This window comes from Podarcis melisellensis (genome assembly GCF_964234715.1).
Source record: "Podarcis melisellensis genome assembly, chromosome: 3".
Lineage (NCBI taxonomy): Eukaryota > Metazoa > Chordata > Lepidosauria > Squamata > Lacertidae > Podarcis > Podarcis melisellensis.
This window is the reverse complement of record NC_138530.1, coordinates 66,467,780-66,611,958: the sequence shown is the minus strand read 5'-3', so window position 1 is coordinate 66,611,958 and position 144,179 is coordinate 66,467,780. Positions and strand designations below refer to the sequence as shown.

The 144,179-nt window shown below is 42.4% G+C and overlaps 5 protein-coding genes across 7 annotated transcripts; 4 read left to right on the top strand and 1 right to left on the bottom strand.

Annotated features, from left to right (window-relative positions):
* Positions 1-20,506: 20,506 nt before the first annotated feature.
* HSF2 (heat shock transcription factor 2) lies at positions 20,507-36,301 on the top strand. Of its 3 annotated transcripts, none has more exons than XM_081905447.1 (13): positions 20,508-20,796; positions 25,401-25,509; positions 26,506-26,633; positions 27,646-27,770; positions 28,945-29,020; positions 29,714-29,775; positions 29,903-29,987; positions 30,824-30,969; positions 32,244-32,507; positions 33,506-33,611; positions 33,922-33,975; positions 34,586-34,670; positions 35,599-36,301. In XM_081905447.1, the coding sequence occupies exons 1-13, from the start codon at positions 20,668-20,670 to the stop codon at positions 35,883-35,885; spliced, it is 1,656 nt and encodes a 551-aa protein (XP_081761573.1). In that variant the 5' UTR covers positions 20,508-20,667; the 3' UTR covers positions 35,886-36,301. The 3 variants fall into 3 exon arrangements, with proteins under 3 accessions (XP_081761574.1, XP_081761573.1, XP_081761575.1); XM_081905449.1 differs by lacking the exon at positions 20,508-20,796 and adding an exon at positions 21,730-21,783; XM_081905448.1 differs by lacking the exon at positions 33,922-33,975 and having other exon boundaries at positions 20,507-20,796.
* Positions 36,302-38,698: 2,397 nt separating this feature from the next.
* SERINC1 (serine incorporator 1) lies at positions 38,699-47,115 on the bottom strand. Its single transcript, XM_081905462.1, has 10 exons — positions 46,915-47,115; positions 44,806-44,967; positions 44,097-44,257; positions 42,617-42,696; positions 41,710-41,847; positions 41,032-41,201; positions 40,474-40,564; positions 39,595-39,736; positions 39,275-39,505; positions 38,699-39,000 (listed from the first exon to the last, which is right to left on the bottom strand). Exons 1-10 carry the CDS (start codon positions 46,951-46,953, stop codon positions 38,862-38,864), a joined length of 1,353 nt encoding a protein of 450 aa, XP_081761588.1. The 5' UTR covers positions 46,954-47,115; the 3' UTR covers positions 38,699-38,861.
* A 17,812-nt stretch (positions 47,116-64,927) lies between these two features.
* PKIB (cAMP-dependent protein kinase inhibitor beta) lies at positions 64,928-101,909 on the top strand. The gene is made up of 3 exons (XM_081905489.1): positions 64,928-65,400; positions 98,922-99,099; positions 100,052-101,909. Exons 2-3 carry the CDS (start codon positions 98,952-98,954, stop codon positions 100,135-100,137), a joined length of 234 nt encoding a protein of 77 aa, XP_081761615.1. The 5' UTR covers positions 64,928-65,400; positions 98,922-98,951; the 3' UTR covers positions 100,138-101,909.
* A 4,557-nt stretch (positions 101,910-106,466) lies between these two features.
* FABP7 (fatty acid binding protein 7) lies at positions 106,467-110,758 on the top strand. Its single transcript, XM_081904987.1, has 4 exons — positions 106,467-106,674; positions 108,125-108,297; positions 109,529-109,630; positions 110,522-110,758. Exons 1-4 carry the CDS (start codon positions 106,602-106,604, stop codon positions 110,570-110,572), a joined length of 399 nt encoding a protein of 132 aa, XP_081761113.1. The 5' UTR covers positions 106,467-106,601; the 3' UTR covers positions 110,573-110,758.
* Positions 110,759-119,397: 8,639 nt separating this feature from the next.
* Positions 119,398-136,771, top strand: SMPDL3A (sphingomyelin phosphodiesterase acid like 3A). The gene is made up of 8 exons (XM_081905461.1): positions 119,398-120,080; positions 123,925-124,138; positions 124,792-124,936; positions 125,640-125,736; positions 129,204-129,382; positions 130,272-130,452; positions 133,183-133,307; positions 136,086-136,771. Exons 1-8 carry the CDS (start codon positions 119,969-119,971, stop codon positions 136,401-136,403), a joined length of 1,371 nt encoding a protein of 456 aa, XP_081761587.1. The 5' UTR covers positions 119,398-119,968; the 3' UTR covers positions 136,404-136,771.
* The last annotated feature ends 7,408 nt before the right edge of the window (positions 136,772-144,179 follow it).

Here is a 144,179-nt window from a genome sequence, read left to right as displayed (position 1 = left end):
GAAGAACATCACAAACAGCATTTCAACAATAACATTATTTATAGCCTAGTCCTGGCCATGATTACTTGAAAGTCAGGACTGGTACATACTTAACACATAGGTGCTGGTAAAACAGGCTTCCTGTAAACAGCAAATGGCCCGGAGGCATCTTAAAGACTGATTTACTGAGGCATAAGCTGTTATGAGCATGGAGGCATATTCCACAATAAATCTATTAGTCTCTTGGTGGGGAATTGCTGCAGCTAAATAACATGGTTACCTCTCTGGAATTAAGTTTCCCATAGTCCATTATCTCAATCCTGGCAATAACATCTGTAACTGTTTACCATGCAAATCACTGCCATCTTGTCAAGATGATCCCAAAATGAACGTTGTTCATGACTGTCGTTGGCAGCACAAAGTACCTGAATACAAGAGTAGCTTGCCATAAGGGAGGCTGGTTTTGTGGCAGGTTTGTGGTATTAATATGGACACCTGTCCTATGTTTGGGTTAGCCAAACAATTGCCATCATCCTTGGCCATTAGCCATGCTTGCTAGGGCTGATGGAAGTTTTTGTCCAACAGCATTGGCCACCCTTGTCCTATGCCATGTTGACTTCCTCTAGTTAACTGTGCACAGGGGTGAAACTTTGATCTTGGGCATCAACTCAGCAGGGATGCTTAAGATTGATTTAAGATCCTATGTTCACTGGGTGCCATCTCCATGTTACAGGCTTAGTAAGCCCTGAAATCCTGGACAGTTGCTATTAGACAACAATGGCAATAATGAGATGGTTAGAATATTAGAGCCACTGATTTCCCCGATCACGAGCAACAAATTACATGTGGAGATGAAATCTTGCAGAGCCTGCTTCATGTACTCTCTATGACCAATGTATTGCATGTAAATCAACTGCGACGCAACACTAGGACAGCATATGAGGTAACTGCTTAATATTTCTAGAAGGTTCTGTAAGATCCTTCCATGCTAAATTGGAAGTACAGATAGGAGATATAATTTATTTGGCAGTACACAATAAATCTTTTCATTTGTGAATTCCAGACTAAATACAACCACTGGGGCACATCAACCCAAAATCATCCTGGCACTAATGGCACTTCCTTCCTAAGGCAGCTTTATGGTTGGCATTTGTATGTGTGGCAATTTTAACCAGGAGCATAGTGTCCAAGGGTTATTATTCCCTTTGCCACAGGCTGTCATCCCAGGTATTTGTAAAGAAAAATGCACAATATTGCTCAGCCCATACACACTGAATTGGTCTCCTTTGGTCTTCAGATGCCCATTGCATGGAAATTCATGCTGTTTCAAGGAGTACCAACATTTCAGTAAGAGACTTTGCCTATGGAGTCACTTTGGCTTAGGACACGAAGACCATACTTCTCCTTAACAGCAACAATTGCAGGATCCCCAAAAGAGATTAAAGCCTGCAGGTAGGGGAGGCAAGAAAGCCAAAGACCCTGTGTTCCTACAACAGTAATTTTTTTTAATAAAGCTTGAAGGCCACCAAGAATTTTTTTTAAAAAACCCCACAAAGGAACAAAATGGGTTCTGAACACTTTAGATGAGTTGTTAGTAGCGCATGTTGGTTTGGCCAGTTCTATACTTTTCTGTGGGATTCATATTATTTTTCTGGGAAATTATGTGCACTTCTCTTCAATTGTTCAGAGGACTTGCCAAGACTCACAGCCTTTCTTGAAGGTCAGAATAAATGAGCTTCACTGTTCATAGGAAGTGTCCTCTTCCAATTAATGTCAGTTGTGCAACACACACAGTCCCATACAAATATGGCTGACAGCAGGGTATATATGGCCTTTGGTAATGCCCTCAAAGGGTTGTGTCTGTAAACGGAAACCCAGGGGAAACACGAGGAGACAGCTGCCATCAGGTGGCTGTTTACATCTGTCATGAAGAAACAGGATGGTGAATTGAGGGCTTTGAAGCAGAAGGTAGCTACCCTTGAGCAGGATATTACTAGAGAAGAAAACTTACGATCGACCACCTGTGAGGTCGTAAAGGACTCTGCTACTGAATTACAGCAGGAGGCGGCACAGCTCATCTTAGCATGCCAGTATGTGTCCCCAGTATGAATGCCAGTTTCCAGCAACTGGTATTCAGAAGGCCATTGCTGGTATTCAGAAGCATTGCTGTCTCCAACTAGGGACAAGAAAGTAAATCCCATTGTATCTGGAAGATGTGTAGAAGTCCTTCTTAATGTTTTTGGAGTCATTGAAAAACTGATGAAAGCTATGGAGCCTTCCCTTCCCCAATAATTTCCCCCCCAGCAAAGATCATTCTCGAAGTAAAAGGAAGGATATCAAAGGAAAAAAAAACGTTTTGCTCTTGGTTCATGGACTTCCTGAAGACCATCCACAAACTCCTTAAGTGTTCATGGACTGCAGGTTAAGAACCCCTGGTGTACAGGATCATGGCTGTGGATGAGAGCCATATGACGATTATTAGAGGGGAATCAAAGTGTGTCATGTGCATCAGATGAGGAAAACCCCAACCCTTCTCCATACACTGGATCAGACAATTGGCAATGTGGAAACACATCAGAGCATACTTAGGAGTGCAACAACGAGAAATTTCAATTTGAAATGCAGACCTCATTGTGTTTCAAGCTGATAATATGTGCACAGCCTAAGTTCATTTCAAATAAAGTAGTCCTTTGCCTATGAGAAAAATATACATCTAGCAGACATCAGCTACAAAACTGTATCCTAGCTGCTGCCTTAGCTGAAAGGAGTGCATCAAAACTTTGGAAATAATTCCCCTCCTCTGGCAAAGATACCCCCTGTCAATTTAGAAGGTCCATTTCCAATTCACTTTGGCAGCAAATAGAACAGGAAATGCCAATGGAGCTTATCTTTGCACCCATAACAATGAACACAATACTGGTTGCAGCCTCTCTGGATTCCAGCTGTGGGTTTTGGCATCCCTATAGTCAAAACATCTTCCAGAAGAATGCTCTCAGGAATCTAAACTTTATCAAGTCTTGTCACCCTTTGCCTTCAAACGGATGTCTTCCCTTCAACAAAACTAGACAAGCCTTGCAGTTTGGGGCATTACATTTCGCCATTTTAAATGCCATATTCCTTCTCCTCCACCACCAAATATATTCTTCAAGTCCTTTTATCTTTTACAGAAGTCAACATTGCTCAATGTATGAAAAGAAAATTATCTGAATTTCTCAAGAAGGATTCCAAGCACATCACTAGTAAACAGTGTGTGTCCTCTCAGATGTAGCTCCTTGGATAAAAGGATAAAATGCATTTAATTAATCCATACCCTCAGGTATCTCGCCATCTTATAACACTGCATTCTCATACTAAAGTTGTCTATCTGAACACGTTACCTCCCATGATAACACATTACAGATAGTTCTTTTCCATTTGCAACATATAATGTTATATACATAATGCAATAGACAGTTCTGTGCTGGCTTCTGAAGTGTGTAGTAAACTGACCTTTTCCTTTTTAAAAAATAGAAGAGTTGAACAGAATGTGTAATCTCACAGTGAATCTGGTTATACTTATCACAGAATAGAAACATTCCACATTCCAGTTCATCTGCTGCAGCAAAAACAACAAAGAGGCTTGTGGCATCTTCAAGGCAAACCCATTTATTATGGCATAAGCTTTCCTGGACAGCCCACTTCATCTGATGCATGAAGTGTTGTCATGAGTTTCAGATGTGCATATGCACATGGTTGGGGATGGTGTGGTCAGACTGAAATGGAACGTTTACTGTCTGAAGAAACCAGGGGTGGACAACCTTTTTGAGCCAGCAGGGCACACTTGGAAGTTTAAGGAAGTGATGTTGATGCCAATCACAAAACGGCTGCCACACGGATATGAAACAGGACCACAAAAATAGTGCAGGCATATCCCACCACCACCAATCAATGATAAAAAGGCACCTAACATTTGCAACATGCCCCCACCCCAGAAATAACATGTCTTCAGGGTAAAATCGGGATAGATATTCACCAAAGACAGGCACAGGTGGTACAAAAACGGGGACAACAGAACCACATGTTTCTGCCACTGAAGTCAACATGATGAAGTGATGGATATTTTGCTTTGCTGGAACAGAATTCAGAAGTTAAATTGTTTACAGCATTCAAAGATTAGCAGCATCAGACCCAGATTTGTAGTGGAAGCAGATTTCAAGCTGAACGCTCAGGCTATGGAAAAACAAGGAGAGACCTAGCACACTGGTTTGCTTCTGATCAGCTTGGCAGCCTAGACTCATCTGAAAGTACCTCAAAGCACACATTCTTAATGCGGAAGATTTCTGACACCTACAGGCCAACCTAGCTCACTGCATGGCATAATTCTTCAAAAAACTGTAGAGCAGTGATGGCCAAACTAGACCCTCCAGCTGTTTTGGGACTACAATTCCCATCATCCCTGACCACTGGTCCTGTTAGCTAGGGATGATGGGAGTTGTAGTCCCCAAACAGCTGGAGGGGCGAGTTTAGCCACCACTGCGGTAGAGGGAGAAATCAAACTGGAACAAGCCACAGAACAATTTATTTTTAAAAAGATGTGTAATTTTTGCAGGTTTGTGAACAGTTCTGGGCTAACACATTATTGGGCCAGCACCAGATCCCCAGTGCTATCCAGCTGGATGTAAGAACAGCTCAGAATCCAGCAGATTCCAGGCCACCTCAGGACCTCCCTCACCTCATCCTCAGAAGGGGCTTTCCAATAGGTTCCACTGGCTAGGATAGGATACCAGCAGTGAGCCTTAGAGTCATACATTCAGCAACCAGCAGCAGGTCAGCTGAGCCAACAGCAGTGAGCAGAGTGAGGCATCCACTCAATCCAAGCTCTCCATAACCTGTCATAGGGTTGGCTTGCATCTTTACCAAGATACCTCTATGTGGGGCTACCTTTGAAGGTGACCCAGAAACTACAACTAATCCATAATGTAGTACCTAGACTGGTGACTGGGGGTGGCTGCCAAGACCATATAACACCAGTCTTGAAAGTGCTACATTGGCTCCCAGTACATTTCTGAGCACAATTCAAAGTGCTGGTGCTGACCTTTAAAGCCCTAAGTAGCCTTGGTCCAGTATACCTGAAGGAGCATCTCCACCCCCATTGTTCAGCCTGGACATGGAGGTCCAGCGCCGAGGGCCTTCTGGCAGTTCCCTCACCATGAGAAGTGAGCTTACAGGCAGAGGGCCTTCTCAGTGGTGGCAACTGGCCTGTGGAACGCCCTCACAGCAGATGTCAAGGAAATAAACAACTATCCGACTTTTAGAAGACATCTGAAGGCAGCCCTGTTCAGAGAAGTTTTTAATGTTTGATGTTTTCTTGTGCTTTTAATCTTCTGTTGGGAGCCTCCCAGAGTGGCTGGGGGAACCCAGCCAGATGGGCGGGGTATAAATAATAAGTTATTATTGTTATATTATCACGATCTGTTAAGCCTGTATACCTGACAGTAGAAACAATTCTTAAAGAGAATGAACACTTTTCCTGACCCCTACAAAGAAAGACACTTTTTCATCGTTTAAAGACTTCTTCACTTTGTAATTACCACTTTTCCACCTATTGTTTTATGTTGTGTATGTCTCTTGTAATTTTTATGCTTCGAAACCACCCAATAAACTTCATTTTTATAGGTGTGACCCAGAGTATGGCACTCAGCATATACCTATGAATCTTGCTTGGGAACAGAATAGAAATGTCTAAAAGAAATATACATTCCTAAGATACTTGTATTTTTGAAGGGTTTGGAAGATTAATGTATCAGTGTGGTATGGAATTAAGGACCTGTGGAAAGTTTTGTCCCTCTTGTACCAGGGGAAACTGTGACCCTTCCAATGTTGTGGGACAACATCTGTAGGGCCATCGGTTCTCCATCCCTCTTTTACATAATGCCATTAAACTTACCATCACATTTTCTCCCAAAGTCAACTAATAGCAAACTCTGGAGACCCAGCTGTGTGAAAGATAATTAATTTGGAACTGAAACCCTGGAGCCAAATCAAGAGTTTGCTCATCTCCCTGCAATTCCAACAAACTATAATTGTCCTTGGTTTGTTATAGCAGCCAAAAGGTTTTTAATGAACTCAAAAGAGGCCCACACTTGCTCAACTATACTGAAAGACTATAGGAAAATAATTTCATGTGATTGCCGCACGAGGCTCAAACTTTTCCCTGTACAAATGCATAACTGATCCTTAAAGCACAGCGCTTTGGTTGCAGATGTTTGGCTTAACAGGAGATTACTTCACCGCTGCTCTCTCCATGCGTTGCCAGCTTTTATGCTTGTCAACACCCCTTCCCACCAACAGAGCACAGATCCTTCTGCCTGCAAAGGCGGAAAAATTAGTGCGACACACAAGTCTACGCTTCTGGCTCCACTACAAAAAAATAAAGGGAAAAGTCAACATCTATTGGGCTGGAGACACAAGGAGGACACTCCAGGATCAACACTATAAACCAATGTGGGGATCATGCTCCACTCACCTTGCCTTGGTAATCTGGCCTGCACTTGGCCACAATTCCCTTTGTGAATTCCTTTTTCTTCCCAGATTATTTTCTTCTCCTCGAACTATAGGTTTTCCAGTTAAGTATGAAGAGAGATATTCAGTTAGCGGTAGGTGCACTACTAGTATATTTGGCAAATCAACAACTCACTTCAAGAAACTTGGGGAGAATAAAAACATACCAAATGCCAGCCGTAGAACTGCAGTTCTAGTATTTTTTGGCAGATGTACAATATTTCTCTCCAGGAGCAAACTTAGGAAAATGGTTCTGCCTGTTTGCATTAGATGCTTACTGTGCTAGCTCTGACTGGCAGACAGCAAGGGTGAAATGGAAGATTAGATCAGTATTGGAATCAGAAGCAAGTCCATCTGCTTGCTGTACAAAGATGAGGCAAGATTGGCACAACCCCCCCAAAAAGTCTCTTTTAAAAAAAAAAAGAATAGAATGTGCCAACACCTGTTTTAAGCATTTTCCATGTCTGATTACATGGACTCTGGTCTCCAAGACTTATGCCATAAAGTATTTCTTAGCCTTCCAAGTGACACCAAGCTTTTAATCATTTATTGTTGTGTTGTGTTTTGAAGTACAGCCCTTGGGAATTCTTTCCTGCCTAGTAAGTCAATATGTGAAAGCTTCAGCACAAGTCTATATGTGTCTACTCAGAAGTAAGTCCTACTTTCAGTGACACTTACTCCAAGCAAGTGGAGACAGGATTGCAGCTTTAATGCCTTAGTGGTTTTTGAAAGCTTTAGAATCTACAGAGGAAAAAGAGATGCATTTTATAAGTTATGGGCCATATTCAACGAGCATGCTGCTCTAGCGGAAGCCATCACAAGCGCAGCACTAGCGCAGCAGGGCTTCCCTCTTCCCCCTCTGTGCCCTCCCCAAATCTGCTTCAGAGGGTTGGGAGAACCTCCCAAACACGTGCAAAACAGCATGCAAGGAGAGGAGAGGAGATACTTGTTTTATCAGAGAAGCAGAAATGCTTGCGCTGATGGAACAATCTTCTTGGCGTTACACCGAATGCAACCATAAACTATTATGTGTGGCTGTGAGTGTGGAGGAATGCTAGGCCACAGGTCAGTGGTAGTGAACGTGTTTTGCATGCACAAAGCCTCAGGACACTTGTTCCCCCTCATCTATAAACTATAGTTGTTTTCCATGTTAAGACTTACTAAACGCATTCATCTAATTCTAAGAATTCAGCAATTCAAATTTCAGGCCAACTAATTCTCCATTTGCAATAGCTATTTCGCTAATTGAATTGAGAGCTCCTTTGAGCACATTTAAGTGCTTGAGCATGTGCATTGTTGTGGGTCAAAGCTGGATGAGAGAGGCCGACGCTGGAAAGCAGGGACTTGGACACCTAAACTGCACACATGTGGAAGGGAACTGACTAATTGGTCCATCTCTGCCTCTTATCAATCTTCTCAAGCCAAATGTCTCTAATTAACAAACTTTTCTGTACAAATTTTGTTGTGTTTTATTGTTTATGCTTGCGCCCAGGATTCCAAACTATGCACAGCAAAAGGCATTTCACCACAAGCGAAAAGATCGCCACGCTTATTGCACAATGAATTTCTTTTCTGTTATGCCAACCCATAGAGAATAAGGAGACCCGTTAAGGGGGAAACGAGAAAACACCAGAGAGTACATTCTGTTCATTTGTTCTCCTAACTTCCTCCTTGGTCTGTGTGCAATAATTGATACCAATTATTTTCATAATGTCTTCTAGCCGCCCTGTATGTGCTCAGCAAACCAATTGAGTCAGCAGCAGGAGGGGGTGAGAATTGGCTATAGGCATGCATCCAGCGACACCTGCCTATTGGCTCTGAAGTCAAATATCCTTCTGCATAAAGAGATTTAGCATGGCAGCTTGTTTGTGGCCAGTTTGGGGAGTCACTGGGCTAGATTAGGAAGTTCCAGATTTGGGGTTTCTAACACCCCTTGTCACTGCAGGTCACCAAGAACCCAGGGCTACAACATTTAATTTGTCAGCTTTTGGCTCCTTTGAAGACTTGCAGCAGGAGAGGGAGGAATCCCACTGCCACCCTCCTGCCAACAGAGCCTACGGTGGCCATGGGATAAGGACACATGCACACCTTGCTGTCTCATATGCATCCACATGTGAAATGGTGTGCCAGTACATCACAGCAATGGTGGTGAAGGAAGGTCAGATATATAAGTTATACCCTGAACAGACTTGGACCAAACAACCACAGAAACAACAGAAACAAGGCATATGGTGACCTAAGTCAAACAAGGCCTAGTGAATAAAAGTGTTCCTAGCCACTGCTGAGACGCAACATCACTGATGCAGAAGCAGGTCCAAGGAAAGGCTGTGGCTCCATGAAGGCAACATACAAGGGGTGTCTTTGCTCTCGGCATTTCTCCTGCAGCTGGTGCAGTGAGAAAACCATGTCGACTGTCGACTTCTGAGCTCTAAGGCCACATTGTGATAGACCCTGTCAGCAAGTGACTGTAAACTTGCTGAGAACTACAATGGCAAAGGCTTTTTCCACCACAGTACTCAGTAGGGAGATTCCACGGTAGTTGTTAACAGTTATGGCAGTCACCTTTGTTATTGTACAGAGTCGCAATGCTTAAGTTTATAGGAAGAGGTATGTTATACTTTTGATTTTATTTTTGTTCTTTAAATTCTAGGAGACTGATGTAAGAGCACCATAACCTATCACCGTGTGCTAGATGGCCCCAGCGGCAGAGAAGGTTTATATGCAGGTATGTATGGTTTGGTGGGGGGTTTTCCTCCCCAGAACTGTTGTTTAAATAATTAAGCAAACAATGTTTTTTCTCCCAGAAATGTGGTGTGAATAATTAAGCAAATAATGTTTTTAACTTTTCTTCGTGATTTGTTTAGAAGTGTTGGGCTCTAAAAATGAATCAGCTAGGCCATCAAAAGCTTAGAATCGTTTTGGAAATTGAAGCAGATGTTCCACCTGACATTTTACCAAGAAAACGGAGGGCAGCTGAGATCCAGTGTGAGATCCACCATAGTTGTGCATGAGTCTTCTGTGAGGAGTTACTAAGAATCATAGAATTGATCAAAAGATGTCAGATTGTTTAAATAAATATGTTACATTCTAACAGATTCCTCAATAAATGCCAGAGCACAGGGCTTTGGAAATAAATATAACATGAAACATTTGTTTTAAAGGGGGAAAATTAAACTTATTTCTCCAAGCCCCACCTGGAGATGCTTGGGGGTTATAGATGCCATGCCTTTCATTTACAAAGCTCCAGAAGCATTCGATCACAGCAGATTCTGTTGTGTATTTTCCGCCCAGCCATGGGCAAATCGCTTAATAAAGCCTTTATTGCAGCTCCATTCTCTCTTCACCTACAAAATGGAAATAATACTCTCGGCAATGAGCTTGCAGGAGGAATTTGAGATCCCTCTCTCGCACCTGGCAAAAGGACATGTATGGGCCCCATATCTCTGGGATGACTCATAAGACTATAAAATGATTCAGAATGACTCATGAATATTTTCAATACCTACAAGCAAACTGATACTATCTTAGGATGCAAGTGCTGGTGGCATAAAACTGTCACGGCACATTTGCAATAGCCGGATTACCCCTCCCCAAATGCTGGACTGTCGCACGCCGCGGATGAACTCCTAAAGAGCAATTGTGTGCGTGAACTTTTATAACCTGCAGGTACAGCTTCTATCCAGCATGCATGCAAGCTGTATCATATCACATAGTACTATCAAGAGCCAAAACAGAGCTGATATCATCTAACCAGATAGAACCCTTGAAATGGAAATTGGAGACAGGCTATACAGATCCAAGTGTTTCTACAATGAGGCCTTTAGCCAACATGGTTTTCTGACCTTGAAAGTGCCTATTAGACACATGCATGCAACAACTAACCAGAAACACATGGAAGTTCTTTATTAGAACCTGCCACAGAAGCATTACCAGACTCTAAATCCATGCCTACATTAGCAACACTAATAACAGCAGTAGTGGGAATATTAGTGGAATAAAGCCAATTTTTTTAATGTAATTCAGATGCTGGCTAAGTTCTTATCAAAGTTCACTGCTTTCAAGGGAGTTAAATAACAGCTATGTTTGGGCTAAAGAGAGTAGCTCTGTATTATTAATGATATATGGGAGACCTAATCCTAAATTTGCAGCTGCCCAGGATTAACCTGACAATCCCAAAAGAACTTTTCCCTGGATATTTAGGCTCTTTGCTTATGAATGATGCATACAGAGATTTCTTAGGATTTGCAGTAAGTACAGACACCTTCCCCGCAAGGCATTTCCCAATTCACCAAGGCTTCAGCTCCACTCGGCTTTGTCTGGACAATTCAGATGGTGCCAGTGCAGATTTAGGGCTAGAAAAATGGGAGTGTTGAGGTGAGGAAAGTGTTCCCACAACTCATACAACAACATGGATGTCTGGGGTGTGGGGAATGTGAACACTCTGCTGTGGGGAATCTGCTGTAAGGTGGGTGTTCCTCACACATGCAACTCTAATATAGAACTACCATGCATGAAAATCCCTTTCAGACGATTCTCCCAAATGCATTGGTGGAGAAAGGCCCAAAGCTCAGAATATCCAAGGCAAGTTTAAAAGCTCAGATCCTGAAGTCCCAAAGTCAAGAGGACATAGGACTGTGCAATGGCTGCAATCTAGCTGACTGAAAGGAGGGACTCAATGGATAATAATGGAGAGACAATGATTTATGGTCCCACAGACAGCATGTAAACTGTTATGTACTGAAGTTCTCACCCTGGGCCAGCAGGGGGATACTGTAGATAGTAATGCAAATGAAGGATCGAAAGTGACATTCAGTGATTGGCTAGTTTTAGAAAGTAGTTACAGTAACAAGTTACTGGAGCTCTATATAAGCAGACTGACTGAGCCCTTCAGTTCAGTTCTGTTCTGGGATCTGAATATAGAAGAGCTGTTTGAAGAATTGCTGTGTCGTCTGATATGTTCACCCACAACATAACATAAACTCTCTTTTTTTTCACAGAGAATTCCAGATCACAGCTAATGTTACAACATTTTTTCCAGCCGAGGTGTCAGTCAGAGACTTTTATGCCAGGATGCGTATCACTTCGAGTTTTAATAATGGAAAAGAATGAAAAGTACTGTAAAGTTCAATGTTTCTTTTCAGCATTTTTTTAAAAATAAAAATAAAATACCAATGGTGCTGCACTTGTCTATAACATAAATCAAGTAAGTGAAATGAACTGGGCACAGGTTCTTTGTGTGAGTATTCTGCAAAGCACTCTGAATAAGAAATAATGGCTCTTTAGCATATTAACCAGGCGGGTACAGCATTTGTTTTCACTTCATTAGAGTCCCTCCCCCTTTCTCTCTCTTGGCCTCATGAAAAATTGTGAACAATCAACTTACTGCTGCCAATGTCTGGGACCCATTAAGGAGCAGTAGTTCCGTTTCATAACTCCGTAGCCAGTTAGACTTAGAATAAAAGTATACAGCTGACCACAAAAATTAGCTTTGTACTCATAAAATCTAACCAAAAAATGTTGATGGGGGAAAATATGCGGCTGAAAACTTTTTATGCAGAAATGGTTTTGTTTAGCGTCTCATCACAGCCAGCCTTTGTAAGAGCACTTCGGATTTATATGGTGCCTTCGGTGGCAAAGGATCTCAAAGCACTAGCCAGGCAGGAGTCTGTGCACAAGTGAATTACGGGCTGACTTCCAAGGGAAGAAGACAACACACAGGGGAGAAAATGTAACACGCTAGTCCTCACCTTACAGGGCTTTAGCCAGTGAGTGCAATCAAGAGTTGTGACTGGCAAGAGACCTTCCTGGCCATCATCAGCCAGAGCTGCCTTTCGTCCTGCTTCTGTCGCACTGCTGCCCAGGCATTGCAGATAATGGTGTGTGAACATTGCATGAGTTGAGTGAGTTTATGTCCTTCAGCAGCAGTAGCCCTTGTGCACAGGGCCGGATTTAGGTTTGTTGAGGCCCGAAGCTACTGAAGGTAATGGGGCCCTTTATATGCAGTATTTTAGGGAGCAGGCTAGCAGGCGGGGCCCATTACTTACATCATAGGAGCCTACACAATGCAAAACACTGTTGCTGTATGTAGGCTTTATTTCATTGGGTTTTTTACCTTATGGATAAAAAATGTACATCCAGTTTGGAATGTGTACATCCAGTTGTTGTTTTCTTTGATTTTTTGGGGCCCCCAAGAGAGTGGGGCCCTAATATAGTTTGTTTGGCTCATACGTAAATCCGACACCATTCTCTCTTTGTGCACATCCAGCACAAGGTCCAAAAAACCCAAGAAGCCCCGGTAGGCATACACATTAAGCAACAGCAGTTATGATGACGATAAATGCTCCCGTGCAGCTTTTTGATATATATTCATTTTATTTCCAAGGAATAGCACGGCACACAGCTGACCTATCAGCTTTTTTGAAGAGATATAAAAAGTGTACATTCAGCTTATGATGGCATCGAAAAGTTCTGATAATTTGTATAGCTCTTTATATTTACAAAATATTTTTTCTGGGCTGAACAAGAGAGTTTATTTGTCTAATTAATAATAGCCTGTTTTGAATGTGGTCCTTCCCAGCATCATTTCTTGGGTGTAAGGCTAAAATCTTAATCCTGTTTACCTGGATGCAAACCCGATTCCATTCAATAGGTTTTACTTTTGAGTGTACATGGTTTGGATTCTGCTGTAAGTCAACTGAATTTACTTCTAGGGTTGTATCTACCTCCCTTCCATCCTAATTTTTAAAGCAATTACAGTGTTTACTTATGTGTCACTGTCAATATTGACAGGAAACTAATCCTGAATATAAATATATATATGTATATATGCAGTGACTAACCAATTTTGACAATAAACCTTTGTGTGTGTGTGTGTGTGTGTGTGTGTGTGTGTGTGTGTGTGTGTGTTTTGGGGGTACATTTCCACTGTTGGCAAGCTTTTTAAATTTTATTTTGGCTTGGTCTGATAGAAGCTGGATTCCAGAATTCTGGTAGGCAACAGGTTTCCTATTCCAGAATGGTGTAGGGTTAGTGTGTTGGACTAGGACAGGGGTCAGCAACTTGCGGCCCACAGGGATCGTTTAACCAGCCCATGAGTCGCCCCCAAACCAAGCTGCCTCCTCGGCATGAGGACTCGCTTCCATGGCACCGGAAATTGTGTCTGCGCATGTGCAGACGCCAGAAATCACATCTGTGCAGACACTGACGCTGGAAATCACGAGCGCGCATGATCCAGCCCACGGAGGGATCTCCGCTGGAGTGAACTGGCCCAGGCGAGGTAAACCTTGCTGACCCCTGGACTAGGACCTAGAAAAGAGCCTCTCAGCCTAATCTATGTCACAGGGTTGTTGTGAGGATATCACAAGGGGGACATGAACCATGTACACCACCTTGAGCTCCTTGGATGGAAGTTAGAATATAAATGTAATTAATAAATTCCTGCACTTGTGAGAAGCAACCATCAGAATATGATTCACTGGATACAATCAGTCAGCTTCAAAAAAGAAGTTCTGCAACTGAACCATAGCTCTTGGTTAGCAGAACAAAAACATTCTCCTGAGTCTTCCCCTCAGCAATAATTTGGTATTTTCTAGACATAAAACCCAACGAGCAATATTCTGGTTTTAAGGAGAGAGAAAATCCCAGGGAGGAGGAAGATGAATTAAAGTAGTTTCCGTATTATGGAGCCAATTCTGAATATTTGTGGGATGAGAACCATTGGTAGATAAAATGAAAAGTAAACTGGGGTCAGGAAATCTTTCTTGGCAATCAGCAAGGAGTCAGGGGCAGGAATGTATGAAAGCCACTGAAATTCCATTGCTAATTCCACATTTTCCAGAACCAAACAATAGATTTCTGTGGAAAATCCTTTGTCTGAATCAAAATTTAGTCAGTTCATTATGGGATTCTATTCTGTACTGCTTTCTGTATTAGTTGGCTCACTAATTAATGGATTTAGAAGATTTTTTGCCTGTAAACAGCATGCCTCCCAAAATGGTTTGCAAACTACCCGTATATATCAGCATATACATATTAAAAACCCTTTTCAGTACTCATTTAAAACATCCATTTCTTTCAAAACACTGTTAAAACCCAGCATAAACCATACAATAATAGCAACCAATTTATATTGTAGACCCAGAACACAGTACTGTTTCTATAGCCCAAGCCATGGTTAGCCACCAACATCCTTGATAAAAACACAGGTATTTGAGGCCTTTTAAAAGTAATGAAGGCTGGGGTTCTTGCCTGGTCTCAGAACTGAGTTCTACAGCTGTGGGGTCACTGCCCAAACAATTCCGTTCCATTCCAAGAATTTATAAGATTTCCATTAGGCATGGATCCTATGGTGCCTCAAGCAAAATGTGTTCTGCGTTTCAAACATTTGTAAGGTTTCCCTTTTATGTGCTCTCTTGTGCACCATAATAATAATAATAAATAAAAGACAAATGTCATACATTTACTATACTTGCAGAACCATTCCAAGTCTGTTTTCTCAGAAGTAAATCCCGCTGATCTCAACAAAATTTACTCCCAGGTGTGAACAGACTTGCAGCTGTAAAGCTGTCTGAACACACCATTTTGTGCATTTTCAAAATCACACTGTATCATGGGAGTTGAAGCAGCATGAAGGCACCAGTGAAATAAAAAGTAAATATTTATTTCACTGGTGCGCTCATGCTGCTTCAACTTCCATGATGCAATGCGAAAGAGTGAGAAAAGGTATAGGATAAGGAATGGGCACAATTACAGGAGTTTTGGTGCAAAAGTTAAAATATTGTGGGAGTAACTTTGTTACAGCAATGGTGGTAGAAAAAATTCCTGGATAGACATGAATCAAAGGTAGTTTTTGGTAAAGCTGCCTGTAAGTTCAGCACAATATTCTAGTCTGACAAATTTCAGTTTGAATTATCCTGTTACTAACAGCAATAACCGCAGCAGCTATGGTTAAAAATATAACGCAAAGAACTTCACAGTTTGATCTATATTGCTTGAGGACATCAGAAAGAATTACTACAGCTATTGAGTTAATCAGCTGTGTACACAAGCTTCATTCCTGTTTGCAATTTCACCATTAATTGAAGTTCAGTTTTGACTTCGCTTGCCTCAGGTAGGGCTGCACTGCCACTGTGTGGCAAGCTTGTTTGCAAACCTAGCAGTGGTTTCTGTGGCACAGTGAGCAGAAAGGGAACAGCAAACTGGATATAGAAATGTGAAGGTCAAGTGGGGAGGGAACTGGGGGGGAGGATTCCAACCCCTTCCCACCTCTGTTCCTACATTGTTATGTCACAAGGTCATAAAGACTGAATTCAGGAACTTCGTTGGAAATCCTGGGAAGCCACTGCCAGCATGGATTACCCTGAGCTAGCTGAACTAATGGTCTGGCTCACCACAGTGGTACCTCAGGTTACAGACACTTCAGGTTACAGACTCTGCTAACCCAGAAATAGTACCTCGGGTTAAGAACTTTGCTTCAGGATGAGAACAGAAATTACGCAGCAGCCGCACGGCAGCAATGGGAAGCCCCATTAGCTAAAGTGGTACCTCAGTTTAAGAACAGTTTCAGGTTAAAAACGGACCTGAGGTACCACTGTATAAGGCAGCTTCCTGTGTTCCCTTGAGCCCACCCACACCTCAAAAGCTGTTCCCTCTGGGACAACTGTTCCCTCCTGATGGGGCAGGAGGAGGCGGTAATGGCAAGGAAATTGCAAGAATCTGGCAGCTCTGCCTAACTTTAAGGGCCTTTCTGCTCATGCAATATATTTTTGCATACAAGTCATTGCCACCAAGTATCACGTATTAAATATAGATTTTTTAAAAATCCTGCACAAGTGCTTCAGTTTAGCTTCCCGACATGTCTCTGAACATATGTTTGGGTGTGCAAAGTTCAGTGGAAATTATGTAGGCATGCTCTTTCTATACGTAAGCCAGTAACATTATGCTTATTGAATAAGCTTACTACCAGAAGTAAAAAAAAAAAGTCAAGAAATGTTTCATTCACCACCACTTTTTAACATTGGAATGACACTGGCACCCCCTTGAGGTAGACGTTAACAATATACAGTATTGAAATTTTGCAACAGTTATTCCTCTTTTTAAGAAAATAAAATATTTTAGCAATCATATAATTAAATAACAGACAGTGTTGACACTGTTATTCACAAATTCAGGCAATTACTTCTTCATACCAGCCTCTGAATGGGATCATACATAGATAAATATGTATAGCTGAGCTAGGATATTGTTGTTATTGATATGAAAATGATGATACAAGTAACACATTATTTATGTGGAAATTGTTCAGTTTGTTGTGTACATTGTGTGTGTGTGTGTGTGTGTGTGTGTGTGTGTGTTTCTTATGTTTGGATTCTATTATCTTTTCATGTTGAAGCCACCTTGAGCATGGTTTTAAGCTATGGCAAGGTGGTGTACCAATAAAATCTCAAACTATTTCCTAGCCATTACTTTCCATTGAAGAAACATCAACCAATATCCCAGGCCACTAATAAGAAAGCCTGTTAGCAATGAAAGGCATACAACTTACAAGCATACACACTATTAGTGCAGCTAGATTATCAAAGCCAGCTTTCCTTTTACCAAAATGAGGGGGGAAATGGCACCAAAAATATAAAAACGCTTGACACATTTTGTTCAGAGGAGCTAGACTGATAGCAAACCTTCGAAGCATTAATGAACAGAGGAATGATTATATTTTATCTGGAAGGGGTTGAGGGAGGAAGAACTCCACACATCAAGATCCACATTTCAATTTTTTCAAACTCATTAAAAGCTTTTAGACAAATGTATCCCGCTCCACCTAGCATTATGGGCTGGCCCTCACTTAACTGCTTTGGAGAAAACATAGCACAAATCATAAAAACCCAGTGCTTAGTGAAGTCCTATAAAAACCTTCCTCTACTAGTTCTGTACACCTATGAACTAAATCAATAGAATTGAGGGGGCTGAGGTGCATAGTAGTGGTAGACATTATGTGACATTTGTCCATTCCAGGCTGATTGCTCTGCCCACTATTCTGGGCTTCTCAATTAAACAGCCTCCTCATATGTTTCTGAAGTGCCACCTTTTTTGGGCAGAAAAAGCTGGAGGGTAGTCAGGTGAGTTATTTTGCACTGTGGTCTTAAGTCACTATCGTACACATCAGTGTGAATACTCAAGATGGTTAGTTCTAGACCACATGCAAATTACAAATGTCACACAGAGGTCACAGTGCACTTTTTTAAGGTCAGCAATAGTTAATGAGCTGTACATACACTGGCAATTTTCAGAAAGTGTCGTCTTTCAGACTATGCAATGCAAAATTGCAGGTTGAGTTTCTTTTAAAATTCAGTTTCATGAACTACAAATTTGTAGCTGTCAGGAATGGAATTGATTCCTCAGCAGAGGCAGGTATCGTTCATTAGACCCTTAAATTATTTGCTTATCCAGCAAATTATTTTTTCTTCATTGCAAGTTATAGCCATGGGTGGAAATAAATCCAGGACACTTAAAAAAAAATTAAGAACATATATGCTTACATCAATTCTTTCAGATTCTTTCTACTTAAGCAGCATGATGTATTTTTAATTCAGTTGAAATATTAGTATGTTCAAGGGCTATTATTATTATTAAATTTAGTTATCCCTTACCTATTCCTTGACTCAATGCAGAAAAAATTACAGATAAAATATTACAATTACAGATAAAATAAGAACAGCTGTCAGGAATCGTGTTTTCAGATGTGTTAGTGTTGCAGATTCATATTTCTCTAAGCATATAATGCTCTCCCATCATTTTAATTGCTTTAAATAAAGTTCTCTCAGTGAAGTGATCTATTGCTTTTTCCCTTCCCCAACAAAATGGATTAATATTTTCTGCCATTTTTTCCTATTCATTTCTGAGGAACCGTAAAGGCACGTTCCAAAAATAAAACTAACATTTTTATGAAGGACATTTGCCATACAGATCTTCAGATTTGCCCACTTATTTAAGTCATTTTCTTTTGCTTTCCACATGAATTTATTAGGATTGTATTCTAAGATCTCTTTCCATTTTTTGTGTAATCCTAGATATTGAACTGGCTGTCTTTCCAAGCAATGTGTATTGTCTTCTTTGGTAGGTTTGTCTACATCAGGGGTTGTCAACCTGGTCCCTATCACCCACTAGTGGGTGTTTCAGGATTCTAGGTGGGTGGTCGAGGGTTCTACGGCACAAGCTGAATGCTCCTTCCATCGAGTGCTGGTGGGCGGTAAGGAAATTTTACCATCAAGAAAGATGCATTTGTCGGCGGTAGGTATAAAAAGGTTGACTATATTATAGCCAATTCATTTGGGTTTTGTATCCAGAAAATTTGTATCTATTAAACTTTTACCCAGAGACAACCAAAAGGTTAAGAGTCGTCCCCCCAAAAATTTCAGGATTGGGTATAGTATACATAATCTAACAACACCAGGGCAGAAAATAATTTTTAATAATTCCCTGCATATTTTGACCTCATTAATTGGCAGCTTCCCAGCCACAACAGCCTACTGCTTACCCTACTCCCCTTAAAAATAATAATGACCAGTTTTTTAAAAGAGCTCGCTGCTCTTTCAGGGCCCAAAAAACACATACATTGAAATAATGTGTGAGAGGTGGGGGTTTTTTAAACATCTGCCTGCACATTCCTGTTGCAGAAGGGACTCTGCAACATAGAGGGGGAGAGCCATGGAACACACCTGAGCCTAGCAGCTGGAGGAGCCCGGCCAGCCTTTACCAGTTTATTGTATTGATCTTGTAACTGTCACTATAACACTTTCCCAGATGTAATTAAAGAGTATCACAGTGTTTTAAGACCATAATACTAGTCATTAGGAAGATGATTCACAAACATAGTAGTGATCAGATTTCTTTTTAAGGAAAAGAAGAAGAATTCTAAGAGACGGTGCAATGGAGTGCTAGGTGGGGGGAGTGAGAACAGAAGCACTTTTCCAGCTGAGCAGCAGAGGATAATTGCTGGGAAGACAGGGAATCTGTCGCATTAGATAAATGGTCCATCCAAGCACACTTGAGTAGCAGCAGCTGCCTAGGCTTCCCAGGCCCTTCTCAAAGGCTGTACCCGAACATGGTCGAGCCCTTCTCCATGCAAAGCAGTGCTGGATTTACGTATGAGCTAAACAAGCTATACCTTAGGGCCCCACTCTCTTGGGGGCCCCCAAAAAAATGAAAGGGAAAAAAAACGGATGTACATTTCCAAAATAGAAGATAAAAACCAAATAAAATAAAACCTACATACAGTAAGTGTTTTGTGTTATGTTGGTTCCTATTTGTTATGTGCAAATGGCTTTACATACCTATTAAGTCCATAAATTACAATATATTCAACACAAAAAACAGTAACAATTTGTTGATGACAAAGGACAGCTAGACATATACTGAAGGCCTATTACCTTCAGTAGCTTAGGGCCTCATCAAACCTAAATCCGGCCCTGATGCAAAGCACCTGCTTCTGTCACCAATAGCTAAACCCCGCCCCAGCTATTTCTACGGGTGCAGAGCTTGGACCGCAACCTGCATTACTAGAAGCGTGGCAACTTCAGGGGCAAATACTACGCTTCTAATTCCAAAGCCACCGCCTCCCAACCCAGAGCCTTCCCCCCCCCCTTCTTTAATTTTTCACCACCATTGAGCCTCGCCCGCCCACCTTCCTTCCTTCCCTCCCCTTCGCGCGCGCCGCTGCCGCTCCGGCCTTCCATTCTTATTTGGAGAAACTCCCCCTGATTGGCCGAACTTACGGCTCTCTCCAAAATTTGCATTCCACGTCAGTGGAAATTTCCGTCTCCCGATTTATATATTTATTTATTTATTCCGCACCCGGAGCCAATGGGAGCCCCTCCGCTCTCTCCGACGCTTTCCCGACCAATGAAAGGCGAGAATTCTCGCTGTTGTGGCACGTGAGGGCCGCGCACGTGGACTCGTTATGTAAAAGGCGGGGCGAAGAACTCGCGAGCCCCCCCCCGCCGCGCGTGCGGGGCGGCGCGCACGCGCCTTGCGGGGGGAGGAGCGGGCAGGCAGGAGGAGGAGGAGCGGCGGCGACGGTACTAGCAGCGGTAGCGAAGGACAACGGCGGCACCGACGGCCGAGACTGCCTCAGGCGCACTTCAGCGGGCGAAGATGAAGCAGCAGCAGCCGGTAACGTCGGCGGCGAACGCGGGCGCCGCCACGGCTGTCCCGGCCTTCCTCAGCAAGCTCTGGGCGCTGGTGGGCGACGCGCCGAGCAACCAGCTCATCACCTGGAGCCAGGTAGGCGCTGAGGAGGAGGAGGAGGATGGGGGCCAGGGGAGCGGGATGAGGCGAGGCCTCCTCGCTCGGTAGGCGACGCGGCGCGGAGCGAGGCGGGAATGAGGGAGGTCATCGGCCTCCCCGCCATCTCCCGTCGCCGTTTCATGGATCCCGCGCTCCTTCCTTCCTTCCCACCCTTTTTCTCTTCTTCTCCCCTCAGCCGCCCATCTTCGCGTCTGTGTCGCGTCTTGGGCCTTCAATGGGACAAAAGGCCGGGGGGGGGAGAGAGAGAGAAGGGAAGGGGGCGTGGTCAGGCGTTGGTCACGCTTTCTGTTTTCCTGACGGGCGTGGGGGGGGGCTTCACGCGGCCTACCCACGAAGGGCCCCGTGAGGCCCGAGGCGCACTCGGGTTCGCTATTAGGGCGCCTTCGTCCGAGGGAGCGGGGGGGGGGAGAGAAGGAGGCCTCGGCAGCCGTCTATACACACCACACGGCAATCTGAAGGCCGCGCTTCGGTTCCCGCAACATGGAACCTTACCCCCCCCCTCCAGTCTACCTAATGGCTGCGAAACAAGTTCCAGGGGAAGGGAGGCGACAGGCAGCCAAATATAAAGGGGAGGAGGATGTGCCGCGCGACCCTTCCCAAACGTGGCTTTGACGTAGGCACGTGTGGATCAGCACATATCTACCCGCGTCCTTAACACGGAGGTGGTTCGCATGTAGGAGAAACGCCTTGTATGGAAATAGTCCGCAATCAGAGGGTGAGGGGTGTTCCTGCGTGTGGTGTACACACAAAAAAAGGCACGAGTTAAGAGAACATACTTAGGTCGTGAGCATCTTACTGACTGTGTTAAGATCTGGTTTGGGTGAGTCCCTGGTTTATGCATTATTATTTTCTCCTTAGGCATGAACTTGGCCAGTAGTTCTAGGTGAACCATTACAGTATTATCTTGCCTATTACCTCCACAACATGGGGCCTTACAAAACTGTGGCAGAACTGCCCTTACAGGTACTGGCTCAGCCTCTTATGCACTAACACACATATCTGCCATTTTATTGACTTCCAATAGTCCATTAATTTTGGGAAGGAAACATAAATACACACAAAGTGTTGGAGTCAGTAGAGAGGTTTAGACCTCTGTTTGTAGCTCCGGGAGATCAGCAAGGGCTGAAGGTGGTTCTCAAGTCAAAAAAGGTTACTCACTTCTCTTGTAAACAGAGGTAGTAGCCATGTTGGTCTGTTTTAGTCAAAACAGCTGTCTTGTGTATTGAGATGTGGATCATTTTGAATGCACTAAAGTGCTAAATAATCACTATAGTTTCTTGTCCTAGGTTTGATTCTAGTAGTGCTCCCCCATAGGTAGGATTACATGGAGAAGAGGAGGTGGCAGCTCAGTAGCTCCGTAGACCATATTGGGCTACAGGTTGTTAGATTACTGCTTCTCTGTTTTGCCCAAAATAGACAAATTCCAAGAATTATGGAAGGAGTTACACCTGTATGAATAAAACCTTATGGTGAGAAGCAAAGAACTGAGATTGTTATGAACAAATTGATGAATGTTGAGTACACTCTTTCTGTAACAATGTAGAAGAGGTCCTCCTTCATTAGCATCACAATTGTCTGGGAACTTGTACAAATTGGAACAGCAGGGTAGGAAAGCTTTGGTGATCAATTTTCAGACAGTCTTTGTATGCCTAAGGCAAACAATGTCCAGCTCTCAGAGGCATTCATCTTTTGCATAGTTTTTGTGTCACATTCCCTATCCTGCTAACAGTGACACTTTATTTTTAGCATATGAAGTTTTAGGTACTTAATTCTTTTGTTTGATTCCAGGCTTAGGAACTATTTGGTAGGTAAAAATAGGCTATTTAATCATCTTAATATAAGCAGTAAGATTTACACTGCATTCCTTTTGCTCATTTGCAGTCCATTTTGTATGTCCATGCATCCATTTCAGTTCTCTTAAAGAGGAAGGACACTTTCTATTCAGGATACAGTTGCAGGAATTTGTGCAGTCATGTACACCAGTTTGGCAAAGAAACAAAAGCCAGGGTGTTATGGGTAGATGAAGGGGCAAACAATATAGAAAGGGCATTGGTGGCAGCAAAGGTTAAAATCTCTGCCTGAGTGCTTGTCCAGGAAATCTCTCTTCATCTTCCCTTGCAGCATTTCTGTGGAAAGCTGCAGATGTGGTGACTTAGTCAAGTCTTCATCCAGGTAATGGGAACAATTGAAAACATCCAATCTCTCCTAAAGACCTTTCAGGAAGTAGTACAATAAAGAATGCTGCCAAAGCGCTTGACAACAGGGAAGCAGTAGGTAACAGACCAAGGACAGTGGTGTAGTCACTGGTGCCACCAGTTGGAAACCCAAAATTTGCAGGGGACAAGCAGAACAGGCCAAATCTTGCAGTTAAGTTTGTAAACAAGAATTTTTTAAAAAAACGCCAACACCACCAATAATGTACACACTGCACATGTGCTCTGATGTGCACATGAAACTTTTGTTCAAGTAGACTTTTTCACGGAGAGACAAGTTGGAAGAATAAGCCTTTTGGGCTGCTCCCTTTCATGACCAGAGCATTTGAATATTTTCTCAACCAAGAATTCTCGTCTTTGTAATTTTCCAGTTACTGAGCAACATGCATACCATACTAATAGGGAATATGGTCTGCCTCCTTCATGTTTTATCTGAGTAACCTTGAGGAGTTGTGGAAATATGCTTGTGTTTTGTCTCCGTTTTTATGTAAGTATAAATAACAATTCTGAAATATTCTAAGCTCAGCCATGATAAGAATGAATATTACTCGGGTATGTATGCAGCAGAATCATTCTGCAGTTGATTCTCATTTATCTGTTTCATTTTTAATTAGCCCCTTCTTCCTGATTTACCTGATCTTGCTTCACTCTGCACATTGTTTCAGTATGCACAAAGATTAGCATAAAAATAGTGTGGAGCAAGATTCAATAGATGATTCCTAACTTGTATCAATGGAGTTGCATTATAAATGGTCCATGTTTCACAAGCATACAGTAAGGTTGGTAGTACAATAGCTTTGTAAACAAGCATTTTGGTTTCCCTGCGAATGTACCAGTCCACAAACACACTGCACTTCAATCGGGAGAAAGCTGCACTCGCAGAGCTCAAAGGTTGTTGGATTTTGGCGTCAATGTCAGCCCTTGTGGAAAGGTAACTGCCCAGGTGGGGGAAGTGATTGACGCTTTCCAACATTACACCACTGAGTTGGATTTGTAGCTATGCAGAGGCGTTGTTTTGTGCTTGTTGGTACAGCGCTTTGGTTTTTTGGATGTTGAGCGATAGGCCAAGCTTTTTATAAGCTTATGTGAAGATATTTAGTATGGTTTGGAGGTCATCCTCTTGAGTGTGCACACGCTATGTTGTCATCAGTATGCTGAAGCTTTATGGCAGAAGTTAAGGTAACCTTACTCTTTGTTTTCAGCCTACTCAAATTAAAGAGCTTTCCATCTGTTTGATATGATTTGTATTCTGGTGGGGAGTTTCCCTTCAACAAAGTGTAGGGTCATGGCAATGAAAATAGTAAATAAAGAGTTGGGGTGATATCACAACCTTGTTTAACACCTGATCCCACTGTGAATGGTTCACTTTGAGAGCAATTATCTGCAGTTGTTGCTGTCATATTATCATGGATGAGCCAAAAGATGTTCACAAATGCATCTGGGCAGCCGATTTTAAGGAGGACAGTCCACAGGGCATTATGATTTACAGTTTCAAAGGCCTTAGTCAGGTCAGTAAATGCCATATACAGTGGTTAATTTTGATCTTAGCATTTTTCTGGAAGCTTTCGAGCGCTGAAAATCATGTACACTATCCCCCTAGAAGGACGCAGGTGGCGCTGTGGGTTAAAGCCTCAGCGCCTAGGACTTGCCAATTGAAAGGTCGGCGGTTCGAATCCCTGCGGCGGGGTGCGCTCCCGCTGCTCGGTCCCAGCGCCTGCCAACCTAGCAGTTTGAAAGCACCTCCGGGTGCAAGTAGATAAATAGGGACCGCTTACTAGCGGGAAGGTAAACGGCGTTTCCGTGTGCGGCTCTGGCTCGCCAGAGCAGCGATGTCACGCTGGCCACGTGACCCGGAAGTGTCTTCGGACAGCGCTGGCCCCTGGCCTCTTAAGTGAGATGGGCGCACAACCCCAGAGTCTGTCAAGACTGGCCCGTACGGGCAGGGGTACCTTTACCTTTTTACTATCCCCCTAGAAGGTTGAAAACCATTTTGGGATTCAGGAGGGGTAGCCTTAGATATTGTTCGGAGACAGTTTGCTAAGATCCTTGCAAGAATTTTGCAGGCTGCAGCTAATAAAGAGATCCTTTGATAGTTTCCGTACTTTGTTCTATCACCTTTTTTAAAGAGGTTCATAATTTTGGCATCCCTAAAGTCTGCTGGGATCTCTCCCAGATTTTTTCGATGAGCTAGTGAAGTTGTTGTGTAAGTTTAGCTCCGCCCACTTTGAAGACTTCAGCAGGTATCCCATCACATCCGCTGGCTTTGTTGTTTTTCATTTGGTTAATGATAGTCTATGCTTAAGAAACTGTTTTACATTTCTAACCACATTATTTAGGCATTGAATGTGATTGTGATCTTCATTGCAGAATGGACAGAGTTTCCTTGTGTTGGATGAACAAAGATTTGCCAAAGAGATTCTTCCAAAGTACTTCAAGCACAACAACATGGCAAGCTTTGTGAGACAGCTGAATATGTGTGAGTTTTATAACAATATGTAGTATTAACCTTTAGATATACTGGTCTACATTTAAAACATTGAACTCCATGGAATTCAGTTCTGAGATGGATTCTACCTTTTATTGTAATAACAGATTCTAACTATTCCTCAGTTTTAATCATTTATTGTGCAAAACAGTTTCGTAAGGCATTCAGTTGCAGTCACTGACTGGAATGCAAGGGAAAACAAGCAGAATGCATACTGCATATTGAGTGAATCAAAGAAATGTAGACTTGGAAGGGATCCAGAGGGTCATCTATGCAGGAATCTCAACTAGGAGAAGGACAGCTGACGCTGAGAGAGAATTGATTCAAAGCAACGAGCCATCCTCATAGCTGCAGCCTGCAGCTTGGTTTTTGTGTGAACTTCAGTCATGTTTGACAACCAGTAATAAGGTTTTTATAAGCATTTTGAGAGCATGGGTGGCAGCTTTATAAAAAAGAAATCCCATGATATTGATAGTATCTTCTTCCAGAAGGGACAGGTACATGACACATAGCAGTTTAAGTTCATCTCCTTATTTTAGGAAGGACACCCATCTTGTAACACAGCATTGCATTGTGATGATTGAATGTGTATGTCATATTTTAAGTGGTACTTTAAAGCTAGAACTCTTAGATATAGCCTTTATAGTACTAATATATGAAGGCTGTGGTTGGCTTTGTTGTTCTGCCTTCCGCTGCTCTTATGAGTACGGCCTTGTTATCCCAAGATAAAACCCAGGACTAATAAGGCTGGAAGGGAAACAAAATGGGACCCTGCATAGGTTGATAATGCACCTAGGGCTAGTCACACAGAAACTTGCACAAATGAAGGGCAGCTTGTAGCAGAATAGCTTTCACTAAAGGCAAAATAAATGTGAATAGGCAGAGCTGCTACCTGCACAAAGACAGCAACATTTTCACTCAGCTGAATGAGGATTGTAGCCTTGATTATTCCAGTAGGCTTTTCCATAGTTTGTTTATTCTTTTCAGATGGTTTCCGTAAGGTAGTCCATGTTGACTCTGGCATTGTCAAATTGGAAAGAGATGGCCCTGTTGAATTTCAACACCCCTACTTCAAGCAAGGACGGGAAGACTTACTGGAGCACATTAAAAGAAAGGTTAGTGAAAGGGAGCCTGGAAGCTTTGAACCTTCTGTAAGCACTGACGTAGATCCATGTGAGGGTTTGCCAGGATCTTACAGATAGTGTAAGTGGGAACAGAAATCTAGATTGCAGAAAAGGAACAGTACAATTCAGATTTACTGAGTACAAAGCAATGCACATGCCAACAAGACTGCCGTGCAACAGTTCAAAACAGCTGCATGCAAGCCTTCAGTCACATCACATCAAGATCTAGAATTACAGATCAAGGATGGCTTACTGTAACCTAAAATATGCCTTCAACAAAGGGGGATGGCCAGTTCTCTGATCTAAAGGCAGAAGCAAGTCTTGGACCTATTTCGATCAGTCTAAGGAAGCGCTTCACCAATGAAACAGAAATCCAGGGAGATGTTCAATCTCCCTGGATTTCTGTTTCATTGGTGAAGCGCTTCCTTAGACTGATCGAAATATCTTATCTTCATTTGGCACAACGACCTATGTCAGATTTCACTTGCTTACCTTCTACACTTTTTCTCCTTTTTACAAACCCCACTTCTTCCATCCTCTATGCTTGCGAAAATTGTCATCTGACCTCATGGAATGTTTGCACTATTTATTTCTTATTTGCTACGATACCTGCATAAAGTAGCTTTGGTAAGCATCTGGGTGAAAAGGGAATTCTCTGTAAGAGATGGAACAAGACCCTGACCATCCAGCTTGAATATCCCTCCATTATTCTCTTGACATTTCCGCCCTATAATAATCATACATACGTACATAGCACTCCCCTTTTTATTCTTTTTGAATTATTTGAATTCAGCATAGCCTTTGTTTATTTAGTTCATTTTCAGATGGCATATGATCCCTACACGATCTTGCAGATTCCATCCATGTGTACATTTGTGTTAATTGAAAGCAGAAGTACAAAACTGCATGGATTCAGAGCAAAACCTTATCAGTTAATAGTCACTGTAATCCATATTTTTCAAAGTAACATGTTAACTTAAATTTGTGGTGATAATTCTTACAGGTTTCTTCTTCAAGGCCTGAAGAAAATAAAATTCGTCAGGAAGATCTGTCTAAAATCATAAGCAGTGCTCAGAAGGTTCAAAGTAAACAAGAGACTATTGAATCCAGGCTATCTGCTCTGAAGCGGTAAATAAGATTTCTAGCTTGATTTTTCAGGAGGATGAGTATGAAAGACTACTAGTTCATCTAAAACTGTTTTTAGATATGCTGTAAGCTTCCCAGAGTGGCTGGGGAAACCCAGCCAGATAGGCAGGATATTTACTACTACTACAATTATTATCATCATTATTTATATCATTACTGGTGTGTTTATGGCACTTTTAAGGAAACAGTTGTTTATTAAGGCTGGTGTTCACCTAAGTGTTACTCTGAGTAGACGCATTGAAATTAATGGCCATGTCTATGGGTCTTCCATTTCAATGGGTCTGTTCTGAGTAAGGCAACTGAGTACAGTGGTACCTCAGGTTACAGATGCTTCAGGTTACAGACTCCACTAACCCAGAAATAGTACCTCAAGTTAGAACTTTGCTTCAGGAAGAGAACAGAAACCGTGTGGCGGCGGCGTGGCAGCAGCGGGAGGCCCATTAGCTAAAGTGGTACCTCAGGTTAAGAACAGTTTCAGGTTAAGAACAGACCTCCAGAACAAATTAAGTTCTTAACCTGCGGTACCACTGTACTCCCTGTAGTGCTGTCTTTGTGTATTTTGTATTACAAAGAAGAGGTGTGACAGGTCCCTGTTTCAAGGAATTCACAATCTAAAATAGGAAAGGGGGGGATAAGCATGAATATGTGATTATTTTAATTATATATGTTTTGGCTTAGTTAACAATAAGGTATAATTACAGTTCCAAGTTTCACTAGGTCAGTTATTGGGATGTGGGTGGCGCTGTGGTTGAAACCACTAAGCTTCTTGAGCTTGCCGATTGGAAGGTCGGCAGTTCAGAAATGTGCAATGGGGTGAGCTCCCATTGCTCTGTCCTAGCTTCTGCCAACCTAACAGTTGGAAAGCACACCAGTGCAAGCAGATAAATAGGTACCACTGCAGCGGGCAAGTAAACTGTGTTTCCGTGCACTCTGGCTTCTGTCACAGTGTCCTGTTGCACCAGAAGTGGTTTAGTCATGGTGGCCACATGACCCAGAAAGCTTTCTGTGGTCAGACACTGCCTCTTCAGCCTGAAGTGAGATGAGTGCCCCATAGTCACCTTTGACTGGACTTAACCGTTCTGGGGGTCCTTTAACTTTTTACCTTTATCTAGGTCAGTTAGTAATCCTTATATTGACTGTAAACATTTTGAAACAGAGAAAATGAATCTCTTTGGCGGGAGGTAGCAGAACTGAGAGCAAAACATCTGCAGCAACAGCAAGTTATTCGAAAGGTAATTCTGTAACTTCTTTCTTCAGAAGAATAATTTAAAGTCATATATAAATGCAGTACAAAATTGGAAGGGAAGCAGTTATTTGTATATTGTAAAGGGGAAGGGGTTTTAGTGGAAATGGGTAGCTTGAATGGTAGGTGACTTGTAAGAATTCAGTAAAGCTTGAAATTATCTTCTTGGAGATAAAGTGGGTGGCAAAAAGCTCAGATGATCTGTTTAGGATATGGTAGCATGAAATGTAAAGGGCATTAATAATCTAATTTTGTTAAAAATTGTATAACAAATGGTTAAGAGATTAAACGCAGGGATATACACAAAATATAAAACTTGCAGAACTCCATGTTTCATATTTTGAATGCCTTTAAGTTCCATCTGTAGACATTCATTTCTTCTCAAAAAAAATTAAATTGTTTTTAGACAAATCTGATATCTAAACATACAAAAATTAGGCTGTTTAGGGATTTGCACTATTATCTCTGCATTAGAATGACACCCAGACCTCTAAATCCTCTTGTCCCTAACATTCCTATTAGGAAGGTGACTCTTAAGGCTTTGATATTTCAGGCTTTAATTCTAGCCTACTTGATTGTGTATAGTACCATAAAAATAAAATTGAACTATTGAGTTCAGTTGAACTTGCTCCTAATTGTGTGTAGGATTTTTCTAAAGGCAACATTCTGTCTTTCTCTGCAGATTGTACAGTTCATTGTCACCCTTGTTCAGAATAACCAACTTGTGAGTTTGAAACGAAAACGGTAAGCATCGGGTTGACGATACTGGAATTGTAACACAGGTTTATTTTGTGAATATATAGTGTTTATAGAAGCATAAGTTTAAATCCTTGTGTTTTTTAGAAACTTTTTTTTTACTTTTATGATTTAGCCCATTGCTTCTGAATACTAATGGGACACCGAAGTCCAACATATTCCAGCAGATAGTCAAAGAACCAGCAGAAAACAAACATCATGTGAGTTAATTCTGAAATTTACTTAAGGAAAGTATTAAAAAATGGACAGAATCACTGCTTGGTTGGACAGAGAAAATACAATATTCCCCATGAAAACGAGTACAGTAATCATTATTCACATAGCCCTTGTGTTGGCTGTTCTCCTTTATATGGAGTGAAAATAGATCAGGCATATAGCAGTAAGGTACCAAGAATGCTGTTGACAGAAAGGGAGGGGGCACCAAGTGATGCTTTTCCATAGCATTTACACTCAATACTGCATTGTCAGATTATTGTTTAGTTTTGATAAGCTAAATGGGGTGGAAGCAGGGTAAAATATTCAGCTAAAAGAACAGGTGTCACTAATGTGGGAGCTATTTTTTTCCTTAAACACAATCTGAAGAAGTCTTGTCTGTACACATTGTACAGATTTTGCATTCTTTCTGCATCTTCTCCCACAAATTATTTCACTATGTTGTAACTTTCTTCCATTCATCTTGAACCCTCTAAGGCCCACATTGGTTGTGAAGGAGAAAATGTATTTCCCCCCCTCTTTATTGTGTACACACAAACTTCCTAATTAGGATGGCAGCTTTTGTTCAGAACTGTACTTACTGTCTCACCCTCACCTTACAAAGTTAAGGGGAGGGTGGTTTCTCCAGATTCTCGTCTTAAGCTGCTTTTGACATTTCTCAAGAAAGCTCATTTGGAAATTGTATCATTTTACTCCTAAATATTTGTTTAGTATGATGTCTGAATTTCTAATGATTTATAAATCTAAATGGGTTTCAATTTATGGTTGATTTAAATTTTTAAAAAATCATTATGACACTATTTTGTTTCTTGTAAATGGGCAGGTACCACACAGCAGGACTGATGGCTTAAAGCAGAGAGAACAGCTGTCAGACGATATTATTATTTATGATATCACTGATGATATTGGTGATGAAGAAAAGCCTCCAGTTACTCCAGAAAGCAGTGAAGATGCTGCTTCAGACTCAAAGTAAGAAAAAATATTTGTACATATTTGGAATTAAATATCCTCAGGCACACTGACCTACAGAAATTATTTCCCTATCTTACTTGATAGTTTAACCCTCTAGGTCTTGTGTAGATCCCAAGATAATGTTTAATCAAAAGATAAGATCCAAGATATCCAATAGGTTAGTCTATAAATTTTAACATTAAATCAAAATGGTTCCGAAAGGTAACTGGTGAAAGGTGTAAGCTTAAAGGAGCCATCCTAAAGCCTATGGACCGCTTCTCCTGGTATGCCCCGCAGAGGGCCTTATGGTCCACAAACAATAACACTTTGGAGGTCCTGGGCCTCAAGGAGGTTAGGCTGGCCTTGACCAGGGCCAGGGTCTTTTCAGCTCTGGCCCTGGCCCTGGTGGAATGCTCTGTCGCAAGAGACCTGCGGGATTTGACATCTTTCCGCAGGGCTTGCAAGACGGAGCTGTTCCAACACAGGCCTATGGTCAGGGCCCATTCTGGACCCCCCCTTTTTTTTTGTTATAAGACCCAGTATACAAGTGGCTGCCCTAAGCCTTTCCACCAGCTCATATAAGACCAGCACAAACAGTTGCGCCTGGTGAGCACTCAGTGTTCCCATCCCCTATAGATATAATCCGTGAAATCAGAATAATTTGATTTTATTCTACTCCAAATTTGATTTTAAGCTGTTTTTTAATTGTTTGTTTGATTTATGTTTTTAATGTATTATACTTTGATGTTAGCTGCCCTGGGCCCGGTCCTAGCTGGGGAGGGCAGGGTATAAATAATAATAATAATAATTATTATTATTATTATTAGAAGTGGAGCAAGTGGAGCTTTGCAGTGGGATGTGATATAACACCTGCTAGAGTCTCCCTGGTGTACACTCACAAAAAGCTCCACAGGCATATACTCCCAGCAGTATAGGATGAAATGGGGTGTGTTGGAGCAGATTCCTGGGGGCAGGATAGAAAGAAAAAAGAAAATTAAAATATGCTACCACCTGCCATCCTAGCCACATTTGAGTTGGAAGAGCTTACCTCTCTTCTCTTTCCCTAGACCCCACCAAACAGGTACTTCCCTCTTCTACCCTTCCTCAAAAAAAAAAGAAACGAAACGTACTGGTATTCTCAGTAATTGAGCATTTAAGGAAGTGCAGAACAATAGCATTATGTAGCTCATAACAAGGGCAGCAGTTTAATAGCTGTTCTCTACATTAATATGAGCTGCAAAGGAAATGTGGGTGTTGCTTCTCTTGAATCACATTTTATCTATGTATTGCAGTTATAGTCCTGACATTGTAATAGTCGAAGATGACAATGAGGATGACTATGCTCCTATAATCCATGAAAATACAACTGCTGAACCAGCCACAGTTCCATCCAGTGATTCTGTCAGTCCTTCCCCATATGGTGCAAGCCCATTAATGTCTGGTGCTGTTCAGTTAAACAGCCAGTCAACCTTAACAGCAGAAGACCCAGTCTCGATGATGGATTCAATACTCAGTGAGAATGGAGTGATTTCACAAAATATCAATCTTCTTGGGAAGTGAGTCACATTCTTCAAATCATCTTTAAAGTTCACACTTGTTCTCTCTCTTTTTAAGAGCTTCAAGAAGAGCTACATGAATATTTAAATTTGCACTAGTTCTCTGATTTGTTGCTTTCTGAACATGGCATAGTGGGTGAGATTCAAATGTTTCCCAATTCTAAGTGCTGGTGCTGACCCATTTACACTGTTCAGGACCTCAATACCTTAAGGACCGCCTCTCCCCATACAAACTAACACGGACCCTGCACTTGTCATCCAAGGCCCTTCTCTATGTCTCCCTTCCCCAAGATGTTCAGAGAGTAGCAACACAAGAATAGGCCTTTTCAGTGGTGGCTCCCCGTCTGTGGAATGCCGCCCCCAGAAATGCTAGCCTGGTGCCATCTTTACATGTCTTTAGGCACCAAGCAAAAACATACCCCTTTACCTTTGGGTATTAAATAATCTGTGGCCTGTTAAGGAGAGAGACTATTACTATTATATATTTTTTATATGCTCGGCCAGTAAAGCGAGATGAGCGCCACAACCCCTGAGTCGTTCGTGACTGGACTTAACTGTCAGGGGTCCCTTTACCTTTAACAAAAATATGTTTTTAATGTTGTACACTGCCCTGGGATCTTTTGAATAAAGGGTGGTATATAAATCAAATTAATAGTATTTCTTCAGTATTCCTCAGTTTGGGATTCTGTAGTCAAGGTACAGATAGCTTTTAGAGTAGTTGCTTATTTCCATTTTTAATATTGAATAATCTCATGCTTAGTGTTTACTGAAAGACTAGTGGTCTTCTGTAGAATCAGTGCATGCTTGATCCACTATACCCCCACTCAACATCATGGATCACTTGCAGATACCTAGAATTAAACTCTTACCTGTTGAATTCCAAATAATCCTAGTGGTTGTCCTCTTTACCTTCATTTTTCTTCTGCACTTTGATTCATTTGTACAATATATTTCTCAGAAAAGCTAGAATTTCATGGAGTTTTCTTGCACTCTTTTAGGGTGGAACTTCTGGATTATCTTGAGAGCATTGATTGCAGTTTAGAGGATTTCCAGGCCATGTTGTCAGGACGACAGTTCAGCATAGATCCAGATCTCCTGGTTGATGTAAATATTTACACTATATATTTTTGTTTACTTCTATTTTCCTCACAAATTTGGCTTTACAAAGATTTTGTGCAAGAAAAATACATTTGTATTTTTTAAATGTGTTATACCTCAAAAGGTCTATATTAACAACAGCTTGAGACTGCAGTTTCAGAGAGCAGCAGAATAGTAGTTTGTGCTTGAGGATTTGTGCAGAACATTTCTATTTGTGGCTATTTCAGGCACAAAAGATTAGTTTGGTTTATAAGTCACCCAATTTATATCTAGAATATAGAATTTTAAAACTTGGTGTACATTTTGTCTTGTCCAGCTTTTTTCAAGTTCCGTGCAGATGAATCCTACAGGTCATATCAATAGTACAAAAGTAAGTTTTAAAGTAGCACACCAGTGGGCAATACGGTGTAATGTCAATGGCCAGTTGTCTCGATTAATCCAGTTGCATAGCATGTTAATATTTGTTTTAACATTTTGTGTGCCTTAACAAGGCTGATATTGACACATTATTTAAAGATGCAGCTATTTTCCTTTTTGTGCTTTCCATATTTTTTTCTGCATTTTGAAAAATTACACATGTGCATCTTAAGTTTTCAAGTTCTATATTGGGGGGCAGCACATGCTGCCCGGAACATCAGTTTAACACATCATTATTTTAAAAAGTTATTATCAAAGTACATGTAGCATTCAAAAGAGGGCGAAAAACACAGGCTAAGAACTGCTTTTGAAACGGGAGATTTGCATCATTTAGAAATGTATTCTCCTTATTTTAGACATGCTTTCTAGAGTAAAATTTGAATGTGATTGGGTGGATATACCCATGGTGACAGTCTAGATTTCTAACACTCCTGTGTCCCAGCTGCTAGATAAGTTCCTGAACATTTGCTTGTAGCAGTTATCTTCTAGACAAACGTTTTCTCTGTTCCTAAAAAAAATTAGTACCAAGTCATCTGATTTTTGTAACCATGCTTGCTTTTAAGGTGGAGACAAAGGGAATTGAAACTATGAAGACTAATAGTGCTCAACCATCTACACAAGATGTGCCTAATTCTGACCCCAAATCAGGTTGATATGCAAGTTCTCTTGGTTTCAGAAATGTAGATTGGGTATAATTTAACCTGCATTCATAAATACCCTTATTTTAGACACGAAATGAATAAAATACCGTATTTTTCGCTCCATAGGGTGCACCTATTTTTTTTTGGGGGGGGGGGGAATTCAACAAAAAAAATATTATTTAGGTTCTGTTCAGCGCTCCCTTTCACAAGCCGCATGGAGTGTGGGTGTGGCTCTTGGGGGCTTTTCCCCTAGGAGGGAGAAGGGCAGCCAGTCAAGTGATGGGCTGCCCTTCTCCCTCCTAGGGGAAAAGCCCCCAAGGGCGCCTCTGCAGGGCAGTGGGATGAAGGCTCACTGCTGCCCTGCGGAGGCTTCGCGGGCTACCCCAGAGCTGCTCAGGAGCTTATCGGGGCTGGCAGGGGAAGCCCGGGCTTCCCCCACCAGCCCCGACAATCTCTGGGAGTATTCCCCACCTCCCGCAGAAGCCATGCGCTCTTTAAAGGGGCTGCACGGCTTCTACTGGCTTTTCTAGGAGATGGGGGAATTCCCACCTCCCTGAAAAGCCCACAGGCTGCCATCCGCAAGCCTTGGGAGCCCGGCGGGAACTCCTGCCGGGCTCCCAAGGCTTGCGGATAGCTTTCTGAAGCCTGGAGAGCGAGAGGGGTCGGTGTGCACCGACCCCTTTCGCTCTCCAGGCTTCAGCGAAAGCCTGCATTCGCTCCATAGGACGCACACACATTTCCCCTTCATTTTTGGAGGAGGGAAAGTGCGTCCTATAGAGCGAAAAATACGGTAGTTAACATATGCCCAGTATGTTTGGAAAGTGAGTTGTAGTTCTGTACATTGCACAAGTTTCTCTTCCATTTTTTAGCCTTTTCTATAGGAATATAGAGCACTTGAGTAATTATTTTGGTTTGGTTTGTTTCTTGCCCTGCAGATAAACAGCTCATTCAATATACTGCCTTTCCCCTACTTGCATTCCTTGATGGAAATCCAGGCTCAGTGGAGAATGCAAATATGACACCTGAATCAGGTTCTTCTGTGGATAAACCAATAGAAGTGGATGAACTCCTGGAAAGTGGCCTGGATCCTCAACCAACCCAAAGCAAGCTGGTTCGTCTGGAGCCACTGACAGAAGCAGAAGCTAGTGAAGCTACACTATTTTATTTGTGTGAACTTGCTCCTGTGCCAATGGACACTGATATGCCACTGCTGAACAACTAAAACAAGAGAGTTAAAGCAAACTATTTATTGAGGCTATTGTTTGGGATCTATCTTTTGTAAATGGCATTTTGTGAGCAGCTACTGTGGAACCTTAAACAGTTTGTTCTATCACTTTCCCCAAAACTCGGGTCTCAAAAGAGCAGTTTAAACATTTATACAAACCATCAACAGTTCACAATGAGTTCATTCTAGTGCTGTCATATTTGGAATTATGTATTCAGAATATGCCAGGTAATTGGATGCTCTGTATTAGCCACTCGCAGTTTTTCTTGTTCACTTTTAGTCCTAATGTATGACATACACAAGTAAATAAGTAACTCTGGATGGAAGTCGTAGCACTCAGAGTTTAATTCTTCTGTACTTTGTTTTCTATTTTTACAACTTTGTTTAAATAAAACTGTGTTAGGGGACCAGAACTGAATATAGTGCTTCATTGAATTGACAAGTGTCCGTCTTAATTTCATAGTCGTAAGAGTATCCACTACTTGCTTCACCCCATAGGCACAAATGCTGTTGAATGGGTTGGGGGTTTTCTGTGAATGTGTTCTTTGTTAAAGGGGATTTTCAGTAGCAGGCTAGAGGAAGTATATTCAGTACTATGAAAATGTACGGCCTACAGCCACATTGGATAAAAAATCAAAACAAGACTAGGAAGACCTAAACAGCCATCTTTTCTGAATGTTTACTAAGTTATAGCATACACACAAAATGACTTTAATATTAAAGCTACCTTGAAATTGCATTCATGTTGAGCCTAAGTCAGCCATTAAATATATATAAGTATTTTTTATAGAAATTCACCACTGATACTCAGTAATGCACAACAGTGCTGCTGTTTTTGGAAAAGCAAACCAGAACTGTGCCTTCCCATTCAAGCAGCAAAGCACAGTATTTGAAGATTTCCAACAAACAAACGATGCAAAACACCTAATAGTTTCTGTGTTATGTAGACTTAGGATTTTCCAGGTACAAATCCACTGCCGGCAATGGACACACAAAAGATAATACCTTTGACACAAGAATCAATGACGATCTGTGAAGAGATCAGCTATTAAAATGCAAGTGTGCTTTAACTAAAAATGAGTATTGGTATACATCAATTTATCCAGGAAAGTATTTTTAGAAAGATACAGAACAATTTGATTTACAAACTAAGCTCAATTATACCCACTCAAGAAACAGATGGAGCCAGGATATTTTTTTTTAAAGTAACTTTTTTAAAAGCTATAAAAATAACAGCGGTATCTGAAGTCTACCTCATCAGCGTGAAATATACTATACTACAGCTACCAGCAGTGGGGGACAGCAATCCATTTCACTCCTTAATTTCAATTTAATGAGCGCTAGTCCTAAATACCTTCCTAGTATTGATTAGGTTTTTTTAAAAAAAACTTATCTTGGTATCAAATGGTTACAAAAATGAAAAGCCTAGAGCATGCATTATTACTCCACTGCACTTCACTTTAAAAAACAAATCTGGTCAAAATGGCAACTATTTTTGATACCCCATGCACATTTTGAATAATTTCAAGTACAACCTTAAACATTTACTCCTGTTCACATTCTTTAAAAGAGGCCTTGTACTTACTCAAACCTGCAAGTACAAAAACCAGTCCTACAGAATTGTAACTGCTGTTTTCTTAAATGCTCACACCAGCCCTAGTTACAGCTGGGGACCTTTGTCGTTTAAAGTGTGGAAGGGGGGAATCCTCCACAAATTGATTAAAATGGCAACTGAATCACAGGTACATTCTTTCCCTTCCTACTAACCCCACTCCTTGCTCTGCTCTATCATCAGCTAAGGCTCATTAGAGTTGACATTCCTGCTCATCTGATGTTTGTTCAACAAACAAAAGATCATACCTCCTACAGATCAGCTATGATCTAAAGGTAACCTAGACTTAACACACACCTGATATGCGATTCTCATTCAGCATCAGACTCTCCTAGACAACCGTCCATCCATGCTTCAGCTGAGGTAATACAGTATCCTCCAACGGCTTACAACCATTACTGTCTCTCCTATCTGTCATAGCCATATTTTTCTCATCTTTTCTGGGAAAATCTCACAGTTGCGAAAGATTATACTTCCTTGCTAGACCAAAGTTGATATTTTACTAACTAGAAAACTGCTGTGTAACAATTATTAAGCTGCAATAAAGGCCAGTAAGATTGTCATAGAGAGCCCTAGCTTCTAACACTCTTCATGGTTCCCCATCTGATTATATCTGCAAATATCTGACTTTCAACCTCGGCCTATCTACATGCACTGAAAAATACTGTTTTAATGCACCTTTGACTGTACACGATATAGGAATTCTTCAGTAAGCAGTAGGGCTGAGCCAAATATTTGTGGGGTTTGAAACACATGGAACTGTTGTTCTCACATCTAGTTTGACCCTAAATCCCTCTCCAGGTGCTAGTTAGGGGAAAGGAAATATACAGAAGGGAACAGTGGGAAAGATCACACTAGCTCTGCCCAACATTGCCTTTTTCATCACTTTCCATTATCCTGGTGATAATGTAAAGCGGAGAGATGTTTGTATCTGTGGAGGCTCCCAAATGGAAAACCAAGGTTGTCACCCACAGAAGCAGGGAGTCTCCATGGATGCAAAAGTCTCCCTGCTTCACACAGTCACCATTTACAAATCCTAAAAGTGATGAAAATAGCAGGGTGGTGGTGGAATCTTCATCCCTACTCTACCCACCATATGTGTTTACTTTCCCCCAACATTGGAAGAGGGCTCAGTATTAATCATTAATATGTATTATTATTATCATCATCAAGCTCAACTAGAAAACAGTCACTGAAATAGCAAGTGAACATGATTTAAAAGTATAACCATGCAGAAGACATGATAAACTATTCAGACGATACATACACGTATTATTTACAAATTACATCTCGATGTTGAATACTGTTAGCTTCAAATTAGCAACAAAATAAAGCAAGAGCTTTCAGATGAGACACTTGGCTTAGTCAAATTCACGGTTTGTTAGAACAAGTGGAGCCACCAGAGTCCACACGTAGAGGACTATGCCAATCCAGCTGGAAGAGATCTTCACCCAGACAGATGGCCACTTACTGGTCATCGATGCAGAGACAGGGTCAGGGCTGAGAAAGAGGAGAGATAAAGTGTTAGCCGACTCATTTGTGGAACTGAATAACTACTTTTGATAATCACTTATTTTATTAAAATTGAAAAAATTATGTAAGAATCAAATTCACTGCCACCGATAATCTATGATAAGTGGGATAGGAGATTATGAATCCAACATCTGCCTCTCTGCCCACTTCAACCCCAACAGGTGATCAGCACTGATAATGTCAGAAAAATGTAGTCTATGGAAGTGTCACCCTTCCATAATTTCCTGCAAGAGCCACATACCTGTACCAGTTGGTTAGGGTCATCATGATGTAAAGCGAAGCAAGAAAAAGCATGAAGTGAAAGAATGAATAACTGTAAGTAACTCCATCTCTCTCATTATCAACAGCACGGTGCAAATCATCTCCTTCATCAAGAGAGCCTTCACTCCTGGGAAGTCCATCTTCTATCAGTGTTGACTCATCACTGGTTAATGTCAGTTTATTTACCTGACTATTATTGGATGTCCGAATGCTGCAGTTAAAAAGTGGATAGTGTCACTAGATGTCCTTTTTTAAAAAAAACCTGAAAATTGTAAAAGGTTTTCCAAAAGTTCTGCTCACCTTGAGTACAGAACACACATTAAGAACAGGATGAGGCCTACAATTCCTTGGGCATCCCACCAATGGACAAACTGACCCTTAGTTGGAGTGCTTGTGGAATTATAGCCAATGATGTTCAGCAAGCTTGGATTGCATTGTCTGTCTAGATCAGTAAAGACAAACAAAATTGAAAGTCGGATTATTCTACACAAAACAATCTATTTCTCACAGAAGCAATGTCCAACATAATAATATACAAGAGGTGCTAGCCTTTTACATTGCTTGAAACTGTTTTTGAGCTGTTTGTTATGTAGCTTTCCAACTGCAATGAAATACAGCTATGGCCTTTCCATACAAAGGATATGGGATTAACAGTGCTTTCTTTGAGCACTGTACTAGCAACATCCCCATGCAATAGAAGGACACTGGCCAGTCTTGCTACTGTGTGGTGAGAGAGCAAGTGTTCAGAATAGTGTTATATATGAAAGCAAGGAGATAAATGGCACCTTAAACCTAGGTTATGGGCACTGCAACCGAGTATCTAGGTGCAGTTTTTTAATAACAAGAATACAAAGCTGAAAATGAATGAACTGCCCGCCCTACAAGAAGTCTTTTGTATACCAAAACTGCAATCCTAATCATGCTGGCTTGGGAGTAAGCTTCATTCACTTTAAAAATCATTTAGATAACCACAGATTCTCTAACAATCAACAATTTATAGCATTCTACCTTGCACTCTGAAATACTTTTTGTTTAACAGTTTTTTGTACCTTCAAAGCTCCAAAACATTCAAAAGTTTTAAAATCATCCAAAGTAGGTGTGACAGCAATAAACAAAGGAGTTCTACCAGAGTCACTTCTGGATCATAACAATAACAACAACAACATGAAATCTCCTTACCAGGCTCATTGGTCATTGCAGCCCAGGTTAGATACATTGTATAAACGGTGATCACAGATGATTGTAACAACCCAGATCTCGGTTGTGATTCCTATACGCAGACAGAAAGCAAAACAATACAGGTAACTTGCATATTGCGCTGATTTTTCTTATGTGATCACAACTTAGCACAGGGTGGGAGAGTAGGAAATGAATGAATGAATGAATGAATGAATGGAGAGCAGAGGAAACCAACTCTCCATTTACTTATCCCCCCGCCAAGCTGTAATTACAGGCTTGCCAGACTTCGGGAAGGTGGTGTGAGGGCTCTGGCAATGTCCCAGAGCCCTTGTGCCTCCTTCCCAAAGCTGGGTAAGCAGTCCTTCACCTTGTGGGGTGCTGAGAGCAGTTCCAGGGTTTCCTGGCTTTATATGCTTTTGCATGTATGCAGAGACCATACAGCTCTGAACCAAATGCTTGGATAAGATGTGAATTACCTGTATGTAGAAATTTGACAAACGGCTGATGTATTAGCCAGATTCTTATGAAAACAAATATCCACTTAATGTAACCTCATACCTGGATTTTAGGCAGAATTGACATTACAGATGCTCCAATGCACAGCAGCATATTGACACTGATGAATGCCTTATTTTCAGAACAGCCATCGGGCAGAGTATAATAGACATAAAATAGGACAATTGCCACCAGAGACAGAAGATAGTTTAATGCTGTGGCAGACAGCAAAGCTGTGAAGAAGCAAACAAAACTGGATTCAGGTTTTATTAGTACTTTTGAAGGAGGCTCACTAGAGCAGTGATGAAAAATAAATCCTACGGTACACTGTTGGATAAGAAAAGTGATCTGGTGGATTAACTTCAGGAGGCAGACTAAACTGCTATTGCCTCTAGAAGATCTGGAAAAACTGAATCAACCCTCAGTAATTATAGTTGTTACTATAGCTGCATCAATTCAGGCACAACTTTCTCCTCTTCTGACCCCATGTGATCAATACCATTATTATGCTTCTGGGAACACCAATTCCCTCTTAACCATGGTATGTTGGGGATGGGAGAGATTCAGACTCTCAGTTCCGCACATGCACAAAAGCACACCCTTCCATGGTCAGCAACTAGCAAGTGAAGAGCAACATCAAAGAGCTCTGAGCTCATGACTCCTACAACTGAAATTTGAGCACTGCATGTCCCAATTTTAATAAACAAACCCTGTGATGCTGACCAACAAACCACTACATACCTGCATACCAGCATCTTGAGTTTCCTTCTTCCATCTTTTCGACCCAAGATTCATTCCAAGAGTGGGCAAAATCAATAAGTAAAACCAGCTGGATAAGAATGAAGCAGAAAGCACCAGCCATGCCTACATAAAACCACACTAGGAAGAAAAATAATTAATATATTAATTTCCATAAATATTTTTTCTGTTTGAATTGTTAGCATGTATTGAGTGATTCAGAGTCATCAGGGTAAAATTTACTCGTAAAATAAACTCTTAAAGAGTTTGACAATTAAAAAATAAACAAGGCTATGTCCCCAGGTAGTTTATGATCTAAAACCAACAGTGAGGAAATCACAAGGATTTAAGAGATAAATATGAGTATGTAACTACACATACATAAAACTAGATTCTTTGGGAATGATAATTAAGGGATTATGCTGAAGTAAGGAACCTCCAGCCTGCAGGCCAGATTTAGCTCAATTTGGCCCACAAAACTGTTTTCCCTAAACCATGGCCACCTGACATAATATAGGATATCAGGTATGAGGCAGGTACAGACAGCACTGGATTAGCTGTGTAACTGAGCTCAGCATGGGGAACTCAATTGGACAGCTGATTGCTGAGGAATGTAGCTTTGCCAGTCCTAAACTGGCAATACCCCTTGTGCTATGGTTTCCAAATGCCCGACAATCAGCTGGCTGTTGAGCACTTGAGAATCGCTGCTCAAGGGACACTGACAGGTAGTTGGGACTGAGGTAGGGCCAGAAAGGTTTCCCAACCCTGGGTCATGCCAAAGACCTACGCATCTTCTCCAGTGTGACAAATCAGAACATTAAGATCTGTTAAATAAGAACTCAGTATCACATTGAAAGCTATTGGAAACAGTTTCTGTGCAAAATATACATGACTTTCAATGCAATCATACCTGTTGTAAAGGGTCCTTCTGGAATAAAAAATGCTCCAACTGTAATTGCAACAGCTGTGATGAATTTAAAGAACCAGAATCTGAAATATCACCAAAGAACCATCAAAGTTAGGGTATCAGCAGTATTTTTAAAATTTATACTTTACATAATATACTGTATATAATATTTTATATGATCTCTTCACTGCCCTCCACTGAACAGGCTTCAGGTTTTGTTATTTATATACCTTGTGCAGGAAACACAAGACTACAATTTATCTATATCCCTATCTATCTATCTATCTATCTATCTATCTATCTGAATGAATTTATATACCACCCTATACCCAGAGATCTCAGGGCGGTTCACAGAATAAAATCAAAATATAAAACCAAAATACAAAATACATAATCAAAATAAAAACAACAACCCACTAACCTCCCCCCCCCCCAAAAAAAACCCCACATTTCAAAAGGGCATAGGATGCCAATAAAAGCAACCAAAGGCCTGGTTAAAAAGGAACCTTTTTGCCTGGAGCCTAAAGGTGTATAATGAAGGCACCAGGCGAACTTCCCTGGGGTGAGCATTCCACAGATGGGGAGCCACTGCAGAGAAGACCTGTTCTCGTGTTGCCACCCTCCAGACTTCTCAAGAAGGCACACAAAGGAGGGCCTTAGAAGATGATAGGTTCATATGAAAAGAGACTGTCCTTGAGGTATTGCGGCCCTGAGCCGGTTAAGGCTTTATAAGTCAAAACCCGGAAACTACCGTATTTTTCCGTGTATAACACGCTCCCATGTATAAGATGACCCTTTTTTTGGACCTCATCAAAAGGGGGGGAATTGATCAAAGTTGTTGTGCTTGGGGGGGGGAGATTGCCCACAGTTGCTGAGCTTTGGGGGTGGGGTCAGCATCGCCAATCGCTCTACAGCCTGCCCGCCAATCAAAATCGCATGCATCACTGTGGCAAACAATCATCTGCATGCACACCACCAAAAGCCCACCTGCACGCTCAGCACAACAGAAGATTGCACACACGCCTCGATGATGCCGAAAATAGCACGCACAATTGCCAAAGCCGCAGATAATCGTTAGCGGGACTTGCCACAGCAACCTATCACACGCCCTATCGCCTCTGCAAATGTCATGCTGGCTGATGCCAACAATCACCCATCCCCCCTCTGCTATCTGTGTACGAGACGACCCGCTATTGTTGCATATTATTTCATAGGAAAAAATATCGTCTTAAACACAGAAAAATATGGTAATCAGTAGCCAGTGCAGTCGGACCAGGATCACTGTAATATTCTCAAACCATCTTGCATGAGCAACCTGGCCAATGAATTCTGCACCAGCTGAAGTTTCCAAACCGCCTTCAGAGGCAGTCCTGTGTATAATGCATTGCAGTAATCTAACCTTGAGGTTACCAGAGCATAGACAACAATATTTAGGCTGTCCCTGTCCAGATAGGGGCATAGTTGGGCCACCATTTCTTCTTACCCATTGTGTATTGCTGCCCTTGGATCACTGCTGCTCTTCACTTTGATCATCATTAAAGAGAACAGGAGAAAGAACATGGCCATACCAAAGCACACCCGATATACTGCTTTATAGCCTACTAGAACATCACAATTCACTTGGCCATCACAAAATCCAGGAATCTGTAATGAACAACATAAAATATATTAACATATGTCAATGAAGAACCCAAACTTTTTGTTTTGTTAGGAGCCGACTATGACAGGATTATTTTAACATCTCTTCATTACTTGAAATTTGTACAGATCTAAGGTTCTCACAAGCCAATGCTAAATTAAAGATTTAAATACATAATATATATATTTAAATACGTAAAATATAGTCCCCCGGTGTTTTCAAAAGCCACATACATACATGTATGTATACTCCTGGTCTGAAATAATAGCTAACTAATACGGGAAGAAGGCAAGGTTTTACAGACAACCATTATGCTAAATGTTAAAACACTTCAATGAAAGGCAGTCATAATGAGAGAACTGCTCCATAGTTAGGCCTTAGCCTATGTAAACAAAACACTAAATAACATTCTGGAATAAAAGGAGGTGCGGATACAAAGGTGCTCTCTAGAGCAAGCAGTGCTTCTGAAAAGATAAGAAAATACAAGTCAAAACCAAACTACAGTAGCAGTGCCACAATAATTCTACCATAGTTGTCTCACGAGTAAACTGACCTTCTTCAGCTGTTCTTCCATTCCTGGAATTAACATCACACATGCAACACCCACTCCAAGGAGCAAGAACAGAGCATATATCACCCTTGTTATAGTGGAGTTATTTCCACTGGGGCAGCATCGGCACAGCAGACATGGGGCACTGCCACACAAACATGGTATCTGATGAAAGAAAGGGAGGAGTATGAGGACAAAATAAAAAGTTATGCTCAGTTAATTACGTGGTTAAAATGTTTAACTACTGGTTCTGGTGTCATAATATTTAAGGATCACCCCCCCCCCCCACTAATGTAATATTTGTAATCTCATATTCTGTATTAGGTTTTCCTGTATACCCATTACTGCAAAGGCCATGGTTTTGATAGTAAAATGTGTGCAGATATGAGCAGTATGTCCTTTGGCTCTTGATTCAGTGCCATAACACTAACAGAAGCATGAACAAGTCCTGCAAAAAAGTAAAGGTGATGTTGCAATGCTGCTTCTCAGATGGCTCTGTGATTGCCCCATGTACAGCCAAGACAGTCATCAGACTGTTTACAAAAGTTATTAGTTACGCTTACCAGGGCAAATAGTGATGTACACCATAGCCAAGAAAAAGTGTATGACTTACAGTTTGGTGGAGATTTGTTTTTACTTTATGCCTGCATCAAAGATATATACTGAATTACACACTTTATTTCAATATCCTCAGAGGTGTAGGGGAAAATATAGGACAAGCTCTTACTCTAACTTCCAGCAGATTAGGAGGAATGCACAACAGTTAAATCAGCAAAAGTTTAAGCAATATTCTATCAAGTTGCCCAGTCTGACCATTGTAACTTTCCACTCTGCCTTTATTATTCCATAGGAGGAATTTATCCCAGGAAACAGGAAAAAAAATCCACAAATTTCAGTCTAACAAAACAATAATATGAATTTCTACTACTGCTCAAGATATTGTGTTGTTTTTCCTCAAAAAGGCCACATTTTCTCTAGATTGATTTGATTCTCTCTTACACACCTACAGATGATCCTACTTTAATGCAGGGTTTGTCAAAAGGAGGTAGAAGCCACACATTCACTCATAATTTTCAGTTCTGTATTCCCACATATACTGCTAGCATGGTGACTTAGCATACACAGCGGAATAAAATGGTACAAACATTTGCCAGATGCCTTGGAACAATAAACGACCCTGTAAAATTAGAGATGGCGAAACCCCACCACACACACAAACACCTTTCACACTGCAACTTCAGAACCCCTTTATAGAGACATTCCTAAAAATGGCCTTAGGAAGCTATCCACAGAGGAGGAAAGCATGAGGGCTGGATAAAAGATGATGCTGGTCTGGGGGGGGGGGGCGGGGAGCAACTACCTAGATAGCAAACTGCCCTCCAGGAAAAAAGCAAGGAACTGTCAAATTTCAAAGGGCCGATGTTTAAAGAGGCAACATCACCAACCCAGTGCCGGATTTACGTATAAACTAAACAATCTATAGCTTAGGACCCCACTCTCTTGGGGGCCCCCCAAAAAATAAAGGAAAAAAACACTGGATGTAGATTTCCAAAATATAAGATAAAAAACAATAATAAAATAAAACCTACATACAACAACAGCGTTTTGTGTTGTGTAGGCTCCTATGATGTAAGTAATGAGCCCCGCCTGCTAGCCTGCTCCTAAAATATCACATATAAAGGGCCCATTACCTTCAGTAGTTTAGGGCCTCATCAAACCTAAATCCGGCCCTGCACCAACCTACTGCTTTCCATTACTAAGGGTTTTTAATTTGGGGTGCGTTATCATTTTGCCCTAGCACCTGCAAGACGCAGACAACAGGGTCGAGACGTTAACGCGCCTCCTCCATCAGTTCTAGGGCGTTGGCAAACGAAATCATATTATATATGATTTAAACAAAGGGGACGCATCACGGCCAGGGAGGGGCCGCCTCGCCGCAGAGGAAGGACAGCGCGCGGGGATGCATGGGGGGGCGCAGTCAGAGAGCCCCCTCACTGCGCCTGCGCCTCTGGAACTGCTGCTGCTGCTGCTGCCACAGCCGCCGCCCCCGCGACTCCGTAACCCAGCGAAGTGGGGCCCCGAAGGAGGAGACCGCGGTTCCGGCCACATTACCCAGCTCGCCATGGAGCAGAGGCCCAAGACAGCCCCCATCTTCTTCTTCTTCTTCTTCCTCTTCTTCTTCTCCTCGCGGCGGCTGAGTTGCGCGGCAGCCCTTTAAAGATGGAGCCAGCGGCACCGAGCGGCGAGGGCTTGTTTACTCTCCAGCCTGCCTCGCTCACTAACCACGAGCTTTGACAGGCAGCAACGCGTCACTTCCGGGCTGAAGGAGGAAGGACCGCCACTGGCCACCTCCCACCTCAGCGCACAGGATTTAGTAATGTAGACTCGCACGGGCATCTGACTTCTGGGTTACCTTAAAAGTATTTTATGTTATGCTGTTTGGTTTGGTTTTTGCGGCAAAACAGTACGGGGGAAATCCAGGGTTTCAACGTAGGTGTGACTAGGCAGCAATGTTTCCTGTCCCCATTCGCTAAATGTAGCTTTAATGTATTGTTAATCTTTTGTTAGAAGCCGCCCAGAGTGGCTGGGGAGACCCAGCCAGATGGGCGGGGTATAAATAATATTTTTTTATTTTTATTTTATTTTAATAACCTAACCTCAACAGAGGGACGTGGGTGGCACTGTGGGTTAGAGCCTAGGACTTACCGATCAGAAGGTCGGCGGTTCGAATCCCTGCGACGGGGTGAGCTCCTGTTGCTCGGTCCCTGTTCCTGCCAACCTAGCAGTTCGAAAGCATGTCAAAGTGAAGTAGATAAATAGGTACCGCTCTGGCGGGAAGGTAAACGGCGTTTCTGCGCTGCTCTGGTTCGCCAGAAGCGGCTTAGTCATGCTGTACACCGGCTCCCTCGGCCAATAAAGCGAGATGAGCGCCTCAACCCCAGAGTCAGCCACGACTGGACCTAATGGCTCGGGGGTCCCTTTACCTTTTAACCTCAATAGACAGAATCCAGCTCCTCCATCTCAGAAACAATCATGCAGCATGTGGTTATGATAGCTGGAGGGCTGTCCAAATTATTGCAGTTTTGAAAGTTTTGAAAGTTTGAGTCCACTATTTTGGTGGTATCTAAAGATAAACCAGAATCTGCTCCTTGACCTTAGGAACCATCATGCCAGTTTTGGCTACCATATCTTAAGCAGTGTCCAGTTCAATGCAGTTTTCTAAAGGTGCAGTTCATCATTTTGTTTCAACAATGCAACCAGGAATATACAAACATAGACAAAAACCTGCCCCTTTACCTCAGGAATGACCACTTGTGGCATTTATCTGAAAACTCTTGCATGTGTAGTACATGATAATAATAATTTATTTATACCCCACCCATCTGGCTGAGTTTCCCCAGCCACTCTGGGCGGCTCCCAATCGAGTGTTAAAAACAATACAGCATTAAATATTTAAAACTTCCCTAAACAGGGTTGTCTTCAGGGGTCTTTTAAAAATAGGATAGCTGCTTATTTCCTTGACAACTGATGGGAAGGTGTTCCACAGGGCGGGCGCCACTACCGAGAAGGCCCTCTGTCTGGTTCTCTGTAACTTCACTTCTCGCAATGAGGGAACTGCCAGAAGGCCCTCCTTCAGGTATACAAATGCATTCTAGTAGCATTAAGCAAAACATTTGGAAGTCCATGTCACCTGACATGAATACAGGAGCGGGGAACACATTTCTTGGAGGAAATTGTAATGTTTTTCATGCCTCTCAGTTTTCCCTGAAAACGTTTCCCGCTTCCCCTCCTGCTTCCTCCACTGGATTTATTTCTAGAGGCTAACTGAGAAAGATGACACCCTAGCTGTGGATGGGGAGGAGGGAATCAATAGCTATGGAAATGATAAGCCCCTGATTCTTCAGTTCCCTTCATGCCATTATGAGGCAACTGCAGGGCTGAAAACCATTGTCCCCTCAAAACGTGTATTTCTGCCCTAACTCCTAGAGGTCAGTCTAAGCCAAGAAATGGATGAGCCCTTTAATGATGACCAGCTCCTAAAATGTACACCCTCCCTAGGCTAAAGCAGATTGTGTTTTTCCCACTCAGGGATGTCAGTTTGAAAAGTGTCATCTAACTAGCATTACCACCATTACCCAGAATGTATTTGTGTACTGAATATCTCCCTAGATGGCATTTATTTATATATAAGCTGCACGTACAGCAGCATCAGTACAGATGATGGCCGATATTTTCAACAGGGCAATCATTTCCATGACAACAACTGCCTGTGGCTTTCCAAAGGAAGAAATGGATTCTTAGGCTACAATCCTCTACCGTTTCCTATTGAAGTCAATTAGACGTACTTGTGATGAGTCATGCAAAGGATTGTGCTGTCAGTAAACAAATGTTCCTTTTAAAATGCAAGTGAAGCCAGAAGTTCTTAGTTTAAACAAGATCAAACACTGTACGTTTAATTCTGACCTTGAAATACATACAATATACAGGGAGCAGCCTGTTTAAAGAAATAGCCTTGAGATGGGGTAAGAGCTTTCGGATCACTGTGCTAGAAAGTACATTCCGTTGTTCTCTGAGTGCTGAACTGCTTGGAAGAACACACAGTTGTACAAAATGTAAAAGACTCAAATAAAACAGTGTGTCAAGTGTTCCTTTAGTAGCTGTGTCAGAGACTCCCAGCAATGTGTCACAAAAGAGCCCACCATCCTACTGTGAAGTTATTGCAAGACTTAAAGCACAATCCTAATTTTGATTATCATTCCTAAAATAAAAGCCCTTGAGTGATGTGTCTTGGGTTCCTTGACACTGTCTTTTCTCCTCTTCCTTACTTGCCCTATGTGGGGAACACTAATGTAAATGAGTTTCGCTGCTTGCTATAACAAGGCCTGGACAAGGTCAGGGGAGGCCTGGGTTGTTGCTGGTGGTACTGCCACTACTAACAACTAGGGAACTACTGCAACCTTTTCCATACCCCATCCTAGTGCTGCTGCTGCTGCTCCAGCTTCTCTCACACACCACTACTACATGTTTGCAAAATGTGCACAGTGGCAAGCCTTTCTTAACTATATTGGGCAGGGTTCAATCCTGATTGCAACCCGTTACCATAGAGGAAGGAAGGAACACTGAGATTTGGATGTAGCAAAAAGTCAAGCCTGCTTATTTTCTACAAACAGGTATATTTCACCTCCCTAATCTTTTGCCTTTACCCAAATGTATTATTCAAAATGCTTCTCGGGGAACATTAATTCATTTTGATAAAGGGCTGGACTGCTATTGAATGCTATCTTGGGAAATGAAATATACTCAGAGTCGCAAAGTGATTTCATGCTCTTTATTCAGCTCATAGTGGTGAGGAGGAATGAATGAATGTCCCCTCAGAGTATCTGCTTTATATACATTATTTACACAATGGGCTGCACATGATTGGCTAATTCCGGGATTCTACTGTAGGCCAATCAGGTTGTGGATTCACTTCTATCTGGAGCATGATTGGGTGGTTCCTGCTAACCAATCATACTGCTGCATTGTTCTAGGACCAATCAGACTGCCGCCTTTTGGAGCCTATTGTTCTAGGACCAATCAGACTGCTGCAGTTTGGATCCTATTCGACTCAGTACATAACACCCCTCCCCTCTAAGTTCCAGTCCTGCCCGGGAGGTCGCATTCATAGTCCTCAAGGTACGCTGGCGGCCTACGTGTGCGTTGCGGCCTGTGGTGTTCCCTGGTCCGGGGTTCAGGTTCTGGCTCGTGTTCCACGGATGCTGGCTGTGATGGGGCTGTTAGGTCTGGCGCAACCGGCTCGCTCAGTCGTGGTTCTGGTTCCGGTGTCCTTTCGGCCTCACGGGTCCTCTCTGTATTTACTGATTCTGCCTCTCCTGCTTGCCCCTGCTGCTCTATGGGCCTCACTGCCCCACTGTTCCCTTGGGACTCCTCTGACCTGTCCTCCTCCTCCTGGTTTTCTCCCGGGAATCGTCGCCGTATCTGGTCGCAGTGGCGGCGCCAGCATTGCCCCCCATCTGTTAGCACCTCGTATGACACGGGGCCAGTGACCCTGGTGACTGTGGCGGGTACCCATGCAGGGCCTGCCCCAAAATTCTTTGCGTACACTGGGTCCTGGGCCATGAAGGTCCGGGGGTTCCTGCCTTCCCCCACCACTACCTCATTCTGAGCTCTATCGGGGTGAAGGCGGTCCAATCTGATTGCAAGGCGCCGACCCATTAGTAGTTCAGCGGGGCTCCGGCCAGTCGTTGAGCTGGGGGTGCTGTGCTGTGCTAGAAGGAATGTGGCAAGGCGGTACTCCCAATCCCCTTGCGTCATGCGGCGAAGGGTGTCCTTGGTGGTCCGCACCATGCGTTCTGCTTGGCCATTGGTGGCCGGGTGGAATGGCGCCGAACGGATGTGGCGGATGGCATTCTGCACTGTGAAGGTTTGAAATTCTCCTGACGTAAATGCAGTCCCGTTGTCTGAGACGAGAGTGTCAGGGAGCCCGTGGGTTGCAAACAGCCGGCGTAGTACCCGGATGGCTGCGGACGTAGAAGTAGACGGTACCAGTGCGACTTCCAGCCATTTGGTGTAGGAGTCCACCACTATGAAGAATGTTTTCCCCTGAAAGGGGCCAGCGAAGTCCACATGCAGGCGTGACCATGGTGCTCGGGCAGACTCCCATGACTGGACTGGGGCCCTTGGGGGATCTGGGCGGGATTCTTGGCAGGCCTGGCAGTGTTTGACCCAGGCCTCTATCTCTCCGTCGATCCCCGGCCACCACACGTAACTCCTGGCAAGGGCCTTCATTCTTACTACCCCTGGGTGCGTCTCGTGTAGGGCTGTGAGGACCCTTTTGCGGAGGGGCTGGGGAACAACGACCCTGCTTCCCCATAACAGGCACCCCTTGTGGGCTGACAGTTCATGTTTGCGGGTTGTGTAGCTGGCGAATTCTGGCCCGGGGCTGCTGCTGGGCCATCCCCTCCACACCCAGTCCAGGACCCGGGAGATGACCCTATCTTTCTTCGAATGGTGTGCAACTTCTTGTGCCTGAATGGGGCGGTCGGGAAGCAGCTCCAGGCTCATAACCTCTTGTGCAGGTGCTGGGTCGGGGCCTGTTTCCGGTAGTGGTAGCCTGCTGAGGGCGTCTGCATGGCCCATCGCCTTTCCAGGGCGGTGAATCAGTGCATACTGGTAGCTGGCAAGGAAAATTGACCACCTGAGGACGCGAGGAGACATCACTTGGGGGGTCTGCTTTTCGGGGGCAAACAAGCCAAGCAACGGCTTGTGGTCAGTCACCATGGTGAAGGGCCGCCCGTACAAGAAATCATGGAATTTTTTTACTCCCTTCACGATTGCCAGACCCTCCTTGTCGATTTGCGAGTAGTTCCGCTCGGTTTCGTTGAGTGTCTGGGAAAAGTATGCTACCGGTACCTCTCTTCCACCCGGGAGTTGGTGTCCCAGGACAGCGCCAATGCCATAGGGTGAGGCGTCGCATGCTAGCACAACTGGCAGCCTCTCGTCGAAGTGTGCCAAGACCGAGTTTGAGACAAGCAAGTCCTTGACTGCCTGGAATGCGGCCTCCTGGCGCTGGCCCCACACCCAAGGAGCCCGCTTGTCCAGGAGTCTGTGTAGGGGCTCCGCTACCGCCGCCTTGTGGGGAAGGAAAGAATGGTAAAAGTTCAATAGTCCCAAGAAGGCCTGAAGTTCAGTCTTGTTCTTGGGCGCTGGAGCATCACAAATGGCCCGTACCTTGTCCCCAGTTGGGTGGACCCCTTCTGCATCCACCATAAATCCCAGAAAGTCCACCTGAGGCACTCCTAGTAGACATTTTTCCCGCTTCACCTTGAGACCCGCCGTCTGGAAACGGTGCAGAACGGTGCGGAGGCGGTCCTCAAACTCCTCGGGTGTGGGCCCGGCAATCAACACATCATCGAAGAAGGGGGTGACACCAGGAATCCCTTTAAGGAGAGAGTCCATTAGATTCTGGAATATGCCTGGTGCCACGCTGACCCCGAATTGCAGCCGCTTTACCCTGAACGCTCCTCTGTGCGTCACAATCGTCTGTGCCTCTGCTGTAGCCTCATCTACTGGCAGCTGTTGATATGCTTGGGCCAAGTCCAGCTTGCCAAAAATTTTCGACCCAGCCAGGGTGGCAAGGACATGGCTGACCACTGGCACTGGGTATGCATGGGCCGTGAGGGCCTTGTTTATGGTACATTTGTAGTCTGCACAGATGCGGACCGAACCATTAGGCTTGACGGGTGTGACGATTGGGGTTTCCCAGGGGGCATTAGGCACCGGCTCCAGCACTCCTTGCTCCACGAGTCGGTCCAATTCCTCATCTATACGGGGTTTCAGGGCGAACGGGACCCGGCGGGCCTTGAGCCTGACCGGTCGTACTGCAGGGTCAAGCTGTAGAGCAATGGGGGGGCCCGTATACTGTCCCAATTTCCCATCGAAAACCCCCGGAAATTCCTTGCATATGGCGTCCACATCCACTTGTAAGCTCATGTGGTTCACCCCGGTGATGGCTAGCCCCAGTGGTCCAAACCATGCCAATCCCAGTAAGCTAATGTAGGGGCCCTTGACCACAAGCAAGTCCAGTTGCCGCGTCCGCCCTCGGTATTGCACCCTGAAGGTCCCCACCCCCATTGTGGGGACCTTACGTTTCTGGAAGTCCCGGAGGGTGAATGGGGCCGGTCTGAGTTTGGGACCCCCAGTAGGGCACAGTTTCCTTAAGGTCCTTGCCGAGATTATGGATAGAGTTGAACCCGTGTCGAGCTCCATGCGGCATGGGGCCCCCTCTATCCGTACCTCTACATAAATTTTCTCTACGTTGGGGTGGGGCAACTGGTATACCTGGAAGTCCGTGAGCTCCGTTGAGTTGCCTTGGTGCGTTGGGCCCCGGGACCTGGGGCTCCTGGATTGGTCATCTGATGCCTGGTGCCGGGTGGGCCGAGCCCGACACACCCGGGCGATGTGTCCCAATTTTCTGCACTGCCTGCACTCTGCGTTGCGGAAACGACAGGTCCTCCTCTCGTGACTTTCTCCACAGCTTGCACAGTTCCCTCCTTCTCGTCGAGGCAGCTGTGGTATGTGGGCTGCTTGAGTGCGCTGCTGTACTCGGTGCACCTCCTCCCTGTCGGACCCTGAGTTGTTGGTGAGGTCTTCGTGGTGGACCCTCGGTTGGGACGGCTGGCTGGGCCGTGCCTCTTGCGTCGACCTCTCGGCAGCTTCCGTTGCCAGGGCCTCCTCCAGAGCGATCTGGAAAGTTAGGCTCTTCTTAGCGTAGAGGCGTCGTTGCAGCTTCTCATCCTTCAGGCCACCGACGAGGCGGTCACAAAGCATGTTCTCCAGCTCTGAGAAGTTGCAGAACCGGGCAGCTTGGCGGAGAGAGGTCACAAACCCAGTTATGGTTTCCCCAGGGGCTTGCCGCTTTGCGTAGAAGGCATTTCGACGAGCCACCACTGAGGGCTGTGGCGAAAAGTGCCCCTTCAGCTGTTCCATTATGGTTTTGTATGGAACAGTGGCGACGTCTTCAGGTGCAAGGAGAGCCCGGGCGATTTCAAACGTCTCCTCTCCGCAGACGCTGAAGAATATTGCCCTCTTCTTGGCGTCTTCTTCATCGGTGATCCCTTTGGCTTCTAGGAGGAAGGTGAAACGGGAGGCGTACGCTTCCCAGTCTCCAGATGCTGGGTTGAATGGTGAGAAGCTGCTGTCAGTTGCCATTCTGGGTTCCTTGGGTCCCGGAGCTGAAGCCTGGATACACGGTGCGAGGCAGCGGTGCGGCAGGTGGCGGTGCTGCGGTGCTGTGTGTGGCAGTCAGCTCAGCGGGATCCCACCTTCGTCGCCAGTGAAATATACTCAGAGTCGCAAAGTGATTTCATGCTCTTTATTCAGCTCATAGTGGTGAGGAGGAATGAATGAATGTCCCCTCAGAGTATCTGCTTTATATACATTATTTACACAATGGGCTGCACATGATTGGCTAATTCCGGGATTCTACTGTAGGCCAATCAGGTTGTGGATTCACTTCTATCTGGAGCATGATTGGGTGGTTCCTGCTAACCAATCATACTGCTGCATTGTTCTAGGACCAATCAGACTGCCGCCTTTTGGAGCCTATTGTTCTAGGACCAATCAGACTGCTGCAGTTTGGATCCTATTCGACTCAGTACATAACAGGAAATATATTTAAAAACCCAACATTGTCAATTGGGTGAAACAGTCTATAGGAATTTGCTACATTTACACTCTACCCAAATGTGTTGTGCCTTAAAGTGGGTGTACTTCTTTTGATGCTCAGTTTTTGTCAGTGGCTTAGTAGCCATTGTGCTATTGCTAGTTGGGTACTTCTACTACTCATTTACCCCAAGAAAGAATCCAGCAACTTTCCTGTGATCCAGGAAACTGTGAATCCAGCAACTGTCCCAAGCGATACATTGTATCTTCTATACAAACAAAATCTTTATTTGACAAAGGCGTGTAACCTAAAAATAGTCTGTGGAATCTGGGCATTTTTGGCCGTGGCTTAATAGGTCAAAGTGAAACCAAGACAGTTTAATTCTAAATGGCCTTGAAGCTTTGCTCCTGATATCAAAGCTGAGCTTATACACAGATATCAAGTCCAGATGGTACTTAAATTAATCTGGCTTCTGGATACTTTCCCTGCCTTACCATCTTAAAGTAAAAGTGTTTCCAAATTCTGTGCATGCCAGTTACTGACAACATGAGCAGCATTTGCACATTTCAAATTAAGCCAATAGGCAGGTCTTTTGGCTTCTGTAAACTTTTCCTGGCTCCGAAAACTGTTTGCCATGATATATATATGCAGAGTAGAAGATAAAGGCCATTAGCTGAGCAGATCTCTGCATTGTGACCATTATATTTTTTTCTGATTTTTTAAAGGAAGCATGTTTATCTGATCTGTAGAAAATGCAACTTGAAAAAAGAGACAATGCACGTATTTTTGTAAACTAAGGATATATATATATTACATGTTTATTTAAATGCTGAAAACTGATCAATTCCAAATTTCTCCTTAGAATATGAGAGTTTATTTTTTTAGAAAATTTATCTCCTACTTTTCCATTGCGTGATAACCTTTCCAGTTCTATGATCCCAAAGAAGGTTTACAATAGATTGAAATAACACACACACACATGTTCAGATCTGAAACCTACACAGCCTGGCCGTCCTTATCCTCCTGACATGGTGGATGTGCCACAGAGTGCTTCCTTTCAACTCCACTGTCTCAGGAAAACTGGCAGCTGGAGCTGGGTGCTCTTTCTGACCGGGTGGGGCAAGCAAACTCCCTGCAGCTCCTCCTTCTTTCAGGCTGATGGATGGGGCCAGGCTGGTCCTGCACTCACTGTGTTCTTCTTCCTGCAACCTCTCAGTGACACTTTGGCTCCAGGGTTTATTCTAATGTGCAGCTAGACACATTTTGTGCAGCATCCAAAATAGTTTGCGGTGTGACATGTGCACTTGGGCATATGGGATTTAACAAGAAGCTAAGTAATTTATTGAAAAAAGAAAAGAAATAGATGAGCAAAGATAAAAAAGAAATGGAAAATGAAGATGAATCCTGGTTCCTTTCAAATCTGCACGACCTTAATAGTACATGATGGGGCTAATTACTTGACTAGTCAAAGGCATTTATTACCTCACATTGAACTCTACTTACACAATATATGTAGGTTTTTAATCGCTACGCACCAGTACAAAAGGAACAGACTACACAATTGTGCCATGCTGCTTCATCTCACATTATGTTGAGCACATTAAGATTTCTTTTGTTTTGAGAAGGGTGGGAGCTCAGCTTCATAGTTATGCTTTGTAGGTTAAGGAATTTAGATCATTTATTCCCCCAAATAATTGGGGGATCTCTTTACTTCCCCCATTCTTTTCAAGACACATCTCTCTTTCTTGCTCCCTCGCTGCCTTTTTTATTATTTTCCCATACTTTCTTTTTCTGTTACGCTTTTTTTGTTACCCTTCCTATCTATTTCTCTATTAATTCTTATTTTCTCTTCCCTCTTTCATTTTTGTTCTTTTGGTTAGAATAATTCTCAGGGTGGGCAGAGTGATGGCTACATGTGTGCAGCAGGGGGGAAAGTGTATAAATAAACCCTGCTTGGCTCTTTGGCCAATGGCAGGGACCAGCATGAGTTTCCCTTCAGCTCGCATCTGACTCACAGATCAGAGATCTGAACTTCCACAGCTCCAGGCTTTCATGATCTAACCACCCCAGCCCACGGTTTCTCAGCACACCTCCACACTCCTAGCATGGTTCATGAGCGCCTCAGTGTGCAACACAATAGCTGGTTCATAAAAGTGCATGTGTTCTTCCTTCTCCTCAAAGAAGTACCTGGCTGTGAGGTGTTTGGGTGGCACTGTGCAAAGCACTTTGCAAGCCCTGGACTCAGCACTTCCTGAACTGGTCACGAGAGGACAGCTCCATGAAAGGAAAACCCCAGATTTTCAAAAGCAAGTAGGCAAACCAATCATCTTCTGCTGGAGGCTTGGCTTGGAACCCACAAGGGGAAGTCAGAAATGTGCTGTCTCAGCAAGAAGGTGGTGCCATTTGAGGCCCTGGGGAGGCAACGTCAATACTGCACTTGACCACACCTCCTGGTGAAGCTGTGCTTCCTCAAAGGGCCCTTTGCCCAGTTCTGCCAGGGCTGACATCTCTAAAGTGATGGAGATGTTACTGGGGACTTGTCCTTATAGTCTGAGGAAGGTGGGAGAGCTATGTCCTCAGGTCGGGAGGTGTTAGGGACTGGCGGGATGCAGAGAAGTGGGAGGCAGCAGCTGGGGAGCGCCCAAGAGAAGAAGGTTCAGAGCCAGGGGGTTGGTGGTGGAACAATGAGTGGTCAGAGAGAAAAGAGGGAGCAGACTGGGGGGAGGAGGTGTCAGAAGCTGGAGAGGTAACAGAGCTTAGTGAGCGGGAAGAGGTTATGGCAGAGAGCAGTCCAGAATCAGAGGCCGAAGCATAGGCTGGAGAGGAGGTGGGCTGAGAGGCAAGAGGTCAGGCAGACTGCTGAAGAAGCCTGGAGGTTCTCTCCCTTCTGTGGCCTGGGGGAGAGATGCCTGGAGGGCCTCATTTGGCTCCAGGCCTGAGGTTCCCAACCCCTGCTGTAAGAGGTGGAAGATGCACTCGGACCACCTTGAATGTTCAGTGGAAAGTGAGAATGATAGCATTGCTGGGATGGTGGGCCTGTTGCCAACTCTTGGACCCTGAAGAAGAAAAATGTCATGCTGCAAAGTCACATCCAAAATATACCAACCACAATGGGGGCGGGGGAGAAAATACCATTAAAACTACCCTAGCACTTCCCTTTCTTGCCACCCTATGGACTTGTCTCAGATCTTTATGATTCTAGACGTGCAGCACAACCTAATGCCTGCTTACTCCTAAATTCTATTATGTCTAATGGGGCTTTCTCCCTAGTACATGCATGCTTTGGGTTCTGCTTTGATTAAGGCCTATCACCAGCCTTTTAGAAAGCAAATCTTTGTTTGCAGCTAGCACCATTGAGAATTCTTGAATATAGTCTCCAACCATTTGTTATTAAGAGTCACATCACCACCACTTAGATTTCTCTGCTTTCCAGTTGCAGTCTGCACAGTTATTTCATTAACCTTGGACCAATACATTTATACCTGCAAGGCACAGAGCAGATTATGCACTTCATTTCCTAAGAGCATCTTGCCAGTATTAGTGAGGAATCTGTTAAATCAATGCAGAGATAACAAATCATGATAAATGACCTGAAATAGAAACTGTGATCATTTATTCATTTGAGACAAGTCTGTAGGAAAGAGTTGGCTGTAGCTATTTCTGAAGCATGCATTCTTGAGGAAAAATTGAACTTCTCACCCCTGTTACACACTGAGTTTGGGAGTGGAAAGGAACACAGTAGTGAACTTTTTAAAAAAACAACCTTGCTGTGTATGCCACATCGGTCAAGTTAGAAACACACAACTCAGGAATATTTTCTTTGCAAAAGGGAGGTGCAAGGTAGGCAAACTAAGGCCCAATCGCCTTCTTAATCAGGCCCATGGACGGTCCGGGAATCAGCATGTTTTTACATGAGCAAAATGTGTGCTTTTATTTAAGATGCATCTCTGGGTTATTTGTGGGGCATAGGAATTTGTTCTTTTTTTCTCTCTCTCTTCAAAATATAGTCCGGCCCCCCACAAGGTCTGAGGGACAGTGGTCCGGCCCCCTGCTGAAAAAGTTTGCTGACCCCTGTGCAAGGGTATTGGGATATCAGGATAACAATCAGATCAAAGTGACCTCCATGGGACACAAACCTGGGCAGTGCGAATAGAGGTCCTGGGCTGCCCAGTTGCCAAGACTCCTCTCTCAGTATCAATGATGTGGTCCAAAGGAAAGCAGAGCAATACATTTGGCACTAGCTTGGCTGCAGGAGTTGCCGGAAGGCCCCATTTTAGGGACTCCACTCTGGATTTGTGTAGGGTTTACTCCCTAGCCTTTCCTTCTCCCAAAGATCTCCTGCATGGCCGTGAGTACAGATTTTTCCTCAGAGTTTACTCACAAAGCCTTCTCACAAATGAGTATAGCCACATGGCAGTGGAAGTTTAGGACCAGAGTTTTCCTTCTCATAGATGGGCTACCTTCCCAGGTTGATGAGCCCCATCTGCCCCCACTTTCCTTTTTGACTGTTGGACCCACTATTGGTCTCATCCACTCAATCTGCCAGAGCCTATCTTCACATGGAGGGGAAGTCCCTAACTCACCTTGGGCTTGAGACCCAATGGTTGTCCTCCTTTCCCCTTATTAGATAAAGAACAAAAATATCTACAGTTAATATTTCCATTGCATTTTTTAGGTGGACCACTTAAAGCCAGTGCTGAAATCGAAGGTCACTCAGATTTCATATTTTCACACCTTTGAGAAAATCAACATGGAACATGTGAACATTTCACAGTAAAATACACATTTTGAGGTGACGCATTCAAACCATGGTCCCATTCTATAGTAACTTGTATCATTCATATGTACAATTTCCAAATTGTTACCTTCTATCTGTTTCAGCTTGTATATTTACTGTTTTTGACACCACACTTAAATTTGCATTTGAAAAAGAATTAAGGCCCTCCAGTTTTGCTTTTCAATCTTTAAAAATGCCTTTTATAATGCTGAAGAGTTTCAGCCATGTAACAGCTGAGCAATGATAAAAGCTTATAGTAACATATTGTCTTATGTCTCACACATATTACGAAATACCCCAGGAGATGCATAGCTGGCAATCATACACATTTATTTAATTGACTCTGACTTTTAATGAACTTTTACTCAACAGATTTGATAAGAGGTTCATGAATATATTTAAAATTATAATTCAAATTATATGGTACTTTTCTTATTCGCAAGAAGAATCAAGCAATATGCAGCCATTTTTAATAGTATACTCAACTTGCAGAACTGCACTTTTAGCTAATTAATCCCAGTTGGTTTTACATTCATCAGAATTCAATAGGATAGAAATAATAAGGGCAAAAAACCCCACCCACCTTATGATATCTTTACTTTGTCGGTATGATTGAGCTGAGCTGATGATTATATTAATTATCAAAGGATCTGTTTGGCTCTTCATCACAGGCATCATTTAAAATGCATGTCTTTATCTCTAATTGTGCTTCCAAATGGCTCTGTAATTGCTTGTTCACTGTTGGGAGCATGTTTGCATGTGGATGTGGGCACACGGGGGAAATGACTCCTACCTCCTGGCCCCTGGTCATGCAACTCAGGCCTTGCATATTCACTAACACCCAAGCTCTGATCTAGCACACGGAGTAATCTTGTGCATTCAGTTAGAAACCTCATTGGGTTCAATGTAGTTTACTCCCAGGTGGGTGTGCATAGGACTGTCGCCAAACTGTAGGCGAATTAGGGCCTAAGATGTTTGATTCTTAAGGAAATCAGCCCTGAGTGCTCACTGGAAGGACAGATTGTGAAGCTGAGTCTCCAATATTTTGGCAACCTCATGAGAAGAGAAGACGCCCTGGAAAAGCCCCTGGTGTTGGGAAAGATTGAGGGCACAAGGAAAAGGGGATGAGGAGAGGACGAGATGGTTAGACAGTGTTCTCGAAGCTACAAACATGAGATTGACCAAACTGCAGGAGGCAGTGGAAGACAGGAGTGCCTGGCGTGCTCTGGTCCAGGGGTCACGAAGAGTCGGACACGACTAAACGACTAAACAACAACAACATGTTTGAAGTGGTACGTAGATGGCATCAGTTTTCATGGACTTAACTGCATTCACCTTGCAAACTATAGTTGTCTCCCTTTTCCTTCAATACTTTAGTCCACTGAGCTCTGGTCCCTGCTTTTAGCTGAACTCCTCCTTTTCCCTTTTCAACCTGTGTTTAACACGCTGATCTGATCACTTATTTGTTCTGCCCTCCTTTTTTTAAAAAGTGCAACACTTTTCATATTAAAAATGCTCCTAAAAGAGGAGTGGTGGCTTTGTGACTGATACAATGGACAGCACTGTGCTGTCTGTTGCAATAAAGAGAAACAGGTTCTTCTGAGCTCTCACTAGGGGAAGAGATTGCATGTGTGCAGGCCCATGCAAACAGGCAGGGGTGGTAGCCAGGTACACTTGTCTCAGGCCCCAGATGCCAGGGAGCTGCTGGACTTACGCTGTCATGCCAAGAACTCCCTGTCACTAATGCCCGATGGCAGTGTTTCTCCCTTTAACAAGAATTATTATCAGGGCTGGGCAGCTGGATCAGGGAGCCCCTATTTTAAGTTTTCCCAATGCCTCTTAGCGCAGCTCCAGGCCATTGGTGGAAATTCTAATGGCTGCTTTCAGAACACTGCTGCTACCCACCTCTGTCACTCACTAAACCAGAGTGGTAGGCAACAATGTTAGAAAAGACACATCAGAGGGCACCTTGTCAGCACCCCTCTCAAATCTTGAACCAGACTTCTTATTGTGATGCAAATAAAATGCGCTGAACAAAGACGAGATGGAAAAAGAACAAAAAAGGGCAGACACACTTTGAATGGAGAGTCAGCTGTAGGATGACAAGAACATTATGATAACTAGTTATTTGCAGCCTCTCATAACTTCTGGAAGCTTTCCTTCCTACCCTGTCCCTGTTAATATATACGGTATATACATATTCCGTTTCTCTCTCTGTCTCTCTAAGCAGCTTCTGATAATGTTTCTGGAAATGCTTCTTGTAATCCTGGTTTCTGACTGCTCATATATTTCTTTGCAAAAACTGCAGATCAGACACAAGCTGGGATGAATGTATGGAAATTAGCTAGTCAAGGAGAATCTTGGCAAGGGCATTAACAAATCCGAAGTGGGGGCGGGACATCAAGGAGGCTGAAAGCTTGTCTCCAGGAGCTTGCTGAATGTGTATATATATATATATATATATATATATATATATATTCATCATTTTGCAAATGAATCATTAATTAGAATGAGGTAAACCAGGCAAAAGAGGGGGTGATTCAGTTTTTAAATGTGGCGGTGTAATTTTTGTGTGATGTTGACAACATTCAGAATTACCTGTTTCAGAATACCAGTGCATCCACCTTGCAGTGCTTAGCTGCATGATGAACCACGCTCTCCTTCCCCAAAAGTTGCTATCTAACTCAAAATGGAAGATAAGTTTCAGCGCATGCTTGATCAGTATTCACAAGGACATGTGCAAAAGTGTTTTTTGACATTAAAGCCCATACTGCTGCTGAAACTACAGTCCATGGTAATCAATTAGCACTGACCAGGTTGCTCAGCCAAGCAACTTTTCTCTGTTCTGGTTGATGTCCCTGGTTGTTTATTGCAAACGTAGTATTTGAGTGTTGTCCCAGCCTGACTCATCCAGGTCTAAAAGCCTGTCATTCCCAGGTGTGTTTGGTTGAATTTCTCTAGGTAGGCTGATGTTGGGAACAGCCATTCCCAGGGGGCAACAGAATAAGGTGCATGCCCATGACACCATTAATATGCATGTGCCAATCTTATGAAGAAGTAAAATACTCTTGGAGAACAGCCAGGTTTCCCCAAACTCTTACCAAGAAAGCTTGTAATTCCTAAACAGATTCAGAAATGTGATGAGGGCAACTCACCATTTCTTTTTATTTTAAAGTGCCCTTGTTTATTTACAGCTTCATAATGCTGCTCCTTTTTGTGCTCCGAACCTTCCATTTTTCCGAACCTTCCAGTGGTTTTCCGTGGCACCCTGGGGTGCCTTGAATGGGGTGCAGTGAGCAACACTGTCCTCCTTCCCTTCCCTTCCTCCTCTGATGCCTTCTCACATCTCCCAAAGGCTTGTACACCTGTTAGTTGCAGCTGCCCTGGCTACAAGCTCAGCAGACGAATGCTGCCTCTGGGGCTGGTATGGGGCTGCTGGTTGCCATGAGCTGAGGTGGCCTCGGAATAAGCAAGCAAGCGGGCGGTGGAACCCAGCCAGCCAGTCCACCAACCCTTGCTGTTGGGAATGGACAGGCAAGTCCCAGGCCCCTGTGGGGCAGTGTGAGGAGGGACCTCTCTTGGGGGGAGGGGGCAGGTCAGAGACCAGGGGTGGCAGCAGCAACTGCCTGGAAGAATCCCAAGGAGAGGGGAGAGGAGAAGAGGCTGAGGAAACACTCCACAAGGGAGGGTAAGAGGCTGCTAGCTCTGCAAGCAAGGGATCCTGAGCCCCACAGGAGTGCCACAGAAAGAATGTAGTTGGTCAAGGGAGCCTTGGACTCACAAAGGTTGAAAACCTCTGCATTAATATGTAGAGACGGAGGTGTGGAAGGAGGAAGCAGCTAATTTGGGGAGTGTGTATTTGAACAGATGCTTGAATAAAGGAAATGTAATCTCTTCCTCTTAGCGCTGTCAACTTTGTTTAGCTGTCTCTGCTCTTCTCCCTGCTGCTGTTAGCCTAACACCCAGAGCTGCTAGATCAAAGCAGAAATCATTCCAGGATCCTGGCTTCTTTGCAAATTAAGGGTGTGATGATCCTATGCATTCACTGAGATTTACTTTTCAGAGAGAAATGGAACAAGCTGCAGCTTGGCTGCAGGTAAAGTACGGTACTTTAGAATGCATGGACTCTGCCTGGGTAGCTGACAGCCAGCGGAATTTATTCTGCCTCCTAGGGGTGTTTGCTCTTTGCCTTTGCTTATGCTCTGCTTATTATTATTTGATAATAAAGCAAATATTACAAGTCTTCAGTATTCTCTACTCCAAATGATATTAAGGCTGCAATCTCACACGCACCTGGGGGGAGGAATCCTATTGAACTCAGTGTTGCTTACTTCTAGGTAGATACAGAATTGCAGAATCATAGCATTGCCGAGTTGGAAGGGACCCCTCTTTAAATTAAACTCACATGGTTTAAATAAAAACCAACATAGTATTTTATTTTACGGTATAGCATTTTAATCCAACTACTTATAAAAACCGGAAGTGGCAAGACCTATCTTTAAACAACTGCTCTTCATTCCCACTCATGCAAGAGCAAATGCTTCTTTATCTAAGATGAAGATTTGCATCATCTAAATATATGTACAAACTTACAAAATCTAAAAAACTCCAGAGAAAAAGGTGGGATATATATAAATATAGCAACAAACTTTAAAACTTTATGACTTCCCCCCATTTCTTTTGTTCTACTCGTATGAAAATCTAATTAAGGGGAACACGCCCAACCCTACTGCCCTGGTATGCATGCCTACTCGAGTCCTATTGATTCATTGGGACTTACTCTCAGGTAACTGCGCCTATGATTGCAGCCTAACTGGGGACCGACTGAAAGTCCTCATCGGGACTTGTCCTCATCCCTATTAGCAGAGATGTCGCCGCTATGGGAAGAAATCCTGCGGGCTAGCTCAGATTATGCCCTGATCTTTGAACCATTAATTGCACGCGTGCTTTCAAGTACATGCACTTCCACGAACACTGACGGAGCCTCCCACTGATCCAACCCCTCTCATTGGACATCGGCAGCTCCTCTCCTATCACAGCGCCAAGGATTTAACACGATCGAGCAACGCGCTGTAAATCTCCTTAGATCCCTTGCTCGATCTCGCCTACAAACCAACCGGGATTTATTAATCTTCTCGACAGCTTGCGCGCTGGGGGGAGAGAGGGGGTGGTGGGAAGAAGGAGAAAACCGGGATCCAAACAAAACGTAAGAGGGCAAGAAACCTCTGGATCGCTTTGCCCCTTGCGTCAGGAGAGCCGGATCCTTGGGGTTTTACGGCGGCCGAGCTGGGAGCGGAAGGCAGGGCTGCCGTCCCTTCCCTTCTGGGGACCGGTAGGAAGGATTTCATAGGATCTTCCCCTGCCGAAGCCGCAGCGAGCGCCGCGCGAGTTCCCGCCTCCTGCCTTCGCTCATTCATTCCCGCCGCCGCCGCCGCCGCCAGCAGCTGCTGCTCCATTATGAGCGGCTCCTTCCTGGTTCCTCGTTGCCAGACGCGCGACTTGGACGGCGAGCCTGAGGCGGCGGGAGCCGGGAAGAGGAGGCGGCAGCAGCAGCAGCAGCAGGAGAAACCCGGCGAGAAGCCCTCCTTCCCCGCGCCCGGCGCCTCTCGGGGCTCCTGCGCCGCGTAAAGAAGGAAACCCAAACAACCCGCGACGGGTAAGGAGGGGTCGCCGCGAGGAGCTGCTGGGCTCAAAGTTTCCGCCGCGGTCCGGACGCTTTGGGTCTGTTTCTCCCCCTCCCCACCCCCAACACCTCCCTCCCCTCGCGATCTGCCGTCGAGCTTATGCAATAGAACCAGTCTTGTCCCAGGAGAAAATGGAAGCGCCTTCGGGATTTGTCGCGCTTTTGGCCCCCTAAAGCGCGCCAGCCAAAGGGTCGGCGCGTCTGGTTCGAGCCCAGCCGGGGATGGTTTGTGGGCAGGATTTCTGCATGGCAGGGGGTTGGACTAGATGATCCTCGAGGACGCCGTCCAACTCTACGATGCTTTGATTCTAAGCCCCGGACAGGAAGGACTGCCTTGTTTTGCTCGTTTCCAGGGGGAACTCTCCGAAGTAATGGTTTGTGAGGAGGGGGTTCTGTCCGTCGGGATGGGGGTGAAAGTAGGGAGGTATCGAACTTGCTTTTTCTTCTCAAAAGCGTGGGAGTTTGGTACAGGAGCAAATTGGGTGAGGGGCTGTCCCCGCTTTTGCTTCAAGCACGTCCTGGTGCCGTTTGATACCTGCTCTTGAAAGTCTCCTTTGCCCAAGTTGTGCGCACGTGTGAATGTTGGTGATTCGTGATAGGAAGCGGACAAGAATCTGGTGTATATATACGTGTGTGTGTGTGTTCTAGATAGTGGAGGGATTATATCTGCAGGTGTAAATATCAACAAGTGCCCGCACTCCCCAGCCAGCAGGTGGGCAATTCAGGACTGCAGTCTTGTAAGTCTTGTACACACTTACTGCTTAGTAAGTCCCGTTGAACTTGGAAGCGCCACAGAATCTGCCTTACAGGCAGAAGGCCTCAGGTTGAATCTGACATCGCCAGGTAGGGGCTGGGAGAGAACCTTGCCTGAAACGCTGGGAAGCTGCTGCCAGTCAGTGTAAACAATACTGAACTAGATGGACCAATGCTCTGGGTCAGTATAAGGCAGCTTCCCATGTTCCTTCTGAGAAATGCATCGGATTGTGCCATCAGTAGTCCTCTTCCAATCCACTGCCCCAAGAGAATTGTCTGTTCCTGTTATCGCCTCTGGAGTAAAAAAAAAGTTTACAAACTCATAACGCTCCTGTGATAATTTTGCATGATTCTGTAAGCTTTGTAGCTCTATTTCTGCAATAGGCAGTCATAAAGCACAGGTTCCCAAACTGTGAGCCACCCAAACTTCTTTGAGGTGGTTACAGTGTCTGCATTAAATATCCAGTATAGAGGTGATGATAGCTTTTTGCCTTCCAAGATAATAAACAAGGATTACCAAGCTGGGGCTCTTAGGATGCTCTTGTGCTGCCTTTGCCATCTTCTATATTCAATCAATCCTATCCCAAGCCCTGCTGGGACAGGCTGCTGGTTGTGGGGAGATACTGGCAATACTGCAGCCAAGGGTAAGGGTCAAAACAGTGGCCGTTTCACAGCCCTCCATGGTTCATGCTTTTAAAAAATATGTCCTGCACCCAGTTTCTGCCATCTCAGTCTTCTATATTTCACACTTGGTTGCACTGATGAGGTGTTCTTCCAGGTGACTTTCATGTGTGTCAGACAAAATGATGTATTTTCAAAGGATAGTGCTAATAGCACTTTAGTGGAGGCGTTCTTGGAGGTGGGGCAGAGCTGTTGCAACAAGCACTGATAAACCTGCTACTGGCACAGCCTCCCTTAGCCTTGAAGACAAGTAGGTAGCTGATATGAAGACGTAATTATTTTGACATGCTGAGTTGCCAGCTGAACAGTGTGCATCTGGAGAGAAGAAGAGTTATTGCCATAAATACTAACAGGATGAGCTAAGCTGGTCCCCCAGTAGCTTAGTAACAAAAGCTTTGGTTTGTTCACAATATTCTCTAAAGCTGTGCATATACTGTAATTAGGAGAGATGTTGGTTGTGCCTCACCTTCTGCCCTGGAAACTCTTAACCCTTATCCCAGACTGGAAGCTAGTTTTATTAATAAGTTGCAAAAAAGAAAAAAAAGAGGCAGTTCATGATTGCTTAAGTGTTCCACTTCCTCCTTACTATACCGTATTTCTCCTGTTCTTTTCCAAGATTTGGTGCCGAAATGGCCTCAGCTAATCATTGTATGAACTAATAGTGAACCCCAAAAGAAGCACAGTGAGAACTGAGTGTGCTTGGTGGCCATGGAATGCTCATTGACTTTTTGGGGGGGTGTTTGGAAACATGGGGGGAGGGCGGAATGGAATATCTTTTGGGAGGGCATTGTTGGAACCCTGAACATTCCATATGGCTACATTTTGTCGCAGGCCCCTTATACGTGTGGATTATTTCTGCAGCCAATCAGAATGCGTTCTTCTTTAGGTAATTCATGGATTGCAGAAATATGAAATGGCAAGTTGAAACACAAATCCACCCTGATGGATACACACACAGAGAGAGATTAGTTTGCTTCTGCACACAGGCCTTCCTGGCTGTGTCTGGCAAATACATGCTCAGAAACTCCTTTCGAAAACAGCTCGGGAAGGAAAGAATTGTTTGCTCAGCAATGTATTGATCATAATTAGTGTTTTCCTCCCGTGAAAGTTGCAGTGATATCATAATTAACTACTAGATGTTTTATCAGTTGCAAGTCACGTAGGTCTTCAGTTCTATGCACAGCATAGGCAGCAAAAGTACATATAGTACTGTAATCTCCAGTGGTTCATTGAATTACAGCAATAAAACAACACAGTGGATTTGCTCCAGCTCACTGTGGGTGCAACGTCCTTGGGCGGATCCCCGTAGGGCATAATGTAGCTCACTTTCCCGCTTCCCCCCACTTATGGGCACTCATTGCACCAAACCATTACAGGAAAGGACACTTCTAGCTCAAGTTCCATGACTGAGTGGGAGGAGGAAGAGGAAGAGGAGGGCTGGATGGGGTTCCGGAAAGTGTACAACACTTTTCCTCCATAAAACACAAGTCTAGAGTGAGAGTCTAGGGTGATGTCTGCTGTTTCCAGGATCTCTTTCCATTGTGAGACTTTTGTGGGTGAGCTGAGTTTGTTTGAATGCTGAGTGAGAACCCGAGACTGAGAGGAAGGGTTTGTTAGAAGGAAAATGAATTTATGTTGATTTGTATACAGTATATTAGTAACTTTGTATAAATGTACCATTTTTATATGTAACTGTGTATTTTCAGACTGTTCTGTTTAAGTTTTCTGTTGTTGCTTCAGTTTTTTTGTACCCCGCTTAGAGATATTTTTATTATGTTAAGCGGTATGGAAATTCAATAATCAATACTCAAAGTGTGCACACTGAAAAGGGTAGTGGGGAGGATGTAGGGCTGTTATTCACCGTCAGGAGCCTTTGCACCCGCAGCATGTAATTTTCAAAAACTGGATCCTGGTCATTGACAGTAATAAAGTGAGTGATTCATACTCTTCAAAATAGATTTTATTGCAGCAATTCAAAACTGTTGTGGCTTACACAGTGGGATTATTGAGTTGTAATCTCCAAAGTACAACAAGCTTATCTTTCTCTTCTGGTTTAATAAATATCTCCACGTGGTGACTATGTTTGGCATTATTTTTTTTACTGCCATGTGCCCAGGCAGCAATTCAGGGGGTGCAGCTTCTCTTGCATTGAGTTACAGCAATGGGGAAATGTTTCTTTTGAATTTTTACTTGAAGTAGAGGCATATGCACTTTTAAAAGGAGCTCCTGATACATCACAATGACAGAGGTTTGTCCTGACTTATTTAGGACTTGCTCACTTAACCCTGAAAAGGTTAAAACATTTATTGATTTGCCTATCTCTGGGCACCAAGTGAAAACTTTTCTCTATAACCAAGCTTTTGGCTGATTAAACAATATATGGCCTTTTAAGTGTGTTTGTGGGGCAACTGGTTTGTTTGGTTTTTTTGTTACGTACTTTGTGTTCTCCTTTTGTTTTTTTATGTTGTAAACCACCCTGATATCTTCAGATGAAGGGCAGTATACAGATTAAAAAAATGAAACCTGGGTTGTGCTTGATACTTACTTACTTACTTTTACTAATCTGTTGCTGTTGTTGCTGTTGTTGTAATATTGTGTTTTTATGTGGTACACAGTCTTGTTATTTTTTATGTAAGTGTGGTTTATAAACATTTAAATTAAAATGTATAATGTTTTGAGGAGAGGGTAATTATTGCCTACCAAAAAGTGCAGAGGTTACATAGTCTCCACGAAACCCAATTTTCTATGCACTTTCTTCCTGTTTGCCTTGCAACCTGTGTGAACTGCTGTTCATTGTTCAATATGACAATGTTTTAAGGACTGAAAAGCACCGGAACCTTTCAAGTTCTTTTTCAGGCATTAGCTTCAGGGTACCCTGATCGGTACCTGCTCCTGCCATCCTAGCAGTTCGAAAGAAAGCACGTCAAAGTGCAAGTAGATAAATAGGTACCTCTCCGGCGGGAAGGTAAACGGCGTTTCCGTGCACTGCTCTGGTTTGCCAGTAGCGGCTTAGTCATGCTGGCCACATGATCCGGAAGCTGTACGCCGGCTCCCTTGGCCAATAAAGCGAGATGAGCACCGCAACCCCAGAGTCGGCCACGACTGGACCTAATGGTCAGGGGCCCCTTTACCTTTTATTAATAAGACTGAATATTTTCCTACCTGCATGCGAAATATTTTCGCATATTTTTCGAATATTTTCCTACCTGCACACGAAAGCTCATACTAAGAACTAACTTAGTTGGTCTTTAAGGTGCTACTGGAAGGAAATTTTTTTGTATTGCAATAACGTTTGCATTTGAAAAAAACAATGATAGTCTTCCAATATTCACCTACAGTGAATCTCTAAAAGCATAATCTCTTTTGTTCTATAGAATCCTTCCAGTGAGGTGTGATTGAAATATCAAAAGCATTTACCTGCTAGACATTCCAGGTATCTGCTGTCTCATTTAACTGGTGCTTACTGGGCCATTCTCATGTAGCTGCTGATTTGCCTTGGAGCTTGCAGATCACTGGTGCGCTCACATGGCATGCAAATGTCCCAGTGTATTGCGGGGAGCATCTGTTAAATGAAATGTCTGTGATATGAAACACCTTAATGTGCAAATGCTTTCTGCAGGGGGGGGGGTTGTCACATCTATGTCTATCCATAGTTTTCTGTTGTTGTGGTATAGTTAAATGCATGGCTGCTTTTACCCCCTTTTGTGATGTGGATTAATACTTTGCCATACATTTGCATTTTGGTTTTCCTTTACTGGTTGGTTATCAGGTACATTTTTGCCTAAGAGCAAGTGCATATGGTATTAGAAATAATACCTAGCTTGTAAACAGTATGATGTTTATAAAACTCTTCATATATGTGGAACACAAAATAGTGGTTTAAAGAAAGGAACTTGCAAAGATACAGTTACTGGTATTCAACTAAGTTCATTGTGTTCATAAATTTCAGTGGGTCTACTTGGAGTCAAACTTTGTTGAATATCACCCAATATCTTTTTGGGGTTTGATTGATAATTCTTAATGTGGCAGGATGCATCCATGTCTGGTTATGTAATGGCATTCTCCTAAATGATTAGCTGTCATCTTAGAAACCTAACAAAGTAATTTAAACTGATGTCAGGCAGCTTGCATACTTGGCAGCTTATGGTTTGGAGGATTTTTCAATTCTATGTTGAACGTAACCTCCTTGCAATTTAAACCAATTACAGAAGGATTGAATTACCACCACACGGGTTATAAACACATGGGCTATGTTTAGCTTGACCTGAAATGCTAGGCAAGGGAATACTGTGATGGTGTCCTCCCTGCACCCTCATGGTCCATCTGCATTCCTGAAACTATCATAAAGAAGTTCACCTTCCTCTTTTCCTGGACATCAGAAACATTGGTCTTTTACCCTCCTTAAGATGATCTGCTTAGCCTACCACTACCCATTCCCTCCGTTTGTGCGACAGCAGAGTGTGTACAGTACTTGGAAACCACAAATCCTAAACCTAGGATATCAGCCAATTGTTCTAGGGACTTAAAGGTAAAGGTAAAGTTACCCCTGCCCGTACGGGCCAGTCTTGACAGACTCTGGGGTTGTGCGCCCATCTCACTTAAGAGGCCAGGGGCCAGCGCTGTCCGGAGACACTTCCGGGTCACGTGGCCAGCGTGACATCGCTGCTCTGGCGAGCCAGAGCCGCACACGGAAACGCCGTTTACCTTCCCGCTGGTAAGCGGTCCCTATTTATCTACTTGCACCCGGAGGTGCTTTCGAACTGCTAGGTTGGCAGGCGCTGGGACCGAGCAGCGGGAGCGCACCCCGCCGCAGGGATTCAAACCGCCAACCTTTCGATCGGCAAGTCCTAGGCGCTGAGGCTTTAACCCACAGCGCCACCCGGGGCCCGAGCGCCACCCGGGGCCCAGCGCCACCCGGGGCCCACTAGGGACTTACTGACCCCCAAAGAGCCAGGCCACTAAGAAAGAGAAGTCTCTGCTTGATGCCTCACCAAAGACAACCTTAAACCTGCTGTTAACCTGCTTTAATGTCATGGCTCTCAAACAAGAAGTGTTGAGACTTTTAGGACCATGAGGGAACTCAAACAAAAATTCTTCAGATCTTTCTAAGCAGCCTCAGAATACCCAGAGTTATTTGCCTAACATCCGTCACTCTCCAGAATGACTCAGTTTTTCTTTTTATGTAGAAGTAACTTACAGAAACCCAAGGTTCAGAATTCCCACTTTCCTTTTTCATTATAGCGGTGCATCCCCTTGTTCTTGTTCTCACCACAACTGGCTGTTCATTGTATACCTCTGAATACAAGGGAAATTCCTAACTAGAAAACTTTATTAAAGCTACAGATAGAGAAATGTGAAAATGATCCTAGTGCCTTCTCTTGGCGTTCCAATCACAGTGATTGCTGAGCATTTCTAGGCACAAGTTTGGGATTTCCAGGTCTGAGTGCTTTTTATTTTTATCTTTTTGCCCCACCATTTCCCCCACGAAAACCTACTCTTTACTGCTGAATCAGTGCAAAGAGCAATCCATGGGAAACCTGAATTGCCGTTTGCTCTGATTCAGCAGTAAAGATTGGACTTTCCTGTGGAAAATGTCAGGGCAAAAAAGAAGTGCTCACATGCAGACTTGGAAAGTGTGGACGTATGCCTAGAAAGCATGGCACAAAAGATAAATGTGGATGGTGCAGGATTGTTTTTCATGCTTTATTAAATGCCTAAAGCCACTGCACTCAGGTACTTCCATGTGATAATCTCATAAAATAATGCTTTTACATGTAGTGTACTTTAGACTCATTAGCCATTACCTTTTGAACTTCCACTTTTCTAATTTCCCTATTTACCTCATGGTATCTATTTACCTCATGGTAATTCTCCAGAGCTTTCAATTCTGAAATCTGTTACCTCTTATGACAGCGCTCTGCCTCCTCTCACTTCTCACTTTTGTGCCATTTGTTAAATTTCCTCTTTTTGTCCTACCTGGGGAATGGAAAGAGAGAAGCATTTATTCAACCTTAAGAGAGATTCCTGCAGCCTATGACTCTGAAACTTTGCTTTGTGATCCCAGCCCATCAGCCAGGTTACAGCCCATGTGACTGCGGTTTGTAGCCAAGCGGATTAGAATTAGCTTTAGAGAGTGGGTTTTATAAGGCACTGAATCCAAAGCTTAACTGAAAATACAACACAGCAACCACTTCCTCAGTTCCTACTAATTTGATTGTCTTGGGGAAATGTGTCAGTTTTGTCTGGGTGGCTCTGTCATCCAAAAATCCATTTTGCTTATCTGGGATGGTTTTGAAATTTCCTAGATATTTTGTGATTTTTCTTCCCCTGTGTTAAAAGCAAAGAGTTGGTGTGTCAAGATTGCCCAGGATGCTTTTGTGCCTTTTCCTTTTTTAAAAAAAATATAATTCCTAAATATGTGTTCTTTTTTCATTTTGTCATAATTCACTGACATCCCACCCGCAGTCTCTCTCCCAGTTCTTCTCTAGACAAACCAGACATGCTGGTGGTGGCTGTCTTCTTCCCAAGAGGAAGCAGAAGTTGAACTTGTGGGCTGCTGATTTATGCAAATGAAAGTACACATCAATATGCTGAACTGTGCAGACATTTGGTCCCTAATGTATTTTTGATACATCCATTAGGAATGGCTCTCTGGTACTATTTATTGGCTCCCCCACCTCATCTGCCAAAGGAGAGCCTTATAAATATCAGTAATAAGACCATTCTTGCCCTCACACTCATACAAAGCCATGATATGAATGGAAAAGGAATTGGTAGGGAGGAAGAAAAGTACAGTGGTACCTCGGGTTACATATGCTTCAGGTTACAGACTCCGCTAACCCAGAAATAGTGCTTCAGGTTAAGAACTTTGCTTCAGGATGAGAACAGAAATCGTGCTCCGGCAGCACAGTGGCAGCAGGCGGCCCCATTAGCTAAAGTGGTCTTCAGGTTAAGAACAGTTTCAGGTTAAGTACAGACCTCCGGAAAGAATTAAGTACTTAACCCGAGGTACCACTGTAAATGAGCTTGGACACTCAAACACTTTGTCATGTCCAATGGCTTCCAGTCAGTTTCTGGGTCCAACTCAAGGTGCTTGTTTTGACCTTTAAAAACCCTAAAAGACTTAGGGCTATTTTAGTTGAGGATAATTTCCTTCCACATAGTCCTGCCTGTGAGCCTCCTGAGTGCCTGACCTGGATGACAGTCGAACTGGTGTTAACCAGTTTGGCCAGAGGAGCAAAAGTCATGAAGCTAGCCCAAGTTTTCCAATCTTTCACATGGATTAACCTGGACAAGAAACAATAATATCCTTAAGTGGCTAGTTAGCAAATGGCTGAGAGATGAGAGTCTACCAAGTACCAGTCGTGGTTCATTTGTTCATCGTTGCTGTCTCCACTAAAGTGCTTTCCAGTGTTCAAGCCTATAAAACTAAAGCTTTGCACTCTTGAATTTTGTAGGCATAAGTGTTGAGGACTTCAAATCATGTTATAAGGTCTTGAGTTGTTAACAGTGTTCACTACTTGGCTCCAGTTTGCAAACTTTTCTTTATGCTTCATGGGACTGTAAACTTTGAGGAAAACTTAGAGTTTCAGTGTCCCAATGAGTGAATGTTTCTTCTTGTTCTTCTTCTTCTCCTCGAAATAGTTTGGATTCAACCTAAATTAGGTTAAATTAGAAGGGCAGGAATTTCTAATAATTGGGTTGTATCCAATCAGAGTAGACCTACTGAAACTAATACTTTCTCACTTGGGTCCATTAATTTCAATGGGTTTACTTGGAGTAGGATACAACCCATTTTCCTTTCTCCCTTGCTGCTTCTTAACCTGTGTCCTTGAAAATAAGAACTGCAAGTAGAGGCTGTAATCTATACAGTTCTTTCATGTACACCTAGAGACTTGGGCAGAACTTCAATTATTTTATTCAACCACATTTCAGGCTACATCATGGACTCTGAAATTCCGCCATCTGCTATAGGGGCTGACTGGTGGCAGTGACCACTGCTGTTAAAAAAGAAGGTCAGAATAACTTGCTGAGCATGTGGAATTGACAAAACAATACTATTCTTGTTTACGTGGGAGTTCCACTGTGCTCAGTGCTTTAGAATTGGAGCTTCAGAGAAGAAAACATTTGAATAAACGTTAAGTGTCTTTCTGTGTTCAATGCATTGACACACTTTCCAGGAGAAAGCCCCATTGAACAAGTTTGTATACACAAAATTATCTAGAATAACACCATTAAACACAACTTTACTGTTGACTAAATAGTCAGTCTTGCAGTTGTCTGGATTGGAGCCTTAATTCAGATTTGGAATTTAGTTCATATAGATGGAAGATTTATAGGCAACTTTACCAGATTAGGGGCTCTGTGGTGGATTGTACAAAATATGAAACTGGCTTCCCAAATCATTTCTGATACCATCTGTCCCTTTTGCATATTATTATCAATTATTCTGATATTTGAAACTCATGTGTTGAAACCTTAGTTTATGAAAACATGTTGACTTTTCTTTGTTTTATGTTTGTCTCTCTTACCCGACCCCCCTTGTGTGAAAAATGCAGATATTAGTTGAGACTCATGAGCTGAACAATCTAATTTAGCACAGTGGGCTATCATGAGTCATAATTAGGAAGATCACAGCCAATTTCAACGCATGTTAGGCACACTTTATTGCCACGAGCTGAAACTTTTCCCATTAAAATGTACATGACTACCTAAAAGAGAGGTTTGTTCTCTGTGTGCTTCATACTGGGTTTTCCTTTTATATTTGTACAGCAGTGCTTGCCTTAAGTGGTATTTCTTCATAGTCAAGAATCAATTACTTCCGTGTAATTACTTCCATGTTTCAAAGTACACTCCCACCAGTTGTGTCCCCTCCAAGATGGGAGAACAGAGAGTTCCAGCTTTACTATCAATGTTCAAAACTAATGAATCAGCCTCTTAAGCCATGAGCTGGCTTAGAAATAATTAGTTTTAAAATAATAAGTTTGGGCTTATCTGCCTTTTGGTTCCTGAGCGGAAATTATATGCTCGTCTTTATAATAATCAGGCTTGTGTTGTTGTTTTTAACTAACTTAATCACATCTTTTCTGTTATTTTTTATCAAGGTTCTAGCCTAATTTGTCGCACCCAGTTCAGCAATAAAGCAAACTAGCATTGTTTGTATTTGTTGTAACCAGCGTGTGGCGGCTTTTGCAATCATTTTGTCAAAAGTCCGTTTCTCAGATTTGTCAGGTTGTCAAAGAAAATTCCTCAAAAATATGTAGGATTTCCGCCCTGTCTTTGCTTGCTTCTGTGCCGGCACAGTCAAAAATTTGCCCTTTGATTCACAGATACTCAGGACAAGCCCGATTGGCTCTGAGTAATATAATACATAAAGCTTAATGGCATTTTATCTGTACATTCTAAAGAGACCTTTCTTTTCTGAGATAAGTGTTTCTTTAAAATATCAGCCAGCTGTTTTTGTGCCCTGAGAAGAGCAAATATAAAAAATTCAGCAGCAGCGTTCTTGTTCTTTTTTGCTCTTAACACACAGTCTTTTAAATAGCTTCTCTGGAGTTGGGAGAGTTCAGTAAAAGCTCATGCTAATGAAGTCTCCAGAGGAAATGGGAGTTCTTTGCTAATCTGCTATTAGGATTTATTTAAGGCTGCCTGAAAAATGGATTGTGTCTCTTGCTGATCTGGCCACACTTATGTAAACCGGTGGAATCTTGTTCCCTAAAGTTACAGAAGCAGCCTGGCGCTTTTGTGTGTTTGAATGAACGTGTGTATGTTATGTATTCAATGGTCTTTGTTTGCCTGAGCTTGAGTCCGGAGTCTGGATTCTGAGCTGCTGTGTTCTGATTCAATACATGATATCCAATCACAGAACCATTCAGGATTTGGACCTCTACCATTGGCCCTTAAACTCTGAGTTATGATTCGCAGCTTGGAAGTCTAGACAGCCAATCACGTTGGGAGTGGGAGTGGCTCAGGCCTTCAGAAATGTATAAGCAGTTGCTTTGCTCATGTTGTCTAGGCCTGTCAGTTCAATAAAGGTTTTTGCTGCTACCACTGTGTCTTGCCTCGTGGGAACCCACCTACACTTCAGTGTACTCTGGGAAAGGTACAAAAACCCACATCTTATAACACATGTTATATTTATATTTCTGCCTGATTAGTTAAGAAACTTTCCACCCTTAACCTTGGAGTATGAAAGCTCAAAAAGATTTGGACCCAGAAATGGGTGGGTATAGGTGTACATAACTTGAACAAACAGTGATTTCTCTCTACCTTGTCTTGGCAAAATGTTGTAAATGATTATAATTCTCCCTAAGAAACCTAGAGCATTTCATTCTTTGTGATCCTGCTATCATAGGTTTATTAATCCAAACAAGGTATCAGAACAGGACACTAAGGAATATTTGTGACAGGTTATGTTTTGACTGAACAGATGACCTCTTTTATTCTCTCTTTAAAAAAAGCTACATTCACATCTAATCCGGAAATAATGACTCATCCAATTTTTATTTTCACTATAAATTAATGGCTTTCTGGATCCTAGCTATAAAAGGTATGAGAAATCACTCTGCATATGAAACATTTAGAGACTGTGCCATGTTGGGGTCACCAGAAGAGCACTGGGCTATGGTGCCAAGAATCATGACATAGATGCCCTTTTTATATCTTAATAGTGGTATTATATTTTCTGCGTTAAGTAGCCATTACATATATAGTAAAAAAGAGAGAGTTCTGAAAAGTAGTGGGGTGGGTGGGGGAGAAGTGCAACTGATTCATACTTCTTCTACCCCCTTTTTCATATCCAAAGTAGCTATGAAACTTCCTGGCCAGAATAGAAGATGTGGGTTGTGGGGTATACTCCATAAATAGTTGAAATGGAGAAATGTTTTGCTCCTACCACATCATTATCTGTATTAGTAAAATGAGGTGCCCATATGCAGGTACTTCAGGATCTTAAATGAGATACAGTATAGGAGAATGGAGAACTTTCGGTGGAAGGTGTCCTACATCCCCGCGAACTCCAAAAACCAACAACACACTTGTAGAAAAATCTTGTGCACAAGAACTTTCTTTGAATGCTGGGTGATTTCTGCTGGCTGAGGAACAGGGATACCCAAAGAGCAGCCTCAAGGTCAATGCAATGCAATATAAAGTTCAGTGCTGTGGCCTGAGAAGTTTTCTTTATAACTGATTTGTGATCTTCCTCTCTGCTTGAAGATACTTGGGTGCCTGATTCAGTGTCACTGTTCACACAGACGGAATCTACACACATAAAAAATGCTATGAAAATGCTTTGAGAAAATATTTTGAAAAATGCATTGAATTTTGCATAACTCACTTTCGCCATCTGGTGTCTCATTCATATATTGCACTTTACAACACATTTAAAATGTTTTATTTGCAGCTTTGTAGATGAGTCCACAGGCTTAGCTTAGTTGCTCTTGAGTCAGACCCAATAAAAAGAGGCAAAAATAACAGCCAAGAGATATTTAGCTCCATAACTTCCTTTAGTTTTGGACACTGGGCATGATCCACCCAAAGTGAGGCATACTTAAAACCAATTCATTTTAATGAGAGATATAAATTAAACTCTTTCTGTTGAAATGGGTGGGACTTAGATGGGTTGAATAGATTGCACTACATTTCTCCCCACACCATTTCCATATCTTACCATTTTCCTTCCTCCTTTGTGCTACCATCTAAAACTACAAGTCATTATTCTCTTTGAAACTCATCCTGTGCTGCTTTTCCTCTCATTTTCTTCATCCTTTTTTCATCATAGTTGTCTTTAGCAGAAGGGCTTATATAGGCTGATAGATTTAGGATTCTAGTGAGAGCATCCATCTTCCTTAAAACACAGTAGGTGTGGCAAGACAGCTGTGAGGTGGATGATAAATCTGTCCATTATGTATCTAGATGGCGATTGATGGATGGTTGTTTGTGAAGCCTTTACTATTAAGTCCTTTAATGAGGAGTTTTATGCAGCAAGCAGGTCGGAGAATCACCTTTAGCCATATACTTGAGTGACTGACTCTTCATGTACAAGTCATTTTTCTTTACCATTATGTATAAAAGTCAAGCATCCTTACATATTAGGCTACAGCATCATGGAGCCCACTTCAGGTCAGATATAATAAGCACTTGAACAAAAACATTTCCCATGGAGAGGAGGCTGGATGTCAGTTTTCAAAAGCTATTGTAGTAAGCAGGGAGCCTGTTGACAGGCAACTACAATAAGGAGGGCAATAACTTTTTTATGGGGCTCTAATAAATAAACCCCTTTTTTTCCTCTTTCTGCCCCACAGCCTGTGCCATCACATCCCCCATTTATTTTGCCTCTTGTTGGCTAGATTGCAAATAGTTTTATATTTTTTAAAAAATTACTACACAACATTAGGTGCTTATAAATAATGTAAAACATTCTTTTTTTTGTCAAAGTGAAGACATTAACTGGGTCAACCCTTGTGTTTCTTAAGCTTGATTCACTAAAATAACAGCAAGAGAGGCTATCTGACACCTATCTTAGCCAAGCACTGCTCCCTTGGGAAAGACATGGTCTGATGACTTCTGCTTCTGAAATGGAAATTGCTGGATTCAGCGCATTTATAAAGATTTGGCCCTACATCACGGATTTGAACCCACTCAGGAGAATCCAGACCAGTTTTGTGTTTGTTTTTTGTGGGTATATTCTGGAACATGTCAGTGATGCAGTAATACAATTGGGTTACAGACGCTTCAGGTTACAGACTCTACTAACCCAGAAGTAGTACCTCGGGTTAAGAACTTTGCTTCAGGATGAGAACAGAAATCGTGCTCCGGTGGCGCAGCAGCAGCGGGAGGCCCCATTAGCTAAAGTGGTACCTTAGGTTAAGAACAGTTTCAGGTTAAGAACGGACCTCCGGAACGAATGAAGTTCTTAACCCGAGGTACCACTGTAGTGCATTTGTGGTGGATGTATACTGGACCATCCAGACATAATTTTTCAATTTTCAATTGGATTTTATATGCAATTTGATTGTAGCAAGACCTCTCCATGGTTTACAAGATATATTAAAAGTGTCAATGAAAACAGTTTAAAACATCTGAAAATAATTAAAGTGAAGGAGATAAAACACGTCAACAGCTATTTGTCTTTGTTCAGGCTTGCCTAAACAAAAATGGTTTAAACAGGCACTGGAAAGAGTACTGATGTTGATCGGCAAAGTACTGTATCTTAAAGATGGATTTCTTGCAACTTCATTAGTTCTCTGATGCTTCCCAAAAGTTTTTGCGTTATTGCTGTCTGGTGGAGGGGCACTCTTGCACTACAGTGAAATAAAAGGGATGTATGAAGGGCTCTTCATTTTGCAGTGGGGGGGGCAACATTGGAGAAGCTTGAATGAACCAGGTGAGTCTTATTAATTTCTGTTAGTTTTAACCTTTGATCTTCAATGGCAAGAGCTTGGGAAACAATAATGATTGCAGATACAGAGGATTGCCCCACTCTGGCAGTCTGCAGAAAGTATGAGTATATATGCTGTTCCATATTGCATATATTTGGGGGGGTCTCATTTCCTGGCCTAACCCTGGTACAAATGGGAACTCTGAGTTAGCAGGTCCTCTGCTTGTAGCAGACTAAGATAGTCTTTGGAGTCTGTCTTGGCCTTAGAGAATCTTTCAGCAGAATGGTGTGCTTGGGAAACTGACTGGGACTCAGATCAAGATGGTTTTATTGTAGTTCCACTTTAGGTTATCCTTGCCACACCAAACCTTATGGGTAGTATTGAAGATTGGAGAGTGGGAAGAAGGATACAGGTATGTACTGTGAGAAAACTGCAGAACAGGTTTAGGGTGTGTGTGTGTTTGAAAATGGTTGTGTATCTGTGGTAACCAACATGGCTGCTTCTGGATGTGATGGAGTTGAACCCCCATCAGCCTTATCCAACATGGCCAGTGGCTGGGATAAGAGTTGTAATCCAGCGACATCGAGAGTGTGCCATATTTGCTACCCCTGCTACTTGAAGGATGTTGTTATAGCCCTCAAATCTACCAATTGTCCTTTTATTCTACCCACTGAATCTGCACAATGAGATTATTTGGGGACCTAGTCCAGTGTGAAAGCACGTCAAAGTGCAAGTAGATAAATAGGGACCGAATGGCGGGAAGGTAAACGGCATTTCCGTGTGCTGCTCTGGTTTGCCAGAAGCGGCTTAGTCATGCTGGCCACATGACCCGGAAGCTGTCTGCAGACAAACGCTGACTCCCTTGGCCTATAGAGCCAGATGAGCGCGCAACCCCAGAGTCGGTCACGACTGGACCTAATGGTCAGGGGTCCCTTTACCTTTACCTTAGTCCAGTGTTAACTGCCGTTTGACAGGCCCTCTGCTTGTTTACAGTGGCTCTTGTGTCCTGGGAAGGGCAAGGTCGGCTGCCATCTTTAAGAGGAGTGCTTGTGTTAGAGGTGGTGATACACCACAACGTTTTGTTGCCAGTCCCAGTTGTACCACATTAGTGCTGAGCAGTGACAAACCAAGGGTGATGTGAAACACAATTTGGGAAACGCTGAAGACAATAATTAAACAGAGAGCCAGTAAGGCATGATTTTAAAAATCAAAGATATTAATGAGTTGATGTGTGTGGATGGATTTACTTTGGATGAGCAGCATCCCTCCCACTCAACAATTTTCTAGATGAAAGACTTGTGATTCAGATGAATTAGGCACTCTCGCTACTAACTGTTTGCAGGTTGAAGCTGTAGAGGCAAGGCTACAAGAAAAAAGGTGTTTTTATCATAGCGAGCAAAGCCATTCATTGAATGGTAACTAAGGTAATCACTTATGGATCTGATCTGCAAGCAGAACAATTAAACAAGCAAATAAAATATGCTACCACTACCTGCCCCCCCAATTGACTTAACAAAGTCAGGGATATTCCAATTAAGTGCCATATTTATAATTACATACCGGGTAATTAACCTTTTAATTGACATTCTTGAATCTACCTTTATGTGACTTTTTGAATTCCCTCTTTGTTTTTTGATAGTATTTTAAACAAAAATGCATGTTAAGTAATTGCTACTTTTAACCTTTTCAGGAGGAAAACAGGGAAGGAATCTCAGCAAATGCTTCATTTTGTGATTAAGCGTAAGTTTTGTGGAAAATAATGCAGATGAACTGTGTTTAAATATCCATATGAAGGAAAAAAACCTCATTCTGTTGTCGTATGTTACTTTTCTGTGGGCTAGGTCTCCTTCACTTCTTTTGCAGTGCAGAGACTTTTTAATAAAGTTGTATTCAGGAAGGTTTTCTGAAGATAACTTTGCTCTGTGCTCTGACATCTTTGGGTAAGGAAAAGGGTTTGACAACAGGCTGCTTATATAATAGAAAAGACGTAAAGCAAAAGGTCAAGCTTGATAGGGGCTCCGGAAGCATCCTGTGATGGACATCTTGTAGACTTGATTTGTCAGGACCTCGCTACAATTGCTGCTGTGCTCAAATCCTACAAATACAGCTTGTAAGCTGGGGGCTAGTATGACAGCTTGTCGGGGTAGGAATGATAAAGTTTTGTTCTCTCATGGAAATTATTGGAAGTATGCTGCCTATGCACTTAATGGTTGGGGTTATTGTGCAGATTGAAATGTCTGGGTACTCTGGGGAAGAACCAGTGTCCTAACATATGAATATCCATATAGGTTTATGCAATAATGGGTAGGGACCCTCCAAATGTTGCTGGACTGCAACTCCCATCAGCTCCAGCCAACTTGTCCAATGATCAGGGATGATGGGAGTTGTAGTCCATCAGCATCTGGAAGGCCACAGGTTCCCCACTCCTGCAGTAAGCAATAAATCATGGCTTAGCATTGGCAGCATGTACTAGTGGTCTGAAGCACTGATCCTCTTGGGCTTGCCAATCAGAAAGTCGGTGGTTCGAATCCCCATGATGGGGTGAGCTCCTGTTGCTCGGTCCCTGCTCCTGCCAACCTAGCAGTTCAAAAGCACGCCCAAAAGTGCAAGTAGACAAATAGGTTCCGCGTTTCCATGCGGTGCTCTGGTTTTGGTGTTCTGTTGCGCCAGAAGCGGCTTAGTCATGCTGGCCACATGATCCGGAAAAACTGTCTGCGGACAAACACCGGCTCCCTTGGCCTGTAAAGCGAGATGAGCGCCGCAACCCCAGAGTTGTCTGCGACTGGACTTAACTGTCAGGGGTCCTTTACCTTTTACCTTTTTTTTTTAATAGTGTACTGCTTATTTGATCACTTCCACTTCGTTCCACTCTGCCTGGAGCCAAGAAAAAGTGAGCCAAGAATTTCCTCATAACTTGAGAGAAACAAAGAAACCAGGCAGGGAGACAAACAAAGCAGTTCTAGGCAGTGTTCAAAATTACTCAGGCACATTTTGCTACAGTACTGTCGTGTGTCCAGTTGCAACTACATGGAGATTTCTGGGCACTGGGTTGGCGGCCACAGTTTTAAAACCTCTGCCATAGTCCATAATTAATCCAGTCTCAATTTCCACTGTGTGTGTTTCTCTTTCTTGCACAGTGGGACAAGTGAATTGTTGTAAGAGCAAGCTACAGTCAAGCAATGTAGTTGAGATCAAAGAATTGTAGATTGCAGCATTGGATGGGATTCCGAGGCTCATCTAGACCACCTGCCAAATAGGTGTTCTGTTGCGTGTGGACCTGCACATGGTGTTAACAATTGTGTGGGTTGTTTCCATCTTCTATTTTACTTGCTAATCTTCTAACATACTAATATACTTGTTGATCTCCATGAGTCTGGGAGGAGGAGTACCTCCAGCACAAAATGTGTGTGTACACACACACACACACACACTCGTACATATTTCTGAGTACAGTGCTACCTCGGGTTAATTCGTTCCGGAGGTCCGTTCTTAACCTGAAACTGTTCTTAACCTGAAGCACCACTTTAGCTAATGGGGCCTCCTGCTGCCACTGCGCTGCTGGAGCACAATTTCTGTTCTTATCCTGAAGCAAAGTTCTTAACCTGAAGCACTATTTCTGGGTTAGCGGAGTCTGTAACCTGAAGCGTATGTAACCTGAAGCTTATGTAACCCGAGGTACCACTGTAGACTGTGACCCCCATACAAACTATTCCATGCGCCTTTCAAATGGTAGTGTGACTCCAGTGCACATGCACTTCCTCTTCCACGCTTCATTCCATGTTTTTGTGTAATATGGATAAATGTATGCAAACACATGAGTAGTTCGCAGGAGCTATTTGATATCTGACAGAACGTGGCATATTAAATAAGCAGCCTTCTGTGTTGCATTTGTTAGCGGCACAATGTATTCATAGTGTCACCCTTCTGAAATTCTTTCCAAGCCTTGCTATTGAGTCATTTGCCTCTATCCCACATTTCTCTATCAAGACTGATTCTTTGTGTGATTCTTCAGCGCACCCCCCCAAAAAAAATCTATTCACGTTTAATTTCCCTATTGAGTGAGATCATGTTCTTAAGTAACAATGGAATGACTATGCATGTTTGTGAGCTTATTTAGAGATAATGTAGATTCATGCTAAATAATGCCATAAACTGGATATTTTTACTATCACTATCTGTTAGCCCATTCAAGTGCTGACGTGGATGATTTGTACTAATGTTTGCACAGTTGATCTGAAATGGTGGGAGAGCCATTACATGCCTTATTTGCTGTGAGTAAACAGCAATCCAAGCTCAATACAGTGGCAGCAATGTTCTTGTCACCCGTTTGTCTAATGTAGGTGTTACTTGAACTTGCTTGTTCTTGGGAATTCATGTGATTCTCTACCCGCATTCTGAAATGACACCATTCCAAAAAGAATTGTTATCATGTGCCTTTTGTCTTAATGAGATGGGGGGGGGGGTCTGTGATCTAGCAGGTCTCTGTGCAGAGCTCAGTTTACTGAATTATTCCCAAAGAGGTATTATGCTGCTGACGGAAGAGTATTCTTCAAAGAAATGCCAGATGTATTTTTTAAAGTCTGTTTTTTGGGGGGGGGGCGTCCATTGCAGCAGAAAGAATTGGGAAATTCAGCAAAATGATACCTTGCAGGGGGCACCACCACCAGTAGCAGCAGCCTGGAAATAGCTTTGAAATGTTATTGAGACATCAAGGAGGATGTTTCAGGAGGGAGAAGGTGGGGAATGACATATATATATTTATTCTGTCCTACAAGGGCTGTGCTGTGTTTTCTAGATGATTCAGAAACTTCAACTGCTCCAAAATCCAGTAGCCAGATTACTGGCTGGGATTCTGTTTAGATCTCGCATAGCCCCCATTTTAAAACAGCTGCCCTGGTTCCCAGTTTTGTTCCAGACCCAATTCAAGGTGGTCACATTAGGGTTTAAAGACCTAAATGACTAAGGCCCCAAATACCTGAAAGACTACTTGCTTCCCTGCAGACCTCTTTGGATGTTAGGATCAGTGGAGATCCCTTGGTTTCACCATCCTCAGAAGCTCCTGGAACAGCAACTTGAGAGAGGGCATTCTCTGTGGCAACCCCTAAGTTGTAGAACTCCCTCCCCACAGAGGTGCATCTTGCACCTCTTTACCTTGGCTGTTGATAGCTGCAATGTATCTTTTCAGGACCTCCCCCCACCCCGCTTACTTCTGTGATCATAAGTTGTTTTAAACTGATTTTCACATTGTGTTTTAATAGTCATAAGCCACCTTGCAGTGGATAGTAATAGTAATAATAATAAGTAATGGTAACAATGATAGGAGATGTGTCCAGAACATGAGGGTAGCCACTGTTTTCCCCTCCCCTGCTTTGGGATGCAAGCCTGCCTGAAGGAGCAAAGTGCCCTAAATTCAACTGCCCCAGATTGGTGTTACTAAACATATCACACTTTAGTTTTTGGAGTGCATCAATAATACATTATACAGAAAGTAAACACACTGCTAGGTAGGGCCTCTCTTGCCTTATTTGATGTAGAGCCAAGTATTGTCATCTTTCTTGATCTATTTCTTACCCTTCCTAATGAGCAAGCTGACATTACAAGCTCATAAATATCTCTCTCCCAGAGCACACATTTTTTGTTGTTGCCTGAATCTCTGAGAAAACAGTACCTTCTTCCTTGCCACCTAGTTACACTTTTTTCTCTCTCTTTCTTTCTTGTGTATTACATGTATATAATACCAAGTAGTATTATAGTTCACACTCACTAGTTAAAGTGATGTGGGTATATTTATATTGTTCCTTGCAATATCTAACTTGATAGACGGGGCAAGCACTATATTGCCAGATTTCAGTTTTAATCTCTACACCCTGGATGCCAGGCATTCTGTCTCTTACTAAATTTGCATAGGGCCTGGCAAAGATTATTGCTTGATAGGCTTTCTCCTGTTGGCAGGTAGCATGTTTCTAGGCAGTGCTTTTTCGGGGGGGGGGGAGATGCAGAGGTACGTATACCCCTGAACACTTTGTGAATCTTTGTACTTTTGTCCATTTATGGTGATTTTCTTGAGTTAAAATGAGAGCACCCCTAAACATTTTTTTTAGAAAAAAGCACTGTTTCTAGGTAATAAGAAAGTTATTTCACCAGGGCAGCTGTTTCTAAAAAGAAGCTCTCAAAGGATAGCATATTTCTCACCCATAATTCGATTTAGAATTTTAATATCCATTTCAGTAGAAATGCACTTCGAAAAAAGACCTACACATAAATGTAAATTATTCCATCACATGTGTTAAATAATGTGACCTGCAGAACTGATTCTTACTATAATAAATGTCACAATTTGTACATTTTAAAATGCAACACACATTAGTTGATTCAAATTCATCCCCTCTACTTAATACAGTAACAGCACAATCCTACATAGGTCTTCTCAGAAATAAGTCTCATTGAACTCAATGGAACTTTTCCCCCAGGCAGGATTCCAGTCAAAGTTAATTTCAGTGAACCAGTTATTGGCTAGGACTTGTTTAACAACTGCAGGGCAATAAATCTTCCAACATTTATTATTTTTTTGTGCTGTCAGTAGATGAAACAAGCTCAACTTTGTCCTTTGATTTCTTGCAAATGACTCCATATTACAATTACATAGCAGTTGTGTCCATCAGCTCTTCTTGACTTCTGATGTGCTGTGAAGACATCGTTCTTTCTGTGGGTGAAAGTTGATTATATACTTCTAGCTGATGCTTTTGTAGTGCAGTTTCTGCTTTTTTATGATGTGATTTCATTCTCTTTAGGCTGCTTTTTATTGTTCTCCTTTGGAAGCTTGTTAATGTTCTCTTTTGGCTGACATGTTTTTAAATTGTATTACAGGCAACACCCGATTTATGCACGCTCAACTGATGTGCAACCACACACACGTGCATCACAGTGGCTGGAAAAGGGGGGGTGGGATGGAGCAGGCTTATACATGCTTCATAACTGTGTGCAGTGACCCAAAATGCAGCCCCATCACCAGTCAGAGGATTGCCTGTATTATGTTGTCTTATTTTTGTTAGCCATCCTGAGAGGTCTTTTCCAATGGAATGGGTTAATCTCTCAGTGAAAAAGAACAATACGGTGTGTGGAATATAGTTTTCCACCACCACAAATAAATGGTGAAGAAGAGCCTTAATTGGGTTTCCTGAGATTAAAGGAGGTATTCACTTGTTAGTTTTGACAGATGTTTCTTCTCTTTGATCCAAGAAGTTGTGAGGTGCTCTTTCCCCCCCATTCATCTCAATGTTATTTCTTCAGCAGATAATACAGATGACATAAGCTGCCAATTATATTCAGTAGAATGGGAAAATATACTAACCCTACGCAAGCAAAACCACTTACATGGTGGTTGGTTGGTTGGTTGGTTGTCTGTGTGCAGTGTGAACGTTGTGAAGATTCCTCCATAAATACCAGTGGATGGGGCTAGTTTGTGTAGCCCCACTCAAGTGCTGTGGTTTCATCTGTGTAGATCTTGTTTTGATTGGCTGGTGAACAAATGTTGGCAGTAATCAAGGTTTTGTTCAATTTGACTGTGCCAGAATCACCTGCAGCCTGTCTCATCAAACCCATACTAATTTTGATACCGGAGCCTTTGTTTCGGGAATATAGTAAGTGGCAGACTTTAACAAATGTTGGTGGTTTGTTAGGAGAATTGTTGGCCAGTCACTAGCACTCAGACCAATCTACCCCCCATGGATGCTGTGACGATAAAGAAAAGCCCATGTATGGGACTCTGAGCTTCTTGGAGAAGAGTAAGCTACAAATACCGTCATTTGGCTGAGCATTCAGTAGTGGCAAGCAAGGCTACAAGTTGATGGAAGTTTGCTTCTCCTGAGAGGGCAAACAATCCAAATGCCATGTAGGCAGTCCTGAACTGTGATGGATACAGAAGATAGGTTGCCTGGTTGGGTAGCGTCTATAGAGTTGGCCTTGTAGATTTCTGTAGCGTATATTCTGATGTGAAGCAGGTGGTGTTTGTTTATATTCAAGATGGGCTTGATAAAGGGATTTTTTAAGTTTAATTGCACCAGCATTGGAACAGCACATCAGCGCTGGGCATTGGGATTGGAAATGATTTATTACCTTTTGATTCACAGGGGACTTGAGATGCTAAATGTGGTAGTTCACAAATGGAACAGAATGCTGAGCAAGTAACTGTGCAGGTGTGGTTATTTGCAAAGGTCTTCCATTTTTGAGACAGAGGCACTCGGGGAAAGTATATTTATGAGGTTTGAGCTTCTAAAGGAGACAGAGCCCCACAACTGCGACCTAATTTGCTGACGTATTACTCGGTTGTGTCAGAATGTGCTGAATGATAAGTATACTGAAGTCATGGTCCCGAGCGATAAGTATCCTGAAGTTGGCACTAAAGGAGAACGAGGAAAGCATGAACTAATGATTTAATGTTCCCTCAAGTCAACAAAGAGGCTTGAAGGAGGAGACCTTGGATTTATATCCCCCAAATGAGGGCATATTGGCATTCCAACAGAAACTTTGATGCACTATTTTTACCAATGGAAACTACAGGCCCAAACATGATGGGTATTTGATTTGCCACCGGGAAATATTATGTTGAAAAAACATTGTCAATTTTCAGACACAATTTTATCAGCACCAAAGAAGGAAATCTCTTCTTTTCACCTCTCCTGCTTTTCCCCTTCCTTTCTTCTTTGCACTCATTCCCATGCCTCATCTTCTCTCCTGTTCTGCAGTCCCCTTTTCACACAAGCCGCCCCAGGATAACCCATTACTCTATCTATAAGGTAAACAGAATCTGAAGAGCTAGCTTGTTCAGTTAGAGACTATTAAATTCAGTCGGCAGATGCTATACACATATGTTATGTGTATATTGTTAATGAAATATCTGTTCTACACTACTGCATGGAATCTGGAACTTCTTATAGAAGATAACCCATGCTACCAGGAGTGAAATACACTGTGTGAAGTTACTATGAAATGTATGTGGGCTCTGCATCCTTTATCTCTGATGAGGCAGCTGAAGAATGGAAGAGAGAGACATTTGAGTACAGCGAGGAGGGAGTAACACTGACATATTCCCCTTCATTTCTCCCATTGCCTCTTCTTACTCCACCGCACTGCAAATGCTCCTTTTAACCCTATCCACTTCCACCTGCCTGCTCCCCAATTCTTCCTCCTCTCCAGCTTTCTTCCTTTCTGTCACCAGAGCCCTGAAACTGTCACACACTCTCATCTACCTTCCTACCTCTTCCTTTTCCCTGCATCACAAGAGGACTGAAACTGTTGCACACAGAGACGCCCTCCCCCTTAGCCCCCCCTAAATAATTTACTACAGACACGAGTCCCTATTTTTTCTTTCTGCCCCCTCCTCCCCCCGCCCCTGCCTCTAGAACCTGGGGAAGCAGCCAATAGGAACAGCACAATGATGGACTAGTGCAAATATTATATATCCACTTACTTCGGAGCCATTGCATTTTACAGAAGACCCCTGTTTGCTGCAAGTGTATGCATGCACACTTCTTCTCTCCCTCTCCCTCCTCTTAAGATGTCGTTAAGTCTGATTGGTATCGAGTGTAGAATACAAGGTGATTTAAGAAGTTGCTATGGTAACTTCTCTTTTAAATGGGATGATGAAGTATGTTTGTGCTAGAAAAGCATCAAAACCAGTTTAGGGAATAATAACCAGCAAGCAAACAAGTTCTCCATTTCCCTTCCTGCCACTTTTAAGAAATTGCACTGTCTTTATTTAAAAGCCTTGTAATACATTTGCGACTACAGTCTCTGAAGCAGGTTGAAGGAGAAGTCTGTCCTCCTTGGCTCTTTCTCGCCCCTCCCCCAAATAATATTTACCGTGGTACCTTGGGTAACAGACGCTTCAGGTTACAGACGCTTCAGATTACAAATTCCGCTAACCCAGAAATAGTACCTCAGGTTAAGAACTTTGCTTCAGGATAAGAACAGAAATTGTGCTCCAGCAGCACAGCGGCAGCGGGAGGCCCCATTAGCTAAAGTGGTGGTTCAGGTTAAGAACAGTTTCAGGTTATGAACGGACCTCTGGAACAAATTAAGTTCTTAACCCGAGGTACCACTGTACTGTATTGACACTTGACAGCCTTTTATCTGAGGGCAGAAAACCAGCCTGGCATTACTGTACTGTACTTCATACTCAAAACACTCATGTCTAACATCAGGTTTAGTGGAAGTAGATGCCTTATAAAATGATAGCAAAGGTGGGACACTGTGTGAGATTGTTGCCTTTTTTATGAGTAAAGCCAAGACTGTGGCTAACTATAGTAAAGGAAGCTGTTTTATTGCAAGTCAGACCATGGCCCATTAGCCAGCTCTTGTACTGCTCTATTCCACTCTGGTCAGACCTCACCTGTTCTGGGCTTTGCTTACAATGTATGTTCCCAGCCAGTTGCCCCTTGAGGATAAAATATTCTTTAAAGTAAGAAAGAACAGAAAGGTAAGGTGGACCTGAGAATGTGCTCAGTACTGTAAATGTAAGAACCGAGGGTGCTGTTTTTAAGGGGAAAAGAGAAACTATTTTGACAGTGAGGGTAACACCATCAAAGAGAATGGCCAAATTCAGGATTATATCTTGGAATTGATTTTGGCATTTAAATCGCTGCACTGTGATAAAACTGACTGCTAAACTGGCGTCTCTGTCTATGGCGAAGACAGGGACTCAGGATAAATTATTAAAAAGTGAAGATGCAGTTGTTAGAAGCTACAGTGACAGGTGAAGAAATCTTTCCTTTGGCTGAATGTTAATGGAAACCATATGCGTGCAAGGATTTTGCATAATGTATTTTTGAGAGCAAGCAGATTCCATGTGTGACGTAAAGCCTCAGAGTAGAGGGCAATAATCCAGCTTTTGATAATGCATCCCTGTCTAATTTTGGTCTTCAGCTTTTTCTTTTTTCTTTTTGCCCAAAAACAGGTGTAGAAGTTCTTCTGTTGTGCTTATAGCAGTGAAAGCCTCCACACTGGCTGAGCTGGTTGAAAGAGTCCAATAGCACAGGTGTTCCACCCACCACCCAGGAAAACAATGCTGCTACCAGTGTTTTCAGAGGAGACATGGAACTGAGGCAAGAACAGATTGTGAAAAATCTCCTTGACCCTTTGGTTAGAAGCCGGAAGTTATGAGAGCGGGGGAAAGCAGGATTTCAAGCAAGTCTGGCTTAGTGAGAGGCCATGGGCCCATGTGGCAGTCCAGTTCTGGTGAACGCAGATCAGTGTTCAAAGAACCAGAGGCAGGTGATTAAGGCAAAGGTGGACCTGTGCTTGGGATCCAGGGCGAGGTGAGAGAAGTCTGTTCAGCAGCTTCTTCCAAGAGTTATTTCCTTAGACTGGAGATATGGGGAGGGGAGAATGTAGAGACCAGAATCTATCAGGAGATCTCTGGGTGGTTTGCAGCAGGTGACTAAGGGTTTGACTCCCAGATGCTTTAACAGTAGAAACCACCTCCACCTTCCCTTCAAGTTAGGCTGCAGAAACGAAGAAAGCTTGGAGAGGAAACCAAGAATGTATGTTTACATGGTAGAATAGCATGCCCAGTTATGGTGCTGGAAGCATATTCATGGGCTATGATACCTGGTAGCACATGGGCAGGTTGTGCAAGCTTTTGAGCACCAGAACAGAGAGCTGCACTGAGGAAGACTTTTTGTGAATATAAGGCTAATAATATATGGGCCAAGAACCAAGCAGGGGTCTTAGAGTTAAACTCCACATACTAATTGAACAAATCAGTTCCTTGTCTGCTGTGCGTCTGAATTTCCCACTATGCAATAGAATGGTAAAGATAGCATAGACATGAACTGTCTCCTCTGTCTCCATTTTTTCCACCGAGCTTTGGTTTTCCTAGTTCTTTCTGCATTTTGTATTTTAACTATACATGAAAAATAAATGAGGACTGTCTCCCAAACGGATCCAAGGATAGCTACTGGTGCAACAAAAGCCGCTCAAGAATATGCTAATTTATGAAAATAAATGAGGTTGCTTTGCCGACAGGCTGTGAGGCAATACTTGATTTAAGGAAGTTATAGAAGTTGAGTTTTAGAAGCAGATAATTTGACAGCCTTAGCAATTAGTGTATTTTATTCATTCATTCATTCTCCATTTTCAGAAGAGAAGCAAAACCTGTTTTTTGCCAGAATGCTAAGGTTGCCGCTACGTCTTTGGCTGTTTTGATACCGCTGTTTGCTGTAGACCCAGTGCCTTTCCATTTCCCCCTTTTTTTTAGGTGGGGCAAATGGTCCAAAAAGGGGTCACATTCTTATGTTCTTGGCAAAAAGGGTGTAGATTTGTCTGTAACTTATTTTTCTCAGCAGATGTCCTTCAAGATGCTTGCTGCACAACTCCAGTCCGTATATCAAAGCAGCAGTGTTGTATTACTGAAGGATTTACTGATTATGCAGATCTCCCTTCCCACTTTTCCTTCCTCCTGTTATTAAAGGAAATAAAATGCCATGTAATGAAAACCAACCCATCTAAGCACAGCTGCATATTAGTAATATGAGAAATCAGTTTGGAGCACTATGCAATGGACCTGACAGAAAAGGTGTTAAAAGGTCACAGGTATCTAGGTGGAAAAAGCAAGAGCTTAATATCCAGACAATAAGCAGTTACTGTACCATTTGTTACCACAGATTGAGTTGGCTTGGTTATGCTTCATACTAGCAAGCCACGGTTTAGCTAGTCCTGAAATGGCATCGTGGTTTGTTTCTTCCCAAGAAGCCTTCGTCTTCTGTTTGTGGTTTGTTTGGAAGAAATGAACTTTGAGCCTAGGCTGTGTGCCAAACTTTTGCTTGTTTCCTTCCCTGAGTGGCCCAGTCAGGAACAGGTGCAAGCCACGCACTCATGCACATCAAGCTGTTGTTGAAAAGAAAGTATAATGTTGTGTGCAAATTGGGTCATTTTTGTTTTATCAGTAAGCCTTGCAGCCAGCATTTTCTGGAAAGGAACGTACAAATAGGCTGGCAGGAAACCTGCAGGTGTAATTAAGAGGGCTCTTATCTGCATTGTAGAAAGTGAAGTTATAGGGAAGGAAAACAACACTGACAAGTTAATTTGAAAGAAATATAGGGACAATGCATGTGTAGCGATGGAGGTGCAATTCACTGCAAGTGCTAGGACATGATCTGAAGGGATAGCCAAGGATGAAATAAAGGTTGAGAATGGAGGTGAAAAGCAACACTATCAATTTAGCAGGAAGTGGGCAGGACTGCACTGGCCCTTTGCACCCAATCATACGGCCCTACTAAATGCCTGACACAAACCTTGCACCAGCTGTAAACCCCTTTTAGATGTAAGCAGCTGCCTGGATCTGCCTTGTCTCTTGCACACTGCACTGCTATAGTTTTCACTGGCTCCCCAGAATTATCCAGATGCCAGTATATATGTGTGCATGTGTTCTAGCTATCTGGAGATTTTAAAACTTCAATTACCAGGTTCTGGATAGACAACAGAGTCAGAATGAGCTTTCTTTGAGGATGAGTTGCATTTCAAATCCAATTTTATGCTGAGTCACCCTTGTGCTAGTCAGATTTCTATTCGTAATTTCATTTAATTCATTAAAGCAGGAAAACATTATGGAGATGACGCTTGGAGATTTATATTAGAAGAGTACATAAAGTGTTAACATTATAGCTACCATGCATTAAAAAAAGAATAAAAAATGACATTTAGTAGAGAGCTATGGACAGTGGCAACAGAAGCCAATAAGGGAGTGAGGTCTACTCAGGGAAGGGCCCCATGAAGGCATCTCGCCCAAAGACCCTCCAGAGCCTGGAGGTCACACTGACTTCAACCAGCCTGTTATAAGATTTTTATTCCAGAGCCTGTGTGTGTGCTGCAGTGCCGATTAGTGAAATGGCTGCCTCTGTTTCTTTTTCCACTAAGTAGAGAGAATTCTGCTAGCATTCTGCTGAGGAACCTCAGACCAGGGCCCAAATGTGTGTGGCCCAGGAAAAGACCTTTTTAATGTTGCACCAGCTAACTAGAGTGCACAGCTCTTTTCTTAGAAACTACTAGGGAGGGTAAGTGGGCCTATTTGTGTTTTAGTTATGTATTTTGTGATTACAGTTATATCTCACCTTTGCTCCAAGGAGCAAAAGGTGATGGACGTGGTTTTCCTTCTCCCCATTATATCCTCACAACAACACTGTGAAGGCAGGTAAGGTTGGGAGACAGTGGCTAGCCCAGTGTTTCTCAGACTTGTAATCCAACAACAGCTGGAGATCCAACTCCCAACATCTCTGGCCACTGGTCCCGCTAGCTAGGGTAGATGGGAGTTGTAATCCAATAACAGCTGGAGACCTGAGTCTGAAAAACACTGGCCCAGCCTAAGGTGACCCAGTGAGCTTCATAACTGAGTGGGATCTAGAATCCCAGTCTCCCAGGTCTCATGGAATCATGGAAATGTAGAGTTAGAAGAGTCTTGGCTAAATACAGGAATCCCAACTAAAGAATCACTGGCAGATGGCCATTCAGCCTGTGTTCAGATACCTCCAATGAAGGACGGTCCATCACCTTCTGAGGTAGCCTGTTCCAAACAGCTCTTGCCATCGAAAAATTCTTAATAACATTTATTCTGAATCTCTTTTCTTGCAATTTGGATCCATTGGTTCGGGTCCTACCTGTCACAGCAGCAGGAAACAAGTTTGTTCCATCTTCCTCATGACAGCTCTTCATATCTTTGAAGGGGTTTCCTTTGTCAATCAGCCTTCCCCAACTTGAAGGCCCCCAGTCATTAGAGGGAACCAGACTAGGGACACTTGGCAGTGCAATACTAGCCACTATACCAGACTGTCTCTTCTGTTTATAAACAGGAGTAGGTAACCTGCAGGTGCCAGTTATTTTTCTATATTTATTATGAGCTATGGGATTTTAAATATATTACATTTATAAAACACTCATATACAGTGGTACCTCGGGTTAGAGACGCTTCAGGGTACAGAAGCTTCAGGTTACAGACTCCGCTAACCCAGAAATAGTACCTCGGTTTAAGAACTTTGCTTCAGGATGAGAACAGAAATTGTGCTCCGGCGGCGCGGCAGCAGCAGGAGGCCCCATTAGCTAAGGTTAAGAACAGTTTCAGGTTAAGAACGGACCTCCGGAATGAATTAAGTACTTAACCCGAGGTACCACTGTAAATTGTTCTTCTGCGATTTGATTTTGAATATATGCAAGAACGACCCTTTAAGCTATGCTGAGAACCCACCCCCAAACAAGAAATCTGAACCGTTGCCTCAATCCAGACCTTAGCACATGTCAGCATTGTCTTATCTTTAAAAGGACAGAATTTACGTCATCTTTGCAGCTGACAGAGTGTTTCAAAAGGGACAATCTAAAAACAGCAAGTAGCAATGTGTTTTTCTTCTCCTTTCAGCACCCTGTGTGGAGTGGAGGCAATTGAGCTTTATAACAATTCCCAAGGAACTGTTTCCTTTCCTGGGTGAACTATTAAGTGTGCATTTGTATCCATCTCTCCCAGCAGCACTCTGCACTTGCGTGTATGAGCCTTGCATTCAGAGGGGAATAATAGCGGAGGGGAGGGAAACAACGGACCACGTATGTCAGAACTTCTTCGTAACAGAGGGAGTGAGATGGGCACATCCATTAAAATATTCCATGGACAAACTCTTCACTCCCATCCACTATGAACCATGTTTGAACCTGAGATAAACTACTGTGATGGTGCTTTGAGAGATCTGCGTTCTTTTTGTTACTTGCTTGAAGTGAATTCTGTGAATCATTTCCCACAATTAAGCTGGCAGTGAGGATAAGCTGCTGACATAGTCCAAATAAAGAATAAGCAATCTCACTCCCTTTCTTGTATCCCTGCAGGAAAATTTGTGCCACATCTGGGCGAACTGTGCTTGCATTTTTTTTATGCTTTAGTTAATAACCATCTTGGAATGAATCATTAGTGACAGTTGGAGCAAATGCGGTAATATTGACATGTTTATCTTGATCAGGTTTCAGAAGTTTTATTTTACATATTCCCTTGAGGGATAAACACCAGACAGGCAAGCCCTGCTCATTTTTAAGCTCACACTGGGTCTGATACTTGGCAAAAGAGAAATGTCTTTATGACAACTGGAAGCTTCCGGAAAGATGGATAACTCTTTCAGCTGGAAGTGAATTCTTGAGCCATATTTTTATGGCTCAGAACTTGGCAGTGAAAATCTTAGTTTTTGTTTTTTACTTGAAGGCTTGCTCTAATGTGTACCAAAGGTTTACAGTGCCAAAGACAATTAGAAAGCATTTATTTATACAGTGGTACCTCTGGTTAAGAACTTAATTCTGTTCTTAACCTGAAACTGTTCTTAACCTGTGGTACCACTTTAGCTAATGGGGCCTCCTGTTGCTGCCGCACCGCCAGAGCACGATTTCTGTTCTCATCCTGAAGCAGAGTTCTTAACCCAAGGTAATATAATAAAGGGTTAGCGGAGTCTGTAACCTGAAGCGTCTGTAACCCGAGGTACCACTGTATGTGAATTAATTGGTTGATGGCTTTAAAACACAATCTTATACATGTCTACTCAGAACTCAGTAGGGCTTACTCCTAGGTTAAGTGGGTACAAGGTCAGTAACTCAACTGACATGATTTTATAGACCAATTATGCTCAACATAACCCCCCCCCCCCATAAAGTATGCAACAAAAACCACTGAATACCTATAGGTCTCATACATTTATCTGAACCAAATAAGATAATAGTAAGAGCCCTGTAGCTCCCTACAGGATTGCAGCCAAAGTCTGTAGTGTTTTGCACACAAACCTGGGAGTAATCCCTGTTGAACACCGTGGGACTTGCACCTGAGTCAACATGCATAGGGTTGCTCCAGAAGGGTGTGAACTAACGAGAGCTTGAATAAAGTTGCTTTCATGACTTGTGGCTTGTTTTCAGCTAGATGGAGTATTTTGTTGACATAGTTTTGAGTGCATGACCTCCACTGCCCTTACGAAGGCCAGATGACAAAAAATATCTTTTTATAGCTGTGGAGTTCTTGTTGTGACTAGAGCCAGTCCTGTGAAGTAATAGCCATGTGTGTGAAGGAATTCATACAGCACCACCTGCTGCTCCAACTTCAAATCTGGGCGATTCCATATGCAGCTGATCCCTGTCTTATGTCCTGGTGTGGTCCATGTATCCTAATGTGAGCAAAAGTTTATTCGGTCTGTACGGTTATTTCTCATTTTAAATGAGCTTGAAGCCCCGCTTTTCAACTCGGTGCTTTCCCCCAACTGTACAATATTATTTCACATCAGGGAATCGATCCTAAAGGGTAGCACTTGTTGTGGACTGGGGTGTTGCAAAGAGGCCCATCAAATGGAAACTCTGGGGAAGGAGAGAGAACACTAATCTGAATTTATCACCTTATCCTTCCTGATTCTAACTCCTCTTATTATGGGTCTTCACATCCAATCTCCCTTTACGGCTGTATTATTCCTGCTTCATGGGGTCAGATCTTCACAACTGCACTTCTGCGCCTGAGCAACCACATCGCTGTTATGGGGAACAGCACTTTGCAAGTTCCCAGCAGCCCCAGGAAAGGCTCTAGAAATAATTGGGGGTGTTCTCCCTTGTAGTTCAGGGGTGTTGAACATCTGTGGCTCATCACGGAACCACTGCCCATGCTGGTTGGGGCTGGTAGGAGCTGAAGAGCTGCAGGTCCATCCGTCCCATCCGTCCCATCCCCCGTTGTAGTTACATGATAGCAGAGCAGTACTTCTTTCTAACTTCAAAAATGTGCTTCCTGGATTGCAGAGAAAATACATGTTTTTAATGCTAATACAGTGGTACCTCAGGTTAAGTACTTAATTCGTTCTGGAGGTCTGTTCTTAACCTGAAACTGTTCTTAACCTGAAGCACCACTTTAGCTAATGGGGCCTCCTCCTGCTGCTGCGCTGCCGGAGCACAATTTCTGTTCTCATCCTGAAGCAAAGTTCTTAACCTGAAGCACTATTTCTGGGTTAGTGGAGTCTGTAAGCTGAAGCGTATGTAACCCGAGGTACTACTGTATTTAAAAAGCTTTTCATATGGTTGTGCAACCAGATCACATTACCATAAAACCGTACTATGAATCCCATTTGTATCTATTTTCTTCAGACGAAAGCCTGCAGCTAGCTCCCAGCCTGTGCCTTACATTTGAAACAAAAGTTTCCATTCTTTCTTCTCCCCCCCACCCCATATCTTTCAGAATTGTTGGGAAGTTTTCTCTCCAACTTAAAGAAAATCCTCCTCTGAGATAGGACAGTAACACAGAAAGCTGGTCATCTTCTATTTGGCTGATCAAACTACCCGCAAAATACACAAAACGAAATTGCCAGTTCAAAGTTGTGAAAGTCCGTGGATGCTTTTCTTTGTACTAGTCATGAATGTGGAGAGTTTTCTATTATGCCTGCTCAGTACTGGTGGTTGAAGAACAAATGGGAAATGGAGAGAAAGGAAAAAGTGGATTCTGAGGATAGAATTTCAGCATCGGTGTGCTGAACCCCTGACATTTACTAAGGAACAACTGGTTCTGTGCTCCCTTCAGCCAGCTGACATTTGGGTTTTCAAAAGGCGAGATACCTTCCTCTGTCAAATAGCTGGATTACTTTGTGCTCTGACACTAGACTCTTGAAGCTGACAATCTTCTTTCTACTCTGTGTTTTCTAGTCAATGTTGCTATGAGGAAAGAAGTCAGAGATGACTGATGTGGAGCCTGTGGTCACAGATTTTGCAGCCTCTGGACGGGCCGGTCGCCGAAATGCCTTACCAGACATTCTGGGTTCTTCCGCTGGTGCTGGAACATCGGACCTACCACACAAATTAGCTGAGCTCTCAATGTCTGAAGGTAATGCAGACAAAACGATTGAGAACAAGATGTTACCCCTCATTGATGGCCAAGGGTTGTACTATTTCCTAGCTAGTGACTGCCAACTGTACGGGCCAACTGGTACATGCTTGGACTACTGCAATGTGCTCTACATGGGGCCATCCTTGAAGGTGACTCAGAAACTACAACTAATCCAGAATACAGCAGCTAGACTGGTGACTGGGAGTGGCCACCGGAACCATATAACACCAGTCCTAAAGGAGCTACACTGGTTCCCAGTACATTCCCAAGCACAATTCAAAGTGTTGGTGCTGACCTTTAAAGCCCTTAAATGGCCTCAGCCCTGTGTACGTGAAGGAGCATCTCCACCACTATCATTCAGCCCAGACCCTGAGGTCCAGCTCCGAGGGCCTTCTGGCAGTTTCCTCGCTGCAAAAAGCAAAGTTACAGGGAACCAGGCAGAGGGCCTCCCATCAGATGTCAAGGAGATAAAGAACTACACAACTTTTAGAAGACATCTGAAGGTGGTCCTGCATTGGGAAGGTTTTAATGTTTGATATTTTATTACGCTTTTATATTTGTTGGAAGCTTCCCAGAGTAGCTGGGACAACCCAGCCAGATGGGCAGGGTATAAATAATGTATTTATTTATTTATTTCGGGTGCCAGAGGAACTCCGGAACTTCTGAAATGTATATCTTCACAACAAAAAACAGCAACAGGCTACCTTCCATGTAGTATGTAATATATACATGCTTTTTTCCTGCACAATGAAATTAGCATATCATCTCCATTATCCAAAGCTTTATTGTAGAACCTCCCAGATTCTCTGAATTCCATATGGTCCAATATTAACATAATCCATTTTTAACTGGGAATTCTCTTCACCAAACCTCCTAACCACCAGAATGTTTTGACCAAACTGTTCAGGGTACATCTAACACGTTGTTTCTCATATCCACCTCTCTTTAGATGAAGGAGCTGCTGGCGGGGAAACGTCCTCTTCCAACACCACAACGGAAAATCAAGAAACGGAAGGGAAGAGCATGGATTCCTAATATTTGTGAAATGCTTGGTTTGTGGAGATCGCCAACAGATTCCACTCCCAGCTTATGCAAGACTCTGAAATACACAATACTTCAAACAGCTGGCAGACATGAATAAGGAGCTGTTGAAGGTTTTCAGTGGTGTTACTTAATCCATGAAATAACAAGTTATTTGTGTGCTATAGTCCACAGCTAATATCTGCAGAATGCATGTCAAGGTTTTAGATTTGTTTTCAGTCCTGTAACAAAATCAGTGCCAGCATATCCTCTCGGATACAGTGTAAATAATCAAATGCAACAACCACCCAAATACTTGCTGCTGTTAGGTTGATCTCTTGGGGGCTTTTCAGAGGATAAATCCAAAACATTTCTATTTGTGTTTAACGTGAAACATTCCTAGCCCTGATTGAGAGCCGGAGGCGCACTGTACTAATGTAAAAGATGTAGGGTTCACTGTGCTGCAGCAACAGAGCTTGACCAAGGCTTTAAACAAGAAAGTAGAAAATGAATCCTGGGAGATGGGAGCTTCAGAGTGGAGCAGGAGAGCTCAAACTCCAGAAATAACAATCCATTTCTAAAAGCTGTAAAATGGTAGGGCACTGATGCAGGAAAGGCAGACTTGCCAGTCTGCTTTTTGTTTTAAGAGGTCCCTAAGAACTCTCCTTGCAGCATTTCTGTAGCCCAGCCAAAAGGAGCACTATCTAAAAATGTAAACAAATGAATAACATGGGAGCGGCCTTATACCAGACCAGATTATTTGCCCATCTAACTCAGTTATTGTCTACATAGACTGGTAGCAGTGTTTATCAGTGTCTCGGGCAGAGATAGGGAGACAATAAATTGTACAACCCCACATTCACACAATGTTTCAGGAATGGGGAATGTTGGGCAGGCACCATGGGGACAATCTAATAAGTGCCCATGGCTCTCATGTAAGCACAATTCACACAACAACAGCCATTGGCTGATGGGAGCTGTGTTCCACACAGCCGTCACCATGGCAATGGGCTGCTCTGAGTACCACATTTTCCTGGCCAGAGAATACAGAGTGTTCAGAACATGGAAGTATCTCTGAATCGTACGAAAGGTCTCTGGATCCCTTGTAACAATGGCACAAGTGTTGTGCTACTATATGGAAAGGCCCTCCTTTCTTCATATCTAAAGTAACCTTTTCTCTCTTCCCCCAGCCCTATCATTTTTTAATTTCTCCAGAATCCGAGGCTATATTAAGCCATTTATTTTTGACATAGTAGGCTGTCTAATCTTTGGAGGAAATGGAATGCCACCTGTCTATAACCCCAGGATACCCTTTTGAAGTTTGGACTCTAGAGACGTCCTGGTATACAGAGGAAAATGAAAAACACTCTTTCCTCACTCCTTCAAAATGTCACAAGGCACTGAGATCACTTAGGATTTTAAAATCCTTTTGAGAGCATTCTGCGCTGGCCTTTCTCAAATCTGACTTCTTCAGTGATCTCAACCTTCTGTGTATCCATAAGTTTCTAAAGTGAACTAGTGGCATTTGTAATTGATTTAAACTTTTATTTCATTTCAGCATGAAAAATGAAATTGGTTGTCTCTTCATTTGGTCTTTGTTTGTCTTTTGTCACTTGTGTCTTCACAAGACCCAGGGACGCAAACTTTTCACTTGAGTTAGGGTGTGGGTTTATTGGCTCATAACTGATCCTGTTAAAATCAACATTCAAAGCATTTTCTTTCAATATATATTTTGCCTGTACCAAAGGATTGATTCACATTTTATAATAAAGGTTGTATTTAAAATATACTGCATATGTTATTTGTACAGCAATTCAAGAGCATACTTGTATCAGTTCTTGCACCCATAGCAGTATATTTTTGGATGGAGTACCATCCAAATTTGTTATTTGCTCTGGCATTCAAAGTTGTTGTTGTTGGCATCCATCTGTCTAGGGAGACAATGGAAGAGTGCACCTTTAGGGGTAAAGTCAAACCATTGGACAGTTACAGCACCTGCTGTGGCTGTAGAGACCAATACAGGAGAGACATGTTTTATTGCAGGTGGGCAGATGAAGGCATCCAGTTCCACTGTTACAGATGTTTCTTCTCTCTGCACTCCTTCCAGCAGTCATTCCTCCTCTAGTCACTGCTGTGGATACACAACCTGACTATCTGTCTCCAGGCACTGCCAAAGATGCCTTGGGTAATGAGTTGTAAAATGTAGTGGGTTGTACAGTTGTGCCAATAATTGCCATCATTACCACATGCCACACATCAGCATCATACAGAACTATCATGTAATACAGAAATTAGAAACGGGCAAGATGATCCCCATCCTTCCTTGCCAAGAATTGACCCAAGCGGAAGTTTGGCTATCAGCTAGGAAAAAATGTATGCATCGGATACCTAGCAATTGTTTGTTACAGGCCTTGCAGGTGACAAGTCAGAAAACCAGAATTTTCTCACTTGTTAGGAACACAGGAAATGACCTCAGGATCAGTCAGATCATTGGTTCATCTACTGTAGCTCAGTATTGTTCAGGGAGGCCTGTGGCATCATTTGACTGCACCCAGCCTGGGTTCTGCTAGCCAGTCTCTTGATAAGATTGCATGCAGCTCCAGCATACCTTGGTCTCTGCTGCAAACAACATTCTGTGACAGGGAAATGGGTTTCTCCTCCCGTCTATTTCACACCACAGATGCTGCATTCATCCTCCTATGCTCCACGGCAAGTGTGTAGCAATTTGTACCAAATGTTGTGGCCTCCCTCTGGGCAGGATTCAGCTGAGTTGTGTGCATGGAAAAAGGCCTGCTTGCACAATGAGACTTTCTCCCTCACTTCCCTCCTGTGTGCCCCCCAAGTCTATTCTGGAGGGTTCAGGGGTAAACCAGAACAAGTTTAGGGAAACTTGGGGAATAAAGGAGGGGAAAATCTCATTGTGCAAGCGAACCTCATTCCATGTGCACATACTCCACTTGGTACTACACCGTGTTCCACCCAGTGCTGGATTGACGTATAAGCTAAACAAGCTATAGCTTACGGCCCCACTCTCTTGGGGGCGCCCAAAAAAATTAAAGAAAAAAACTGGATGTACATTTCCGAAATATAAGATAAAAATAAAACAAAACATACAGCAATAGTGTTTTATGCTGTGTAGGCTCCTATTTGTTATGTACAAATGGCTTTAGATACCTATTAGGTCCATAAATTACCATATAGCATATATTCAACACAAGCAACAGCGACAATTTGTTGTTGACAAAGGACAGATGGACGTATAAAGGGCCCCATTACCTTCAGTAGCTTAGGGCCTCAGCAAACCTAAACCCAGCCCTCTTTCCACCCCACTGAGTCCCACATTCTGGGGAGGGTGGTAATTGAAATGTTCGATAGTGGTAGATACTACAGTATTCTGATAATGCTTTCCTACAGGTGCATGGATGCTTTCCTACAATTCACTCAGAAAGGTCACATTTCCTCATCACATGCAAGTCAATCATGTCCTGGAAGTCAGTGATTCTGCATCTATTTTCCAAAGCTAAATATGATGAACTGGAGTGTACGTATACGTTACCTTAATGTTGCAAAATATGAAAACCATTCTGCAAAGTCTTTTACCCTTTTACTTGTTTCCAAAGTTCTTTACAAGCTGTAAAGTTCCAAGATAAGGTGAATGGGCCGCAAAGAACAGTCAAAGTTGTTATTGCTTGCTGCAAGCAGTAGATGGCACTCTGCACCCATTTGAAGTGAAGCATGCTACCATTTAATGTCCTGCAGCCTGAGCTGTTCCAGGCCTTCAGCTCAATAAGGCTTGTGCTAGCTGAACTTTAGAGGAACAGAACCTGTCTTGGACATGGATTTTCCTCTCTGCACAGTACTTCTGAATACACAGAAACTCCTATGCAAACTGCATTATTGTTTGGTGATAAAGTCTTAGACTAGCAATGCACTTCACACTATTGAGCTGTGGGGAACACATGCTAAACAGCTAGAATATATTAATACATTTTTATGACACCTCCCACATTGGTCTCAAGGAAGTGTACAAAAGTTTTAAAATAACATAACATTACAACTGCAATGCAGTTTAAAACACAGCTCACAACAGCAAGAGTAAAGGAAAAGCAATGTACTGAAATTATAACAATGTAACAGCAAAGGCGGGGGGGGGGAACAAGTAGTGTTTTTAGAAGACACTTAAACATCAAGGGTTGTCTGAGCTGGGAGAGAAAGATGATCTCAAGAAAAAGGGAGTCACCACATACCATCTCATGCCAGGACACTCTGGGAAGAAGAGGGTATGAGAAAAACTGGATTGAGGGAGCAAAAAGTGTGGGAAGGCAGTGATTTGGAGAAAAACGTCATAAGGGCAGTGGAAAATTGCTGGCGGTACAAGAAGCTTACTATCCACATTAAATGGCAGTATGGATGAGCCAAATAGTAATCTAGCCTTCTGAGTCGTTGGAATTTCACCGGGTCCATGGAATTTCACCGTCAGATAGCTGTGTACACAGGATTTGATCATTTCTAAACAGTTTAGGAGACCTTATCACAGCGGAAAGATTAAGGCAGATTCCTGCAACTATTTGTCTCTTGAGAAATTTCCATTATGGCCCTGGTTCCATCAAAAAGGATGCTTTCAAATGGTGGACGTGCTTAGATAGTAAGGAGATACAGAGCCATGCCCCTTTTTGACCATTCAATGGGTGGGGGAGAAATGAAACCAACCCCAAAGTTGGCCACCTAACAGTAAGGTCATAGGAGTGCTGTGAGCTCCTCCTGGATTGCGTGCTTGCCCCCCAACATTTCCGCGACGAAAATAGGGATGTCCTAAGGAAAAGTGGGACATTCCTGGATTGGATCAGAAACCGTGACAGCTTCTGTAAATCTCCCTATGTCCTTGGAAAATAGGGACACTTGGAGGGTCTGTTGCATGTCTGTGCGGGAGGAGGGGGTTAGTTATTTATTTTTAAATACTTTTACATCGCCTTCCATTAAAAATAAATCTAAAGGCAATTCACAATAAAACAGTAAAAATATAGTAAAAGCAACAAATACCACAGCAACAGAATCCCAGTAAATTCAGCATCCTACACCACAGCATCAACTAGCTTAAAATGGATCAAGTAACTCTGGGGCAGCTGTGCCTGCATAGCAAAAGTGTCGCTCCAGTTCTCTTGATTTCCTTTGGTGATTGGAAGAAGAGGCCATTGGATTTGTTATCCCTGAATGCCATGTTCGTATGTGCAAGGTATGACAATGGTGGGAAGCATATACCCAATACTGCCACAGTGGCTATCTACCTAGCAATTTAGGAAGCTGCTTTATCCTGAGTGAGGCCATTAATCCATCCAGCTCAGTATAGTGACTTGTAGTGGCTTTCTAGGATTGCAGACGAGAGACAGTTCTACTGGGATATGCTGGGGATAAAATCTGGGAGCTTCTGCATGCAAAGGAGATGCTCTGCCACTGAGCTAGGACCTTCCCCAAAATTATTGCTACGAACACAGGAAACTGCCTTATGGTCCATCTAACTCAATATTGTCAGCAGTCTTCCAAGGTTTCAGGTGAGGTTCTCACCTAACCCTTCCTTGGAGATACTAAAAGCTGACACCTTTCGAATGCATGTGCTCTATCCCTGAACTACAGATTTATTGCATGTTTTCTTCTGCACGTAAGGGGGGGGGGAGCAGTCAGTGTTAAGTCACAGATCTTTGGGCCTGTCTCTATTCAGAGTCAGAAAAAAATATTTTGTGTGCACTGCGTTAAGTGACATCGCTGTAACAATATTTTATACTATATCTCACTTCTTAAATACCCTCCATTTTCTTGTGGAAACAATGTCGCCTTAGTCAGTGTATATTACCCCACCTATTGATATATTTCATTCCTTTTTGGCATGGGTTGGGGGAGAGGAGGGGTGGGCAGATATGCTAATTCTATCTTTCATACTTTCCCCTTTTTAGGGAACAAGGGGTTAATCCTTGGTTTTCTTTGCAAGACAAATAACAGCCCAGTGTCTTTTTAAAATCTTCACCAGCATATAGAGTTTCAGTGGAAACTAATCTGAATGTCTTATTGTGTGGCTCTCCCTTTTGAGGCCGCCACCTCCCTATGCCAAGTTTTCAAACACAACTTAAAAGACCCTCAGACATTTTTACATTCCCCTCACTCACAGAAGAGCCTCTTCTTCTCCCTCCCCTGATTTCCAATCTGAATAGGATGGCTAGTCCAACCAGCTCTGTTGACCCAGTGGCCTGATCCAATCATCTAACAGACTGGAAACCTTCCTCCCCCTCCCCCCCTTTACTCTGCCTCAAAGGAGCAATGAGGAGGCCTGGGTGGAGCCTCCAATTTAAGTTATTTTCGAGTTTGCATGCCTCTTCTCTCAGTAAAGAAGGGGCTGAGCTGGAGTGAAGGTGCAAGATTCTTACACAGGAATAGTAACACCTGCTCTCGCACCAGCAGTTGTCTATCCCTCTCATTCATCAGCTAAAATGGTCGAGGCATTCTGTGCTACCTGGAAGCTGATTGACAGCCAGAACTTTGATGAGTACATGAAGGCACTGGGTATGTATATAAGTAACTGCTTAACTGCTTAAACCAGGTCATCCTAGGTAATCTACTCATGCAGTTTGTGACTGTTTCTTCTTTAGCAGAGTTATAGAGTGTGGGATTTTGCAGCATGCTAACCCATTACAGTGATGTAAGTCTTGTGATACTGACCGAAAAATGATTTTAATATTTAAAATAAGCATGCATTGCCACAGGGAAGATGAACTATGTTCTGTAATTTAGACTGGTATGAACTAATCCACAACTGCTTGAATTTAAGTACTGGTAAATGCTGTTTGCAAGTCTAAATATGCTTGTGAAGAAGTAAGTCTGAATGAACTAAGGCTGAGATTCTAAGCATGTATGGTTGGAAGTGCACTTATATTTATTAAATCAAGTGGATTTGCTTCAAAGAAAAGATAGTTAGGATTGGGGTGTAAATGTACATAGATATTGCTAGCATCATTAGAATGAATGTTACTCCCAAGTAAATATTTTCAGGAATCTTAGCCTAACAATATGATACCCAAGCGCACTTATTAAAAAGTTCCATTGGAAATTAATGGACTAAAATGCTCATTGCAGTAAATATTTGAGCATAATAGAATTGGAAACAAAATTCTCTTTCAGTATAGCTGTTGTGGGAACTGTTTTGTGTGTGAATTAAAAAGCAGCTGAGGGACAATGAGGGCGCACTGGCTCAGCTCTGTAATGGACGGCCCATGCTTTGTGTCGCTTTATTTTTTGTGGAAAATAAATGACATCTGTTGCAGTAGCAAAGGCAAATATAAACCTGGTGCTGATTAGAGCAAAAATGTCATCTATGTGAGCAAAATGCAGCAGTCAGTAGACAAAGTAATGAATTGCATCACTGATTATTCTATATCCTCATTATTGCTTTTCAGCGAGCTAGCTCAAGCGAGTATTGGAAGAGGGGGAAATCTCCATGTGCATAGACAACTATGCAATGAGTTGCAAAGTAGATGACTGAACAGAAAAATAAAATTCATGAGATCTTCTTCTTTGCAGGTTGACTCTCATGTAAGTCCCATGATACTGCACCTAGGATTGCAGACTTAACATTCACATCTTTATTTCAATCACTTTATCTTGATTCGGTGTAAGCTCTTGCACAATTCTGATTTTGTGAGCAGTCTTGAACAGACCAATGGAATGGTGAGCTGTAAATACAATAAATAAGCAGAAGGAGATCTAAGTACTTCACTGGGATGGATTTAAGCCAAGGCTGGATGGCTGGATGCCATGAGTGCTGTAGTTGCATTCTGCACTGATTCTACATTGAGCAGGGAACCGGACTAGATGATTGTAAAATTTCTTTGTTTCTAGGGGAAACAAGATTTTTTGAATGGGGTGGCAAGACCTCCTCCACTTTAAACTTCAGAATCCAATATATAAAATAACCCAGTTTCATTATTTTCATTTTAAATTCTTTTAAAAATCTTAGGAGTTGGCTTTGCTACTCGCCAAGTTGGGAATGTGACCAAACCAACTGTGATCATCTGCCAGGAAGGAGGCAAGGTGGTGATCAGAACCCAGAGTACCTTCAAGAACACAGAAATCAGCTTCAACCTGGGAGAAGAATTTGATGAAACTACCGCAGATGACAGGAACTGCAAAGTAAGTAAGAAACAGCTTTTGCTGCAGCAGAGACTTTTTTAAAAAAGCTAATCCTTCAGAATTCACAGGAAGTAAAAGAATACAGGTAGGTAGCCGTGTTGGTCTGCCGTAGTCGGGAAAACATAAAACAAATTTTAAAAAATAAGAATACAGATATTTTTTGTCTGTAACTGATGGGAGCACTAAGTAAATTTTAAGCAGGGCTGTTTTTTCACCCAGAACTCAGTTCCAGCACTTCTCAGGTAGGCCCCATTGCCATTATAAGAGAACAAGAGAGGCATTCTTGGTGGGTTCTGGCACCTCTTTGTCAAGAAAAATAGCACTGGTTTTAAGGAAGGCATGAAAAAATGATTGATTTGAACTTATTCAGCACATTGAAATAATGAGGTTATAGGGTTTTATTAAATTTTTGGGCCACCTAAGTTATGACACAAACCACACCTACTTGGAAGACCTGTTCAAACCAATGAGATCTGGTTCTAAATAAATGCATTCAGTATAGGGATGTGATCATATACTTGCCTTTCAACTTTTCCAAGGCCTCTGGAAGTGGCATCACCCCCTTAGCAGAGACCTCTGGGCATGGAAGGTAGGCATAGTGTATCTAAAGAACATTCATGACTCCATTATGCATCACCCCATGACTATGTCTCAAATGGTCCAGAATCTGCTGGATAATAATGGGTCCTTGCTCTGTTCCAGAAATGCTTCTGTTCTGATCAGAAGCTGTGTTCTTGACTTGAGATCAAACTCCACGTTAGTATTTTAGAGTGAAGGGTTTCAACTAAACATTGAATCCATTTACTGGATGATGTTAATCATACCCAGAGAAGACCCACTGAAATCAATGAACTGAAATGTAAGCCCATTGATTTCAGTGAGCCTACACTGACTTGGTTGGATGACATCTATTACCATTCACTGAAATGTGTGAATGGTCCCTACACCTGGTCAAATATGAATTCTGGTACAGCTTTATTTGAACCAACTACGTATATAAGAATCAAATTATTTTTTATATACAGTTTGCATTTTATTACCGAGCTGTTTTTAACTGTATTGTTACCAAGTTCATTGATTTGAAATAAATGCTTCAGACTAATAATTCAGAGATTTACACATGTGATTAATTTTTCCATTGATAATAAAGAGATTTTGAAAGCCCTTAACTGTGACTAGATGGGCTCAGAATTATTTGGATAAACTTAATGTGTGTTCTTTATACCCACAGTCAGTGGTGACAATGGATGGTGATAAGTTAGTTCATGTACAGAAATGGGATGGCAAAGAGACAAACTTCGTTAGAGAAATCAAAGATGGTAAAATGGTCATGGTAAGTAAATAAAGGTTTATTGAGGTTATATTTGCTCATGTTGATAACACTATGAAGTATTATGTCTCAAACTTTTTGATAACTTCCCCCCTCTTCTGACCACTTATAAAGAACATGTTTAGCAGAAGTAACATCTGCAGTTCCAATGTTAATAATAAACTAAACTGATAATGAACATTTAAAAAAACAGTCAAGGTGCAGCCATCTTACTTCTGAGTAGACATGGTTAGGATTGTGCAGTAAGTCCTACTTAATGCACTGGGGTTTACTCCCAGCTGAGTAAGATTAGGATTGCAACCTCAGCTGGAAGTTAGTTGGGAATGTTCTAACAATTCCTCTTCCTGCCATCACATATTGGCGGGAAAATCCATGACTTTCTTCTTCGGACATCTAATGAGAATTCTCAACATATCATTGAAAGGTCCGTAAAGAGGCTTTCTCTTCTATTACTCTTCATTCCTTGGTTTCCCTTGAAATTGCATTTTGTTCCATATCTTCTTTCAAGCCCTAATGGTTTTCAAAACCTGCAGTGGTACATTCTAATGTGAACATCTTTGCCCTTGGTAAAATGGTTCTTGACTCGAACCACATTGTGCAATATACTGATGAAATAAATCATAATGCAGTATACTGATAAGGTAATATACTATGCAGGAGGCCCCTCCTGTTTGCACAATTTTTGAACATAAGAGCTGGCTGGATCAGGCTGGCCCATCTAGTGCACTATCCTGCACTCACAGTGGCCAGCCAGTTGCCTGTGGGAAGCCTGCAAGCAGGCTAATTTTTGCAACAATGGCTTCTTGAAGAATCACAGGATCCACATGGTGCTTTGTGTTATGTCCAAATGGCACATACTGGTCCTAATCACCCCATCTCTCCTTGAATTTGCAGACCCTCACCTTTGGTGATATTGTTGCTGTTCGTCAGTATGAAAAAGCATAGAAATGTCAATCTCTTGTTGGAGTTTGTATGAAGAACTATCTTCAGACTATCATCTCTGAAATGGGCAATGCTGACATGGAAGGAAAACCAAGTGCTAGTTTGTTTTTTACCTGTATATCATCAAATTGGCAAACTCTTGCTCTGTAAATTGCCAGCAGTAAAACTTTGCAATAAATTTCTGAAATTTTGCTTGTCTACTTAAGGATTCCAGTAATATTTGACACTTTATACAATTCAAACGAAACTGAAACCAAGAGAATTTTTTGGCTTCATACTAATGGTCCAGTTCAGTGAAAATAATTTTGGTGGGATAGCCCTTTTATTCAATAGTTGATCACAGGGAGGGACAAACTACGTGTCACTCATCTCACTCCATCTGTCTTTAGAACATATACATATTCTCTTACATGAGCATCTATATCTTTTCTGTTACCCATACTCATCCCAGGTGTGGGATACCTTTGGCCCTCCAGATGTTGCAGGATTGCATCTCCCATTATCCCTGGCCTTTGGCCATGCTTGATGGGGCTGATGGGAACTAGTTCAGCAACATCTGGTGGATCAAAGTCTCTCAATCCCTGTGGCATATGCTTGAATCCCACCTGCAAAATACTGGACACACACAATCCATATTATAAAAGAAAAGAGATTAAATTCCCATTTCTATTGCCAATATCCCATCTTATCAAACTTCCCTATGGGATTTTATATGTAGTTATACATCCATATACACAGAGGCTACTGTGTTCTGGCCGATGCACATGGGGAACTTGCAGTCCTCTCCAGGATTGTGGTTATTTCTAAAATGCTGCTGTGATTTTGACAGGTGAGCTCATCGTGCACCACTGAAAGAAGTAATTTGATGGTGTATGAATTTATTGTTCACAACTTCATAAGCTGCAACAATTCTGGACATTTATAGGATTCTGAAGCTTGTAGCACACACTCTAAGTGGCAGAATTGTAAAATCCAAAGTGTACTCAAGATTGGGTAAATGCTTTATCATGGTGGTGTATATTTAGAGGTCCTTGTCTCTAAAGATCTAACAAGAATAAGAATGGTCCTCTCCAGCATTCTTGACAGGCACCCAAGAGCTGTAGTTATTTCTGCTTAGCTAAGGGAAGCTAAAAGAGGAAGCCACAAAACATACAAGAAAGGCACCATATCGATCAATTCATAGTTGTAAAGCATGAGAAGAAGCCAAGTTATGTAGTGCAGCATTTGCATGTGTGGTGCGTGGGGAACACGTTTGAATATCCTTTGAGATGGTAAGTTCAGGGGAGCGCCTATGCTCTCCAGATGTTGCAGGACTACAGCTCCCATCATCCCTCACCATTGGCCATGCTGCTGGGGTTGATGGGAGTCAGAGTCCAACAACATCTGCAAGTCCACAGGCTCCGCACATTGGTTTAATTGATGGTTCCCTCTACACATTATTAAAAGGTTGGTATCTGGAGAACACACATTACTTCTGTCAGTACTACAAGGATGCTTTGGGGGAACATTTTTGATTGGATGGGAAGTTATATTCATAAAGCCAATGCTGAGAAGAAATGACCACCCAGTCTAAACAACTCTCTTTGGTATTGGTTCCATCCAGACAGAATCATAAACAGCTTTGGAGACAACTGGACTGAATCTGCCATGGTGGGGAGTGATGAAAGTGTTGAAGTCAAACCTTTTCTTTGTCTTAGGGTTTTAAAATACTCCAGCATTCATCCAAGAATCTTCTGTGCATGGGTGCTGAGCTTGCACTTGAACTGGTTTGGGTCCTTATTAATTAACACATAAATTTAAATGTATTTATTTATCCATTTTAACAAGCCAAAGTTTATTTATCCAATTTAACAAGCCAAAGATACTACACTGAGTGTAGTGCCCATTTTATATTTTCTTTGCCACCAATTTGAAATATGTGCAGACTATTTCTTATTACAGCAGCACATGAGAACTCATTCCATCCTTTTATTTCATCATATACTTGAACTCAGAGCCATCCTATAAAGCGAAAAGTGTTGTGTCTGTAATGAGGCATGCATACTTAACCAGCTGAAATAACAATTGCATGGTTTTCATATTTTTAAAACTTGTTACAGGCCATTAGTGCTATAGCTGGATTACAGCGTTCCCTTATCATCAATGAGGAAGGAAAAGGTCCTTTATTATTTTACTTAACACAAGAAACGTTAGCACCCCATGGGATGCAACAGGAAGTAAAAAGCTCACATTTAAATCAGATAAGTGGTAGCATTGCTTTCAGTTACAGTGGTGAACATAATCATCTTTCACAAGGCTGACCAGAGATATAGCAACATTTGACACTATTTCTCCCAAAGAACGCTGTAAGTGTTGAACGCATATCTCTCGAAAGAAATCATTGTTGCCTACAGCTGCCTTTACAAACACTAGTTTTTCCTCACTGCTGTCATCAGCATCGCTGGAAGAGCAACCAGTACCACTTTCCTCACTCTTTGTTATAGCAGTGGCTTTCTTACATGTGCACAGTATGAGCGTATGAATGAGAGGCTACCTTACATTACTTGCTACAAGCTTTGTCCTCAGTTCTGTAACAAAGTAACAAAGTTCTGTAACAAAGTTCTGTAACAAAGTTACAGAACATGCATTTGGCAGGCAGGCCCACCTATGAGACAAGCTGAGGCGACTGCCTCAGACAGCAGGATCCACAGGGACCACAGATCCCGATGTAGAACTTTATTCCTCCTCTTTCACCCCTTCTTTCCTGGTGAGGAGGGAGGCGCCATTTGGTGGTTCGCCTCAGGTACCAAAATGTCTTGGGCCAACCCTAACATTTGGACAAAAGTCTTGAAGGTGGACAGGTGGGAGAGACCTTTTTAGCCAAAGGGCTGCATTCCCTCAAGGGTAACCTTCCAGGAACTGCATGCCAGAGGCGGACAGGGCCAGAGGCAAAAGTTAGTGGGTTAACAGATATGACTCTTAATTGTGTACAGTAGGAGTCAGAGGTTTCTACACACCGAGGCACACACATACACACGCATGCACGTGCGTGCACACACACACTACATCCTCCATCTAGGCAAACAAGGGGTGTTATCAGTTTCAGGCCACATTCCATCCATGCAAAAGCACTCAATGAGATTCAGAGCAGGGCTATTGGAGACCATTGCCATGGGATGTGTGGCTGGGGAGGAGTCCTAAAGGCTATGTAGAGGCCTGGAGGGCCAAATCTGGATCTCAGGTCTGAGGTTCCCCACATCTACCACAATGGAACATAAGGGGCAGTGTCAGATATAGGCTAAGTGGGCTGAAGCCTAGGGCCTCTAAATCTAGGGGGGCCTCGCCAGCCAGCCCGCTCCCCAGCGGGCAGTCTCCCCTCTCCCAAAATTGTAAACCCAAGACTTCATGCAAGGGCAGGGCAATTCAGGCCCAGCAACTATTAGACTCAGGGCTAGCCAGTGGGGCCCACTTTGAAGCACAGCTAAAGTCTGCAAAATCTTATAGATATAAATAAAATCCATCTAGATTGCCCTGGTGCAAAGGCCCCCTTAGGAGCGGCCTGTGGGTTCCAATTTGGCCCAATTGCTCCAGTTGCCTTAAGGTCAGCCCTGATGAGACTGTGCAGGGGTTGGACTAACAAGCCCTGCTCCTTCTAGGTCCCTGGTGTCACTATTCAGAGTACAGACTCAAGGACTTGTTATGGAAATAAAGAGGGGCACTAACTGGAAATCAGTTTTGTCACCTCTTCCCCCCAAACCCCAAGACAATGAGCCCAGCCACCTTTTATTCACAGTCACATAAGCACTACACTACAGCATGGCCATAAACTTGTATGTTCAACTGCTGAAATATACACCCAATATGTAGCAATGGAAATTTATGCTACTTCTTTATGAATTAACACTGTGTTTTATGAATGGACTCTGTATTTTGTGAATTACCTAAGAGCCACCAATAGGGAGGTCTAGAATCTGACAGCTAACCTATTGGGTACTACCAAACAGCGACCCCTATTGCTGAAAGCAGGTAACCAGCAGGGAATGCTTCAGCTCAGCCTTTGCACCGTTGACTGAACACCCCCTGCTGTGCAGATAATGGAGAAAGCTCATAAATTGTATCCCTTCTGGCATCCTGGCCAACTCTATTATGCTGGTGTAAACGCTGGTGCACCAGAAGCACAGAATAGTAGCAAATAAAATCTGCTCATACCTCAGCAACTGATAAGACTTGTCAACCAGTTCTTCCAAAGTCTTCCTAAATTATAAAGCTCCAAAATACAGGCCAAAAGAGAGCAGGTCTGGGAAGAGCGAGGCATACAATGGGCACCACCAGTGAAAAGACCCTGCTCCGTGTAACTCCTGCCCTGTCATTTGCCCTCTTTTTGCCCACTTGCCCTGTTTGTCATGGAATGCTCTCTATTGGAGTCTCCAGGTCCAGTACAAAGACCATAAGAAGGGGGAGCAAAGACCTTGAAGTTCCAAACAGCTGTTAATCAAGCAAGCAAGCAAGCAAGCAAGCACACAGGGCACCTCTGTCATAGTCAACAATCCTGTTTTTGTTTTATCTTGTTTGTTCTCAGTAACCAAAAACATATTATCAACATATACAAGGAGAAAAGTTGTTTTCCTTCATTTGCAAGGAATCGTACAAAACAAAGTGGCACTAATAAAGAAAAGTTTCAAGGTGGCTACAGAAAGCAAACTAAAAATGCGTTTGCAGTTTATCAAAACTATCCAGCAATATCAAGTTATAGGAAAACTGGTGCTATTAACAGTAATCCTTCTAGTTGGTTAATTGGTTTGGCAACTTCCATGCACATGACATGTGATGCTAATTATTTTCCCCAAGAGTTAAATGAAAACTAATCAGAGGCAGCTACAGGAGAGCTATGGGATTCAGGTGAGGGTCAGATACCTTGTCAATCCCAGCCGGTATATAAGAGGACGATCTGGCCTGCCCAACTCTTGTGCTTGCCTTGCTCTTGGGTTGGGGCAACTGGCTAAAATGTTTTAAATGGTTTTAATTTTGTTTTTGTTGGGTTGGGGTTGGAGTTATTTTAATTTGGGTATAACTGTGAACTGCTGCTGATTATTATTATTATTATTATTTTGATTTATTGGTTTATTTGTTGTCTGTATAAGACATTGTTTTTTAATGTTTGATATTTTATTATGTTTTTATATTTGCTATAAACCACCCAGAGTGGTTGGGGAAGTCCAGCCAGATGGGTGGGATACAGTATTATCATTATGCTGTGATGCAGGGGGTGTGATAGGACAAGGGTCTGGTGAGCATTGTGACCAGCACAGTGCAATGGGTAAGCTTTGGAGATGCATCTGGGCACACCTGAGAGTGTGTCCGCTTTTTTTATATACATTTTATTTATTTATTTTGGGGTTGTGTATTTTCACCTCCCCTGCAGGGCTGAGCAGCTCTAGGATATAGCAGCTGTCCACTTGCATAGCTATAGTGTACTTCTACAATCCAGTATAATTGGTGCTCACTAAGGTTGCTCTTAATTATAAGTAGAAATCACTCAATCAATGGTTAAAAATATGGACCAAGAGATAATAGAAAGAATACAGCAACAAACAGATATGGAAGTGGTTAAGAAAGCTAAATATCTTGGGATTATATTAACTCCCAAGTATATTGATCTTTTTCAAAATAATTATGTACCAGTTTGGAACAAAATTAGGAAGGACTTGGAAGTGTGGGGAAGAATGAAGTTGTCATTTTGGGGAAGAATTGCAACGGTAAAAATGAATGTGCTACCAAAAATGTTTTTATTTCAATCAATACCAATAATTAAAGGTGTTACGATATTTAAAGAATGGCAAAGAGCATTATCAAGATATGTCTGGCAGGGCAAGAAGCCTAGAATAAAATTTAAGATTTTACTGGATGCAAAAGATAGAGGAGGCTTTGCCCTGCCAGACCTAAAGTTATATTTTGAGGCTGCATGTCTTTGCTGAGTGAAAGAATGGATAAAGTTGGAAAATTCAGAACTTTTGGATTTAGAAGGATATGATAATAGATTTGGTTGGCACACATATTTATGGTATGAGAAAAAAAGAGTGCATAATGGTTTTGAAAATCACATTTTCCGGGGTCTGCTGATTGAAGTATGGAATAGGCACAAAAGTTTATTAGAGTTTAAAACTCCATTCTGGCTGTCGCCATTGGAGGTAATGAGTGTTAAGAAGATCAATATGACGGGGAGTTGCATTACATATGAGAATTTAATTATAAAAGAAAAAAATAAATGGAAATTGAAGCCATATGATGAAGTTAAATAATATGTGTTTGATTGGTTACACTACTTCCAACTGAATGCGATGTTTAAAAAGGAGATGCTGGAAAGAGGTTTTCAAGATGAAAAATCTAGATTTCAAAAAGAAATTGTGAATAATGATGTTAAAATTTTATCAAAAATGTATAAATTACTACTTGAGTGGCATACTAAGGATGAAGAGGTTAAAGTTGCAATGATTCAGTGGGCCAAAGACTTTGGTTATAATATTCAATTTGATGATTGGATAAGATTGTGGAAAGAAGGAATGAAATTTACTGCATGTACTACAATAAAAGAAAATGTTATGAAAATGTTATATAGATGGTATGTTACACCAGTAAAACTTGGAAAGATGTATAGAGTGAGTAATAAATGTTGGAAATGTCAGGAGAAAGAAGGAACATTCTATCATATGTGGTGGGAATGTAAAAAAATGAAAGGTTTCTGGGAAATGATTTATAATGAATTGAAAAAAATGTTGAAATATACCTTTGTTAAAAAACCAGAAACTTTTCTGTTAGGAATACTAAGAAATGACATAAAAAAGAAGGATGAGAAGTTGTTTTTATATGCAGTAACAGCGGCAAGAATTTTGGTGGCACAAAAATGGAAACAGAAAGAAATCCCGACGAAAGAAGAATGGAGAATGAAGTTGATGGAATACGCAGAATTAGACAAGCTAACGGGGAGAATTCGGAACTGGCGAGACCAGAGATTTACCAAGGACTGGAATAAATTTACAGAGTATATTAAGAATATATGTGAAGGTCAATTAACGTTTGTAGGTTTTCAAGAAGCTCTGTGACAATAATGGAAAGAAATATTGTTTTATAATAATTGTTAAGATTAATTTGGTTAAAAAAAGAAAACAATACAGATGCAAGAAATGTGAATAACTGTGAAAACATGAAAATTTCCAGATAGACTGAAGGAAGTCTGAAAGTGGAAAGATTAGAATTGGATGTATAATTCAAATGGAATGTTTTTTTTTATTGTTAAATTTGGAAAATTTTATTTAAAAAAAAAGAAATCACTCAATCCTACTGGCATGCAACATGTCTTTCTTCATGTACTTAGTAATTAAAACTGAGTTATGACCCAGATGTTCAAGACCACACTTTTATTATACACTCTTTGAGGCTTTAGGGAAACCACAGTCTCTCTGCTTCAGCCCCACAACTGTAATATAGGGATAATAGTGAGCTACCTTTCAGGGTTGTTGTAGGGATTACTGAGATAATGTGAACTGCTGTCAAAATTCTATAGAGCTACATAGAATACTAGGTAAAAAGGTAAGTTAAAGGACCTGTGGACAGTTAAATCCAGTCAAAGGTGACTATGGGGTTGCTGTGCTCACCTCGCTTCAGGCCGAGGGAGCTGCTGTTTGTCCAGAGACAGCTTCCGGGGTCTTGTGGCCAGCATGACTGAACCACTTCGGGTGCAATGGAACACCGTGACAGAAACCAGAGTGCATGGAAATGCTGTTTACCTTTCTGCAGCACCTTTCTGCACCTATTTATCTACTTGCATTGGTGTGCTTTCAAACTGCTAGGTTGCATGGATCCAAACTGCCAAACTTTTGATCAGCAAGCCCAAGAGGCTCAGTGGTTTAGACCACAGTGCCACCCGCTCCACTAAGCACCCAGGAACTGCAGTAAACAATGAGGAAGTGTTCATGCCTGCAGAAAGACCTGTAGATAGAATTAAAAATATTTCCAGGCTGCTCTCCTATCCAGCACTATATTTGGCAGTGGGTCCTACACTGGGAGCTGCCACTGCTAGTGTACTGGGAAGGTCCAATGTTTGGATGGAATCAATGCTGGAGTGTCCGATGACAATAGCATTTAACCCGGAAACCGCACAGTGCTGATGCAGGAAGTTCTGTCAGAACTAGTTTTCAGAAACGGCAGATGTAGAATCATGATGTATGTGTGTGAATCTATGCAAGACTGTAGCTTATTTGTGTAACCTCATAATACTCTTCTTCAAAGCTTGCAATGTTTTGTGACTGCAGTATGGTAATACACATTGTGTTTGTAATCCATTAATACAGCTCACATCACTGCTGTCTGGCTTGTGAGTTCAAAACAGATGACTGCCTTTCCCAGACCTCCCATTCCCAGGGATGTGAGAACAAGGTTGTTGACTTCATCTCCATGGAAAGAGCCATCATTCGAGTGGCGTTAATTTCCATGGCAACTGATTTATGGTGGTACCAAGCAAAAGAAAAAAGACGGATTAGGTTAAAGGTGGTGAGGAAAGAAAAAAATGGTTGGAAAAGATTCTGGCATATATACTATGTTTAAATGATAAATAGATATTTGACAACACAGTCTCTTCTGTTGTGTGATATTCTTCACACACATTACAAACATACTGTACTTCAATTCTCCCTTCCCTTCTTTTAACTACACACTTCATGTTATGCATCACAACTTCATATGTAATTGGTAACAGTGAATATTGAAGGACAAGAACATGTTGCTACTTGCCACATCTTTTGGGATGTTTGGGAAATTAGGCTGGCTAGCTGCATGAAGATGTAAAACACAAACAAGGGAAACTATGTATTTTGCGTGGAAAGTTTACGCAACATGTGAGCCCCTGGAGACCAATAAATCAGCAGGCAAAACGAAAGGAGAAGTGCTCCTCCCGAGTTAGCACGAAGGTTACGCTTCCTCAATCGAGGCAGGCAAAAAGTGAAGAAGTGGGTCGTTGCCTTCCATGGAAATACGGGCAAGAGACGGAGGTCGGGCAGCTACACCTGTTGGGCACCTGCCGCCGGTGGAGCCCTTCTAGGAGCGGGGAAAGAGAGAGGCGGCTTTTGCCGACGCTTTGCATTTCCGCGACGCCGCTTCACGATGCCTTTCCCCGCTTCCTGATTTACGAGGCGTCGGCTGGCTCCCTTCCAAGCTCCTCGGAGCAGGCCGCGCCGTCTCGAGAAGCAACCGCCTTTCCTGGAAAGGGCTTGAGAAAAAGAAACCAGAAAAAGAGCCAGGCTTTAGCTTCTCCGCGCGCCTTGCCAAAAGGGAAAAGCCTGCTTGGGAAGGGGAGCCAAGGGTTGCGCTGCCGCAAAGCCCTCGCCTTCCTCCTTCCGCGGGGTTGCAGGAGAGGCCCAGCCGAGCATGGGAGGGCGGCGCGGCTCTCGCGGCCTGGCCCTGTGGGGACTTCTGCTGTGCGGCTCGCTCCGGGACCTGGCCAGCGCCGCCCCGGCCTGCGCGGCGCCCTCGGACGCGGGTGAGTCGGGCTGAAGCCGAGCGCGGCCTTGAGTGCAGCTGGGAGCTGCCAGCCGTGTCGTAGGAGCGGCGACCAAACAAGGCGGCCCCCTCCTTCCCGCCATAACAGAAAAGTAGGTCGAGGGGCCGCTCCAGTTGGAGGCGAGACAGGGCTGGCCGGCTGGCGCTGGGGAGGCTGGCGCGAAAGCGCCGAGGGAGGAGCGCCTTCTTCCCCCGGGCTCAGCGGCACCTCAGCGCTGCAAGGCTTCGCCCTCGCCATTTGCACCCACCTCGGGCAAAGAGCGCACGCTTGCATCGAAGACTCCTCGTAGCAGCGCGTTTTATTGTGCCTCGATGCAGCATTGCGCAGAAGGCGTTAGCAAATTAATACTGATGGTTATGGTTATGGTTTATTGCTATAATATAATAATAATGATAATAATGATGATGATAATAATAATAATAATAAGAAGAAGAATGTAATAATAATAATAATAATAATAATATAATATAATAATAATATAATAATAATAATAATGGTGAAGGCAGGTGGTGATAACAGTTCTACATGTTGAATTCAGTGGGCGTTGCTGACAGGTGAGTAGGCAGAGGATTTCAGCCATCCATCCAGTGCTGCAGGAGCCTGCTGCAAGTTGCTGCCATATGGAAACTGGCAACAGCAAGGAAGTACTGTCAGACAATCCGGATGGAGCTGATAGAGAAAATATTCCTGTAACTTAGGGTGAAAGAGTGTCAGATAAAGCGTTGGCTGCATGACGGAGATCCCATTACTGATTTCATTATTTCACAGGTGTTGCATACGGAACTATGTACATAACCAAGGGGCTGGGTCACATCAAAAGTCTTGCCTAGTTCAGCATTGTGGCTCTTAAAAATGACCAGTCTGATGCCCTTGTGGCATTCATAAGCAAGGGCACCCAAGAAGAGCCTGCTGGATCAGGCCCAGTCGCCCACCTAGTCCAGCATCCTGTTCTTACATGCACCTTAAGTGGTGCTGAATACAAAGTGGACACAATCTTGCCCAAAATTGGTGCTGATGATGGATGTACTTCTCTACTAATAGCAAAGATGGCGGGACAGACTCACAGGAGTGCTGCCTCTGGGGCTTCTGCTGTCTGGGGCAATAGCTGCACCCTGTCCCATGGCCTGGCTCTGTGTGTTGCCATAGAGACAAATGAGTGGGCATTCCTCCCTCACCTGGCTGGATGTCATGTTGTCCTATGGGTGAGAAAATAACTGGCCAGGGGGAGCTGCTCTGGATTCAGTGACTGAAGTTGTGATAGGAGCGACAGAGTAGTTTGACTTGCTATGTATGCTGAATCCAAAGCTATGGCTTTGGGGGACCCCACTAGAAAACTAAGATCTTCTGGAATATCAATGTTGCAAGCCCTTCCACCCTGTGCTCAGGTTGTATATACTTGTAAATAAAACCATATATCCTAAAGACACTACAGTCTCCACTTTTGTTCCAAGGAAACTGAACCTTCAGTAAGCACTGGAACCCCGGAGTCTCTGTTTCTTGGAGATTGGGGTGCACACAACAATACTTTGCAGTGAGTTTGGGAGCAGAGCTTGAGTTGGGGAAAATAGGAAAGAGGAAGAGAGGTAATTGATATGCTCAAGCCACTGCCCTGGCATCTTAAGGGAAGTATCATGAAGGAGGGATTAGAGTAGGGAGAATGCTTTCCCGTCCCTAGAACTTCATACCCCACAATATTTGTTCTCAGTACAGGGACTTAGACTCAATGACCTTTATGTCCCTTGCATCCCAATAATTTGATGGTTCTATTATTCCATGTCCTCAAGTAGCTTTTACCACCTGGGACTGTTGTTACAAATAGAACATAACACATGCCAAGCAAATAACTACCTGAAGTACAAAGTAAGTAAATGGATATCTTTTAATTAAATCAGTCTCCATTGTTGAAAGTATGCAAGCTTTTGAGTCTCTTGAACTAATCAAGAATTCTGAACTTTTCTCATTATTACGTTCCCTTTTGTGATGTCATTCCCAAAGAGCTGAGCAGTGTGCAACTGTTTCCTCTTTTCCCAACAGGTTTCATAATTTCTTATCCTTCTCTATTCTGAAAACAAATAAATCCCAATGTGTAGCAATAGGAGAGCTGGTTGTGTTCTATGCTGTATTGACGTCACCTTGGCTTGGATCCAAATCTGCAATAGCAAAACTCTGCTTGTAATGAGACTTTCCCAACGTCCGTCCTCCTAAAAAGTTTCCCCTGATGATTGGCAAAACCTCAATAAAATGGTGTTTGACGTGGTGCAGAGGAGAGAGTAATTGGTTGAAATTGGAAAGCCTTTTCCAAGTAGAAGTGCCTTCTGCTAACAAGCACCATTGGATCTTTTTGTCTCAAAGCACAGTCTAATCCTTAAACTGTGAGCAAAGGCAGTTCCTCATTTTCTGTGTGATTTACTTTCCCTATTCTTTCTAGAAGTGGCATGTTTGCATGTTCTTCTGACTCATGTTCTCAGATCCATACCACTGAGACAGTATTGATAAAATTTCTTAAGATTGGCCTGAAAAACCCAATTGCTCTGAAAAAAGAATGATAACACTCAAATGTATTGGACATCAATCTGGTTTGACTAACTGTTCCATTGCTCCTTTTGATATTTGTCTCTTCAACTTTTTGTAATTACACAATGACTTCTGAGGAAAAAATTTAGTTCTCAGAGATTTGCTGCTGTTGCGTCTTCGTCTTCTTCTTTTTAAAAAAGCTCATAAATTTAGGGCTCTAATCCAGTGTTGTTGTCAGTTTTGTCCCAGATAGTGTTTAACTCCATGTAAATCACTTCACCATCTGTATGCCATTTTAAGAACTAAAATTTGTTTCATTACATTTAAGAGACTTGCCTATTTAAAAAGTTGAGTACCAACTGAAAGGTACCAACCGAAAGTATTGCTTAGTGTTAGAATAAACATTTATTAAATTCCATATTTTTTCAGATCTATGTTTTGGTTAGTCCACTACCTATGCACAAGTGTTTGTGGTATGTTTCAATTTGTCTACTGTCTTGACCTTTGCCTGATCAGAGTGGCTTTCTGGGCAGGAAATTGTTGTCAACAATTGCCATTCCTGGTCAGTTATTTCATAGCCATTGATGGAGAAAATTAACCTTAGTTGCTGTCACCTTTTAAATCTTTTTAAAAAAACACAGTTGTGTAGCTGCACAGCTGTGCTTCATGAAGTGCCACAGATTACTTTCCATTTTTTATCTCCCCGTGCCCTGGAAGTTATGGGATCCAAAAAATCCCCCAAAACACTGCCAACTATGAAGTAGCCTTCCATTGTAATCACTGCCATGTGGCAAGGAGTTCCTTGATTAATTTAAGAGGAAGAAAACACTATAGTACAGTGTGTAAAAGCACCAAGAGCACGCCCATTTATAAAAACAAAGCAGTAAAACAATGCCTCAGCAGTGTAAAGCTGACTGGTGGAGATTTGGCCCAAGTCTGGAGAAACAACATAAGTAAACCTAGGATTACTTTCAGAATTGTTGTGATACAATAGTTCATATCTTTCATTCAGAAAGTTCTGTAAATCCAGACAAGAGTTAAAAGAAAAAAGCCTAAAGTTTATAGTGAAAGCTTAAAATTCTGCAGGAGTTGATGATTCAGACTTTGTCCTCACCAGGGAAAAACTTTCTGGTCAAATGAATAAATAATTTCTAGGTATTGACTAAGGTGATGAACAGTAACCCTTAATGGGAACATGGAGTCATAATGGGAGTTTCAGGATTTTTCAGTAGCAGTATTTTTTTTTACACTTTGCTAAGAAAATGTACATCTAATTCTCAGTTTTTTCTTCTCTTTTGTCTGGAAACAGGCCAGTTCTGGCACATCTCCGATTTACACTTGGACCCCACCTACCACATTACAAGTAATCGCTCTCAGGTTTGTGCCTCTTCCAAAGGAGTGAATGCCTCAAACCCTGGCCCATTTGGAGATTTCATGTGTGATTCACCATATCGGCTTATTTTATCAGCTTTTCAGCACATGAAGGATTCTGGTCAACAGGCATCCTTCATGATATGGACAGGGTAAGTAAGAAAGACACTAGTATTTCTGATGTAAAGCTAATGAAAGGTTAGAGCAAATGTATTTGGCCATTTCATAGCCTTATTTTAACTTATGGGATTAACTTTAAGGGCCAAGTTACACATTTTATTTGACTTCTGAAGCCTTGATTGACTTGTCCCTGGGCTCAGCATGCAGGCAAGTGGAATGGGGGGGGGGGAGCCCAGATAGATCCTTTTTTTTGGGACCCGGGATTACAGTCTGGCTGACAGGAAATGTTGCATCTACATCCTGGGGTTTTTTCCTCTTCATATTGGCAGATTCTCCAGTACGCACAAATGGGAGGGATAGTAATATTGCTTTCTTGTAGGTTAGACAGATTGCAGGTTACAAGGACTGAAGATTGCGTGCATTGAAGCCCAAAATGTCCTTTGAAGGGCCTGCAGTTTCTTTTAACTCTGGTTAGTCATAAAGCAATTTATGTAACACATGAAAACATTTCATGCTTAATTAATTTCTTTGAAACTGTTTGAGTACGTTAATTGTAACTTTAATCACTCTCAATATGCAGTACTGAAGTACTTTTAGAGTACTACAGAGAAACTAATGTTTTATTTCAAAAATAATTACACAACTACCAAGTTGAGTTTTTTCTTTTTCTTTGCTTTTCTTAAAGAGACAGCCCTCCACATGTTCCTGTAAAAGAACTCTCCACAAAAATTGTCATTGACATTATTGGTAACATGACTTCTACCATAAGAAGTTTCTTTCCAGATCTCCAAGTTTTCCCTGCGCTGGGAAATCATGACTATTGGCCACAGGTAAGACAAATTCTTCAAGAGAGTGAATAGTGTGGCAACCTGATCCTATGTTTCTATACTCCTTGGAGGTTGTGGGTGCAAGTATAACTTAGCTGGGCACTATCTGCCTTTGATTAGTAGTCAGCATTATAAAAGATGGCTTAACAATACAACAATGCACATTTGCTTTGAAGAAAGTGCTGCTGAGTTCATTGAGACATACTCTCAAGTCAGTGTAAATAGTATTACAGCCTAATGTTTGTACATCTCTTAAGTCAGGAAAATCCTGTTGCCCCAGAATGAATTGCTCATAGAAACACAGTGTGTTTCAGTGCTAAAGTACAGAGGAGCAAGCAGTTGGATGAAGTGTGTTGTAATGATATGGAGTTAACTGCTTATGGTTGAATTCTTACCTGTTTCAAATACATTTGTCACTATTTGAGGATTCAGATGTTTAGGGTTTTTGTTCTTAAAAGCATCTCATGCACCTATATGAGAATGTGACCTGATCTACCTGTAGTGCAAAATGAGGTGGGGTAACTCTGAGACGTTAAAATCAACAATGCTGTTTCAGAATGTAGGTGGGGGTATAGAATGATACTCTCCTTTCATCCAATGTAGAGTTTGGGGTACATTCTTGGTACATATCCAAACTGAAAAGCTAAGATTTGGACAAATAATGATTAGTAAAGCATATTCTTAAGGGGATGTCTGTATTTTAAAGGATCAGTTGCCTGCATCTGTCAGTGAAGTTTACAATGCTGTAGCGGATTTCTGGAAACCTTGGCTTACGGATGAAGCAGTCAGCACCTTGAGAACAGGTAGGATGGATAGTAAAACAGCACACATTTTCTAGGTCCGCTGTCTTTATTTGGCCGTGCTGGATATGGGTGAAATTGACATGGTAAAATTTATAATATTGGGTTCTTATTGCAAGTGAAAATGTTTCATATTTCAGGGCATTTTCTGTCCCTGAATTGCCAAGGCCTAATCATTCTACTGATTTACCAAACATTAAAGTTATATGTGACAACACCCACGATGTTGTATATTTTGTACTGTATATCCTTGATAGTTTGCATAGGCGTTTCTCAGAGTTTAAAGTGTTTCTAAGTGTTTAAAGTCAATGTTAAGGATGTTGTTTACAGGAACAGAATGGTGTGATACAAGATATAACCCACCTCTTTGTTGTTGTTGTTGTTGTTGTTTAGTCGTTTAGTCATGTTCGACTCTTCGTGACCCCATGGACCAGAGCACGCCAGGCACTCCTGTCTTCCACCGCCTCCCGCAGTTTGGTCAGGCTCATGTTTGTAGCTTCAAGAACACTCTCCAACCATCTTGTCCTCTGTCATCCCCTTCTCCTTGTGCCCTTCATCTTTCCCAACATCAGGGTCTTTTCCAGGGAGTCTTCTCTTCTCATGAGGTGGCCAAAGTACTGGAGCCTCAACTTCACAATCTGTCCTTCCAGTGAGCACTCAGGGCTGATTTCCTTAAGAATGGATACGTTTGATCTTCTTGCAGTCCATGGGACTCTCAAGAGTCTCCTCCAGCATCATAATTCACAAGCATCAATTCTTCGGCGATCTGCCTTCTTGATGGTCCAGCTCTCACTTCCATACATCACTACTGGGAAAACCATGGCTTTAACTATACGGACCTTTGTCGGCAAGGTGATGTCTCTGCTTTTTAAGATGCTGTCTAGGTTTGCCATCGCCTTTCTCCCAAGGAGCAGGCGTCTTTTAATTTCGTGACTGCTGTCACCATCTGCAGTGATCATGGAGCCCAAAAAAGTAAAATCTCTCACTGCCTCCATTTCTTCCCCTTGTATTTGCCAGGAGGTGATGGGACCAGTGGCCATGATCCTCATTTTTTTGATGTTGAGCTTCAGACCATATTTTGCGCTCTCCTCTTTCACCCTCATTAAAAGGTTCTTTAATTCCTCCTCACTTTCTGCCATCAAGGTTGTGTCATCTGCATATCTGAGGTTGTTGATATTTTTTCTGGCGATTTTAATTGCAGCTTGGGATTCATCCAGCCCAGCCTTTCACATGATGAATTCTGCATATAAGTTAAATAACCAGGGAGACAATATACAGCCTTGCCGTACTCCTTTCCCAATTTTGAACCAATCAGTTGTTCCATATCCAGTTCTAACTGTAGCTTCTTGTCCCACATAGAGATTTCTCAGGAGACAGATGAGGTGATCAGGCACTCCCATTTCTTTAAGAACTTGCCATAGTTTGCTGTGGTCGACACAGTCAAAGGCTTTTGCATAGTCAATGAAGCAGAAGTAGATGTCTTTATGGAACTCTCTAGCTTTCTCCATAATCCAGCGCATGTTTGCAATTTGGTCTCTGGTTCCTCTGCCCCTTCAAAATCCAGCTTGCACTTTGGGAGTTCTCGGTCCCAGTGGCGTAGCGTGGGGGTGCAGGGGGGGCCGGCTGCACCGGGCGCAACATCTGGGGGGCGCGCGCTTGCACTCGCAGCTCTCTGCCCCTACCGGATTAGGGGGCGCAAATTACTTGCCTTGCCTCGGGTGCTGACAACCCACGCTACGCCACTGCTCGGTCCACATACTGCTTAACCCTGCCTTGTAGAATTTTAAGCATAACCTTGCTAGCGTGTGAAATGAGTGCAATTGTGTGGTAGTTGGAGCATTCTTTGGCACTGCCCTTCTTTGGGATTGGGATGTAGACTGATCTTCTCCAATCCTCTGGCCACTGCTGAGTTTTCCAAATTTGCTGGCATACTGAGTGTAGCACCTTGACAGCATCATCGTTTAAAATTTTAAATAGTTCAGCTGGAATATCATCACTTCCACTGGCCTTGTTATTTGCAGTGCTTTCTAAGGCCCATTTGACTTCACTCTCCAGGATGTCTGGCTCAAGGTCAGCAACCACACTACCTGGGGTGTACGAAACATCCATTTCTTTCCGGTATAATTCCTCGGTGTATTCTTGCCACCTCTTCTTGATGTCTTCTGCTTCTGTTAGGTCCTTTCCACTTTTGTCTTTTATTATGGTAAGCTTTGTACGAAATGTTCCTTTCATATCTCCAATTTTCTTGAACAGTTCTCTGGTTTTTCCCATTCTATTGTTTTCCTCTATACAAATGATCAAACAATAGTTTATTACATAAATATTCAAGCAATGATCATAGAATTGTAGAGCTGAAATGGATCACAAGGCTCATCTAGTCCAGTGCCTTGCAATGCATTGTAACGAAGCCAAATAATTGAGGTCATCGTTTATTTTTCCCTTGGTTAACAGTTTGCAAATAGCATGATATCTATAGTTAAACTGTTCTATTTTTGCTCTGAGATAAGCAGGAGCTACAACCTGCTTATATAATCGGCAAGCAAATAAATTTCCAAATCTATTGTAGCCTCTTAAGAATTTGAAAATGGAAAAAGGGTTTTCCCCTTGAATTTGATCCTTATTTTGCACATTAAAATCCAGGAAGTAAAATGGAGACCTGTAAATCAAATTTTAGGTTACATATTTTTTTCCAGCAAATGTACAGAATGTTAGAAATATGCAGAATTCTTAAATGTTAAAGATGTTAGAATTCCTGCTCCATGATTGCAGTCGTGGGATTTTAATCTATCACATGATGCTGTATGTTTTGACTCCACAAAGTGGGAAGTGACAGAGACAGGATGTTTGTGTTACTGTGTTCTGTGAAGTGGGACTATGGTCCTTTGTTCTTTTTCTCTTTGCTGTTCTGATGCTAGAGAGAGAGAGAGGGAGCCATGTTGCAGTGCTCTGTGTGTGTTTATATGTAAATAAAGTAGATTAGCCAAAATGCTGAGTTGCTGAGGTCTGTTAGGCAAGCTGCGAAGACTCTGCAGATCCCTAAGTGTGCTGATGTCTGTTGGCATTGGTCGCTGTGATGTTCGGGCTGAAGAAAGCTTTTGAAGCTCTCAAACGATCGGCCAGGAGGGAGAGAACATGCCAGCCAGGCATGTGTCTCTGCCAGGGTCCTACTTGAGTGTAGAATGAGCTCCTGACAAAAGATGCAGAAGTTATATTCCATTACTCCTGTTTACCCTTTACTAATTATCCCATTGGAATTATATTCATGGAAAATCTTGACGAATGGTATTACCCAACAGGAATATGTATGTTAGATGTAGGCTCATAGAAAGGATATTGCATTTAATTTGCAAGCCAATTCTTAGATAATTCTGTCCTATTCTATTCTACCTGACTGGAGAAGACAACCAAAAATTGGTGGAACTTATCCATAGTAAATTAAAGACATACATCTTCTCTCCACCCTCCCCTAGGTGGTTTTTACACACAAACAATTCAGTCCAACATGACTGCACAACCTCTTAGGATAATTAGTTTAAATACCATCTTATACTACCCTCCCAACACTATGACTCTGAATATGACTGATCCAGCAAACCAGTTTGCATGGCTGGAACGTGTATTAGAGACGGCACATCAAAACAAGGAAAAGGTAAGGATTTTTTAATAAAAAGTAATATGAATGAGAAAAAGGGTAACTATTTGTTTCAAGAAAGTTTGCAGTTGGTGGGACCTTTGAGCAAGGTAGGTATGTCCCCTGAACTTCCACTGCTCTGAGTAGAAAGCATACTAAACTTGTATCAGTTAATCCAGTGGAACTCCTAACTTTGGTAATAAGGGAGCACCCCAAAGGCCACCCATACACAATGCTAAAGTATGGGGACACTCTTACTCAGTCTGGTATGCTGCCAAAAGTATTCAGAGTGCCAAATACCAGGTCCCACCAAATAGTTTGGTGCTGCCAAATGCCAAGAGTTGGAGTTGCTTTAATCAGTAAATGTGAATGGGTTGAAAGCATGTGAGCCTTTCTGTGTGTGCTTGAGCCTGGAGCAGGTATAGTCCTGAAGTTTGGAGTGTCATCTAATTCTTCATGGTGCTTATGTCTATACTGGGATCATTAGTTCAAGGCTTCTAACTCCTAAATACATCAGTTGTTGTGACCAAAAAAGGAAGAGACTAATTAAGATAAGTCCCACCTGAAATACTACAAATGCTGTTTGAATGCAAGACTTCTTGTAACAAGGGTTTGTGCAGTTAATAGGAAATAAGTTGTAACTCGTGCCTCTAGTCAATGGCATGGTAGAACTTTGGTTTATTCGACCTGTAATCTATATCCTCCAAGCTTGTACGCCTTTATGCCTGTTTCACAAACTCTATGACTTCATTCTTGGTAGGGGGGGAAATGTTTACCTTTCAGAAAGTAACGAATGGAAAAGTGAGATTATAAGCAATTTATTTCACGTCAACAATATAGTATACAGCTAATCTATTTGATGTAATATTAAAATGCTTTTTCTGATATGTATATTCTTATCCCCTAGGTTTATGTGATAGGACATGTGCCAGTAGGTTATCTGCCTTTCTCTGAAAATACCACTGCCATAAGAGAACACTACAATGAGAGGTTGATAGAAATATTTCGCCGGTATAGCAGCGTGATTGCTGGGCAGTTTTTTGGACACACGCACCGAGACAGCATCATGGTTCTTCTAGATGAAAAGGGTAATGATGTTTGCAGATGACAGCTTGGCTGGTGACACAGATTACACAGTAATGGGAGATCTTTTTTATGATGCTTTGGGGATAGGCAAAGGCCATATTCTCTAATGGGATAAATCAGAGTTAACCCATACGATGCCATTCATAGGTTGTCAAGTTGCAACTCCCATCAGCCCCAGCTAGTGTGGTCAGGGAGGATGGGCGCTGCAGTTCAGTAACATGGAAGGCACCACAAAACTTGGCCCTGCAGTTGCCAGCTTGAATCCTCCTCCTCCTTCATACCCTTGCGTCATGGTTTTTGTACATTCTTACCCTTCCTAAATCTATCGGTTCTATTAAAAACTATCACAAATAATCAACGTCGCAGAAACTAATTCCACTTTGAAGAAATAGATGGTTAAAAACAAAGGGGCAAAACCAACCACATTGAGTAAATGCATCCCAACAACTTTAAAATTCACACTGGTATTATTACAATCAGTACTTTTCTAAGTACCGAATCGTGTTTTGCAAATGGTTTGGCTTGTGCTTTATTTTCAAATAGGAGCCATAACAGCTCTTTTGTTAGGTTCGCACTTCATCATAAGACAATAGCAGATCCTATACAAAAATCTTTCCTTCCTGTTTCTTCAGAGACAGTCACAAATTACCAGTTCCTACCCATTGTAGAATGTGTCAAAAGGAAATGTTCTCAAGCTTGTTAGATACACTCAGTTTTTCTGTGTGTTTCCTGCATCTTTACTAGGTCTCTGTCTGTACTGGGCTCCCTGCTGCTTCAGAGTTAATTAAGACAAGAACAGAGAGTGAAGATAGAAGGAGAGAGGTCTCTTCTAACCCATAATAATCTGTAAAATGTAGCCAACATCCAACTTTCAAGATTATATGCAGTATTATATATTCTTCTCTAAAGTTGTTTCAGATTGAACAAAGAAACTTGCAGGAGCAGGAAGCATTAAAATCTAAGAAACACCACCTAAATATTGTATCCCTTTAAACAGCATGGCCTAAACAAACTATAAGCATATTGGCTTAGTGTTGCATTTGCTGGTTCGGACATCATGCTAAACCAAGGCACGTTGTGGTATAAATGAACAAATCACACAGTGTTATTTGCAAAGGCAGTTGTTACCTCAGTAAGGCACTATATTGAGTTTCCAATAGTGATATAATCATTTGGTCAATTGATTAAAAAGCAGGTGCTTAAGCAACTGGATGTTTTTTAATTTGATGTCAATCCCAATACAGTGGTACCTCAGGTTACATACGCTTCAGGTTACAGACTCCACTAACCCAGAAATAGTACCTCGGACTACGAACTTTGCTTCAGGATGAGAACAGAAATTGCACAGCAGCGGCAGCAGGAGGCCCCATTAGCTAAAGTGGTGCTTCAGGTTAAGAACAGTTTCAGGTTAAGAACAGACCTCCAGAACAAATTAAGTACTTAACCCGAGGTACCACTGTAGTAGCATCCCAAAATGACATAAAAAATAAGAAAGTTCAGTGTCTGTATTGTAGAAGATACACATTTGAGACATGCTGGCATTCATTCCAATTGATGACAGTCTGCTTCAGTTGCCTATGGCTTAGAAGGGAAAGCAAAATCGTTTCACCCAGAAAAGCAGAGCATGTACTGATTTTTTTATATACATAGTGATATCCTATCCCCTTCATTTAATCCGGTATCTTTAGATGTAAACCAGTATGCTTGTGTAACCTGAACAACAGCAGGTTTTTGAAGCATCCAAAATCCTTTTGCTTGTTGATAATTGGTGAGCAATTAAATCTTTAGTCCTGGAATCTGGAACTGGAGAGCCTCTGGTTGTTCAACTACAAATCCCATTATCCCTGGGCACTAACCGTGCTGGTTGGGACTGATACAAGTTGGACTCCAACAGCATCCCTTCTTTAGCTGATTAATTCAGTTAATTGATATGCAGCCAAATCCTACCCATGTTTACTTGGAAGTAAGCCTGACTAGTTCCCATGGAACATACTGCCAAGTAAGTATGTGACAGGTTCCAAAAGCTTTGAACTAGTCTAGTTAATAATGCCTGGAAATTTCCACATGTTAAGTAGAAATACAAGTAATTTAATGATGTGAATGCTTATGCAATTTGGCTTTTTTTTAAAAAGCGGTCCGTGTATTCTTTATGGACAAACTCAGTGTAAATAATTTTTTAAAACCCTAAGTAGTCTGACTCGCTAGTAAACATGTTTAGGTTTTCAGCCTAAATTCATCTGAAGAAGTCTTGCTTTTACAAAGCTTTCTTAAGCATGGCTTTTGTAGAGATACCTTGACTGCCTTTCAGAGGATTACCCAGAATCAGATCAAGACAAGGGTCATAAAAGTTGCTTAGGTGCACACAAGGGGCTTTCAGTGGCTTTTTAAGTCTTTTTTACTCTGAACAGTAGACACCCCTCCCAATTTCAAAACTGTGTTCATTGTTATTTAAATCTATCCATTGCCCAAAAATGTGAAATCTCCAAAATAAGTTTTACTTCAGGGAGTTGGCATAACTTTAATGATTGGCAAGCATTGATGGCTGCATCAGAAATTGTGGCGAGGGGTTCCCATGTGTGGTTATTGCATAAATATTTTTAATAATGTGCCGGTGGAAGAGCAGGACACAAAGTACATGTCCTAATGTAGTGAACATATGTGTAAGTTTAAACATTGCCACTTATTAAAACCTTTCTCCATTTCCCCAAACCTTTTGTTTTGTAATCGTTCAGAAAAGCCAGTAAACTCCTTGTTTGTGGCACCTGCTGTGACGCCAGTGAAGGACGTATTTCTGGTAGACTCAAACAATCCTGGAGTGAGATTATATCAGTATGACCCTCTTTCTTATAATCTACTGGTAAGTAAAAAAACAAAAATAAATCAGGTCTCCTGGAAAGTAAAAATTTAATGTGATGGGTTTTGTGATTAGTTTTTCAGCTAACACTAACTTCTAGTTTGTGGTGAAGCCATTTGTGCTTCCCAAAATGTCATTTTCCATGTTTCCATAATTGTGTATCAATGTTTAACGTATATGAACGGAATTGAAACCAGTAGCTAGAAATGTATGAAGAAGTATGGGGAAACGTCTGTACATTTTGTATCCTTACCTGTCTCCCAAGTTTCACATGCTTTAGAATTCCCTTGTTCTTCCCTTCTTCCCCAGTGATTGCACAGTTATTTATTTATTACACTTTTTTCTCCAAAGAGCTCAGTTGCTCCTCTCCCCACTCTCCATTGTTAACTTCACAACAACTTTGTTGAGGTAGGCTGAGGGATTGTGGTTGCTTAAAGGTCACTCAATGAGCTTTTTTGCCAAGTAGGGATATAAACCCATATCTCTCTAGCCCTAGTCTGGCACCCTAACCTCTACACCACACTTATTAGATATAAGCTACTGTTCTCTTTGCTAATCCTACAAATGGTCTTCTCTTTCATTCAGTAGTGCAGTTTAGACTCTGGACTTAATGGTCTTATGCCCCCTACATCCCTCTTTAGATGGCAGTGCAAATTACTCCACTTACATTAAAACTTAGTAATCCATCTCTGCTGCATTTGTGGGTCCTCCTGCTCATTCTGCTGCGTGTGGCCCTGGACTCCTCCTGCCCTGAAGGCTCCACTGCTCTTTTCTTCATTCTGCCTTGGTTTCTCAAACTGTTTTCATTTGCAGAAAAGGAAGAGCAGCAATCAATATGGGGCAGCTCTGCAAAGAGGAGGAGGAGGGGTTGGAGTTGGGGAGAACATGCCTTGTTCAAATGTTATTTGTAGTAATTTATTGAGGGAGGTGTAAATCACAGTTCTGCCGGAAGCATTATCCAAAGCGGTGTACATTAATGAACCCTATTATCGCTAAAAACAATGGGATAAAACAAGCCACAGACCAGGGTGGGGATGCAAGCTGTAATTAAAGCAGCCAATAAATCTGCAGGGCTTGCTTGTTAGCAGGCATTTACCAGTTGCTGAAAGACCCATAATGCAAAGACCACCAGACAAGCATTTCCATAGTCTGGAATGTGTCGCCAGAGAGACCGGGAGAATTTGGTTCCACACCTTCACTTTCTGTTTGAGGCCCACTTTCTGTTTGAGAGAAGGGGTTGGAGTCAGCTCCTCAGCCTAAGCTGGAGAAAGTAGCACTCCTGATCACTGACACCATGTAAGAACCTAATACTAAAGCGAGATCCATGGGCATACCAGACTCTCAGCCAGCCTCTGCCAACCTAGTGCCCTCCCATCAGTATCGGCCAGAATGGGCTGGCTGGGGCTGATGGAAATAGTACCCAGACCAAGAAGGTGCCAGTTTGACAAAGACTGCTCTAAGCATTGTCCTTCATGGGGTGTCTTAACTTCATATGGGAATGCCACATTCCCTTCCTGTTTTGGGCTGTCGCAAGGTCATGATGCTTGTTCTGTCTGGATTCAGTTTCAGTTTCTTAGCCATCTTCCAGCACATAAATACAACAGGGCAATTGTTCAGGAAATCCATTGTTGTTCCTGGATTTGCTGGGAAAGGAAAGCTCATGCTGGATGCTGAGTGACGCAGCACTCCATGCTGTCAAAGAGCTCTCTCAGCAGTTGCCTGTAGATGTTAAAAGTCTTGGGGCCAAGATACAACCCTTTGGTATCCCTGGTTCTGTTGGGTTTATCAGCTGCCTGTCAGGTGGGAGTGAAGCCTCCTGCAGAGCAGTGTCCTTAACTCCCAGCAGTCTCAAGTAGCACAGAGATATCTGATTATATAGTATCAAATGCCACTGAAAGGTTTAGGAGACTGAACAAAGGTATAACTGTTTCTATTCCAGACACAGGTAATAGACTGGAGCAGCTAAGGTGCTTTCAGTCACAAACCCTTTTCTGAGCTTCTATAATACTGTAATATGGGTCTAGAAAATATTTATCATTCAAGAGGTTTTGTTGGTCTGGTACTTTCTGGTCGAGGAAGGCAAATTTATACTGTACTATATATGTTCAGATCAACTATCTCAAATGATTTTTATTTTTTTTAAATCACGAGAAGGTGGATTGCAGCATCTCTTAAGCTTATTGGCACCATCCTCATCTCTACTAGTATGTGAGAAGCCAGCACCATGAACTATTGGGTTCTGAGACCTTTATCAATCATGCACATTTGCATAGTTTCACTTTTTTTGCCCAGATTATTCTACCATAATGGAGAGAGAAAAAGAGTCCTGAAATCCTACTACACCAATAAAAATCTACTTGGCCAACAGGCATAGGCCTTGCACACATTCAAATATAATTTTGCACTAATGTGGTGCAAAAAAGTTGAAGGTTTTGTTCGCAAGAGGCTATTTTGTGCTCAATTCCACACTCATGGGACACAGAGAGTAATGAGTTATGTTGATGTGAATTTTCCTTGAGCTGGATATATTGTTTGTCTTATCTGCAGGCCATGCCCAAGAGTGTTGTTTTTGTCTCTTTTCTTCCCATCCGTTCCCTTCCCCCAGTATTAGCATATGACAGAAACTGAGCTATATATGAGTCCACGTCTTGTGGTGGGACATGACCTTTCTCTTCAGTTGTGAATAATAGGCAGTGACGGCTTCTTAATCAATACATCACTCTAGAAGTTTAATGAAGCAGTGGATACAATTGTGCACTTTTTGTTTCCGTTTAATTCCAGGATCTTTGGCAGTTCTACTTGAACCTCACAGAAGCCAATGTGAAAAATGAATCAGTCTGGAAACTTGAGTATGTTATGACCAAAGCTTATGGAATCAAGGACTTAACGCCAGAAAGCTTGTATGAAATGGCAAATCAACTTAGTGTACCTCACAGCAAATTGTTCCAAAAATATTACAGCCACTACTTTGTGAGTTACGATGATCCAAGCTTGTTCTGTGACGAGCACTGTAGGATCACCCAACTCTGTGCAATTCAATATTTAGACCTCACTTCTTACACTGATTGTATCGAACATAAAGGCAAATTACATGGGTAAAAAGTAGCGCTCACGCTAAAGAATTGTGTCCTCTAGGGCCTGGTTCTGATGTAGCAACTTTAACTGTTGTTTCTTCAGCTGAGAACTAGTATGGTGTCTACCCACTCCAATCCACTTCTCTCTTCCTTAGTTTTCCATTACAAATGAACTGCTCTTGGTTTTATATCCTGCTTACCAAGCCATGATTAAACCACAGTTTCTCAGTTGAAATGTAGCAGGAAATGGTGGTTTCAATTAAACAGAATGGAAACACTGACGCTAACATGCATTGGGGGGAAACGCACCGGCACAACATTAGTTTTTGGCGCAATAAACCATGGTTTATATAAGCAGAGGTCATTACTGCTGTATTGAGCCTAAATGAAGGGAAAATCTGGGTGCGTCCTATGGGGCGAATGCAGGCTTTCGCTGAAGCTTGGAGAGCGAGAGGGGTCGGTGCGCACCGACCCCTCTCGCTCTCCAGGCTTCAGGAAGACATCCGCAGCCTAGGCAGCCCTGCGGGAACTCCCTGTCTAGGCTGCGGATAGCAGCCTGCTTCCCGGAGCGCCGGGTGCGCTGAAAGCAGAGCGCCCGGTGCTTCGGGAACACATCTGCAGCCTAGGCAGCCCTGCGGGAGTTCCCCGCAGGGCTCCCCACGCTGCGGATAGCAGCCTGCTGCCCGGCGCGAGGAGCGTCCTGAAGCAGAGCGCCCCTTGCGCCGGGCAGACATCGGCCAGCCCCACAAGCTCGAGGGACAGCAGGGAGGCGCAGCGCCGCCATCCCGCTGTTCCTCGACCTGGTTCGGTTTCCCTGACCTGGTTTTGGGGGGGAAATAAAGGAAGGAAAAAAATCCTTTATTTCCTCCCAAAAAAACTAGGTGCGTCCTATGGGACGGAGCATCCTATGGGACAAAAAATACGGTAATCAAAAGGAATGTTGTAGAAAGAAACCAGGTATTTCATCAACTGGAAGGGGTGGGATGGGGTGCTTCCCTGTACTTTTAAAGCTTAGCTGTTTCTTCAATCAACTCCTGCAGTGTATGCAAACACACAAAATATCTCATTCAAGTGACTGTAAGCGTATATAGCTGCATCTTGCAAGCCTTTTAGAGAATTTTTCTTGAATGTATGATTCATTTAAAAATATTTTTAGAGATATATATATGGAAATTGTACAATTTGTATGGTAAAATTGTCATACATTGAATCATGGAAAGTATCTATATATACAAAGTTATGGCTTTGTTCCTTTGTAAGTTTTAAGAACTTGTGATTTTGCTCAAGGGCAGGCAAGAATTCATATGGCCATAAAATAATTATTTTTCTGACACAACTGTGTCTATCATCCGTATCCATGGAGAATGGTGTTGAAAGTAAAACAATGAAAGGAGGGAACAGTCTAGTTTCTTACCACAAATAAAAGATGAAAATAAGAAAAACACAGGCTGCACAATTTGCTTCATATCTCAGGTTCAACAAATGCTAGAGTTGAACTTAGTTTCATACATGTGATTTTTCACATTTTCTTTCAAATGAAATTTTTGGGTTATATATTTGCTTTTCTTGCTGATTTATATGAATGGCTTTGTCTAGCTGTTTGTATAGGCTTGGATCCTAAGTTGCTTCTCAGTTCATGTAATAGGCTTGCATCCTAAGTTCATGTACAGGCTTGGATCCTAAGTTGCTCCTCAGTTCATGTAAAGGGCAGATTTTTGACCATTTCCTCTTTGTCTGTAGCCCTTCACCCATGCCATATCCAAGAATCCCACAACCCCCAGGAGCAAAAGTTATGGGGCTGCAGTTGGATGGGGTGAGGCCTGAAATCCCTGTTTTGTGAATGTGAACTCTGTTCCACTTATGGAAAGAAAGTTAGGATCCAAGTCATGGTGTTTAAGAAAGATTTGGTTTTAGGTGTGGGTTCCCCTTCACCCTGGAATAAATAATATGGCTTGATCCTAAGCATAATTTACTTCTATTGCACACAGGCTTGCAGAAATTAATTGGTGGTGTACTAGCTCAGGGACTTTCACAATCTTATTTTTCATTGCGTTAAAATAAAACTTGCTCATTCCAAGTAGATCTGCTAAAAATGTGTATGTGTAAATGTTTGGGTGTTTATAAAAGAAAATCTATAAGAGAAGCTCCAGTGGAGAAGATGGGGACAAGTTACATATTTTTGTTAGCAGATCAGTAATTTCACTTTTGAGTTATTTGGGAACTTTCTGGTGGATGCCATCTGTCAGTTTTTGTTTTGTCAATAAAGTCTAGTACTTATCACCACTATTTGTCTCAGTTCCTCAGGCTCCCTGTGAAAAGTTGGTTAAAGCACATGGTCTACCTTATATCTTCCCCTGTGAAGACAGGTGGAAAACATTTATTCAGTTTCTTTGCAATCTCTGTTAGCACATCTTTGACTCCCTTGTCATCCAAAAGCCCAACTGCCTCTCTAGTCCTGTTCCTGCTACTAATGTATTTAAATATTTTTTGGATCTTGGTCTTCATGTTTTTAGCAATGTGTTCCTCAAATTCTTTTGTTCAGCATCCCTTTTTGCCTGCTTGCATTTCACTGGAAATTACTGAACTATACAGATCAGTGATGACAACTCAGGATAAAGCAACAGTTCCCTTTGGGCCTATTTGTACTATGGAGAAATCAGCTTCCTACATGCCTGAGTGTCATTTCTGTACTGCAAGGCACATTAGAAATGAGTAACTAGTGCTGGGTGTCCCAGCATTAGTGAAACGGCAACAGAATAGGAATCTGTTCCATTTATTTTTATTCAAAAGTAAAATTACAAACCACTTAAAAAAAACAACTTAACACTGAGAAGGAGTGGATGCTGTAATGCTTGAGTAGTTGCATCACTAACATAGTTGTAGCACGGGCACAGATTTAATTTGCCACCAGGGCTTCTTAGGAACTCTGCGCTAATCCTTCAAATGGCCATGCAAGAATGCAGTGAATTAGAAGAATCTTTAAGCAGGCTGTTGTATTCACTCTATGCTCTTAAGATTCAAATCACTTCCACAGCAGAATGCTCTCATTCATTGGAAACTGATGCAGATTTCCTATGTGGATGGACTTTAAGATATCTGCATTTTTCATCAAACATAAATACAGCGCTACACAGTTCCTGGAGAATAGCCTAGAAAGCAGAGAGAATCGAAAGATGCCCTTTAGCTACCTATACTATTGCTGCAATCAAGAAAATGAAACTTCTAAGGATCATAAATGTGTATATATGAGTGAACAGCTTAAAATAGGCTAAATTTACTCATTCCTGTGCTTGATTTGTACCTGCTCAAGATTATGTTTCTTATTTTTCTTCTACCAGTGATCCATCCAGGCACTGAACAGACCCATGCACGTGTAACTTCAGCAAAGCGATGGCTTCATGTGCCTTTAAATTGTTCTGTGATCCAAGCTGTATTTATTTTAAGGCATTATATATAGTTTTTTCAGACATAACAGTTTCCCAGAGTGGGTTGAAAAATGCAACAGAATCAGTAAAGATTCCTAAGGCACAAGAAGATCATGGCAGATGAGCCAGAAAAACTCATCACTCAAAAACCGGAGATTCTGAAAAGGCTGTGTGAATAATAATAATTTTGGATGGAATTCAAGATCATGAGAATGTTAGCAGTCCACCAGCTCAAGCATTTCTGCTTGCCAGATGGAACAATATCTTCCCTCTTTCCCCTGCTCACTGTTCTGGGTATTCTCCCAGCCCTTGGGGAATTTATGTTACACTTGCAAGAGTCGTTGCATTCTAGAGCAACGGGTTAGTTGAATCTGGCCCAAAATGTTTTTACTTAACGTGGAAAGCTCCAGGGATGTAGCACCACAACAGAAAGTGAAACTGAAACTCCACCTTCATGCTTGTGCAATGGATTATTGCATATTAAACAATATTCTCTAGTGCAAAAGTAGGACATGTTGTTGGACTACAACTGCCATCAGCCCCAACCATTGGCCCTGCTGTCTGGGCCGGTTGGGAACTGAAATTCAACAACATCAAGAGGGCCATATGTTCCCCATCTCTGTCCTAGTGATACTTGGAACACCAGCATCCCAATCCCGTGATTACCAGACAAAGGAGATCTGTCATGGACATATATACCTTTTCCATTTAAAAAGACCTCCAGTTCCTTCAGTGGAAGAAAAATGCTCCTCATATAAGCAAAGACACATATGCCCCCTCCCACCTCGTCCAGTCCAATGAGGTATGAATCTGATCTGGGCTGGACTGGTGCAAATGGGGCCAGGGTGGCAGATAGCAAATCTATATATACCATATCGGCCTGAATATAAGTCTCACTTTTTTTCCAAATTCCGACCAAGAAAAGTTGAAGTGTGGCTTAAATTCGCAACCTAACAAAAATTGACTTTTACAATATTGCTGCTGAAACAGACATACAATAAAATGGAACAGGTGTTCGTGCCTGCGGAATTTTAAGGGAGTGGCTTATATTCGGGTATTGTCTTTTCTTCTTCCCCCCCTTAGAATTTTAAAGGTGTGGCTTATATTCGAGCGCAACTTTTAGTCAGGCCAATACGGTACATAGTACAAAAATGAATTAAATAAAATTTCTTAGGGAATGGCTGACTTTAAAATATGCACAATGGTGATATGCTCTTAAGAAATATCTGTGCTCAGATATTCCAAAGGCCACAATAAATGTGGCACTGTTGTCTTCCGTGCACAACTTCATCTTTGAATATGAGAAAATACCAAACCTGTATAAAAAGCCACAACATTTCCTTAGAACTTTAAGATGATGATGATGATGATTATGCAGAGAAGCTACTTCACCACATACACATGTGGCACAATTTTTAGCTAAGAGCTTTAAAAGTATCCAAAATCACACTGGCAGAAATCAATGTGATTAATGGATCCTTCTACTGTGGAACAAAAGCTACACAGGGTTGTCACTAGATAGTTGCTATGGTTTCTTGAGGCCTCCTGGCAGCAATTTGCTAGCTTAGCAGGGAGGAAAAGTGACACAATAGAATAGAAAAGTGTTCCATCGACTGTTCACAGTCATTGCAAACATGTCCCTCTGCATACGTCCTTGAAGGTACGGTTTCAACTTTTAAAAGAAGAAGAAAACATTATTAATGACAAATATATTTTGAAGTAGGTCACACAAGCAAAATGTTTTTGTTGAAAAGCAATCGCAAAGATTCCATCTGGTAAATAATGGACTAACCATAAGGCCTGGCTGCTCTGGCTAGTGCTGTCCACGAATTTATGATGTAATGAACCAAGATTTAAGTGATTGCTAGATGCTTCAACTTAACAACAATTAACATTTAAAATTGGTTTAGAATTATGTGCGAAGGCTTTTAAATAAATAACTTACATTATAACACATAATAGATTATTCAATTGATACATAGGGCAGCACTTCCAATCCTTAATCAGTTCAGCCTGTCCAGAAAGTTCCATGGTTGATGGTTTTCGAAGCTGCTGAACAATCCAGAAGAATCGGCAAGGCAGAAAATTTGACCATAAGAGAAGTTTGAACCAAATACCAGTAAAGGCTGTGGGAAGTTCCTCTCTGGTGGTATTCGAGCAAACACTTGATGAGTCATTTCCTGGAGATGACTTGGTGCTGGATTGTTTGCATCAAGTAGAGGCTGATTAGGATAGCCTACAAGAGTCCTTCAACTCTATGATTCCCCTGTCTCTCTTCCAGCATAGGCCATCTGTCAGAGTGACCAAAGTGGTTTCAAAGCCAAGCCCAGGCATGAAATCTAACTGAAATGGAACTCCACCTCATGCAGATAATGGAGGCATGAAGCCAGAGTTAGTTAGGTGTGTCATTTTTCATTATTCCTATTAAGAAATAATTACTGTTGCTAACGATCAATTTTGGCTTGGCTTCACTGGTGAGAGAAAGGGAAGAAGCCACACCAAACATAGCATGTTTGCAAGTTTCAAAACATAGGCACAGAAAAGCATTCAAGTTACCACTACATTCACAACCCAGTGATTTGAAGACTGATGTGGATTATTAGGAGAATTAGTTGTCATTTTAAGCCATTAGCTATTTACTTATAGCTTCATAAGCTTCTGCTGTGACGTTCATGAACACGGAGGAAAACTGTAACAAAATCAGTACCTTCACAAATATTCCTCCACCCACCATAAAGACCAAAACAACTTGGTCCCACAGAACTATGAGCCATGTTACAAGAACACAAGGAAACCGTATGTGTATGTTTATTGTACTTAAAGGTTTGTAGTGATGTACATTGGTCTCCAATTCAAGCACTGACCAAATTTGACAGTGTTGAACAGAAGATTGGTCAGGACTTCCTAGTAGATATCTAAGATACTATTGCTAGATTAGCCAGAGATTTTACAGTAACAAAACACACTCTCTTGTGCCTCCTAGCATTAAGAGATGTGCTTGTCTCTAACAGTGGAGGCATAACGTAGCCATTTTGGCTAGTAGCCATTGATAACTTACCTTCCACGAATTTGTCTAATCCTCTTTTAAAGCCATTCAAGTTGGTGCCTCCGATGAGAACAAAAATCATAATTTAACTAAGCACTGTGTGAAGAAGCCCTTTTGTCTGTATATTTATCTACTGCCATTAATATGCAAAATGAGCCATGCGTTTCAAAGCTATTTGGGATTTGTGGGTCACACTTCAGAAGTTATAGAGAAGGAAGAAATGTGAATCATAGTGTTCTGCTCTTTTTCCTGAAACAGAAAATTGGGAGGGTTGGAGGTGGGTGAGAGCTAGTTCAAAGGTTAGAAAGAAGAATCCCTCTCTCTCTGAAACATTCATGTTTTATTATCCAATGTGTCTATATGAGAAAGAGAGAGCCATAGTTCATTGGGTCATATACTGTACAATATTCCCTTTTAAAATATATTTGGCACTACATTTCAAGGCTTTTTCCCACCCTGGCAGAAATCACTCCTCAAACAATACAACCCTTTGTTAGGTAGGAGCTTAGTAACAATTGGATTGTGTAGAATAGGCTTTCAGGCTCCTTTTCATTGAATCTGCGTCCATCCATTCTCAACACGTTTGGCACTGCCTTTAATGAGCCTGCCTGAACTGTAGTAACCCCTCTGGCAATTTGTAAGGAAGTGAAATTAGATGGATCGCTCTCCTCTGTGTGTTGGGGATGAAGCACTCAGCTTTCATTACAGGATTTTCATTTATAGGTAGCGAATCTCACCCAGAAGTTCCAGCACTCTCTATGGGCGTATGGAGTATTTTACCATTCCAAAGGGGCAAATAAATGATCTCGTGTGACTACAGCTGGCCTCCCACTCCACACTCTGCACAGCCAAAATCAACCTTGCCCATTTTCACTATCTTGCAAATAATTTGGTAACCTTCCAATTTATAGCATTTAATGATAATTGTTTCATGTTAATGAAGTTGATTTACCCAGCATGGTGAAGCCATATGTTAGGGATATATTGATAGCTGTTAAAACAGTATGGAACAAGCACTAGAAAAAAACCTCCTAACCAGGACCAGCCTGTGCATGAGGAAAGGTGAGGCAACAACTTTAGCTGACAGGATCCACAGGGGCCGCAGATTCCGATTCCCCCAACTTGTTTCTGATTTTGTTCTTCACTCACTCCTTCCACATCAGTGGGGAGGGAGGTACCATTTTGTGGTTTGCCTCAGGTGCCAAAATGTATTGGGCCAGCCCTACTCTTAATCTAGCTGCCACCGTTTCAAAATGGATAATTTACCAGACAGAATTGATGAGAAAGAAGGACTACTCTTCCAACCCATTCATGTTGCAGATAAATGAAT

Bases quoted from the DNA above. Each gene is read 5' to 3' on its own strand.
- HSF2 (XM_081905447.1), top strand. From the start codon at position 20,668: ATGAAGCAGCAGCAGCCGGTAACGTCGGCGGCGAACGCGGGCGCCGCC. The intron at 27,771-28,944 runs GTAAATAAGATT...ATTTTGAAACAG, and splicing joins AGGCTATCTGCTCTGAAGCG to AGAAAATGAATCTCTTTGGC. The intron at 29,988-30,823 runs GTGAGTTAATTC...GTAAATGGGCAG, and splicing joins CAGCAGAAAACAAACATCAT to GTACCACACAGCAGGACTGA.
- SERINC1 (XM_081905462.1), bottom strand. From the start codon at position 46,953: ATGGGGGCTGTCTTGGGCCTCTGCTCCATGGCGAGCTGG. The intron at 44,968-46,914 runs GTAATGTGGCCG...TTCTTTCATCAG, and splicing joins TCTGCTCCATGGCGAGCTGG to ATACCATGTTTGTGTGGCAG. The intron at 39,506-39,594 runs GTGAGCAGAACT...TTTTAACTGCAG, and splicing joins ATGTGTGTTCTGTACTCAAG to CATTCGGACATCCAATAATA.
- PKIB (XM_081905489.1), top strand. From the start codon at position 98,952: ATGACTGATGTGGAGCCTGTGGTCACAGATTTTGCAGCCTCTGGACGG. The intron at 99,100-100,051 runs GTAATGCAGACA...ACCTCTCTTTAG, and splicing joins TGAGCTCTCAATGTCTGAAG to ATGAAGGAGCTGCTGGCGGG.
- FABP7 (XM_081904987.1), top strand. From the start codon at position 106,602: ATGGTCGAGGCATTCTGTGCTACCTGGAAGCTGATTGACAGCCAGAAC. The intron at 108,298-109,528 runs GTAAGTAAGAAA...TTATACCCACAG, and splicing joins CAGATGACAGGAACTGCAAA to TCAGTGGTGACAATGGATGG. The intron at 109,631-110,521 runs GTAAGTAAATAA...TTGAATTTGCAG, and splicing joins AAGATGGTAAAATGGTCATG to ACCCTCACCTTTGGTGATAT.
- SMPDL3A (XM_081905461.1), top strand. From the start codon at position 119,969: ATGGGAGGGCGGCGCGGCTCTCGCGGCCTGGCCCTGTGGGGACTTCTG. The intron at 124,139-124,791 runs GTAAGTAAGAAA...CTTTTCTTAAAG, and splicing joins TCCTTCATGATATGGACAGG to AGACAGCCCTCCACATGTTC. The intron at 125,737-129,203 runs GTAGGATGGATA...ACCCTCCCCTAG, and splicing joins AGTCAGCACCTTGAGAACAG to GTGGTTTTTACACACAAACA.